This window comes from Rattus rattus, chromosome 3 (assembly GCF_011064425.1).
Source record: "Rattus rattus isolate New Zealand chromosome 3, Rrattus_CSIRO_v1, whole genome shotgun sequence".
Taxonomy (NCBI): domain Eukaryota; kingdom Metazoa; phylum Chordata; class Mammalia; order Rodentia; family Muridae; genus Rattus; species Rattus rattus.
This window is the reverse complement of record NC_046156.1, coordinates 56,580,566-56,722,993: the sequence shown is the minus strand read 5'-3', so window position 1 is coordinate 56,722,993 and position 142,428 is coordinate 56,580,566. Positions and strand designations below refer to the sequence as shown.

The 142,428-nt window shown below is 49.1% G+C and overlaps 1 protein-coding gene across 4 annotated transcripts; it reads left to right on the top strand.

Moving 5' to 3' along the window:
* Window positions 1-30,488: 30,488 nt before the first annotated feature.
* Window positions 30,489-115,280, top strand: Igsf3 (immunoglobulin superfamily member 3). 4 transcript variants are annotated; one of them, XM_032897623.1, is made up of 12 exons: window positions 30,489-30,604; window positions 31,205-31,889; window positions 80,329-80,706; window positions 82,937-83,347; window positions 86,526-86,915; window positions 88,244-88,300; window positions 90,612-91,013; window positions 94,973-95,377; window positions 106,874-107,284; window positions 109,608-110,015; window positions 112,407-112,880; window positions 114,564-115,280. In XM_032897623.1, exons 2-12 carry the CDS (start codon window positions 31,847-31,849, stop codon window positions 114,812-114,814), a joined length of 3,630 nt encoding a protein of 1,209 aa, XP_032753514.1. In that variant the 5' UTR covers window positions 30,489-30,604; window positions 31,205-31,846; the 3' UTR covers window positions 114,815-115,280. The 4 variants fall into 4 exon arrangements, with proteins under 4 accessions (XP_032753514.1, XP_032753512.1, XP_032753515.1 ...); XM_032897621.1 differs by having other exon boundaries at window positions 30,490-30,604; window positions 88,241-88,300; XM_032897622.1 differs by lacking the exon at window positions 30,489-30,604 and adding an exon at window positions 30,641-31,050 and having other exon boundaries at window positions 88,241-88,300.
* The last annotated feature ends 27,148 nt before the right edge of the window (window positions 115,281-142,428 follow it).

Here is a 142,428-nt window from a genome sequence, read left to right as displayed (position 1 = left end):
TCACAACCTCCAGCACGGGGCTGACTGTGTAGCAGACACTTAGTACAGAGCCATCGGGTGACCCGAGGAGGGAGGGAGTGAATACGAAAGAGCAGAAAGCTCAGTGGCTGACACCCAAGCGGACACCGGGTTCTCTGTTCCTTACAGAACTCCCGCCTCTCTAGAAATGCACCCGCTCACAGCACATTCTCTAAACTACCCATGATGCTCCCCTGTCTCGAGCCAACAGCTGGCTTCAGAAAGGACCAGAAGCACAAACAGGAATCCACTGGGTAAGGGCAGGGCTCTCAAAGGCCTTGCTTTCCGCGCTCTTCATCCACAGCTGTGCCCCACTCCTCCTCCCCCAGCAGATATGAGGAAGTAAATTCCAAACTGATAGAGCTAGCTGAACATGGGAGAAACAGAATGTCCTGAGGTGTCATGAGGATCTCAACTAACCAGGCCTGGAGCTTCCATACCTGGACTCCTCTTGTTACAGAGTATAAGAAATGTCATTACTTTTAAGTGGCTCGGGCAGGTTTCTCTTGTAACATCCAAAGGCACGTGCTATGTGATGTCCCTTGGTAGCTGGACTGCCTGGAGAGTGGGTCCCACTGGCTTTGTCTGCCAGGTGTCATGTCAAGTGAAGATGAATTTGTAGACTGGTTCCTTGGCGTCATTCACACATCCAGCACACATTCATCCATCAATGAATGTTCCGGCATTCATTGTAAAGAGAGACTAGAGAAGGACTCTTGCGTTAATTCTCACCTCTGATACAAAATACCTGAGAAAAGCAACCTACAGGGCCTCACATTTTAGAGACACACTCCATTGATTGGCAGGGAAAGTGTGGCAACAGGAGCCTGGGACAGCTGGTCGAATTGCATCCGCAGTTGGGAAGCAGGAATTCTTCCAAATGCCAGTGCTTGTCTCTCACAACCCCCCCCCCTTTTTAAACTAAATCTGGAATTCCAGGCCATGGAAAGGTGCCTCCCACATTCAGGGTTGGTGTTTCCTCCTCTTTCATTTTAAACCTCTCCAGACCCTCACAGACATGCCCAGAGGTGTGGTTAACAGGGGGTTCCCAATACAATCAACTTGCGAATGAATATTAACTCATCATAGCCCTGGAGTCCAGAGAGGGGAAGACAAGGGCCTGGCAGGGTAGGGTGGCATGCTTCATTAGAGGGGTGCACAAGAAGCCACTGCACTGGCTGGATATCAGTGGAGCAGACAGGGGTGGTGGGATGAGGGGTGAGGGGCTATTTTCAGGAAACGGCTTGTATCTGAGCTGAAGCTTGAATGGAAAGTAGGAATTACTCAGGTGGATGAATTAGACACTAATCTCTCAGTTAGAAACGAGATGCTGAGTCCCAGAGTAAGGAGGCCCTCTTTTGAAGTGGCTATGGCGAGCATGGATCCGCGGAGAGGTGATTTCATATACGTGTCCCCCGGGGAATTCTTACTATGTGCACAGAAGATGAATAGCTCACCCCGTTTACAATTTGAAAGCCAAGGCTGTGAGTACCAAGGGACTGGCTACATCACAGACTGAAAGTGGCAGAGCCCGGCTTTGAATACCCACAGTCTAGCTGGGGAGCCCGTATTTTTCCCTCACCACAGCAGGAATATGTAGATGTATGAGAAGCACAGGTAGATTGACCCAGTGACTGACAGGTAAGAGAGAACAGCAGGCAGGAGGACAACATGTTCTGGGAGGGATAGTGTCCAGGTGATTGCGTGCCAGGACAGGGGCAGAGAAGAGAAAACAGGGGCGACCTGAAACATCGGTGCCTTCTACTGTATCTGTTCCGAACTGAGTGGCCAGGCTCAGGGGTCCCCATCTCCCAAGCTTTTTCATTTAAATCGCCCTTGAAGCTAAATATTATCCCAACAATTTGCCAGCCCACAAATTTTTGTTAAACCTACTTGCCACAAATATTATCCAGATGGCAAAATAAATAAAACCCATCAGCAGTTACAACTAGCCTCTTTGAAAAGATAGCAGGCCAGGTGCCCGCAGGGACTCTCTTTGAGAAACCTGCCTTAAATTACAAAGTAGCAGATGAAACAAATGTTAGGTCCGGGCACCATGTGCCCTCCCCTCCCCAAAGCAGGTGCCCCAGATCTTTGCACGCCCTTGGCTTGCAAACTCCCTTTTCTGTGAATGGGGAGGAGGTAGGCAAGACACCCTCATCATAATAAAATAAGGGGACCAGATAATTTCCTGAGGCTTCTGTCCCAGCAGGGAAGGATATAATATTGCAAGCCAGCAGAAGCCAGGAGTGGTGATGCTGTGGTTCTGTTTTACATTACATTAAATGTTACTATTTCTGCAGGGAATATCTGTGGAGCACTGGCGTAACCCATGGCAACCAGCTAATAAATTGTAACTTACACTGGCTCAGCTTATTGTAGGGGTGGAGAGCAGCACGTGGGGAGGAGGACCTCCAAAAAAAGGCAAATGCTAGCAACAACAACAACAAAAGCCATCGCTTTCTCTCGCTCTCCTACACACACACACACACACACACACACACACACACATACACACACACACAAATACAGGTTGTTAGCATTCTGTAGCAAAATTACTTAAGGTGAAGGGGGACAATTAGCAGACAGGGTTTTAGAAATCATGACCTCTTCCTTGCCCCTTAGATAGGATGTCTCTTTTAAAACCTAATAGGTATACTTTAAGTGTTTCTGACTTTGGGCCCAGAGTGCCCCCTCAGCATCATTTCAGAACCTCTATTGGTGGTGACAGGGCTCAGCATCCAGCTGCACGAGGCACTGAGCAGTTTGGCTCACCTTTTCCCTCTGTCTGCAAATAGCTCAGACCTAATTGCCCCTGTATTTCAAATTCACAGCAGGATCCAAGTCTCGCTCTTGGCTAGCCTACACTTTGGCCTCCACCCCAATAGATTCCTCCCTTCCATTAGCTCCTCTGCCCTGAACTGTCTTTCACTCTTTCAGTCAGCCCCTCTGAAGCCTGGACATTGGATTCTTGCTTATGGGGAATTGTTCCTGGGGCAGCCTGTGGCCTCGGACAGACCACTCATCTGTTCGGGATGATTAACTGGGGACACCCACTCCTTGTCCAGGTGAAGCATACTGAACTTAATGAAGTGGCTTTCCATCTCTCAGAGCTCTGGCTGCTGAGTGATGTCACAAGGCATCTTCCTTTTGTCCTCTATCTCTGCTCTGGGTATGGATGAGGACTGCCAGGAAAGGACCTCAGCTGCCACAGGGACCCCCGCCCACTTACATCCCCATGAGACACCATAGTGTGCAAACAACAGAGTTGGAACTAACTGACACACTGACACACATATAAGCTAAGTGTCATATGGAAAAAAATCATTTTACTTCAGGGGCCTTAATTCCCATTCCTGCCACGTTAGGATGCCCACCAGGTAGGGGACATTAGCTGCAGGTACCAGACCCCAGTATACAAAGCTTTAGAAAGGAGGAAGTTGCTTTTACTGCTCGTTGACCTGCTTTGCGTGTGTGTGTGTGTGTGTGTGTGTGTGTGTGTGTGTGTGTGTCCTCTTTATTTATTTATTTTTGGTTTTTCGAGACAGGGTCTCCCTCTGTAGAGCCTTTGTTGTCCCAAAGAACTCATCATGCAGACCAGGCTGACCTCATGCAAAGATTCTCTTGCTTCTGCTTTCCCAGTGCTGGGATTAAAGGTGTGTGTTTTCCTTCTAGATTAATTCTTCTCCTCCCAGGATCTCCACACCAAGACCTTGTCCACTCAAGTACCTGCTGAAGTTTGGGAAGAGACCTGTGCAGTTGTCTTCACCTGTGTCTGATCCCTGCTGCTAACCCAGTGCCTCCTAGGGGTTCAAGATTGGACCAGTGACCGAGTAAGTGAATGCTCTAAATGGACTCACTCCTAGACAAGGAAGAGAAAATTAGAAGGAGATCAAAAGCTGCAGTATGTGTGAAAATGCTCTATAAACTGTAAAATGGTATGAAAACATTAGAAAATGTTATGATTTTAATTACTACCTTCGCAAATCTTCATGCTAGGAGGAGCAGCCCCTTGGATGCCTGGCGAGCTCTCCGAATGTCATTCCACTGGAGATGTAGAAGGGATAAGGGAAGAAAGAGGCTTTCCCTAAAAAGGTAGCTGATGTTTTCCCTGGAGTGGGGTGGATTTTAATACCAGGCAGTATGGACTATTCATTACAAAGGCATAAAGGTATACTCACAGAGGGGAAATCTGAGGATCACTGCCTTAGCCAAATAATTGAACTTTCCAAGTGTGGTGACCAGCACTCTACAGTAGGAATCTGAGGCAGGAGGATTGAGATTAAGGCCAGCCTGGACCACCTAGCAAGAATCTTCTCAAGCAAACAAACAGCAAAGGGCAAAGCACCACACACACGAGTAAGCATCTCAAGTTTGAGGGGAAACGACCTCCTGACAGGGGGGAGGGGAAAGCTTTCGCCTCTGCACCATTGGGTTTCCTTTTCAAGTAGTTTTTGTTGATTTGTTGTTGTGTGTTTTCCTGTCTTACTGCAGTTTTGAGCAAGCACACCTGTCTCATACTCTTTCTTTCCTCAGCCATTTAGCTTGAGTGTAATCATGAAAAGTCAGTGAACAAAAAACAAATTGCGGGACTTCCGAGACACGTATAAATAATGGCAGTGTCATTAACCAGTCAGATAACTAGAAAAACAAACAAACAAAACAAGACAAACAAATAACAACAACAACAAAAACCCAGGGGTAGCTCTCCTAGATTGGAAAAAAAAAAACTGAAATATAACAAGCCAAATTGTCATGAGTAATAAAAATGAAATAAGACACATTTTAGGTAGTTGGACTCCGCATCAAAGAATACTGCTACATTAATGTTGAATTTGTTTTTTTTTATAGAAGTATTCTTTTTTTTTCTTCCGGAACTGGGGACCGAACCCAGGGCCTTGCGCTTGCTAGGCAAGCACTCTACCACTGAGCCAAATCCCCAACCCCTATAGAAGTATTCTTATTCAGTCCTGGAGAGACAGTCCTGTGGTTAAGAGTGCTCACTGTTCTTCCAGAGGACCTAAGCTCAGTTCCCAGCACTGAACTGAGAAGCCAAGAAATGAGTCCAGAAGATGGCACAGAGGTGGCCACAGAAGCACATGGCTGGGACAGGGGCTCAGTCACAGCCTGCCTCCCACAGGACAAAGGCCTCTTGCTGATCACTGCTAGGATGAGCTCACAACCTCCTGTTACTCCAACTCCAGGGTGTGCAGCACCCTTTCTGGCCTCTGGGCACCTGAATGCACATGGCATACATATATACACATCAAAAAATATTATTTTAACTTTTGAGGCAGAGTCTCATTATGTAGCCTTGGCTGACTAAGAACTCTATATGTAGACCAGCCTGGCCTAGAATTCACAGAGATCCACGAGCTTCTGTCTCTTGAGTACTTAAAGAATACACCTTAAAAAAGAAGACCTATCCTTATTCTCAGTAGCCCCATAGTGAAGTGTCACAATGTATGTGGCTTACTTTGAAATACTTTAGCAAAAAAACACATGTGTACATATGGCTACTTACGTACATGCACACATATGCAGGTCATATGCACACCACACAGGTCATACAAGCACAAAGGATAAGGACAGTGTAGTGGTTTGAATAAAAATGGTACCCATAGACCCCCAAGGGCTAGCACTATTAGGAGGCGTGGCCTTGTTGGAGTAGGCGTGGCCTTGTTGGAGTAGGTGTGGCCTTGTTGGAGTAGGCGTGTCTTTGCAGGAGGAAGTACATCACTAGGGGGTGGACTCTGAGGCCTCAAAAGCTCAAGCCAGGCCCAGTGACTCACGGTCTCTTCCTGCTGCCTGCCGATCCGGATGTAGAACTCTCAGCTACCTCTCCAGCACCTGCCCGCGCACTGCCATGCTTCCCTCCCTGCTGATAATGGATTAAACCCTGAAACTGTAAGCCAGCCCCACTCAAGTGTTTTCCTTTATAAGTTTCGTGGTCATGGTGTCTCTTCACAGCAATAGAAGCGCTAAGTGAAACAGATGGTAAACAGTGACGCTCAGAGAGGGAATACGTTACTATTCGTCCAGTCTCCATGTTTTCTGATGCCTTGAACCTTTTCATTCATAAGAAGCTGGGAGAGATTTAACAGTGCTTGAAAAAACTAAACTTGCGGGCTGAGCCACTGTTATAATCAGACTCGTTTTGCCCATTCTGATTCTCTTGACCATCTGTAGCCAAGCCACCCGATCTTGTGTGATGTCACTCAGACTTTTTTTTAATATAAATTTTTATTGGCATACGCAGTAATGGGTTTCATAAAGATGTCGTCACACACGTATGTTAATTCTCACGTTTCGTTACCATGAGACTATCTTTAGACTTTGTTGTTAGGTCAAATAGAAAACCCACGGCTATATATCACAAGAATTTTTGAGGCCCCATAATCTTCCAGGCTCCTGCTGCATATTTCTAGGTGTTTTCTTGCTTCCTCCTCCCCTTCTCCTGCTTTGTCCTCCTCTCTACCTCCTTACCTTCTATTCTCCTTCTTTTCTGTCCCCTATGTTTTCCACCACTGATCTCCAATGCTGAGCTTTTAAATGACCTTGGTTCCTGCCCTTCAGCTGCATATATCCTAGATAAGACTTGCTTTGAGCAGAAGCTGGTCTCATAGGCAACCTACTGGCCGTACACAGCCCCCTGAAGCATGAAAGCACAGGTCGGATAGACTAACTGAAATCCTTAGTTATCCAGTACCCAGCCACAGAGGGAACTGGCTTGTAAGGGAAAAGGAGCTCTGGGTTGTGGCCTGGCCTTGGCTGATAAAATGTAGATCAGCCCTAACAGAATGCCAGGCCATCTGGTAGTTTCTAGACAGCAGGTCCTTGCTGCTTCCAGTCCCCAGAGCCAGAAGTGGGCAGCCTGTCCCAGCAGCCATTGGCAAAGGGCCCTTTGCCCTGTGGACAACCAAACCAGTCCTGGCCAAGTTTGAGTCTCAGTCATGGGTATCTGTGGGTACCTCTGTGGCATTTTGTTGATTTGATCCTCAGCCTCTTCTCTATTCCTTGTCCCCCAAGTTCCTGTCCTGTTTTGTGGGCTGCACAGGGATCCTAGCCATACCACTGGCTGATGCCTAAAATCCAGAACAGTTAGGAATGACTTATATGATAGTCAGAGTCACAGATCCACACATTGAAAACTTGGTGTGCTGAAGGTTATAGTCCTCCAAAACACCAGTATGGACATAATATTTTTATTAGTTTTACCCACAAAGCCCTGCTACTTCTAACACATATACACTTCAAACAAAGTATATAACCTGGGGAGAGGCTGTTGGCTGCCTTCCTCTGACTCTTCCTCCCAAACTTGGGGTTCCTAGAACCTTAGCAGCAGCAACAACAACAACAACAAACTGGCAAACACTTTTAATCCCAGCTTTCTAGACATAAAAGCAATCAGAACTCTGAGTTCAAGACCAGCCTGGTCTACATAGCTGGTTCCTGGACAGCCAGAGCTACAAAGTGAGACCCTGTCTCAAAAAACAAACAAACAAAACCCCAAACAACAACAAAACCAATAAAACCACAAAAATATGGAGGATGGGTTCCTCGGGTCCTCTGCCCTGACTTCCTTGTGCTTGAGACGTCTCCTCAGCTCTGTTCCCACCACCACAGGCCACTGCATCTGAATTAAGGGAGCAGAGCTGGGCTGGTGTGATGTGGTCCGTTCTGCACAGAGCTGCATTTTAAAGGACAATTAAAGGACAGCTCTTTTTCCTGAAGTAACGTCCTTTAATGTTTTGTTTCTCTTTTTGGCAGTGCTGAAGTATAAGTGATAGGAGACGCTGTTTTGATGTAACCTCCTGCAGAAGGTCCCGACGGACCAGGCTAAAAATAAAGACGAGTCGTTTAAAATGTAGTTCCACGTCACCAAAGTGAGACTAAGCTGTTTATCTGACCTTGTCAGGAGTCAGGGCGACAGAGACGATAGCCAAACTCACAAGTGGGCCAGGTTGAGGCAGCAGGATAATGAAGGCTACTGTGCCCTAATCCAAACGCCCTCTCCCCCACAAAAGTACCTGACGTTAAGGAGTCCCTTGTTTTTCTGTTGCTTTGTCTCTTGCCCCTGCCTTCCCAGGCCAGGGCTTTGAAACAGCCAATCTGCTTTCTGTTCTTTGTTTCTGCTTTCTCCTGCCTTTTCTTTCTAGGAAACCGAGCTCCTTCCACTCACTGGGTGGGAACACGGTCGACTTTGTGCAGCGAAGGTGCCTGGATCTAGAATCACAGGGCAAAGGGAAGGCTTTGGACTTGTTTCAATTTTGTCCTTTGACAATGTTAAGATGCCCTTTCTTCTCCAAAATTGTGACCCCGGCAGATGGCCATTTGAGTAAATGGTCCACAAGATGGCAAAAATTGATAACCCTGAGTTGGCCCTGGCTGCCCCTCCCCCAACTCCAAGGACAATGGCTGGTCTGTGTAATCCCGTCTGAGAAACACTGGCTTAGACAGTCTTCTGACTCATCCTCTCCTAAACTTAGTGACTCTGTCTAGTCCCAGCCCCTTGGCTCCTCAGGCCCCAGTATTTCTTCCTCTAGAATACAGTACTACCCTTCGTGGGGGTTCCATAGTCACTGTTGGGGACAGAACCCATGGCCTGACCCCTGTGAGCAAGTGCTGTCCTACTGAACCACATTGTCAACTCTCTTTTCAAAATGTGGTTGTTTGAGGCAGAGACTCACCAAGTTACCCAGGCTGGCTTTGAACTTGAGTTAGCCCAGGCAGCCCCTTGAACTTACTTTTCTTTCTCAGTTGGGATCATAGGCCTGCACTGCCAGACAGTGCTCTTCCCATGATCTTCTGGAAGTCAGGACTGGTTCCAGACTGGTTTCTGTGTTTGGCTCAGTACCTGGCACACGGTAACTTCTCAATCAATCTCCAAGTGAATAACGAAATATATTAATTCCCAGAAAAATTAAGTTAATGGATAGAATTTCTTCTGCTTTTAGTGTTCTTTCTCACTACATTTTTATTAAATCTTTGGCACCTGTTATTGCTTGTCCACTGGCCAGATGACAAGAAGAATTATCGAGGAGCAAATGAATATTAATGGGACCAGACCCAGCCCATGGTGCTCAGTTTGACAGATTGGTTTGGTTTTTTTTGTTTGTTTGTTTGTTTTTTTAAATACGGACAGGTGTTTGCGCTCATGGTTGTGGTTTTATATTGTCTGCTAGTGTCTGTAAATTTAATTAAATTTAACGTTTTTAAGCAAGTTAAGCATAAAGGTGCTAAATATATAATTTTGTGCTAATTCATAGGCTGCAGCTTGACTTGAATCCATCGGTATTTCACAGGGTTCTGCAAGGGCAGTGTAACTGATTGGACAGGCTTGTGGTATGAAAATACTTGAGCAACTGGGGCTGGGATTCTGGTTGGAATGGGTAACCACAGGTTACATGGAGCTGGAGCAGGTAAGATACAGAGAAAAGGGCTGGAGGGGTTTATCTGAGGGGAAGGTGAATTCTCAGCCTCCTCCCCCGACTCCAGCCCCCATTGCTCCCTCCCACTGCTTGGGTCTAAAATGTAATTCTGTCCTGTTTACCCTTATTGTGGCTTTAGGTGTGTCTATCTTCCACATCTGTGGATTCTGGGGGCGTGGTTAATGTCCAAAACAATTATTTATTATTGGATAAGCAAGAAGTGTCTACCCATCCCCCTTCTACCATGCTCAGCTCAGCTTATAGTCTCCTCTACTTAAAATAAAATAAAAATTCAGCCAAAGCTGCATAGTAGGATCTTGTCTCAAAAATCAAAACAACAAAAATCTATTGCAGCCACCGTGTCCCATCTAAACCAAGCTTTTGATGTCTTGGTGTGGTCTTTAAGACCTCTCCAATCCTGAGCCTGGGCAGCTCTGGGCCATTTTCTCCATGGCTTCTTCGTACAGCAGCTGTCATGGTGCCAAACTGAGCTGACTACTTGATTTTCCAGAGCACCCAGAAATTTGCCATGTCCTAGATTCTAGGGACCCCCTGCTCCCTTGATGAACACTACCCCCACAGCTTCATTGACTTATCAATTCTCTTTTAAGGTCCCTAACATTTTCTGCTTTTTTCGGTTTCTACACCTTGTTATCCCAACTCTATGCACAGACTTTTGTGTAGAATAATCGTGGTAGGGAGGTTTGCTCATCTGTGTCTAGATTGTGTCTGGCACGTTGCTCCTATGTTGTCTATACCAAATTCAATTTCTGTCCTCAATGATGCTAGACTGGATTCTGCATTTGTTTTGCCGACGTTCTGTATCTTGATTCTTCCAGTTGCAAATCACACATCAGTCAATACAAAAGGGCATTGTCGGTGAGAAAAATATGTAACCGAATCATATTTAAAAAATGTAACATAAAAAGAGATCTGGAGGGAGGCAGGCTGCAGGGCTGCAACTGATGTTCAGCAACATCATTTCAGACTGCCAGGCTATGGACCAGCCTTGCTTACACTGTGGTTGCTGCAAGCCCTCTTTCTGTTTGTAGTGAAACAAACAGCAGCAGTGTAAAGCAAAGAAACCAGTACTTCTAGGACTATCTTTTAATCTTTACCAAGAAAGTGCCAGAAGACGTGTACATTATTGATCAGAATTGCAACGCATTCCTGGCTCAGGAACTGGAATTCTTTTGATCGACTGACATTAGGCAAGATCAGCAATTTGGTCAGGAAAAAGGTTAGATTGGCCTAAGCCCATGTCCATCACACGTCTGAGCAAGATTAGGCTTGTGGTAGTTTGAATGGGATTGGCAACATAGACTCATAGCTTTGAATGCTTGGTCCCAGGTTGGTGGAACTGTTTGGGAAGGATTAAGAGGTGTGGCCTTGTTGGAGAAGATATGTCTTTGCTGTGGGGGTGGAGGGTGGGGGAGTCACACTGGGGGTAACCTTGAAATTTCAAAAAGCCCATGCTATTCCCTGTTAGCTCCATCTGCCTCATGGTTATAGATCAGATATAAGCTCTCAGTTGCCGCTCTAGCACCATGCCAGCTGTCATGCTCCCCGCCATGATGGTCATGGACTCTCACCCTCTGGACCTGTGAATCCCGAATTAAATGCTTATTTTATAAGTTGCCTTGGTCCTGGTATTTTCACACAGCAATTGAGAAGTAACTAAAACTGTGTTGTCTCAACTTTTAGCATTTCTTAGCTGCCAACCCTCATCTTTCTCCAATTCCCCAAAATGAGTTGTTATTGTTTTTCCCATCCTTCCTTTCCTGTGCCCATGCCTTTTGTGTTTATTGAGTGTATTGTAATTATGTAGAGCTTCAGGGGAGAGTAAAAGCTAGTGCATAGGGAAAGTTGCTAGCCTTCACTGGGAACCTTTGCCCTCCCTCTACAGAGAGGGATATAATAGCATCAGATACTCCTGATGCTCCTATCTCCATCTCCCGAGTCCTCTAAAATATCCTCATTCATCCTCATCTCTACAAAGAAATCTCTCATTCTTGTACCTACAGCTACCTGGGAGGTTAAATGCATTGGTGACTATACTGCCTTTCCTCTATGTGATGCTCCTTTGCTTCCGGTTCAGGCCAGTGTTTGCACTTACACCAGGGATCCCAGTTCAATCACTTACTCAAGGACATCATCCATTTGATCGTCTTCCTGTCTCCTGCATCATTGATATTCTCCTCCCTATTAAACCCTCCTGTTACCAAAGTTTGTAGGGTAAAAAGCCTGGGCTCCAGCAGGTCTGTCTGACAAGCTAAGCTTGGTCACCTGTTGCATTAGGCCAGTGAAAGAGGAGAGTGGCTGGCAATAGTGGTGCACGCCTTTAGTCCCAGCACTTGGGAGGCAGAGGCAGGCGGATCATTATGAGTTCATGGCCAGCCTGCTCTACAGAGATAGTTCCAGGAGAGCCAGGGCTACACAAAGAAACCCTGTCTTGAAAAACGAGAGAGAGAGAGAGAGAGAGAGAGAGAGAGAGAGAGAGAGAGAGAGAGAGAGAGAGAGAGAGGAGGGAGTAACACTGAAAATCAAAGAGAATTATTCAATGTGGTCATATTGGGAAAAAGCAAAACAAATAAAGGAGTACAGTCTCCAAGTCTGTCTTTGGGGTATGCCACCATGAGGTTTAGGCTTCAATAGAGGAACAGTTAGAAAAGGGGGCAGGAAGTCTCATAACTAAGCAGTCCTGGTAAAGGTGTGGTCCTGCCCATTGTTGTCTCTGTTCTGGTTTGGCAAGGTGATCCCAAGAAGTTCTTATCCTTGCCATTACTCGAGGGGTTGCTCCAAGAAGGTCACTTCTGCTGCTCCAGGACACAACCTCCTTTACACCGATGATGGCCCTCAACTGAGGATGGCCCATCCTGCCATGTTTTCTTCTACCTGGAACTGAAGACAATTTCAAGTTTAAGGTGGTTGATTTCTGTGTTTGCAGCCTCAAAGGGGTGGGGCAGGCCTAGAGACATATTTCTAAGGGATAAATATGCTGACCTGCAAAATAAGTGGGTGAGCCAAAGTGAAAGAGACAGACACCCAGCAAAGGCGGCAGGCTCTCCTCTGTGTTTAGTTACTGCAGCTGTGTGTGAGCCCAAGCCAGGGACTCAGTGTTTTTGTTTGGTTTGGTTTAGGAAAGAAGCTTCTAAACGCGTGTTTGACTCCTGTCCATGGACAACACGCTCTGAGCCTTAAACACTCTCTTACCCTCACATCCCTCTCTTGCTGTGAACCATTTCTCTCTCCCGTTAGTAAAATGGAATTGTCTAGAATTTCTCAAAGGGGTTATCCGTCATCTTAGTTCTAACTCCTTTGCTCCATTCTTTCTGTAACTTCTCCTGGGCAGGCGTCCACACTTGCTCTACTGAACTTTCAAAGCAGCAAAGTCAAGTCCCGTGATCCATTCTTGGTCCCTGTCTATCTCAGTTACTCTTCTCATTGATAAAGCAAAATACCCATCAAAGCAACTTACGGGTTTATCTGGGCTTGAGGTTTGAAAGCATACAGTCCATGCCTGTGGGGAAAGCGTGATGACAGGGGCTTGGAAGTTCACGTTGTGTCTTCAACTCATCAGAGATGAATGCTGGTGGGTTGCTGGCTTTCTCCTTTGTATTCAGTCCAGGAATCCAGTTTATGGGGGGTGGAGCCACCCACATTAGGGTGACTCGCCTCTCTTCAGTAAAGCCTTTCTGGAAACACCCTTATGGACACCCAAGAAATGAGTTTCCACAGTGGTTCTAAATCGAATCAGGTTGATGACGAAGATTAGTCATCACAGCCTTTTATGTAACTTCTCAGAGATTTTTTCAACACAATGAGTTCTCCTTTCTCCCAGAAACTCGTTCGGTACTTTGTTCTCACCCGTGCCTCGTGTTTTACCTGTTGGACGGACCTTCTTGTCACATGTGCAGAGTGCCCCCTCCTTTCCAGGTGCTACTGTGCTTCAGGTCTCTGTCCTTGGGCTCCGTCCTTCCTCCGTGTTTGCTTCACCCTTGTGATTAGACTGTTGTCCATCTGCTCAGAACTCTCCATGTGTCTTTTCAGTCTGGATATCTTTCCTAGATTCTAAAATCAGCCAACCAACGGCCCACATGCCACCTTAATTTAAACGTCCACCTCACATCTCGAATGTCACATTATCGCACCAGTTACTTATGACTACTTAACAGTGTGAACTTTAGTGGCGAATCGGCTTGGCTTGGCTTGGCTACACGACTCTGACCTCCTCTGGCTTTACCCATACAAAAGAAGTTCCTGGAAGCAGTGGTGGTTTATGAGGTCCATTGGTTGGGCCTGGGGGTAACCTTTGCCTCCTCTTTTCCTTCAGAGGTGTTCGAGCAGAGTAGCCAGAGGGTCTCATGTGGTTAAGGCTGCATTCAAGGTAACACACCAGGATGTAAATCCCAGTGAGTGATTTTGGAGGGGCTGGTACCAAGAAAAATTGATACTATCTGCCATCTTCCACTCCACCCCTGTTTTAGTTAGGGTTCTGTTGCTATGAAGAGACACTGTGATTCTTATAAAGGCAAACATTTCATTGGGACTGACTTTGGCTTATAGTTCAGAGGTTCACATTCTCATCATGGTGGGAATCATGGCATGGTACTAGAGAGGTAGCTGATTTCTAAATCTTGGTTCAGCAGGAAGTGACTGAGACACACTGGCCTATCATGAGCTTCTGAGACCTCAAAGCCCACCCACACTGACACACTTCCTCCAACAAAGGCCATACCTACTCCAACAAGGCCACACTTCCTAATAGTGCCACTCCCTCTGAGCCCATTGGAGTCATTTTCTTTCAAACCACTACAACCACCAAGCCCAAATCTTTTTTACTTGGTATGAGGACACCTCAAATCCTATGTTTCCATTGAGAGGATTTTGCTGGGACCCACAGAATCAAAGCAAGCAGACTGTATTAGAGAAAAAGCATTCTCTTGTAGACAGAAGAAGATAGGGGAGGGTCAGCCCATGGGGTCTTCATGGTTTGTTTGTTTTGTTTTGTTTTTTTTACTTTATGTTGACAGTTGTATTTCAAGACAGGGTCTCACTATATAGCCCAGTTGGTCCACAACTTGCTATGTAGACCAGACTGACTTCAGACTCAGATATTTGTCCACCTGCCTCTGTCTCCTGGGCACTGGGACAAAGGGATATGTCATCAGGGCCTAATCAGTCTACATGTTTAAAACTTCTTCTGTGTCATTTAAGTGTGTCATCTATCCAGCTCCCTACTCAGCAGCAACTTTAAGATAGGTTATTTTGACATTTATCTCCCCCAGCGCAAGTCCCCACTCACACCCAGCTTGTATCAAGAGCGCTCACGATTCTGTGACCAGATCGTGAGGGGTTTTGTTGTTGCTGTTTGCTTGTTCTTTGTTTCTTGAGACAGAACTCTATGTAGTTGTAAGCTGTGCTGAACATATTGTGCAGACCAGGCTGACCTTGAATTTACAGAGAGCTACCTGCGTCTGCTTCTTGAGTGCCAGGCTTAAAGCCATGTGTCACCATGTCTGGCCATATCTAACTCTAACCTAATACTTCTACAATTGTTCTTACCTCAACAAATGGCCATTCCATCCTTTCAATTGCTCAGGCTCCAAACTCAAAACATTCTTAAACTCTTCTCTTATTTCTACACTGCCTGGTAAGTCCATTCTCAATCTGTCGTTTCTTCATAAAACAAACAAACAGAAACAACAACAACAAACTTGAGGGGGGGAGAAGTGACTTACTTGTTAAGAGCACTGGCTGCGCTTCCAGAAGACATAAGTTCAGTTCCCATCACCCACATGACACAATAGTCATTCCAGTTTTAAGGAATCTGACATCCTCTTCTGTCCTTCATGGGCACCCCTAGTGCCCATGAAGCTCAGACGTGGATCAGACAAAACACCCATAAAATAGAAACAATTGTTCTGAAACAGGATCTCGGGGCCTCACAGAGCTTTGCTTGCCTCTTCTCCTGAGTGCTGGGGTTAAAGGTGTATGCCACTATGTCTGGCTTACAAATCTCTCTCTCTCTCTCTCTCTCTCTCTCTCTCTCTCTAAACGCACCATTTTTATTTCATGTGCATTGGTGTTTGACCTGCATGTATGTTTGAATCAGATGTCAGATTTCCTGGAACTGGAGAGGCAGACAATTGTAAGCTGCTGGGCGGGTGCTGGGATTGAGCCTCTGGAAGAGCGGCCAGTGCTCTCAACCACTCTCCAACCACCTGTCCATTTCCCCAGCCCCACAAATAAATAGTTTTAACCAAAACAGATAAACAGAAATCTGATCAATCACTTGTCACCACTCTTGGTCCAGTGCACACCATGGATTATACATTGATCAGAAACTATTTCCCTTCCCCACCACTGGCAGTGTCCTGTCCACACAGCAGCCTGAGAAATCCTATCCGACTGTCAACCAGATCCCACACTCCTCTTGTTCCCTCCTAGTTTTCAGTGGCAGACAAGGCCCCCCACACTGGCACCATGTGCTCCTCCCACCCCGAGGGCACACTTCCCTCAGAGCTCCTGCCCTCTGTCCCCACCCTCTCACAGGCCCTCTGCTCCACCCTGGCTGAGCTCCTTCAGGGGCCTGTAAGGCTGGCACACTTTCCAGCCTCGGGATGCTCCCTCCTCAGATGTGGGCATGCTTGACTCCCTCACCTTCGTTAGGCCACATACAGAGGTCACATCTATAGGGAGTCTCTGGCTGTCCTCTAACACAGCCACCCTCTTCTGCAATTCTTCTTTGGTCCTTATTCTTTATATTTAGGGGGTATTTTTGGTATGGGTTTTTGTTGTTGTTGTTGTTTGGGTTTTGTGTAAGCTTTAATTTTTCAAAACCTACTTTTAAAGATGGTTCTTAAACATTTTAACCTCCTTTCTAGCTCACCACCCACCAGAGGTAGTAGGAAAGAAAGGTTATTAGGATAAGGGAGAAGTAGGCTTATTTAGAAATTGTTTTATGGGGCAAATCCCATCTGCATTGTCAGGAAATCAGCTGTTCAGTTTACAGGTCACCAGTGTGGATTCACTCACACACCTCACGAACATACTAGCAGAGCAGTTCAGTAGAGTCGGATTACAAACAGGAATCAGCAGCGGTTGGCCCAACCTAGCAGAGACAGCCAGGCCTCCTCCGAATTGACATGAGTCAGCAGGAGGACCAGGACCACCAGGAACTCCAGGAGAAGTTCTGTGCTGCGCCTCTCTCCACAAAGCGAAGATCAGCGAAGACTCGAGCCTGAGAAGCGTTGCAGAACTAGCTGTACCAGCAAGCCCCTCTCACAGACTGTTGAGTCCTATTTATAGACCCTCCAAACACCACATGTCCTCCACGGGTCTTGCCTCACCACGTGTCTTGCCTCAGCACGTCTGTCTGTAGCGGCTGACACCACTCTGCCAATCGGCCCGAGGCCACGGAAGCAGCAAGAAGCTGCCATTACATCACCAGACGTTTCTTGGTGCGTTTCTCTCCACGGAGTCACGACAAGTGGAGCTCAACAACACAGTGTAAGGCAGACCAGTACATGCGTGTCGTTAGCAGAGGCTCCTTCATCACATGTCCTTCCCGTGCTTTACCCGTGTCTACTTCAGGAAAACACTTCTTTGTGTGTTTGCCCCAGCGAAACACCATTCGGCACAACTGACTTTCCAAACAACCTTAAGTTTCCACTTTAGTTTTGTTTTTAAGCTGAGTTTTATTCTCCAGGCCATGCTGGCCTCACACTTACGGGAATTCTCCTGTCTCAGCTGTCTCAGGGCTGGGATTAAGGCTATGAGGCCCCACCAAGTACTATGGTGTTCCTTTATTCCCTGCATGGCTCTTTTCAAAGCACTTTTCATCCTCTGACATGCTTTTTACTTTGTTTTTTTCCTCTTTAATATGTTGTACATTTCAGTTATTTGTTGGCTCGTCCGTTCCTGTGCAGAGCTAGTTCCGTGAGGGCAGGGTGTCTTTCTGTCTTCTCTTCTTCCGTGGGCTAGAATAGAGCACACTGCACTTAGCAGGCACCTAACCATATTTGGTAAATGGCTGATCCTGAACACGGCCTGTGTACTGTTATTTCCCATGCTAACTATAGCAGTCACTCTTTTCAATACCGTGACAGAATGCCCGACAAAAGGTGGATGTGTGGGTTACGCTCCTTAGCAGGAAGCGATGGCTGTAGGAGTAGGCTATGATTGGTCACAGTGTGTTTGCCCCCAGGAAGCAGGGTGATAGGAACCCAGGGCTCAGCGCACTTCTTTTTCCTCAGGGAAGGACCTCAGTGCCACCCATATTCAGGGTATGTCTTCCTACCTCTCACTCTCAGGAAACCTCCTCAGAGACATACCTCTGGGTATCGCCTAGCAAACTCCAAGTCAGCTGCCAGTGTAGACAAGCCACATCTCTAACCCTGCTCCGGACAAAGCGGATGTTCTGGTCTTCACTCTGCAGCTGAGGTAACAGGCTAAGATCATTCTCCCAGCGGCTGGAGAGACGGCTCTGTGGTTACAAGTGTTCGCTGATCCTCCAGAGAATGAAGTTCTGTCTCCAGTATCCACATTGGATGATTCTCAACCTCTTCTGGCTTCTTCAGTCATACAGACAGACATATTCAAATACATAAAACTAAAATAAATCTTTAAGTGAGGAGGGGCTGGAGAAATGGTTCATCAGTTAAGCACATTTGTTGGTTTTTATTTTTGCAGGACACAGGTTTGGTTCCCAGCACCCACTTGTTGTTCCATTAATCTTTAAAAAAAACAAACAAACAGTTCTAGATGAGACGTTGTGATGTGGGCCTTTAATCCTATCACTGGAGTGACAGAGGCAGACAGATCTCTGTGAGTTCAAGGCCAGCCTGGTCGACAGATCCAGTTTTCAGACAGCAAGGACTGTTACACAGAGAAACTCTGTCTCCAAAAACAAAAACAAAAACAAAAACAAAAACAAACAAACAAACAAAATTCTGAGGCCACACAGCCAATGTGGAGAACCCAGAAAATGCTGCTTCAGGGATTGAACCTTTGACCCAGCTGAAAGGGTTAAGATTGGCCAGGGAATCAGGCTCTCTCTGACCTGTCCTTCCCCAGTTTTACTGCATGCAGGGAGGGGCTTTCTCAGGAATTCCTTTGTGTGACTGGGGAATGCTTTTTCCAGAAGAAATAAAAAAGGTAATTAATTCTCTTCTGTCTGCTCAGAGGAGTCTCACTGAGGAACTAGGAAAGCTCGAGCCCCCCTTGGAAGGAGAAGGAAGTATCTAAGCCCTAGAACAGTCCCAAGGCCCGGTATCTGACAGTTCTTCCCCAAGACTGCAGAGGTTACACCGAAGACTTCATCTGCATAATGAGATGACCTTTCTTGCATCTGGGCGTTGGAGCTCAGAAGTTACTTAAGCCTTCACCATCTGGCCCTTGGGGAGACTCAGAGCTCATACGCACTGTGCTTGCTTTCCAGCTCCTGTTCCTGTTAATGAATTTATATTCCTTTTCTTTCTACTAATCTGTCTATTGTTCACTCATTTCAATGAACCTTCGAGGGGCAGGAGAACGGTTTTTTTTTTTTACCCCTCCACCAGTGAAATAGAATATCTTAGTTGTTTTAATTTTTTTTCCCCTTCCTGTCTCTGCGATAAAATATCCAGACAAGAGCGGCTTAAGGAAGAAAAGCTCCGTTCTGGGTCCCAGTTTAAGGCATCTGGATGGGGAAGGCAAAGCCTGAGGCGCTTAAAGCAGCGGCGGTCACAGCACAGCGCATCCTCAGTCAAGTCACTGAGGGCAACCGAGCTCCTTTTCCCATTTCTTACAGTCAGGATCCCCTTCCACAGTTATGATGGGTTTTGCACACCAATTAACATAATCAGGATAATCCCAGTCAGGCATGGTGGAGGGGGCAAATGTCTCTAATTCCAGCACTCGGGAGGGAAGCAGAGCCATCTGGGTCTCTCTGAGTTAGTTCAAGGCCAACTTGGTCTACATTTCAAATTCCAGGCTAGCCAGGATTATGTAGTGAGAGAGGGGTAGGAAGGGAGGGGAGAAGGAAGGTCCCTCGGAGGCAGGGCGAGAGGCTTGCCTTCCAGTTTAAGAACCTGTCAGTTTGACAGTTAACAGAGGAAGTGTTGTCTGAGTTAACCGTTAAGCATAATGTCACCTGTCTTCATCTGTCCCTTCATGTCCTCGCAGAAGGAGCACCAGCTCTGTGGCCCGCTGATTGATATGTGTGTTCGTGTGGTAGGACATCTGACAACCTTGCTCTGAATCTGTTACTGTAAATTAGCAGCTATGAAAGAAAAGGAAGAAGAAAAAAGGAAGGGGAATGGGTAAAACGGAAATCGGAAGGGAAAAAGATGAGGAGCTGGTAGAAGGGATGACGTCTTAGGATGATATCGGTCCCAGTGAACAGTTGAGGAAAAAAAAAACACGTGGCAAACACGTGGGAAGAAGCCCTGGTCCCTGCTCTTCTCCTCGTCTTCTGTTTACGGGTTCCACACATGTACTGGTATTGTGTTCATTCTCATTTTCTCCTGGTGGCCATGGCCAGACTCCCAGACGGAGCAAGCGTTCATCATGCAGCAGCTGCTGGACCTTTGACACGAATCTCCCCTGGTCCAGTCCTACTCCCAGGTGATTCCACTCTCTTTGCCCCATAGCAGGCCTCAGGCAAGATCAGGCCTCATTCAGAATAGCAGGCCTTATTTGTGGTGGAGACCACAAATGTCTGTGAGCCCCTCTATCATGAAGCTAAAATAGCTCTGTGGTAGGTGAGGATGAAAGGAAGGCCGGCTTGCCTGACTGACATCTGGTGGTCAGAGGTGGCTAGGGGAGGAATTCCACAAGACATCCATTGCTGTAGTAAAGGGTACTTTGGCTCTGTTCTTGATCTCTCTCTCTCTCTCTCTCTCTCTTTCTCTCTCTCTCTCTCTCTCTCTCTCTCTCTCTCTCTCTCTCTCTCACACACACACACACACACACACAGAGAGAGAGAGAGAGAGAGAGAGTCACTCACATGTGAAGGAAAAAAAATGATTTTGAACAGCTCAGGACCAAGACAGATGGCTGTAGTTGATAGAGTCTGGAGAAAAATAGCATTTCCTGCATTTGGGTTATCATATGAGTGATTGCTAAAAACATGGCTTTGTTCTGTGCTGGATTCTCTGGGCAATTAATTGTGGAAGATCTGCCGTGAGGTCCCTGCTGGGTTTGAAATACTTCAGACATATTTCACAGATATCCGTGGTTACTTCAAGCCTCCTTCCCTCCCTCCCTTTCCCCTCCTCCTCTTTTCTTTTCTTTTTTTTTCATTTCGTTTCTTTCCTTTCCTTTTCTTTCCTTTCCCTTCTGACCCTCTGCATTGGCCCTTTCCAATTCTCCTTGGGTTTTCCTTTTCTTTTCCCAGCAATTTTCTTCCTTTTCTGTGGCTCCCCAGCCCTCATCCACAAATAGCAAATCATAAGTGAGTAAAGAGAAGGGGAGGATGAGGGGATCATTGAGTGTCGTGAAAATTACAAGTGACTTTGGGGAAAGCTTGTTGGCATCCATATGGGGTAATTTGCACTGTGAACTTAAGGTCCACATGTGGGTTCCTAAGTTCCAGCCTGGAGGAGGGGAAGCTACTTCTTCTGCTGCTGGTGGTGGTGGTGGTTACTTCCCAAGAGCCCCTGGGACTAGGGCAGGGTATGGGATTTGGAGATCCCCAGCAGATAGTCCTTTCCAGCTCTTATAGATGAACTAAAGAGAGTGATCAGTAGTTAAAGTTCTTTATACAAGTCAAAACAAAAAGTTTGATCACTAGCGTCTGTGTGAATCGCTTCCCATAGCTGCCAAGGAGAGAGCCAGATACTGTGGTCAAGTCACTCAACCTGAAAACTTACAAGATTCCCTCACCCCAGCTACGTAAGCATCATCCAGCCCAGGGGCTAGAGGCCCCTCTGTGGTGAAAGTAAGTTCAAAGGCATCTGTTCATGGGATCAGTTAATTATCCCGAATTCATTCTGTAATGCTTCCGGTGCATGCCTGCATGCTTACACAGTTACAGTGGGCAGTCTCTGACCTCGAGAAACTTACTAGGAAAACCCACACATTAAACAAAGTGCCTAAGTCAGTGGGAAAGCATTGCCCTGGACATCCCTACCGAGCACAGAGCTGGTGAAGACATGAACTCACTCCGGAAGGAGAGGAGGAGAGGTCTGGTTTTTTTCCACTCATTAAAAAGGGTGAGAGTTTGCCAAGCTAGTGGCAGCAGCTGCAGAAGGCAGCACTCACCTCACAGAGTACCTGGCATACACACAGGCATGGCTTGGAAACCACAGCTTACTGGTAACCCTAGTTCATAACAGGCGGAACTAAGAACATAGGGAAGTTGGGGAGCAATCAGGGAGCCTGGAGAGATGCTCAGAACCCACTGGAGGAAGCCAGAATCTTACGTAAGCATGCGGCAGCCTCAGAGGGCTCCTGCCTGTACTTTAGAAACATGCACACCCTTTTTGGGATGGTTTGTTTTTATTTTGTTTTGTTTTGCTTTTGTTTGTTTTCAGTCAGGGTCTCAACTATATAACCTAGGCTAGCCCAAACCGGCACTTAAAGTACTGCTGCCTCAGTTGCCTGGAGTACTGAGATAAGATACACCTTTGGAAGGGCAGGTGAAAGAGAGTGGGCATTCAAACATAAATTAAGCCTTGTCACTCCACAGCTCTGAAGTATCTGATGGTCCCCCCACCCCTATCTTCACACAGAACAAAACCCAGAAGAATCCCACAAGGCCCACGTGATCTGCCTTTGCCTTCCTGTCATGCCTGCCTCCTGCCTCGATCATTCCCACCACTCTAACTTCCTCTAATAGGCCAAGCCTGGCCTTCCCAATTGCGCTCTTAGCCACAAAAGTGCCCCATCCCCCCTAGTAGAGGTTTGTGTTTCTTCAAATAGTATTTGGTCTTCTCTTTTTTAAAAATACACCATCTCATGATGTAGCCTGGGACAATATGGAACTAGCTTAAGACCAGGCTGACCTTGGACTCAGAGATCCACTTGCCTCTGCCTGCAGGATGCTTCCACATCCAGCTTTGAGAGCATCTCTCTTTGCTGACTTGTCATCGCTCTCCCTCCAGCTTGATTTTACTTATTCATTCGACTAGTATTTATTGAGCACAGGCTGTGCATTAGCCTTGAGTATTGAGCACACCCTGGAGAACCAGGCAGAGCAGAACCAGCTACTCTGAGCTTCCACCCTCCTGGGAGGACACAGTAAACAGAGAAGCTCACAGAAACAGAACCCCATGGGGACAGTAAACAGAGAAGCTCACAGAGACAGAACCCCTGGGGACAGAAAGCAGGACAGCCCTTTTTTGTTGTTGTTCTCATTAAGATTTATTTCTATTTATCTATATAGTGTTTCTGTGTGTCTGTCCGCTGCATGTATGGGGTACCGATGGAAGCCAGAAGAAGGTTTTAGATCCCCTAGAGCTGGAATCACAGGTAGTTGTGAATTGCCTGATGTAGGTGCTGAAAACCAAATTTGGGTCCTCTGTAAGAGCAGCAAGTGCTCTTAACTGCTGAGTGATCTCTCTGGCTGGCTGCAAGGACTACCTTCCTTAACACCGCAGGACATAGAGCACTGCTTTCCACTAACTGAATGTTTATTCTTTTTTCTTTTCAAAGGACGAATGACTTGCTCCCATGTTAATTTCCGGTCTTATCGAATACCTGATGTTTCAACTACCTTGTTGGTTCACTGCTTTTATTTCTCCTTCTTCGACGGGCAACATTTAGGCATATGAAGGGTTAAGTACATTTGCATGTCATTCTCGAAATATAATTGGCGTCTATCATATTACTGTTATGGGAAAATATGTTCTGAGTTCCAAATAATTAACTTGCAAGCGAACTTTGAGACTGTCAGCCAGGCTCATGTATATTTGGGGGAGGTTTTGCCAAAGTCTTTGCACTCTTTTACGAGGAGAGGCAGCATGCCAGCCAAATCAGCCCAGACAGCCCTGGCGATCATGGGGTAGCAGATGTCTCAGAAAAATCACCCCATCCGAAGGTTCTGCTAGGCCTTGCACTCAGTGTTGGGGTTCTCAGAATCTCAGACCTGTGCTGACACACCTCCCTGTGCACAAGGACAGGCGTTGTAATCCGACGTTTTCTCTTTACCAGGGGGACCAAGAAAAAATTCTTCAGAGTTCTTCACCTGGACCACAGCATGGCTGAAAGTGGCAGCCAGCCTGGGCACTCGGCCCAGCAGCCCTGCGACACGGAGCAGGAGAGCGCTTGGGGATCAGCCAATCTGATGCGGAGAAGTCACTCTGACATGACAAGCAGTGTGGCATCTAGCCTACCCGCAGCCTCTTTAGCACAGGGAGGAATCTCACACAGGGAAGAGCTGGGCAAGGGAAGGAGGTGAGCTAAGGCTGTTAGGTTACAAACAAATCGAAAGAGGATGTGAGATTGAGATTCCAGAAGGGGGACCAATGAAACGCTCAGTGTTTGAGGCTGGGACCAAGGGTGTTCTCTGAATCATACTTGGCTTTTCTGATTCTTTGGCTCCAGGTGATGCTATGTAGCTAAATCAGAGAGGATGTGACTGTGAATCTGACTTTAGTCTTTCCGTTGCTGTAAAATACCTAAGACTATGAGATAAACCAGGCTAAGTGGCACACATCTGTGGTGACAATTTTGGAATATTGGTTGCTCTCAAAAACACAGAAACACTCTAAGGATATGTTTTCCTTTTAATCCAGGTGTTAGATATGGGGCTGCTTCAGATTGTCCACAGCGGCTATGATTTGCTTCATGCTCTAGCAGGGGCGTGATTTTGCCAGGTACCGACAGTTTTTGCAATTGTGTGACATTTGGAAACCTAGGGACTTTTCAGAGGTTATATAAATACTAGGGCCCCGAGAGAGGATAGTGGGCTGGTGGTTGGTTGCTTATTGTTCAAGGTTTAAGTAGTCATGTGCAAAGAAGAAAAAAAGAATTTAGGAATCCTGATGTTGAAGATCAAATTTACCCCTAATCAGTAGGAAGTAGTCTAACGATAACGCCACCTTCTTTCCTTTTTAATTCTTTTTCTCTCCTATTTAGTATCTGGGGATTGAAAAGGTGGAGAAGGGTGGAAGGAAGAAGAACCAACCAAAAGACAGCCACCCGCACCCTTAATCCCAGCACTCAGGAGTCAGAGCCAGGTGGATCTTTGTGAGTTTGAAGCCTGGTCTATATAGTGAGGCATATACACCACCACCACTACCACCACCACCATGGGATAGAAAAGGACTGGGTGGTTTATAAATGAAAGAGGTTCATTTAACTTATGGTTTGGGGGATCTAAGACAGTGGCATTGACATGAGCTTCTTGTGAGAGCCCTTGACATACTGTTACCAGGGGGTGTGAGGATGTGCTGGAAAGCCTGTGTGGGAGACTGAGCTAGAGTTGTATGCAGCCTGCTTTCTTTCCTGTAGTGTGACCCCTCTTGGACAGGTGGAACCCCATGATCTAATCACCGCTTCATGGTCCCACCACCTCTAAACAGAATGCCATTGGCAGCCATATTTCAAGGAACCACATTCAAACCATAGTCAGCAGATCCCAATGTTTTGGATGCTTTGAAAGTCTTTTGAAGCCAAGTTTCAAGCAGGTCTTGAGAAACAGAATCTTCTAGGTCGGCCAGGGGACCTATACTTGCTGTGGTTTTATGAGACAGGGTTTCTGTGTGTAGCCCTGGCACTGACTCTGTAGACCAGGCTGGCCCTGAATTTGGAGATCAGCCAGCCTCTGTCTCTGAATGCTGGGATTAGAGGTATGTGGCAGCACGGCCGCCCATTGAGCCTACACTTTAACCAGGTCTGCCGTGACTCATGCATAGTCCGTTTAAGACTCTCTAGCTAGTATAACCAACCTCATTTTGCAGAAGTTGGGGTTCAGAGGGTTCTTAGAACATCACTCAAGGATCTACATTTGGATGGGAAGCTGGACTTTCTGACTCTGGGCCCATCATACGTTGGAGATTAGTAAGTACACATTAGTATAGAGAAGAGCTACTGAGGCATTTGGCTAGGTTCTCTCCATTCATCAGACCATTTATACTTGCAGACTCACTTGAGGGAGGGTTCTACTGTAACCCACACTTATAAAGAGGAACCTCAGGCAAGAAAGGCTACGTAGCTGAGAATGGAGGCTCACATCCACAACCCTTGCACTTGGGCTATAAGAACTGCTTCAAGTTCGAGGTTAGCGTGGATCACATAGTGAGTTCCAGGAAGTCTGGGACACAGAGTTTAAGAACCTATCAAACAAAACAAACAAAAAAAAACCCCAAAAGCTTGATGCAGAATTAGGTGTCAGTAAACACAGACCTTGGTACCTGCACTATCCTTTAGGACCACTGTTCTCTGTCAAGAATGAAGGAAGCAAGCCCAGTTTTGTGGAGAATGGAGAATGTTCTCTAAATGAACGAAGACTTTCCCCGCTGGGCTAATCCAGCCATCAGAACTCCAGGAGGCAAATCTACTCACTTCTCTAACGCTAGGTGGCGCTTCCCAGGTTCTGCGCACCCACCTGTGGGCGAAGCCTTTGGGGACTACCCACTCTCTACCCTGGTCTCAAGATATTATAGTCTCTGTGTGTTTGAAGACAGATGGCAGCCGGTGTAAGCTATTCCTAGTCTCAGCTCCGGGGATCCTTGTCTGTGTAGGAGGGAATCACTGAGGAAGGCTGGCTTTCAGGAGAATTGTTCGGCACACACTTCGAGCCTTGCTTAGGCTGAGCTGTGAGGTAGGAGGCTCTGCTCTTTTCACAGGACACTTCCTGGCTCATTGAAGAGCAGTCAGCACTAACAGTGGAGATATGGGGAGGGGCTTAGTCTGCGCCGGCTATCTTTAGACAACAAGCTCTGCCCCAGACTTTCTTTCAGGTGACAGGATAACTTTGGTAGACAACTGTTTATGTTCGTCCTTAAAACTTGAACATTTTGCTGTTTGGTTTGCAATTGATCCTTCTGATTATAACTGTCTGTGGGCCTGGGAGTATTAAACTCATGGAATCTCTTGGTCATACCTTACCCAATAATGAATTTTGTTTCCCACAGCATTTAATTTAAACACTGAGTGCAGGCAAGCCTGTAACCTCAACTACTCAGGAGGCTTAGGCAAATCTAGAACAGAGTGGGGAACTCAGTACACCCGTCTCAAAATCAGAAGGGGGCTGTGGCTGTATCTCAGTGGTAGAGAACCTGGCTAGCATGTGGGCAACCCTAAATTCAGTCCCCAGGATTGTCAAAGCAACAATAAAGAACACGTTCATTTTTGGCTGATAAACGTAGGAAACATTTGGCTGTTGATATGGTTTAGTGGGCAAGGGGGCTTGCTGCCAGTTCTCCAGTCCTCATGACCTGAGACTGACATCCAGAATGCACATGGAAGAGGAGAGAAATGGCTTCTATATGTTGTCCTTCGATCTCCACACACGCACCCGAGATAATAAACATTTTAAAGAATTAGAAACCAGGAAGAATTCTAGGAATGTCTAGGTTTCCTGATTCTCTTGAAGTAGGAAATTCAGGGACCAGGATTCTTCGTGCTTAATGGTAGTACTCGGTTGGGATTCTTAGGGGCTATGTCTTCAGTGTACCCCATCCCAGCTCTCCTCATTGCTGTTTCTCCATCTGCCTCCATTTGAGTTGAGCTCTCTGATGGAGATTAAGGGGTCTTCCAAGACTCACAAAGTACCCACCTTATTTCAGGCCAATTAAGGGGAGGATTGGAAGTTGAATTGTAAAGTGTTGTGAAGCAAGCCACCAATGTGCAGATGGGGGCGTGGTGGGTGGGGTGCAGTGGGTGGGTGGGCTGGCTGGGCTGGCTGGGTGGGGTGGGTGGATTTGCTGACCGGCCATCTGTCCCTTCCTTCCTTTTTGTTGATGTCTTTGCTTCCCTAAGGACCCTTCCCAGCTCAGTTCCGCACCTGCTGCTGATCTCCTGGAGAGGCCACCGGATTCCGGGTTCACACTGACTTCATCTCACTGCTTCTGTGTCTGGGAGGCAAAGGAATTCTTTTAATTGTGCCTTTATCTCCCTGTCCAGCAGTTATCACAATTCTCTGCACAGTCCCAGATGTGGAATGTAGAAAGAGCCCGGTGCTGGGAGTCTGCCATCGTGCAGGCCAAAGGCTGAAAGAGAAAGTTGCTGGGGATTCCAGAGGTGGAGGATGGGCAGATGGAGAAGGGAAAAGCTGGAAACAGACAAGGGATTATTTTGAGTGTAGAGAGGGTCAAGACTGGAGGTCCATGAGTTTTGAGAAGGGGTAGGGCAGCTTGATAGGACCAGAAAGCTCTCAAGCTGTCTGAGATGGGCCCTCAAGAAGATTCTTTTATCTATCTATCTATCTATCTATCTATCTATCTATCTATCTATCTATCTATCTATCTATCTATCTATCTATCCATCCATCCATCCATCCATCCATCCATCCATCCATCTTCAGGTCTTTAGAGAGTGCAATTGAAAGGCTCCCAGACTGCAGCCATTCCTTACCCTTACCAGCCTCACATTTACTACCCTTAGCCAAGCTATGATGCTCCCACAACTCGCCTGCACCATGTCAGAGGCCTCCGTCTGTCTTCCGTCATCCCCCTGCCTCTTCTGTTCCCATAGTTCTTCTTTCTCAGTAGCCCATGACCCGAAGAGCTTCCCAGACTGCCAGGTCCTCTGCGGCTTCTCGGATCACACTCCTCCCATCTCTCTTCTAGGCTGTGTTAGAAATAATTTTAATTTCAGAGCAGGTTAACCGGCCTAGCACACACCATTCTCCTTCGGCTGAGACTCTTCCTACAGACAATACCATTTTCCCCGCCTCCCTGACTCTAAATCAAGTTTCTGTTCTAATATCTCTCCGAGACATCCTCCTTCATCCCCACCTAGAATAGAACTTCTCTCCCCACCTCACCCACTAGACACACACACACACACACACACACACACACACACACACACTCCTGTCGCCTCGTTTCTTTAGAATACATGTCATTGTGTTATATATTTATTAGTTTCGTTGTCTGGGTTTCTCACAAGCAGGTACTAGGAGAACGAAGCATCGCTTCACACGTAGATGTTTAGGAAGTAAATACAAGGATTCAATAGGCAAGAGGTGAGAGACAGGGGGGCCACTGCTGCCTTGGGGCAAAGAGGGCATGTGTAATATTCGAGAGGAGAGTTTTAAATACAATGCTTTAAACATGTGATAAATATTCAATTTGATACGATAGGTGTATTTATAGTTCAATTACACATGCAGATCAAATGCCAAGAGTTGTTTGGGGTTATGTGATAATTACAGGGCAGACTGCCTTCAGGAAATTTACAGCCAAGGGGGAGGGGAAAGGACAGATAAAGACTTTCACTTATCCCGGCATCCCCCATGGTGACAAGATCTTCATTGTCTTGTACAATAGAGGTATTGAATTTGGGGGGGATGAGTGAGTTACCAGCATAGTCATTTTGTTTATAGATATGTGTCCATATATATGCCCAAGAGTGTAGAACCTGGGGGACAACAACCTCAGGCATTCATGGTCTCTCAGGTGCCGGCCACATTTTTTTTTCTTTTATTTTTTTAGCCTGGATTCTGGGGAGCAAACTCAGGCCCTCACATTTTTGGGACAGGCGCTTTAGCAAACGAGCCATCTCCTCTGCCCATGGCTGTACTCTTTCAGGACAGTGTTTTGCTGTCACATAGTCCCATGGGATGAAGACACTTTCGAGCCCCTCTCTGAGTTCTGAAATCCCCTGGTTGTTTCTTTGGACGTGGCTATCAACCAAACAAAGGGCTTGGACCTCTCAAACTCCCATTCTTCATCATTCTGTCTCCTCCAAATCCTGATCTCAGACACTGAGCCTCTCACATACGCACCTAGACATTCCATGGAGACCACCTCCCGCCGCCAAGGCCTCTCTGTCCCTGGAGCTGCCTGTGTGGTCACTTCCATTTCCTGGATTTTTCAGTCATCCTGCACCACAAAATCTTCAGTCTTCCGGAAAACTCTCCCACCCACCCTCTACTCCTAGGTCAAGTGGTTTTTCTAAAATGCATCTCTGATTGCCACAGTGCTTTACTCAAACCATTCGGGGGTCTTTCTCTTGGACACAAGCTTAAAGCCCAGCCCTTTGCCCCTCTGGCTTCTGATTCTTTGTTATAGCTCATGTCCTCAGTCTTCCCTCCAGTCTAGTTAGGGCCCCACAGGGCTTTTTCTCACAGTACTGAGTCTTAACTCTCCAGGGCCGGTGATTGTCCTCTGTACTTCCTCCCCACTTGCTCGGTAGTTCAGTTTTCTCTAGGAGAAGGTTTCCTGGGCCTTACCCCGCACAGCACTTCACCCCCAGGAACATGGGATTAGAAGCTTTCCTCCACACAGTTTATGCGTGGCCTACTGTTAGTGTTCTCAAGCAGACCACAAGCTCCACAGGGGCAGTACGATCCGACCTGCTTATGCTCCTGTAACGAGTCGTTTTTAAGCACCTTGTGTTTGGTAATATTGAATAAATGCATGGATAGCACTTAAAATAAGGACAGTTCATTTTTAACTGAGTGCTTTTGATATATGAGGCATTCCGCTAAGTGCTTTACAAGTATGACGTGGATACTCTTTGTAACAGATGAGCAAACTGAGGCACAGAGAGGTTAAGCAACCGGCCTAAGGCCCACAGCTATGAACCCAGCTTGTCTTTGGGGTCCAGATTCTATGCTAGAGTGAAGCATAATGTGGAGGTTCATTATAAAAATAGATTCAAGTCTCCAGCCGAAGCGTTTTGCTATTGTTTATCGGGCAAACGACGTGTCCCCTGGAGTCTAGGCTTTGGGAAGGGCCCTTGGTGCGCCAACCCGGGGTTAACTTTCCAACAGCTCGTCCCAGGTGGTCCGCAGCTGCTGGCGGGTGCAGCCAGAGCGCTGGGGCGGTGGGCGGGGCGTAGTGGGGGCGTGTCCCCGTGAGGCCACCGCCTTCGCCTCTGCTCTCCTCGCGGGGAGCTGCGGGCCAGGCCAGAGCTGGAGGGCGGGGCCTGGGGCGGGGCGGGAGCAGGACGGCCTGAGCCGCTGCGGGAGGCGAGGAGGAAGCAGCGCGTCTTGGGAGGCGTGCGGGACACAGACGGGCGACCGTTCGGTTGCTGGGAGCTGCGGGGCTCCGGGCGAGGTGAGCGCGGGCGGGCGCGGATCGGGGTCGGGGGCGCGGGGACCGTGGCGTGGCGATCGGCGTCCCGCCCCGGGCCCAAGCCCCTTTTCTCCATTGGACCCGTGTCGCGCGGAGCAGGCTCAGCCTACAGCGAGCGGAGCCCCGAGCCCCCTTCTCGGAGCCTTTTCTTTGCCAGTGTCTCAGACTCAATCGCCGGGGAGGTAAAACAATAGCGGGCCACCTGGGACGCGGCGCGCCCCAGCTCCCACGGCCCGTGCCCGGAGTCGCGGCCCCGCGCCAGCCCCGTGGCGACCCGCGCTGCCGAGGGTGGGGCTGCCCGCCGCGCCCCGCTCCGTAGACCGCGACGGGAAAGCCCGCGAGTAAGAGAGGCATTTGGTGAAAGTGTTTTGAGAACAATCATAATTGCCCTGCTCTGGGCGGGGAAACTGAGGCGTAGGGCACAGAAGGTAAGATTTGTACAAGGTCAGGATGCACACATGGGCTGCCCTCGCCCAGGGAGGGGACCCAGGTAGCTGGGCTGGCCAGTCGGGCGCTTTGGCCTCTCTCGGTTTTGCGGCGGTTGTGTTGGCCTTAGATAAATGTCTGTTGTGTTTGTTTTAGGAATCTGCGGGCTTTTGTGGGACCACTCTCGGGCTACCAAATGCCAGCTTACTTCGTATGCCCTGGGAGGTTCTGGGGCAGGTGATGGCACGGTGACCTATCACCATGGATGGAGATGGACTTTTTGATGAAGAAATCCAAAGTGTCTTTACCAGTAAGGGTGTTTTGGCTGTCTCGGGTTTTGACAAAATCTGCCTGGTTCCCTTTGGGGGATCCGAATGAGAGATTTCAGACACCTTCACTGCGAAGCCAAGGACATTTCTGTATAATCAGCGCATGAAAGGATTTTCTCAGACTCTCTTTCCTCCCATTTTCCTCGAGAATTAATCCACCAGAATCTACAGTTCCGGTGGAGACTGCAAGGCATATACATGTAGCAGAAACCTAGAGCGCCTTCGGAATTGCTCTGGACCCTGCCTTAGGCATAAAGGACTCTTGCACATGCCACTCCCCTCTCCGGCCCCCAACTCCCTCCTCCTGACTACTCTGTCTTTGACTGGCTCTCATTTTCCCCGTGAAGTTCTGTTTCCAAACTGTTCCCCTGGAGCTATAAGTGGATTGGCAGTAATGAGAGATTAGGCAGTGGGAAAAGCACGGTGCCCTGTGCTGTGTCCTTTTCCTGCTGCCGCCGCCGCCGCAGACATGAAGTGCTTTTTCCCAGTGTTGAGCTGTCTGGCTGTGCTGGGTAAGTGACTGCTTATCAGTTCTATAGCTGTGAAAGTTTAACCCGATCTCATTGCTAATTCCTTGTGGTTCTCTCCCATCAACACTGGGTTTCGGGAGGCAGAAGGGGGTAGCCATAGTGTGACAGAGTGGATTAAAGTTCCAAGAGGGTCTGTTTGTTTCTGACCCAGAAAGAAGGGTGGAATTCTGGTTGTCTTTAAGCTGCCCTGGACCTTCGGGTGAAGCCCCTCACTTGGCGTGCTGTGCCTTAGGGATGGTGAGTGGGTTGAGAGCTTCCAGTGTCTTTACCTTTGTGTTGGTCTGCATCGGTTCCTGGGAAGTTACAACATAATTCCTAGCTGTGTTGGGAATGGTGCTTTCATGCACGACTGTGCTTTTTTTTTTATTGTTGTTTTGGAGGGAAGGTGGGAGTGGGTGGGATGGGGGTTGAAAGGATGCTTTGTTTTGCCTAAGAAGTCTGTAGGCTAAGTGTGTATTGAAGACACTAGTTCCTGTGTCTCCTCACCGAGGAAGCCTAGCTCAGTCCTTGCAGGAGGTGAAGCTGAAGACAGGGAGCTGCCTGGCCAGGGGGTGTGGTCAGATTGGTTTTCCGTGCCCTCAGAGAAAAAGTCTGGAAGCCCAGAGTAGGAGGAAGAAACTGTGGTCTCAGAAGTGAGCCTCTCTGCAGGCCTCCATCCCCAGTACAGAGTCCCAACCCCTTGTCTCTTCTTGGTTTAAGTAATCTCCACTGTGTATTTTCCAGTGCCCTGGTTTATCATAAACCCCATAGCTGGCACCTGGTGCATTCTCACCTCAGCACTCAAGAATGGACACACCCCCTACCTTCTCTGTGTGACTTTGCATTCAGAGAAGTTACTGCTGCTGGCCACTTGCTTCACCATGCTAGGTTTCTTGCACTTACAGAATTTATCCGTGGAGGATGTCTCTGAATTACCTGCACCCTTATAAAAGTTAACTGGTATCAGGAATGAGGATGGACTTTAGAGTCTTGAATTCCCATCTCAGTTTCATCTTGATTCTCACGGGAGTCTCAGTGGGTCTGCGTTTAAGGGATGTAAGATGTCCTGGAAGAAATCTTGATTGCCTCGAAACATGTTTGAAGCTTCAATCCATGTGTTCATTCAGAGGTACTCAAACTTAGGCATAGGTTGGTATCATTAAGGCATCTTAAAACAACAACAACAACAACAACAACAAAAAAACAAAACCAAATCTTGGCATTCTGGTAACCTCCTCAGAGCAGTAAAACCAAAGTCCCTGGATTGAGAGCTCATTAGTGCCAGCCCTTCCCTGCCCAGCACACGTGTGGCTGGGAGTTTGGTCAGTCTGTCCTGTTGTTAGGGTGCAGAATTCCCATGTCTCCTGGGTGCTCAGGTAAAGGAAGTCAGGAGGCGGGCTTCTTCTGGCCAGCCTCTTTAGAGACGATATTTATGTGTGCCGTCCAGCGTTTGTCACTGGATCTCAGCTTGAATCACCGGCTGCTGATTCATGGAGATTGAAAAGGACACTCACTGGGAAAGCCCCACCCCCGCACGCACCGCGCTTCCCAGGCTTGGCTGTGTGGTTGAGGTTGGGGCTCAGGGCAGGAGGAGCCACCAATGGGAAGACAGGGAACTATGACATTTGTGTCTTTTGTTTCTTTCTTTTTTCCTTTTTGGCTGTTGAGGAAATGTGAGGCTGCCTGCTGGTCTCCCTGCTGTCCCCCTCTCCAGGTCCCTCTGTGGAGGGGAGCTGGGACCCCGGCACCCAGAGAGTGCAGTCATTTTCCCTCCACCCCACTCCACCCACCCTTGAGAGGCCCTGGAGGATTCCAGGTGACTGGAAAGGGTTCCTGGGGTGGAAAGCCAGATCTGTGTGAAAGTGGAGACATTTGGAACTGTGGACAGGCACACTAATGCCTGCTCCCTTCTGAGCCCCTCTAAGGGGCTCCCAAGCTCTTGACCTATGCCTGCCCTATTCCGAGCCCCTCTGAGGGACTCTCAAGCCCTTGGCCTATCATTGGAGAGCTGACAACATGGTTTGGGAGGCCTGCCTTGTACTAGTCTTAACCTGGGAGAAGCACAGAGTGGGGAGAGAACAAAAACACACTCCAGTTTGGTGGCCTCCTGGTATGGTCTGATTCATGCTGTCAGCATTCCTTCTGTGTGATGTGAATTAATGTGTAGTATGAATTTAAAACAGTAATAAAGAACCCCAAGGTTTTGAACCCATGTGGGTCACATACCTGGAATAAAATTGTATAAAAGTTGAGTCAGGCTAAGCTCTGTAAAAGGGAGATAAGAGGTAACGACCTTCCAGAAACTGCAAATTTGAGCTAGAAAATCTCGTGACCCTCTGTGAGAAGGACCGGAAGGTGAATCTGTGAGAAGTATGTGACCGTTAGGCTTGCAGATTTCTGCTTCCTTCCTTTGCCTCGTCTGGAGTTTGGTTCAGGTTTCTCTTTTATTGCCTGTTTAGGACACAGATAATTCAAGTCTTTGTCCCTATTCTCCTGACTGCTGAGTCTCCTGTCCTTTTGGAATCCCAGGTGGCTCCCCCAAGCTCAGCCATTGGCTGCTACCACCCCCTCATTTCCATTCTAAAGGCATTTTAGGTCTGGGCTGGTGAACAGCAGAGTCTCCACCGTCTGGGATGGATGGAGCCGGAAGGGCAGAAGATGAGAGAGAGACAGTGAGGGCTCATCTGAGTGTGAAGAAGACGGAATGGGGTGGGAGAGCCAGGGTGCCAGGGTGACTGGCACTGGTGCCTGGGTGAAGCCCACGTGTGTCAATGTGACGTGGGAAGATGGCAGCAGCATGAGAGAAGAAGGTGGGGATTGTGACGCCTTGAACAGGAAGAAACCACTCTGGAAAGATGTAGGCTGTAGACACAGAAAGCGTGGTTCGGTTTTGTGTACCATGAAGAGTTATGCTCCCAAACCAGTGCAGATGTTGCAAACAAGACGACCCACAGAGGAGAACCTCGAATGGTTGGTGGGTGTTTGAGTCTTCCCCAGTGAACCCACACACTGTTTATAGAGTTTGAGAAGCCTCGTGTTTGAACAGGATGGGATCAAGTTATCACTTCCAGTGATTAGGCAGAGAGCAGAGGGTGCTTCCAAAGGAGATGGGAGGAAACTTTGATGTCTCAATAGGCATGAACTCAGAGGCAGGATCAAGATGATCAAAGGCAAAGGAGAAGGAGAAAGCAGATGATGGCGGAGGGGTTTACATCACTGGGGGTGAGTAGCTGGGATGGGTGGTGTGATTAATGGATGATCCAGCACCACTTGTGCACTTTGCTTCGTAAGACTTATCTGATGAAGGTGCTGGGGAAAGGAATCCTTGCCAGGACTGGCTTAGGCTGCCTCTTGAGTTTGTCGGCTTTCAATCATTATACCAAAACAGCTGACATAACGGACTCAGAGCAGCTTCATTCGGGCTCACAGTTTTAAGGGTGGCTCTGTTGCTTTTGGGCAGAGCATCGTGATGGGGGAGGGGCAGGCAAAAGCACTCATCACTCCACTGCCGAGGAATGGACAAGGAGAAGGAGCTGCACCATACTGTACTTTTTAAGGGACCGCTCTCAATCACCCTAGACCCTGCCTCTGAAAGGTACCGTCTTCTCCCAGTACGGCCACCTTGTGCTCCAAACCTTTGGAGATAGAAGGGTCATTTAAGATCCACACAATACAGAGCTTCAGGGACTAAGCCACTACCCAAAGACTATACATGGACTGACCCTGGACTCTGACCTCATAGGTAGCAATGAATATCCTAGTAAGAGCACCAGTGGAAGGGAAGCCCTGGGTCCTGCTAAGACTGAACCCCCAGTGAACTAGACTGTCGGGGGGGGCGGCAATGGGGGGAGGATGGGGAGGAGAACACCCATAAAGAAGGGGAGGGGGAGGGATTAGGGGGATGTTTGCCCGGAAACCGGGAAAGGGAATAACACTCTAAATGTATATAAGAAATACTCAAGTTAATCAAAAAAAAAAAAAATCCACACAATAGCATCTTTAGACTATAAAAAGGGCTGAGTCTCCTCCCTGTGCCGGGGCTGTGTTCTGTCCCTTTTGCTCTACTGGAACAGAGCTACAGTTTATTACTAGAGCAGGGGTGGTTATCAGCTCTCTGAACGCCAGTCCTTACTGTGAGCCAAGCCCATCACTCAGTCTCCAGAGCAACCCTAGGAGAGAGGCACCTTACATTTCCATCCCCTTGTAGATGGTGATCATGAAGTCCAGCAAGATTAACTTTCCTAAGATGGATGGCTGGCCCGGTTAATGCATCACACAGTATTTGGGCCCCAGGCTCCTTCTGGCTTGTTTTCTGTGTAAGGCGTTTACTCCCAGTATTACCTTAGGGTCCAGTGTGGCCATTCTGGCTCCAGCCATCAGGAGGGAAGAAAGGATTAATGAAGGATTCATGATGAAATTTGTATATTACCGGAAGATACGTACTTTTCTTCTGCTTATATTCTCCTTGGCTTGAACTTGGACATAATGGCTATACTTAACTGCAGGAAAGGCTCGGAAGTGTGCTCACTCTAAGTGCCGGGGCCACGCTTAAAGCATGGGGTTGCATTGCTTTAAGGAGAGTGGAGGTTTTGCCTGGCAACTGTCGGCCTCTACCATAGCCACAAGCTTGTGAGTGGCAGAGGAGAGCATTGAAGCCAGGACTGTCAGGATCAAATCCTGTGTTCTTTTATTACACAAGTAGTACTTTCTGTGAATGAGGCCCAGGCCCTGGCCAATAAGGAGCCTTATTGGGAAGACCTGAGCTAGACGAACCAACAGTCGTTGCCGAGGAAGCCCCATAAGCCAGCATATAATTACAAAGAACCTTTGCGACGATGTTTGAAGTGAGTACTGTGTTTACAGGGTGTTCCGCGCCCACGCTTCCAATACAGCGGCTTTCTGTATGCAGTGCTTAAGGACGGTGTCTGTTCATGAGCCCCAGAGCTCTGTCGTGCCTGCTACCAAATAAGTCACACAGAGTTCATTTAATTTTTGGTCAGCGAATTCACAGTGTAGCTTATAGGGTGACCTGAGTTAACACTTTCCGTGCTATGGCCTCCAGAATAAACGCTTAAGGACTGTCTCTGTACCTGAGCCTCAGAACTGTCTTGCGCCAAGTAAGCGGGGGTTCAGTTAATTTTGGCCAGTGGGTTAACAAGGTAAATACACATTCTTTTATTTGGTTGGCTTTGCAGTGCTGGGGATAGATCCCAGGGCCTGGGACACCCACAGTGCCCCATTACCATTGAGCTGTGTCCCCAGCCCCACCAAGTAAATCCTGTTTTTCCCATCTGCCGCCACGCCCACACTGAGCAAATTCAAAGTTGAGGGAGGGGAAGTAATTTTGCTCTAGAAAGAGCTGGAAGTTGGCAGGGTCTGGATTTGAAGCCAGGTGTTTTGGACTGTGGCACTCAAGCCTACAGTCTCTCAAACATGGCTGCAGGATCTTTTCTGTTCTGTGAGAATCCTTTGGGCAGTGCCACCCGACCCCAAGGACATCAGTTATATGGAAAGAGAGCTATGGAAATAGTTAAAAAGAACTATGTGTTATAGTAGTATGCTTACTATTAAACTAGCAGCCCCTAACAGCGGGTCTAATGAGCATCAGCGTTGGCATAGTGATGAGTGTTTGGTGTTTTGGGGGTTTATCTACGTCACTGAGTGTGGAAGTATGTGATTTGTACTTGGAGAAACCACTGATTCTAGAAACACGACTGGGGCAATCCAAGGGCTTGCAAACGTTCACGTAGAGGCCATCGAGAATAAAGATAGGATTTCCTGCTTTAGGTTTACACGCAAGCTGAATTCCCCCATACCTCCCAGGCTGGCGGGGGTTCAAAAGCAAGCCCAACAGAGCCATGTAGTGCTGGTTGGGGGAGAAGCCTGGATAATCGAATTCCTAAATGTTGGCTTCGCAGTTTAAGGAGATGAAGATCGCCTGCGTATGAATGCCTCCTTGATTTTCAGAGCCTCTCTAATGCGGGCCTTTCCCAGTGTTTAGAATGGGCAGGGTGCGGAGGGGTGGACAGGAGTGAGCAGTTCCAATGGCGAATGATGGGGGTGACAGTTGAGGGGCTGATGACCCACTGACCTGAGGTTGAAGTGTAAGCTTCCGGTTTAGGTTAGATGATGCTAGAAAGAGGATGGTGGTAGCTTGGAATGAATTTGGGATTTGGACTTAGAATCCAGAGCCTAGCCTGCTCTCACTAGGGCGCTCGGGAAGGGGCCCCAGGTGAGAACCGAGGTGCTCTCGGGCATCAGTCCCAGGCCCACAGTTTTAGCTTCCTTTGGGAGTTCCGCATTTGCCACAAGCAGACACCTGTTTCTTTGCAGCTTCACAGCGAGACACGTCAATTCCTTATAAAACGTTGATTTTCCAATTTAAGGAAATTCAAGACACCTGTGTGTGAATGCCCCCCTGATTTTCAAAGAAATGAACAGTTACACAAAAATCAAGCGTGTAGTTGTTGAAAATCACAGGTTGCCAAATTCCCTCACCAAGGACCCTTTATTAAATGACTAACTGTGAACCACAGAGTCAGGTACTCAACAAAGACATTAGCAGAGGACCCCCTTTACCCAGAGTGGAGTTAGTTTTCGTTCTTTAGCTCTGCCTTCAGAAGGGCAAACCTCACAAGCTAGAGGCATATTACGCACTTGTCCACCCAGCCTCTCTTAGCATCGCATCTGTAATTATAGTAACAGGAGAGAATGCTGAGCCTGGGACCCTGCAAGATCCTAGATCGAAGATTGAATTATATTAACTCTACCTGGCTCGAAGGTGGTCAGATGCATTTACAAAATGCTTTATAATAATGAGAGTTCAGGCCAAGTTGCTGCCCGGCCCTTTAATTAAGTTCTCTGAATAGTGTCTTCTCCACCATCCAGGTGAGGCTTCACTGAGCGTGCCCAGCCCTCTAGGACATGATAATCCAAGGCACTGGTTCTCAACCTTCCTACTGCCGTGACCCCTTTATTACAGTTCCTTATGTTGTGGTGACACCCCCACCCCCATCCCAGCCATAAAATTATTTTCATTGCCACTTCATAGCGTTAACTTTGCTATTGTTATGAATCATAAAGTAAATATCTGATATACAGGATATCTGATATGTAACCCAGAGGGGTCTTGACTCACAGGTTGAGAACCACTGATCGAAGGCCACCAGAGAAACGGTAAATTGATTGGCAGATAGACTGGCCAATTCTGACATCACACACTCTTAAAGGATGGGTGTCTCGTGTTGGGGGTGCCGGGCAAGAGCAGCAAAAAGACTTCCTTCTGGAGAGAAGCTGGTCATTGTTCCATCTGGAAATGTTTCTGAAACAGCTTCAATTTTAGACATTTTAGGGGAGGGACATTTCTGGCAGGATCGTGGAAACTTCTAGGAGGGCAGGAAAGTCTGTCAGTGAGCCAGGTCCTCGTGGTGCCAAGAATTGGAGCAGACAGTCGGTATGGAAACTGGGTTTTGGGGTCAGAGACAGGTGGAAGAGACCAGAAAGTTGTCAGTGGGAATCCTGATGGTCACTGAGAGACGTGGCCAGGGAGTTAGTTCCCAGGTGGCTGCCAGAGGTAGAAGGGAGGGGCCCGCCCCTGAGCCACTGAGTCCAGTGCTCATCACTGGGTAACCAGAGCAAAAGTAGCAGCAGAACTGGGAATTCAAAGAAGGTAGTGTCTTACCCTTTGCCTGCAGGTGCTCATATAAATGAATATTCTTCATTGAAACGGGAAAAAAACAAAACCCAAAGGGGTGCTGGTCCTCTGTTCTTTTGGTGGTGATTTTCTGATGCTTTTTGTCCAGGCTTGCCTCAGGTTGGTGTTATTTTGCATACAGATCAGTGCTTGCCCGTGGTACCATTGCCTGACACTCCAGAGTGCTGTCCACTGCCACCTCCTGTGTGTGGTGACCTCTGCTCTCTGCAGGACCCAGCTCTGCAGCAGGCTTACAACCTCCATATTTTTCATGGGGCCTGTTCTGTCGTTCCTTCATTCCTGAGAGTTGCCCGTTCTGAAATTTTTTTCTCAGAGACAATGTCTATGAAGTAATAATTAGTGTGCCTTTCCTATGTGGTTATCAGTAGGGTAGCTCACCTTCATGTGATCCTGTTGTCAGGCCTTTGCTGTGGGCAGCAAAGATGGCTGAAGTCTACACGCACCTGTATACGGGAGTGTTGGCCCCTTGGCCTGGTCTTGGAGTGGCGGCACTTCAGTGGTGTTTTGAAATCACCTTCAAGGTGGCCAAGTTGACCACAGTGCAGCTTGAGGCCTCTAGGACCTGGGGTGAGTCAAGTGTGTGTCCCTTATGTGAATTACTGACCGTGATTGACTTAGCCAGGAAGCACTTTACATGGAGATGGGGAGAGGAACCTGGAACTGAGTTATCTTCACCTGGTGCTTCAGGTCAGGCTGCCTTGCCCTGCCCTGCCCTGCCCTGCCCTGCCCGGCCCCGAGGACTGTTTGCTAAAGGACTTCTAGCGAATGTACACATTGTGTAATCAAAACACCAAGTCAGCTCCGTAAATACTTGTGCCTGTTCTATCGTCTGAAGGGGAGCAAGGAGAGAAAGGAAAAAGACTTCTAGAGAGTGAAATGTCAGTCTCTTAGCTAGGACCCACCCACAGGAAATGTAGAGGATTTTGTTTTTGTTTTTTTTTTTTTAAACAGAGCATTTGGTTTGAATTAAGCTGTAATTTAAAACAGTTAATAAAATGCTGTAGGCTAGAGTATTGTATAAAAGTAAGAAGATGAGATACTGGTTTTAATTTAGATGATAGTGTATATTTGCTTTATTATTTTTTAATTTCGAGGCCTTTGTTTTTTGGCAGAGGTAACAGGAACATAACTCTGCTGTAAGATATGTAGGAAGTAGGGGCTGGAGGCTCACTCAGTGGCACAGCGCTTGCTGTGAGAAAGAAGAGACATTAAAAATGTGCACATTGCAGTCTTTGTCCCACACCCCTTATTGGCTTTGATATATCTTCCTTATGATTAGTATATAGTCTCTCAGACACTTCTGTGTGTATACTCAAATGCACATTTTTCTGACATAAATGGAACCATTCAGAACATTCTGTTCCACAACATGATTTTAAAGGGGGTGATTTACCTCCGTTCTTTTTTTTCAGGCTTAATTTTATAGTCATATCAGAAATGATTTGCTTATTTTATAGCTAGCTGAAGCTGTAATTTGTAAAGTCACTGGGGAATCGTGAACTCATTCAGTAGCTATACAACGGAATAATTTCGTCTCCCCATTATCCGGCAACCAAGAGTCATAATAAAAACACTAGCCTTAAACGTTAGTGTATTTAATGAGAATAATCGACATGTTTATCCTGAATATTTTCTCTGAAAAAAACACATAAATTTGACAAATTAAGTACTTTGGTGTTTTACTGACCAGTTTGTCATAATGTTGAAATAATGTTAGATTAAAACGAAAGCCGTTGAGAATTTGTTAAGGAGACAGCAGTAAACACTGGGTTTTGTGTCTGACTCAATCAAACGCTCTTGTTTGTGAACTGGAAAAGAACGGAGTTTTCCATTTCCAAATGGCTTCCCCCAACTTACAGTGAAGGCAGCTGGCCTCAGGCTCAGGGCGGTGGATGGTCCCTCACTACAGGCTCAGCCCAGGAAGAGACCTTCCCCCTGCTGCCTGCAGGGTGGTGGCTGGGGTAGAAGGCTGCTGCTGCTGCTGCTGCTGCTGCTGCTGCTGCTGCTGCTGCTGCTGCTGCTGTGAAGACATTACCTTCTCTGCCTCAGAGCATGGGTGACTTCTCGGGCTCACCGGGGTGACTTTGCAGAGCCTGGCTTACTTTCCCACTACCTTAAAGATAGCCGCTGTTTTGGGTGAATGGATGGTTGTCCGATTCCCCTCTCCTAGTGGAAACTCTGAAATATCAGAGTCTGACCTTCTATCACCCTTCCCGAGACCACCGAGGAGCCCTCTTCTGTTACAATCTACTTTAAGACTCCCTGAAACCTCTTATGCATTCACCCAGCAAACATTTGAGTGTCGACTCCCAGTGTTCATTGTCCCCTGATCTCCAATGCCACAGAATTAAAGTTAGCAGCATGACCGGCATTTTCAGTGGTCACCTGATAAGTATTTTTAATCGTTAATAAATATGGGGATTAATTTAAAACACTCGGATACAAAGAGTCTCTCTCTCCACCTCCCCACCTCCCTCCCGTCCCCTCCCCCTCCTTCTCCATTCCTAAAGTAAGCCTGGTTTTTGGCTGTCACTTTGACATCCTTACTTTCTGTTTGTTTGGGTTTTTGCCCATCGGTTTTTTCATGGCCATGAATTACTAATACCCAGGGTAGCCATGGCAAAGGACGTTTATTTAGAATATTGCTGATTGTTGGGAGATGGAAGTAACAGATAGGGGAAATTCTTCCTGTTAAAAATTTGCCTTGGATATGTGGATTCCTGTTGCCTGTTGTGGATGCTGTTTGGATACAGGGATTGACTATTGTTATTGACTACTGGGGATGCTGTGAGGTATGGGGACTGACTTTTTTTTAATCATTTTATTTGTTTACGTTTCAAATGTTATTCTCTTTCCCAGTCTCCTCCACAAAACACCTACCCCATCCCCCTCCCATTTGCCTCTAAGAGGATGTTTTCTCACCCCACCCCACCCCACCTCCAGCTCACCCTTCTGGCAACTCCCCTCTCTGGGGCATCAAGCCTCCACAGGACCAAGTGCCTCCCCTCCCACTGATGCTAGATGTGGCAGTCCTCTGCTACATATGTATCTGAAGCCATAGGCCAGCCCATGTATGCTCTTTGGTTGGTGGTTTAGTGTCTGGGAGCCCTAGGTGGTTCCGTTAGTTGATATTGTTGATCTTCCTATGGGGTTCTAATCCCCTTCAGCTCTTTCAGTCCTTCCCCTAACCGTTCCATTGGGGGTGAGGGGACTGACTTTTTATTGACTGTCAGGAATGCCATCTTTCTTGTGGGAACTGGGAGTTTCACCCTTGCCTTGGAATTCCTAGGAAACCAGAATAAAAGAGAAGTAGAAAAAAAAGACTCACTTCCCATCAGACGGGAGGCAGCGCCCACACCGGGCTTTCTCCATGTCTCAGAGTGTTGGTGGTAGGGTTGGTTCCTCTTCTGCACCCTTTCATCTGTCCCAGTCTGCCGTGGGACAGAATGGCCACACCACAGCTGGGCTCCGCCCTTGCTGCGTGTACTTACAACCGTGGTGGCGACTCTGAGAACCTCTGCACTGTTCCTACGTTCCCGTTGGACTCCAGTAATCTCTAAGCCTGGAAGTTCAAGCTGTCTAAACTGTGCCTGGTGGCCATGGCCGTGGCCCAGCACAGGCAGCTGTTGCCCCTGGGAGCCTCTGTGCCAGGTCTGCTTTCTTGCTGTGAGCAGTGCTTGCCTCAGGCCTTTCTGGTTTTCCTCATTGGCTTTCTTTGGCAGTGGGAATTCTACTGTACAGATGCACGTACACTTGTTATTTTGGGGGGGGGGGTGTGGGTTGGGGCCATTACGCATCAGTTCCAGGCTTACCCCCAAAGTAGACAGCCCTTTTTGACTCTGCTTAGAGGCGATTTGCTGGACAGTTTTGTATTGTCTTCTGGTGTTTAAGAATGAAACATTGTACACTGGACAGTCTTGCGGGCTGTCTTGTGGTATTGCACTATGAAGAAAAAAGCAAGATCCTATTCTGAGCACCCAGCCTGTCCTGTCCTCTGTGTCTCTCTGGGAATGGGTGATAGTCTCTGGCTGGGAGACTAGAACAGTGGGCTTCTGGGAAGGAGAAGGTAAACCCAGAACTAATGTGTCCCTAGACTTGAATTTGCTTCAGAAGAATCCTGACAGATCTCCTGTGCCGTCCTCTTAATTATAGGGGTAAATTATTCTAGAGCTGAAGGAAAGGCTGGTGGTGGTCTTGAGGGAGGAGAGTGAAGGGGTGGAAGTAGACCTAGAAAATTCCCCAGCGTCATCTCTGCACATTAGCTGTATTGTACTTAAAACATCACACCAGATAGACTGCCTTTCCTCTTAGCCCCACTACAGAGGAGCTTGCCATACTTGGTGTTTGGGAGAACAGGGCCTCCTTCAGGAATAAATCCAGGTTCCATCTCTGATATCTCTGTTTTGGGGGAAAGGAAGCGAATCGGAGCCTGGCATTGTTGCTGAACATAGATTCCTATGCATGCCTCCCCGCCCCTGTTACTCAGCTCCCATCCTGGAGCTGGTGCTGTGCCCATCAGGAATCCGACTCTCGCTTTTTTCTGCATATTTTCCCTTCTGCCAGTGCGTAGGCATTTGGCTTTAATCAAGGAGGCTTTTACTCCGTGATCTGTAGCAAGGATGACTGAAGTCACGGAGAGGATTTTAAGTAACTAATCTCTTAAGACAGTCAGAATGTAATCTCCCCAGCCCATGAGCATCCTGCCTGCATCTGGGAGATTTGTAAGGGCTCTGCAGAGGAGGGCGGATAGGGCCTGGCATTCTTTGGAAAGGCCGGGTGTCTTTCTGTCTGGCCTCAGGTTTTGCTTTGCATGTCACTGGCACAGGGACAAGGCCTGGTGTTCATTTGCTATGTCAAGAGAGTTCAGGATGCCCCATGAATGTGACCAGTGTGCGTCTAAACCTCCAGAACACTAAGAAGCCAGACTGGAGGGAAGGAAGCTCACTCGTGAGTCTGCAGTGTGTCCAGAGCTGGCTTCCAGAGAAGATGCAGCTAAGTACATGAGAGGCCTGCTGCCCGCAAATGAGATTGGGCTGATCAAACATCAGAGGGCAGGAGCTGACATTTCCATGTGCTTTGCTTATGGTTTGGATGTCACTTCACACGGATGCTGTGAGCTGGACTAAATTGGATCACAGTGGCTCTTTAAGTCGTCGTGTATTGATTTTCTGTTTCCACCCACTTTGAATGTGAGCTCACGTAACCACTACCTCAGGTAACCACACCCTTTGAAAGAATTCAGTGGCCAAGACCCCCAAGTGCAGCCCTAGTCATTTCTCTTGGTAGAATGATTGAATCCCCGACAATTGAGACTAATGAGGAAGATTAGTTCAAATTAGGGAAATGCCTGAATTACCAAATATTTTTCAAGGAATTCACCGTTATTACTTGTAAGTAAATATTGTAACTCAGACCAGGCTAATGGAGTGCCTAATAAAGATCCTTGGGGGACCCGCTATAGCAGAGAAGTAGGAATGATTTGCAATTAGCAGACCCATTGTTGATGCAAATGGAGTTTCTGTGATACTAGATTGTGCCTGAGAACCGTTTGTTCTCCTAAGTATTTTAAATAGTCCCCGTGAAACTCCCGGATGCTGGTAGTTTATATGCTGTGTGAAGATCTGTATCGTGAAGCCATAACTCAACTGGATCGGCAGTATCAGAGATAGAATTTTAGTGACGTCTCCAATCCTTGCCTCCTAAAGATTAAGTTAGTTTTCCCTTCCGAATGCTTCCACACATCTAGATCTGTCTGTCACGGTACAAACCAATACATTTGGTGCATGTGTAGAGTGGTCTGTGTGCTTGGCAGTGTGTGTGCATATGGAGGGGACTCAGCCGTCGGTGCCAGCCTCCACAGTGCTAACAGGCAGTCCACAGAACACCATTTATAGATGATTGGTGCATTTGCCATTGATGACAGCTCTGAGGCTACAGAAACCCAGTATACTCTGGGTTACTTTTGTAATTAATGGTATAATACCACACTGTACACACTTATTGTTATAGAGACTATATCTATTACTTCTTGTAGTGTCTCAAGATTCTCTATCTTGCCTGGCACAGGGTTGATATTAAGGTAAACTGTGTGATGTTGCCAGTTTCAAAGGTCAGAAAAAGAACCAAGTATCAGCAGGGCCATAGGGTTCAACCTAGTACTTGTTCAGTTAATATGTATTGAAGTTGAATGCATGATTCAGGTGTGTCCAACCTTCAGATACTGCAACGTGACTTTGTCATTGACAAAGGCGATGCCAGAAAATGGCACAGTCAAGTCTAACAATGCTGTAAATGAGTTTGTGATGCTGTGCTGGGCCAGACTCAAGCAGGCTGTGGGCTGTGGGTTGGACAGGCCTGCTGGTTTACATCTGCGTATTTCCTGCAACTCTCTTTAGCCAAGGAAATGTCAGCTATAGTACTTAGAAAGGATCCCCAAACTTTAAGTAGCTAGAATATGTAGTCTTGTGATGCAGCTTGGGGACATGCTAGCAAGGAGGGGCTAAGGAGCCTTGCTGTCTATGTGGTTTCCATGAAGGTTTTAGGTCCCTTTATAGCCCTATGTAGGGACATGTGTATTTGGGGTCTGGGGTGATGCCAATAGCCAGAGAAATTGGGAGAGTCTGCAAGAAGTTTGTATGGGAAGGCGGGGAGGGGTAGCAGGGGTAGCGGTTAGCTGGCCTGGGCAGAGGAAAGAGAAGGCCTGCCTGAGGGAGCTCCCCCCAGGTCTCTCCTGCACCTGTGCATTCTCTGGAGATTTGTGTGGCCACAGCACTATGGTTTGAATCTTGACTGTCCCTCAAACGCCCAGGTGGTAAAGATTGGCTCACTAGCCTTTGATGCTACTGGGAAGCCATGGGACCTTGTAGGGGGTATGGTTTAATGGGAGAAAGTTAGGTCTTCAGAGCCATACTCTTCAAAAGGCCACTTCCTGTCCTTATTTCCTAGTCCCCAGCTCCAGGAGGCTAGCCCCTTGGTTCTACCTTTGCTCCCTGACATGGCGTTCTGAGCAAAAGGACCAAGCAACAATGGAATCTGAAATCTGGAGCTCAAGGGAACCTTTCTCTAAGTTGATTGTCTCGGCCATCTTGTCAGAGTAGAGGAGAACTGCCAGCTATACACAGGATGCTCAGGTACCTGCAGAACACTCACGCTCCTCCTCGAGAACCTCCTTTCAGCCTGGAGCTTATGTGTGGTGAGTTGTGGGCTCATTTGGGGCCCGCTAGTCCATCAGAGGCAAGAGTTGAACTGAGGAAAAAGCCCAGCTGGGCCTGTTGGAAGCCCAGCTTCTGGCCAGGGTCCCAGCTCCTATCTGTGGAACTGGGAGTTGGGCCCAGGCTAGAGTTGGATCAGAGCTACCCCAACCTTCTCTTATGAGAATGTCTCTGCATCTGTTAGGATTTCATGGCTGCCTTTGTCGTTTCTGTACACAAATGTCCAATTGTACCACCATGCTATGATGCTCAGCATTTTCTCACACACACGGGGTAATTTCTAGTTCTGCTCAAGCCCACAGTTATTTGCCGAGCATCCTCCTGTGCCAGCACAGGATGGGGCTGCAGCAAGAGGGGAAACGCAGATGTATGACCTGGCCTCTGCTGGTTCAGGGACAACTGATTGTTCGTGTAACAGCTCTTCGTTTCTCTTCCTGCTGGTGGGGCCTAATTTGGTTTGGATGCTGTATCTCCCTGCAGGAAGATGATCCTCCTTCAAGCTCTGGAGTGAGTGCTGATCCATCTAAGCTAGTCACAGCAGTCTGTCACTCAGACTCAGGCCAATGAGACTTGAGAAGTCTGCTGAGGGATTCTGGGAAAAACGTTTTCTCATAGAAATCATAGGAAAGGGAAAAGCTCCTCCCACTCGATGCTTGGAGATGAGGCAGCTGTTTTGTCACCAGGAGGAAGGCAAGTTTGTCCACATGGGCAGAGAAGAAACTGTGAGGGATTATGGTGCTCGACTGAGGTCTCTGAGACGGAGCAGTCCAGCCTCCATACTTTCTGTTCTCCGTGTTTACCAGATGAGTTGATATTTTTGACTGCTCGTAGTTGGAGGCAACCTATATCAGACACTCCCTGAGTGAGCATGAAATGGGATTTCTTTTCATAAAACAGTGCCATTCAGATTGCCATCAAAAAGCATATTGTTTGGAGCTAGTGCTCAGCCCTGCAGTAAGCCGGAAAGAAGAGCGGAAAATGCGCTGACAGGGAACACAGGAGTGAGGAGATTGCATCTGGAGTGGATTCTGAAGAAGGATTAGGGTTTGCGTGGAAGAGGAGGGAGGGAGCACCTGAGGAGGGGGCTAGCGTGAGCAGACCCATGGAGACAGGCATGGATGTGGAGGTGGCCCAGAATTGGTGGCATCAGATCCAGATTTCATCAGGTTTCTACAGAACCTCAGACCGAGCCTGTAGACTTTGATTTATACATGAAAGTACTGTGGGCCCTTGGGCAGGGGAGAGGTTAGTGAGCAGGGACCCTGGGGTGGGAATAGGATTAAGGAGCTGTGAACTACTCTGACAGGAGGGGGAGGGAGTCAAAGCTAAGTGGCCAGTGGAAGCATTCATTTGTAGGGGTGAGTTCTGAGTTGGGAGGTGTAGAGGGAATGGGGGGGGTGGTGAAGATATCCCAGGAAGACCGTAAAGGAATAAAGCAATCATGGAACGACAGCTTGGCTGCTGAGGGACAGTGAAACCTGCAAGCTGACTCTGGGGCCGTACGTGTAATGACTTGGAAAATGACATGCAGTGGAAATTTGGAAGAGGTGGAATTTTAGGAGATAGTATTTGGTTTTTGCCACTGGGGCTTTGAGACCGTGATGGGAGATCCAAGTAAAGAGACCTTAAATTCAGTGAAACAATGAACCAGACTCTGAATGAGAGGCCAGGAGCTACTGTGATGTAACAAACCACGGATCAGTAGACACAGGCTGAACTGTGGCGGGCACTATTGGTGTCTGCTGGTGCAGGGTCTGAGTGTCACGTGGTTTTCAGGCTGTAGCTGCTTTCTTTTGCTGTCCGGCTTTCCTCAGGGCTCTGAGGGGTAGAGCTCAGGGTAGAGCTTACAGGCCAACCTCATTTTATCCTTGGGGCTCTCCATGTTTTGCACAGCAGGTTTGCACCCTGGCTTCAGGTCCCTTGGGCTATCCAGGGAGAGGACCCTTGTTTGTGAGTGCTGTGACTGTTCTCTCCATGGGTCAGTAGAAAGTCAAGTGTCTTGCAGAGGGCACTGTGTGGTGACTGTCATCTATTGGCTGACCATGATGGGCTTGTCAGCCAGCAAAGTATGGAGCTTCAGGAAAAAAGCTCTAGTCCCGGCTAAGTTGAAGTTTCACTCACATCTTGTATTTCCTTGCTCCGAAGCCATCTAAAAGGCCCCTTTTGTTAAAGGGTCTGGAGCCCAGAGCTAGCGCTGTCAGCCTGTGCTCCACACTTAGTTAAGGTGTAATCTGTCTGCTGTCTGGCTCCCATTGCTTTCCTAAAAGCACGGGGCCCCGTGAGTGCCAGGGGGCACTTGGCATCTGGTTTTCATCAGGCAGCAAGTGAGTGCACGTGGGGGAGTCTGGGCTCTTTCTCTAAACAAAGCTGAGGCAGAGGTGGGCCCCCCAACCCCCTTCACTCTTGGCTCTCTGAGCTCCCATTGTTGACTCCAGAAGCACCCAGAAGAAAACCCTTCAGGCTCGGGAGACAGATGCCATTGCCCACTTGGAGCTTTTCTCTCTGGGTTGAAAAATTTAAAGACGGTTCTAGCACTCACTATCTGTCTTCCTAACAGAGCGGAGCGCTGTTCCGTCTGCTCTCCCCGTAACCCAGAGCATCATGAGTGTTTGTCAAGGCCATTTTGCTCACTGGCAGCCACTTGTATTTTATGCCCTGAGCTTTCTTCTTTCTTCTGACATCCCATGTCTAGGTTTATCCCCTGGAATAGGGTGATACTATCAACCCAACTAGTCTTCCAGTTGTCTGTCTGTCTTTCTAGTCATCCACACATCTAGCATTCAGCAAACATTTAGAGACAGCAGCATGAATTTGGGCAAATTATTGAACCCCTTTTCCAAGCCCATAAACGAGGAGATGTGAGCATGGCCGTGAGAGGTAGCTTCAGGGAAAGCACTTGGCACGGGGCCTACTGCACAGGCCCTGCTGCACAGCTCCTGCCCTAGTTGGTGGTAGGCACCATTAGTATTGGCCAGCCCAGGGTTGCCACCCTACTCAGCTGATGAGCCACAGGTTGTCTTCAGCATGGAATGTCTATTGGAGCTTGGAATTATGCCCTAGTACATAGTTCCAAGCCATAAAGGTGTGACCTTTGATCATATTGCTGCCTCCCTTGGGATTTCTTTCTTCTTTCTGTCTTGATAAGGCCATCGTGACTGCACTCCAGAAGGCTGAGCCCATATTTGGTGGCCACTGAGTGCTTGCCAGTCTGGAAGGTGACAGGTGAGTGCAGGCAGCATTGAGGTGGCCCTTCAGCATCCTCATTTGGACGTCACTGCCCGAGACTCTGTCGCCCTTCTGTGTGACCTTTTTGAGCACTTATCATTTGGACATTTCTACTTCTACCCTTCTTGGTCTTTCCAGGCTCCTGGCAGTCCTGTCCTTTGGCATGGTGGCGAGGATATCTTTTGTCTGCCATTTTCCCTGTACACTGAACAGGGCTGAGCCCTCATGTCCTAGGCTGTGTGTGAGGCAGGAGCCAGCATTGCCCTCTTGAGTGCAGGGCAGTGTTAGAGCACTTAAGAGAGGTGATCTGGGGAACGTACGTGATTGGTCACTGGAAGGTGGGTGGAGGGTCCCTCTGCTACCTGAGTTAGAGTTCCAGTATTGGCAGGTAATGGGCAGGATGGCAGGCGGGCCAGCAGGCTGTCCTGGCTGGTGGCAGTGGCCTCAGGCGTGTTCTCTGAGCTGTCTTTCACATCTCAGCTGAGCCCCATCTTTCTCTGAGTGTCACACATGACAACTCACTCACTTCTGCCCCTGGCTATCTGGGACACCTGGAATGTGTTTCAACCCTACTTTTACCTGGCTCCAGCTCCCTTTCAGTTAGTTGAGGAAATTTGTTTCCCTGTGGGTAAGCCAAGCACTGCCCTTGTCTCGATGGTTAAGTCGTGCTGTGCTAAGAGGTGTGAGTTCCACTTCTTGCCGTGTGTGACCCCATGTGTCCTCACATATTCAAGTTTCTTGAAGTGTCTGGAGCTGTTCTGTTTTGGGCTCATCTCCCACAAAGCCTCCGTCTTCTGGACAAAAAAGCATTCTATTCAAGGCTACACCAAGGAGTGCTCTGTTTGCACTGATGCCTGTGGGAAATGACAGGGAACTGCTGAAGCCCATGTTCCATGCTCCAGCCGCAGGGGTCATGCAGAACAAGGGGGAACAAGCTTAAGTCACAGCAAGCTATAAAGGGAACTTTGTGCTGCACTTAGGGTGGGGCAGGGCATGTGCACAACCCCTCGTTAAGGGTCCAGGAAATGAGATACAAAAACCAATGGTTGACCCTGAGTAGAGTGGTTGGGTTGTCACCACCAAACCCCTGCTTTGTGCTGCTCCTTTACCCCAGCAAGCAGCATGTCCATGTGTCTTCTGACTTCCATGTCTCCTTCCTTGATTTCCTCACATCTGTGGCTTCCCTGAGTCCAGGGATTTCCCAAGTCCATGGCTTCTGTGTCACATGGTTTTCTCTCCAGAAGCAGCTGGACATTTGTGTTGCTTCCGGATTGTAGCTATTAGGAATGAAGCTGTCGTGACACTTAGGTGTTTATGTTTATCTTGGGTAAATGCCTAGGGATGTGATTGCTGCCACCCAGTAACTTTATAGGAAGTATTCAGGCTGTTTTCCAAAGTGGCCGTACCAACCCGCACGTCCACCAGTCCTATTAGGAAAGAACCTGAAATCTGACTTAGAACCCAGAGCCTATCCTGTTACATTATAGCATCCCTGGCTGGTGTGCATCCCTGTGCCGTGAGCCTGCCTTTTAACATAGGGTATCAGGCAGAGTGTACCCCCCCCCCCGGGAGCCAGTTAGTGATGGGAATATTTCCTTGGGGAAACCCTTAGCCAGTACAGGGCTGCTTTCCCCAAAGGCTGCCTCCTCCTGCTGATGGCTTTCAGTTCTGTTATGGCCTTGGCTGTCATTAAGATTCACTGGTGGAGCTCCTCCCTGCTCAGATGGGGACCCGCTTGTACTCTGTGGATCCTGGAACAATCCATGCTGTGTGGCCCACTTCCCATGTCTTTGTGGACACCTAAGATGCTGGCTCCCGGCCAGAGATGGAGTTACACACACGGGAGTGAAAGAAGCCGTGGGACGCTGGGGACTCGCCTTAGCACCTCTGTAGCTGTGTGTGTGTGTGTGTGTGTGTGTGTGTGTGTGTGTGTGTGTGTGTGTGTGTGTGTGTGTGTTGCTGGTGTGGAGGTTGTGAAGGGCTGTCCCTGTTTTATGGCCCGTTTCAGGCCATGCTCTCCCTGCTCAGGGCTCCTCTTGAGTGGCAGCCAGACTGTAGTTTCCCGCATTGCTTTCCTGCTAGGTCCCCTGAGTTTTGAAAGAGCCAAAACCAGACAGGGGCGCTATCAGGTTACAGCTCTGCTCAGTGCGGAGTCTGAACAGGAGAGGGAACGCAGGAACATGTGGTCGGATTTACTTTTTCTCCCTTTATTTGAGGCAGCATTTCCTGAGGGGCCACACTGATAATGAGGCTCTCTCTGATTCAGAGGCTCCAGCGAAGGGAAGCACAAGCCTTGTTTTCTAGGCTGCTGTCGCTGCCAGTGTGACGCTCATCCTGCAGTATGCACATCTAGAAGCAGCCTCACCAACAGTGCGCGTTTGGGAAAGACCAGGATAAAGACCTGAGATTCAAAGTTCTTCCTGCCCGCTCCCTGCTCCTGCCGGCATCAGCAACTGTAGATTGATCTGGGTTTTCCAGTCTTTGCCTTCCTTACCATGGATAGAAGCCCCATTTAGTCTCACAAGGGGAGAGAGGATGTGTCACATCAGAAGCCTTTTAACCTATGTGACAGTGTGACATCTAGAGGTGGCCCTGTCTCTGAGCATGTGCTTAACTGGAGGCAAAGGCAGCACTCAGAAAGCCACGGACTGTCTCTCCCTGTAACCCATTGGTCCCTGTGCCTGTCCATCCAAGAGGTGCCTTTGCCTAGGATTGAATTTGGCAGGCTGACTCCCTTCTTGCCTTTGAGCATAGGCAGGTGTGGAAATGTCACTGGCCTGGAAGTATGAGGGAGAAATAGCTGTGATGCTACACAGAGGAGTGGCTTCTAAATGGGTCTTGAGAGCAGAGACAAGATCATGGATTTGGGAAACAGGAAACCTAGGATCCCGGGTCTTCTCAGGAGTTAGGACGGGCAGGGTTGGGGGTGGGGTGGACCTCGCAGAGGTCGGGCTCATAGTTCCTTTTCTGTAAGAAGAGAACAGGATCAGATGATCTCATTGCACCGGGGAGTAAAGCTACAGAGAGGTGCTGCCTCTTCTGGCAGCCTCTTGGGTGGAAAGTCTCTGTGGTTCATAGATAATTGCTTCAGGGGCAGAGGTGGGGATGGGAGGACTGCCCACTTCGGGACAGAGGGGTCCAGGTAGGGAGATGTCCTCAGACCACACTGGGCAGAGGCACCCAAGAAAGATATTGCTAAGCAGTTCTGCCCATAGCTTCTTGGCAAGTGGCCCTGATGGCGATGACGACGGCCCTGCTGACATCTGCTACCCAGGCTCCCAGGGTCTAGCACAGGGAAGTGATGGATGGTACTACTGCAGAAGTGCTTCTGCAGAGCAGCCCTGCGCCTGCTGCATGCACGGACACAGGCTGATGGTCTCCATGTTCTCTGTTCCAGCCCATGGGCTCAGATTCCTGTTAGGGCCTTTTCCTTCTGTACCTTCCTCCCCCGCTGAGCCAGTGTGCTACTTACTGGTACGAGAACTTTCGTTTCCTTCCAGGGCAAATGGCTTGAATCCCACTCTGGTTGTTTTTTAGATAGGGTCTCTCACTCTGTGGCCCAGAATGGCCTGGAATCCAATCTTCCTGCCTCAGCCTCTCTTCCTAGTCCTGGGTCACTGATGTGTCGCGCCATGCTCTGCTGCTCTGTTTGATGTTTCCCATGTCCAGCCCTGACCGACTCCAGCTCCTGGACCCCTTTCATTCAGCAAGGGTTCCCTCCCAGATGTCAGGAGACCCAGAATTCTGGTGTTCTTGACTGTCACTGCATTTCCATCTGGAAGAAGATAGCTTGATCTCTTATCCTTGCCAAGTGACCCCAAACTTACCCTCCTCCCCAGAATCCAGCAAATTCAAATGCCTCTCCCCAAGTGAAGAGTTTTATATCTATAAGCGTGTGTGTGCCTGCGTGTTTGTGCACACATGTGTGCATCCTTGTGCTTTTCCAGGCTTGTGTGCAGTGTGGAGGTTAGAGGACAGGATTTTGACGGTGGGTCCTTTCTGTCCACCTGTTTCTGCTCCCTTGCCTTACGCTTGCGTGTAGCTGGCCTGCGAGCTTCCGGGTGAGTCTCCTGCCTCTGCCTGAGTGCTGGGGTTACAGATGCTCCCCAGCGCATTTGTGGGCTCTGGGGATTCTACTCAGGTTGCTAAGGTTGTGTGGAAAGCGCCTTTACATGTGGAGACATTTCTCTGGCCTCTGTTTCAAAAACTAATTCAGACAGAGGGTTTTTAAATGCAGAATATAAAAACAAATTCAATAAATCTATTTCAAATAAAAAATTTAGTGCTAAAAATTTGAGTTCTTTCTCTTTCTTACCTACCTACCTTCCTTCCTTCCTTTCTTAGGATTTTACTATGTAGACTATGTTGGCCTTGAACTTAAAGAGATCTACCTGTGTTTATCTCTGAAGGTATATGTCATAATCCCTGACTTTAGCGATTTTTTTAAAAAAGATTTATTTAGTTTTCAAGTTCATTTTATTTTTAACAGTGTGTGTGTCTGTGTGTGTCTGTGTATGTGTGTCTGTGTGTGTGTCTGTGTGCTTGTGCAGAAGAGTGTAGGTGCCCATAAAGGGCAGAGGGCAGAGGGCAGAGTTGGTGAGCTGTAGTTATGAGCTGCCTAATTGGGTGCTGGATACTAAACTCAGAAACTGTACATGCTCTTAACCACTGAACCATCTCTCCAATATCTCAAAACCTTTTGCTGAGTGTTGTTGTAAAAATATAAAAAACAAAATGCTGTCTTTTATCCCCACTCGGTCTACACCATGGTGCCCCAAGATATCTGCTGGATATCTTAAGTCTTAGTCAGCAAAGCCTCTCACCCGCTTTGCTCCAACCCAAATCACACTGCCGAAGGCCTCTCTCTGAGCCGTCAGCAATCTCTCTACCTATCCAGTTCCCAGGGTAGGTTTCCATGCCAGAAACACACATCCCAACTCCATGGCAGCCCCTCTGCCGCCCCACACTCCATTACACTTAAATCTACACTTGAAAGAACACACAACACAATAACCTTTGACCCAATTGATAATATATAATTGTCTTCCTAAACATTCAAAGCCCAGAACCATCCATCCCTTAAGAACATTAATAACAACCTGTAAATACAGAGTGAAATCTTAACGTCAGCTTCCATTTTCTCTCCACTGTGACTAACCTCTCTGTCTTTCCTGTCTCTCCTCTTCCTGTTCCAGTCTCCTCCCCTTCCTTCAAACTTTTCTCCCGCCCATCCTTCCTTCTCGTCCAATGACAGGCCTCCTTCTATCCTGTACCTGTATTTTACAAATTAAATGGAGAGAAGATTAGTGTGAAGTCACCTGAGTCCTGAGTCCTGAGTAAGTGACTAGGCAGCCGTCCTTGGGGCAGTGGAATTAGCATCAAAATACAGATAACTCCAGGGCAAACCCTAACAGCTGAGTGATGCCAGGTTGTACGGGGTCACTAGGAAAGTGAGTTTGCTAGTGTTGGTTGATCTCTGAGTGAAAACCTAACACAACTCACAACTTCTCCAGGCCTCCTTTCAGCCTCACCTGCAGACACCACCTCTAACTGTAGTCTCCGCTTCCCACAGTCACCGCTGGCTGCCCTTCTCTGGACAGTCTGGGCAGATAACATCACAGCCTTCCTTCTTTTACTTTACCACTGTGGAAAATGTCAAATGGGCACCAAGGGCGGGGCAGGGGTGGGGGTCAGGTATTGAAATCCCATGCACCTGCTTCTCACAGTTGTCAGCTCATGGCTCAACTTGTTTTACATACCCCTCCCCCCATATGATGTCCAAGAAAATACAAGGTCTGCTAGTGTATCCCCCACGTACTGTTCAAAACTCTTGTCTCTTAAGCTGCATTTATTAGGCATTTATTTTTCCACTTAAACATTCATTTTCAGAGTAACAAGAAGGTAACCTTTCAATCCCACTAGATTGGTGGAAATGTCAAACAGTAGTTTGAGTTGAGGAAGGCACAAGTTCAGAACACTGGAGTGCTGTCTGGGGACTGTAAATCAGGGCAGCATAGTTGCAGAGATCTGAACAGTACCTGGTGTGGGTGAGAGGTCCCTCAGGGACAGTTAGAAGACTCTGCATTGCAGTGGAAAGTCAAAGGCCACATGGAAGTTCATCAGTTGGAAAATGAGTTCGTTGGGCAGCACCCAATGTTAGTACAGCAGGTTCTTACACACAGCAGTCAAAACAAAGACTTTGACCTGGGTCAACAAGGATTACTGTAGAAAGTGCTTCCTCAAGTCAAAAAAGAACAATGCAGAACAGGACCTGAAGAGTGATGCCATTTTTGACAGTTTTAAGACATGCAAAGTTCTGTGTTGTTTACGACTGTGCAGTAAACGTGTAAGTGTGTAAGACTGATAACTATGGCTACTCTGGGGCAAGGGGGAGTGACAGGATTGGGAAAGTGGCAAAATAGGAACCCGAGTTGAATCTACAGTGCTTTCCTCCTGGGGACAAAGCTTAGAGCAGTGGTTCCCAACCTGTGGTCATAACCTCTTTGGGGGCCAAATGACCCTTTCACAGGGATCACCTAAGACTGTCTGTATATCAGATATATGAAGTGCTAATGAAATAATTTTATGGTTGGGATCACCACAACATGAGGAACTGTATTAAGGGGTTGCAGCATTAGGAAGGTTGAGAATGGTTGGTATAGAGCAAAGGGAGCAAAATGTTAGGGTTTGGCACACCATGGATGTTCGTGGGCATTTGTTATTACACTTGCTGAATGTTTAAAATCTTCCCTTTTGGAAAAGTAATCCAAGTACAATTCTGCTTGTCTGTAGTCCTAGCTACTCAGAGGGTGGAGGAAGAAGTTTCAGGCCAGCCTGGGCAATGTAGCAAAATCCTGACTCTAAAATAAATAGAGGCAGGTGAGATGGCTCAGTGGGTACAGGTCCATGACACCAAAGCTGATGCCCTGGAGTCTGAGTCCCAGGACACAGTTGATTGAAGGGGAGAACTGACTCCCGTAAGTTGTCCTCTCACAACATGCTCTGTGACATGTGCTACATGCACACATGCATATATAATAAAGAATTTAAAATAAATGCTTGAGATGACCACTGGGTGGGTAGGGTGCATGTGCCTATAGTAGTCTCAGCTACGGAGGGAGGCTAAGGTGGGAGAATTGTGAGTTTAAGACCAGCCTGATCAAAATAAGTAATGTAAGGGGGGACCCTTATCTCTAAAAAGGGAGATTGGGGGCCACTGTGTCTTCTGTTGTTACTCTCTTGACTGGGGTCAGATAACTCAGCGTCTTTTGGTCTTCTGATCCTGAGGAAATACGTTTCTTTATCAGCCAAGGATAGCTCGTGGCTTTGTTGGCGTGTCCTGAGTCCTGAGGCCCATGACTCCAGGCATTTCCTAGCTGTTCTGTATCGAGGGGTGGAGAAAGCAGAGCCAGGTGATCACACAGCCCAGCGGTCCGGGGAAGCCTTGTTGCTGGGTTTCACCTTTCCTCCTGGAGAAGGTAGGAGCAGTGGAGACAGAAGGCAGAGCCAGGACTTCTTCAGGCCTCTGCAAGTCGGATCTGAGAGGCGGCTTCCCGGCTGTCACCTACAGTTGGCTCACACCTGTCTCCACACTTGTGGTTTGCACACAAGTAGGGAGGATGGGTGTGGAAGAAATGGGACATGAACTGAGTCTTGCAGAGGAATAGTAGGCTCTAAATAGGTAAGAAGGAAGGGTTGACTAGACGTTACAGGATGGAGGACCTGTCTCTAGCCGGTCACCAGCAGGCCTCTCCCTGGCTGTCTGCTCACCTTTGCCACTTCCCGTGTTCATCCCCTTCCAGCAGACCCCACACCCCATCTCAGTGATGCACTGTTGTCCTTAGCTCCACAAGGGTCCTGACCAATCATACAGAATGGAATGGTGCTCCCTGGTACCTGCTCTTGGGCCGTGAGATTTGCCTGCTCACTGCAGACTCTGGCCAAGGTGTCTCCTGGGTGAGCTACATTGGTACCAAAACTGCTTTGTCCTTAATCCCATGCTGGTCTCCTTTCCTGGGACTTCCCTGGAAAGCCAGATGGTTGGAGATGGAATGGCTCAGGCTGCACATGCTCAGTGGGACCCTGGGCAGATATGTTTGCCCCGCCGGCCTCGTGATATCTTCTTCTATGGCTGTGGTGGAGTTGAATGCAGTCACATGGAAAGCCCTTAGTGGAGGGCCTGGGCTGCCAAAGCCGGTCGCAGTCTTCCCCATTGTTCCTCCTTCTGTCTGCTCTTCTGTACCTCGTCCCTTCCATTCTCTTCCTTCTTGTTTTTTTTGTTTGCCCATAATGACAGTATACAGAAAAACCTAGAGCCGTGAATTACAAACTGGGCTTGGGGGTGATGGCATCAGCTCGCCAGGTCACAGAACAGTGTTTGGAGGGGTCAGTGGGAGTCGGGCAGCAGAGGTGGAGTGGGGCCAGAAAATCAAAACCTCGAGCCAGGTGTATAACTGTGATTCATCCCAGCTACCAAGAGGCTCAGGTGGCAGGGTTACCCACAGCTATAGAGTGAGTTTCTGGCCAGCCTGGGCTACATGAGATAATTATTTTTTATAAAATGTCAAAGCCTTGAATGTCCAAACAAGGAGTTTGTACTTGGTGTTTATGCCCTCCATTTTGGATCTGTCTGGTGGAGTGGATTGATGGAGCCAGGGCAGATTACCTCCAAAATACTGTAAGACCTTGAACACTGCAGAGAAAGAATGGTCTTCTGTCCGGGTGTGTTGAGGGAGTCTACTCTTAACTGCATTTTCCTAGTAAGTTTGATAAAAGTAGGAATTGTACTAAGTTGAGCGTCTGTCTGTCTGCATGCCTGTGTCTGTTGGTCTTGCAGATTAAATCCAGAGTCTCACCAGGCTGGTTGAGCGCTCTACAGCAGGCCATATGTCCAGTCCTTACTGTGCGATTCTAAAGCAAGAAGGGCAGCTGGTGTTCAGGTTGGCAAGAAGGGGAGAGGCTGCCGGCTTGGATCTGTTGGACACGGAATCCAGATGCACACTGTGTGCGGCAGAGACTGATGGGATACAGGGAAGGTTTTACTTGGCAGGCATCGCCTGCGCAGTGAAGTCCCCAGACAACGCTGTCTTGTCCCCCTGGGTCTGCTTGCTCCATCCTGGTCAGCCCTGGAGAGAAACAGCATGCAATCCTGACAACACACCGAAGGCCATGGACAGGCTGGAGCCTGTTTGTAAGAGGCGTGGGGCAGCCCTGGCCAATAAGAGCAGGCTGTGCCCATGATGTCCTGGGGTGTTGGTACCAGTGCCAGCATCCTGTTGGTGGTGTGCACTCAGCTGCTACCCACTGAATAGATACATGAGATTGAGTTTGTCCCGAATCCAAGACCCCAGAGCCCTGTTGGTGTTGGCTCAGGAGGACGTTCTTTTCTTCCCCTCTCCCCTCTTCCCTTCTCCCCTTTCCTCTCCTGTCCCCTCCCCTTCCTTTCCCCCTCCCTTCTTTCCCCCCTCTTCTTTCCCTTCCTCTTCCCTCCCTCCTCCTCTCCCTCAGGAACCTGGCCTGGGTCTTACATGTGCTAACCAAGCCCTTACCACTGAGCAATATTGCCAGTCCCGAAGGAAGAGCTCCTCGCCTGGGCTGCTGTCAGTAGAGACCTCACCTTCATGGAGAGGTGTCTGTGCAGACAGGGCAGTCAAGCTTGGGGGGGTACTTTACAACCCTGCACCCTAGAAACCCATCCTCCTTCATGTCTGGGCTTTTTGGGCAGGGGACATAGAGGAGATTGAGGGAACTCTTTGATCAGTGAAGGCAGCTGGCAAACTTACAAGTGTAATCCTACCCTCAGACAATGCTTTTTATAAAATTTCTAGATAAAATGCCCTAATTTGAGAGAGTATTAGATAGAATTTGAGCTAGTGGTGTGAATTGTGGTTCCATCTGCTCGGTACCATGGCCCAGCAGATCTGCAGAGCCATTTGTCACACTTCGTTTTAAACTCTGGAAGATAAATAGTCCTGGATGCCGTCCATACCCTCCCATGGATCCTGCATTTGGATCATGGAAGGGGTGGGCGGTGAGAAACCCAGGGCTGATCAGAGGAGGCTGCTGTGTTGCCAGGAAGATGTACCTGCTATCCCCACGTGGGCTTGCTGGTGATTGTCATGGTGCCTGGTGCAGAGGGGACAGGGCAGACCTCATCCTCTCTAAAGCAGGGTGACCATTCATTCATTCATTCCTTCAACCAACCAACAGATGTTTTGGGTTTTTTTGAGCTCTTATTAATATGGGACACTACACTCTGGGGTCTCGGGATCTAGTACCAGTATTTTTAGCCTTTAGACAAACATCACACACACACACACACACACACACACACACACACACACACACACACCCCACCCTTATTTTATTAGTGACTTAAATGCATTTCTTCAGATGTAAGACTTTGCTCTAGCCTTTGCCTTTGATGCGTTTGACGCCTAACTGGGAAAGAAGCGTTTGTGACATGTGGATAGCAGGGTACACATGTGACAAAGAAAGGTAGAGCTAGTTTGGGGAGGGCTCCTTCCCAGGGATGTGGCTCAGGGGACAGGATGGGGTGTAGCTTGATAGGATACCGTCAGGGAGCACGGGGCAAGGGAGTGCTGTTGTTTAAACTCCTGGGCGCTGGGCTGGGGGCTGCAGGAGGAAGGCTGGTGATTCAGCTCAAACGCACTCATATTGGGCACTGACCTCCTGGGGCACGGAGGGACATAGGATGAGGAAAGATAAGGCTCTGGGTGGTCATGGCCTTCTTCAACCCAGTAAGGTAGGTGAATATGGAGAGAAATTTCAGTGTAGCTTGGACTCTGCTCTGGAGGACTTCCTGGAGGAGGAGGTGTGGGCAGTTTCCCAGCAGAGTAGACAGAAGGACTTTAAATTGTAACTAGCCATGAGCTGGGTGAAGTGTGGAGAGCAGGCCTTGTCCCAAGTGAAGGACTTTGAGTGATTTAGGTCCCCATCCTGTTGTGGATTCATTTAGTTCCTGCAATGATGGGTCTATAGTTCTCTGCTCCCAGAGGTTAGGCATTATGGTGTTTGAAGAGGAGAATTCTTGGTGTGTGAGCCATTGCCTTAAGTCTTTTCTGGAACACTGTGGGTGGGAAATAAAAAATAGTCTCTTTTTCTCTGTGTGTGGGGAGTTGGAAAGGGTGATGTTCTGGAAGGCGGCTGATGCAGCCCCAGGTGCAGGTGCCTGGGGAGGTGGCCGGGCTGTGACAGGAGGATGGAGAAAGAGGGCCAGGCCTGGCTACCAGGTGTTAGGAATGAGCAGAGTTAGGGACAATTCTTGAGTGAGGGTCAACTTGGGGAAGGAGGGGAGAACTGATTCCTGGAGGCCAGAAAGAGCAAGGGTCAGAAGCCACGATGGCAGACTGTCTGGGGCACAGGCAGAGCAAGCCGAGGTGGTGAATTTATCTAGTGTCTGGAATTGTGGCTCGAGGCCTTGAGCCAGTAAGAAAGAGTGGGTGAGGGATGGAGAAAAGGGGCGGGGTTTCCAGGCCCACTGCTTAGGGCAGAAGGGAGGCCAGTTAGTTACCTTAAGTCTTAGTGGCTTTCCTGAGCTGGCTCCGGCTCAGGTTGCAGTCAGGTCTGCAGACCTGGGAACTGGAATTTGGCGCTAGCACAGGCTTCTTCAGAGTTTGGTGGACTTAGAGCCAGAGTGTGCACAGCTGCTCCCGGCTCTGGACGAGCACCCTAGATTGCCACAGAAGTTGTATAATTTTTATTATCTAGACTTCTGCTAGAATCCTAGCTCATCAGACTGCTCGTAGCCTATCCCTCCGGTGGAGTCAGTGTCGCTTGTCAGCTGGGTGAAGAAGCAGGCATTGTTACCGGCTTGAGAAGCCACCCGTGGCTCAGGTGGGGAAAGGGAGTGAGCAAGAGAGCTGCCTCATCGCATGGTTAGAGGTGGAGGAACGCGCCAGGCATTGGCAGAGGCTTGGTGGCAGCCAGGAGACAGGAAAGCAACAGACGACCCAGGGCTGCGGGGGACGGAGGAAAATCAGGAGGTGTTCTGGGCTGGAGCCAGGGTAGACATGGGTGTTTGATGTGGGCAAGTGAGGACGGGAAGGAGGCGGGCCGGGTTGGACATGCTCTTGTTCGCTAGTGTTTTCTCTGCCTGCTCCAGCCACACCTAATCCCTATTTTTAATTTCTTTTTTTCTTTTGTGTGTATTACCCAAAGATTTTTTTTAAAGCAATATTTTATTAGGAAAAGTTTAAAATTAGTTCTGTCTGTCTTTACCGTCTCCCTGGTTTACTGTAGCTTGAGTTTTTATTCCTGTGTTTTTGAGTAGGCAATGATACATATGTTCCTACCTAAAAGGAGTGAAGGAAGCTGGGTGTGTGACACAAACCTTTAATCCCATCACGTGGGAGGCGGAGGCAGGTGGAGCTCGCTGACCTTAAGGCCAGCGTGGCTCCAGATTAAGTTGGCTTCTCATGCCCGTCCTCAACCCCCCACACCTGGGTTCTGGTCCGCCTTCCACCAGTTTTAACTCTCATGTGAACTGCCCACACCTGAGCTGAGCCCGTCTTGAAGCCTTTGGGTTCAGCCCCATAGCATGCGGGCCTTGCCAGGGTCATGGGCATTCAGAGAAGGCGGAACCTGCAGGCTCAGGGATAACCTTAGCTCTGGATTCTGCCCAGCCCTTCCTAAACCTGCAGTTTTAAGTGCTGCTGCTTCTCATTCCAGTCAGATCCTTCCACGCTGTTCAGCATCTGGCTTTCTACGGTTTCTCAGAGTTGTTTTGATCCTGAGACCAGGAGTCTGCATGTCCCCCTCCCATCACGTAAGGAGTGTCTTTTTCTGGCTGGGAGGAGAGTGTAAGTTAGGAAACACAGGTGCTTTGAATGCACAGTTCAGTTCTTGGAATTAACACAGTCTTGGAGCTCAGATGAGATTTTAAGGATTATCTCTGTTCCTTTTTTTTTTTTTTTTAATTGGTATATAGAATTCATCCCTAGAAAGGAAATTATAATATTAAATCCCCCCCTCTGCAACACACAGTGCCCTGAGACCCAAAGGAACCCTGGCTGAATGATATGGGGTAGAGCGTGACTCTCTGTGAGGCCCCTCCCCCCAACCAATAGCCTGGAAGAGGAGGGAAAGCTTGACTCAGCTATGAGAGGAATGCCTGAGCCCTGGGCATCCACAGTGGTTGGCTTGTGGACTGTGTGCCCTGCCTAGGCCCGGAGCTGACTTCTTAGCTGGCCTTCAAAGGACAGATTGCCATTGCACTCTGGGTAATACCCAGAAGTAGCTCGAGGAAGCCAAGAGCTGTTTCTGCAGTGCGCACCATTGATCCAAAGCATTTGAAGCTGTTTTTCTCTGCGAGCGTCCACAAAATTCATTACTTTACAATGAGCCTGGCAGGGATAGCGGCAGTGGGAAACTCTACACGGGTTCCAGGCTCTCTTTCTTCTGAAATTTTGCCTTGGCAAGTAAGTCAAATACCCAGTAAACACACTTGTGAACTTCTCCAACACCGCTTCTGTCTGGCCTTGACAGTTGCTCATGGTAGCCTTTCATTTTCCTGGGTTGGCCTGCTTCCCCCATGCACTGGGGTTGAGCCCTGGGGCTGACAGGTATAGCCAGCTAATCCTGCCAGACAAGGTCAGCAACAATTAATGGGCATAATCTCTTTTTTCACCCGCTAGAGCTGAACTTGCTTTGGTGGCTCTCCTAAATCTGGAAAAAAGATCGAATAGGAGTATTGAACACTTACCCTTCAGATGCACTTAGCCATTCGCTGCTCTGTGGGTCTGGGCTGTACCCTCTCCTGGGGTGGGGGCTGCTCATTATGAATGCTCAAGCCTTAGGTGGCAGTTACGTTGGAGCTGGGGCTGCCTTGCTACTACAGAGGGATGCTGGCCCCCTCCTCAGATCCCTATCTTACCCTGGCTGTACACAAAAGAACTCCCATTGTCAGCAGCAGATAGAGTGGGAATCCTCTGGGGGTACCGATCAATTCTGAGTTTTGGTTCTCAAAAAGGCATTTCAAACGTGCAGCTCCGTCAGAGTGTCAACCTTTACAGCAGTCAGTCATCTGTGGGATTGTTTTCTTTCCCCCTCCTAGTTTGTTTGTTTTGCCAGAGATGGACCCCAGGCCACTCACCTAGGCTAAGCACATGGCCTGCCACTGAGGCCAACCCCCTCCCTCCTGCCAGGGTTATTTTCCAGCATGAATGCCTCCTCTCAGCCAGTGTTCTGAGCCCTTCCTTGTTTGAATGTGTAAATTTGGAGTCCACTGCTTTCCAGGAACAGGCCCTGCTTTGGCGACTCTTCCTCTCTTGACTTTTGTGGCCAGCAAAGCTCTGTGGGAGCTTCGGGGACACAGCTGACAGGGATGTGAAGGGATCGAATGGCAGGTATTTTAAAGTGGCCTTGAATTGACTGTCTTCTGGCATCCTTCTGCAATCAATGGACAGGTTACTGCAGCCTACGAAGGCTCCTGGTGTCAGAATGCTGCTTGCCATCCGGTTAGCTCTGTGATTGTTATCTCTTCTCCTTCTGTCTTGCAGCGCTGGCTGTAGGTGATGATTTTTAGAGCTACAAGGCCTGGCCAATCTCTTCCCTGCAGCAGTCACTCAAAACCTGGGAGGAGTTCCCCAGGGCTCTCAAGACATTTATGATCTCCTGTCTCCTGTCCACATTTCTGTAACATCTCCCCTGCGGACTGCCCCCACCCTACTTCCTGCATTCCAGCCCTGACTGCTCCAGCTGAGACCCCAGCAGCTCTAGACGTGACCATTCCTTGTAGAACCGTCTTCTAAGACAGTTTGCAGTGCCCCACCCCTTTCCTCCTCCGTGGTCCTCTGCTACGCACAGGCTGAAACTCAACAGCCAGCATCCTGGGCCTCTAGATCAGGCTGCTATGCCCTGCTCCTTCATGGTTTTCCTCTAAGCCCATGTATGCGTGCCACTCAACAATACAAGCCATTGTTCTCTGGACCTCCAGGTCCCCAGCATGGCTTTTATCTTTAGACTGCCTTGAGATCCTGTGTCACTGGAAACACCAACGCCCCTGTGAGGCCTTTTTGACTCTGCTCTTCCCTACTTACCCACCTTCTGTGAGGCCTTTCCTGACTCTGCCCCCTTTTGGGAAAGGACTCCTCACTTTGTCTAATATGTGTCCTTCAAAGCACCATGTACCTTTTCTCTTTCCTAGGCTGAGGGTGGTCTTGTAGTTTGACCACTTAGCATCTTGTTCTGCAAAGAAAAGGCACCATACATATTTGTGGGATGAATGAACTGAGCTTGGAAGTGGGGGAGGGATGCCAACAGCAGTTAGGATAGAGAGGAGACCGCAGTGGCCCATAGGCAAATGACAGTTTATAAAGGTAGAGGGGGAAACCCCGTGTTTGCACAAGGTGTTTACTTTTAATTGGGCTGCCAAAGGGGCTTTGATTGCAGGACTTTAATACTTTAATAGCTGGACCTTGATCCTCAGCCTCAGGAAGAGGAAGTGGTTAAATAAGGGAATACCTTGGCAGCCAGCTTTAGGAATGTTATCTAATGGTTTTTAGCCAGGCGAGTATCTTAAAGTTTCATTGCTGTGAAGAGAAACCATGGCCAAGGCAATTCTTATAAAGGACAGTGTTTAATTGGGGGTGTCCATGATCATCAAGGTGGGAGCATGGCGGTATCCAGGCAGGCACGGTGCAGGAGGTGCTGAGAGTTAAACATCTTGTTCCAAAGGCAAACTGAAGACTGGCTTCCAGGCAGCTGGGAGGAGGGTTTCAAAGCCCATGCCCACTGTGATGTACTTCCTCCAACAAGGCCACACCTCCAAATAGGTGCCACTCCCTGGGCCGAGCATATTCAAACTGTCATGCAGAGGGAGTGGGGAGAGCCATGCTTGGCATGCTGGGGCCAGCTAGAGTCCCTTCAGCGTGAAAATGGGAGCAGCACACTTTCCCACAAGATGCTGAGGTAGTTTACACGAGGAAGCACCCGTGGAAGTCCTAGTACAGTCAGGTTTGGATGCTGCCTGGAATGACAGCTCCTCAGGCCCCGTTTTTCCTGGTGAAACCTTAAGTCGTCGAGGTGGGGCACGCCTCTAGGAAGTGCGTGAAATCTTTAAAGGATGTGTTTGGACATGAGCACAGCCATGAAGGACCCCAGTGCCCTCGACCCATGGGTATAGCAAACCCTGGTCCCAAGAGAGCTATTGACCCTGTGTACAGAAAATCCCACTGCAGCTTTCCCCTGGGAGATGTTTACAGCCTGGGATGTGACCTTGCAGAGACCCCCCACTGAGATGGCTAGCCCAGCCTCCTCACTCTGCAGAACTCTGTCTACTCAGTTCAGAGTAAAGCCAATGCATTTCTCAGTTGCTGCTGCTTGTGCCTCCATCAGAGCTCCAGGCCCATCCTATCCTAGCTCGTCTGTGTCTGACTCTGGCCTTTCTTTGCTGCCTGATTTCCCCAGTCAGGTTTTCAGGATCCAGCCCTTTTAGTTGTAACGCTCAGGAGGCTGAGGCAGGCTGATTTCTGTGAGCTGGAGGCCAGCCTGGCTTATATCCTCTCTCAAAAAACAACCCCCTTTCCCAGCAAAACAAACAGAAAAACTACCACCCCACCAAGAACAGACAAAGCCCAGGCAAGGGTGACTTGCTTCAGATAATGCTTCTCATACCTTTTGTTGTTTTCTAGAGAAGATTTAAACTACTCTGAAATAGAAGGGTGCACATTGGGGAACCCCTTACAGATTCTGAGCTGGATCTGCATCATGGTGGTTGGAGGCTTTGAACCCACTCTACTGGGTCAGCCCCTGCTGCAGATGCTCACACCCCAGATGCTGCAACCTCTGCTGCTGCAGGGCCCTCACTGCAGGGGTTTAGAAAGAGCTGGGCAGTGTGTGTCCCATCCTTGGCCTGTCAGAGTCAGTCAGAGGAGGCCTGGACATAAATGCTCCAGCTCCTGCTTTCTCAGGGTTCCTGGGGCCATCTTCCATTCAGATGCCCTCTCTATGTCCTGGAAGGGTGATCTGAATCCGGGCTCTGGTGTCTGTTAATACTGCCTGGGGGCCTCCAACTGGGAGTTGTCAACAGCAGAGATGTGCTGGAAGGCTCAGAGGAGATCAACATGGAATTGAAAGTTTAATAACTCAGAAAATAAGGAATTTTCAGAAAGTGACTTGGCTTAAAAAATATAAGTAAATGAGGTCACATCTGTCCCTCCAGGCAGCAGCCAGACTCTGAAGCAGAGGGCCACTGACACCCACACACCACAGAGGGCCGCTGACACCCACTCACCTGCCCGGCTTATCCAGGTGGCGTGCTGGCTCCAGACATCCTTTTCTTCCTACTCTGTCCCCAGCTCCCACCTCTCGCCTTAGGTCACAATCCCTGTCCCATTTACACAAACCTCAGCGTGGTCTGCAACAAAATACTGCCCTCCGACTCCTTTTGTGGGCTCTACAAAGCAGGCAATCTGAGAAACTGGCCTGATCCATTGCTGTGATCGTAAGTCAACCGAGGTGGAATTAGAACACACAGTGCAGGGAAGAAATGCAGCCACTCAGTGTTAACCCACACACTTAGAAGGTAAGGGAGCAGGGTTTTTGTCTTTTGTTTTGTTTTTTTCCAGAAGATTACTTTCAACTTCTTTCATAACTTATTTCCCTTTTACTTGGTAACGTGCTTCAAGCATTTTTAGATGTCATTATTTTTCTCTATGATTTTTTGGGGGTTGGTGGTGGGACTGAACTCAGTCACTTCCTGAAAACTTATTTTCTGAGTTATTAAACTTTCAATTCCATGTTGATCTCCTCTGAGCCTTCTAACACATCTCTGCACAGCACTCTACTGCAGAGCTAACTCCCCCAGTGTCTTTTCTGTGATTTTTAATGGCCAGATAATACTTCGCTAGTGAAGAGATGCTGTGATTTACTTAATTCGTTCTTTGGTTTGCTTTTCTCGTTCTAAGGAGTTGAGACACGGTCTCACTATTCGGCCCAGACTGGTCTCAAATTCTTGATACCTCTGTCTCCCAAGTGCTGGGCTTCCCCGTGTGTATAACCAAGCCTGTCTGATCTGTTGTTTCTTAGTGGACCTCCTCCTCCACCTCCTTCTCCTCTTCCTCCTCTTTCTCCTCCTCCTCCTCTTCTTCCTCCTCCTCCCTTTTTAGTGAGTTCCTTCCACAGTACAGTCTGCCACATCCACCCATCCTAGCCCCATGCTCTCCCATCTGGCTTGCTGCAGAATGTATCTCTCCCCCAGCGTTACTTTATGTGTCTGTGATGCTGGCTACCATTTGTTCCTTAGAACAAGCCAGGTGGGCCCCAGAGGTCACTCCCTATGTGTAGTCACTCATTGTGTCCTCCTTGTGCAACCCCAGGGCTTCCCACAGGTGAGCGAAGTATGTATCAGCCTGGACCACCAACAGTGGACACCGGGGACAGAGGGAAAGAGAAATGATGAATGTCACCACAAGCGAGTGATAGGTGCGCGGGAAATCCCCAGGAGCTGTGTTGTGCTCACAGCTATTTGTTTTTAGTGGAGTGCAGAGACTGCTCTCTGGAAAATGCTGGATGTGTTTCAGGGGCCTGACCACCCATGCTTAAGTCACTGCTGTAAGCAGTTAAGTCTGGATGACACGCTCCAGGTGCCCATCTGACCACACACAGCTCAACCTGGGTAGAGTGAATTCATGCCATAAATGACTCCAAACTCATGATATTGAGGGGTGCTTTTAAAAGAAAAAGCTTGGGGAACCCCAAAACTGAGCCATTGAGATGACCCAGGGGGTTAAAGTGCGTGCGGCACAGTTTGGAGACCTGGTACCCACAGTGGAGGAGAGAACGGACTCGCAAAGTTGCCGCATGATGTCCACACATGGGCCATAGTACACCTGCCCACACACATCACACACACATGTGCACTAAGAGCAGCAGTGATGGCTAATGCCCTGGGAGCTCAGACTGTGGCTGGGTGAAGGCCAGGGGCCCTGCCAATGTCACGGCTGGCAGGGGACCTAGCAGCATGAAGGAAAGAATGAGACTCGGATCAAAACTTCCAGAGTCTCACCTCTCAGTCTACTTTTTCCTTAACACATTTAAGCACAGTAGAACTTTGGAAGGAGATTTCCACGTGACAATCACCACAACTAATCTTTAGGTAGAGCGACATAGAAACTCCCCGGCAAAGTAGCAAAGCACCTGCGTGACCTTTACAGTAAGAACGTGTTCTGTTGATTGATAAACCTAGCTCAGGGTAAGGGGCTAAGGAGGAAGGATTTGTAATAGGCATAGAGTGGATTCTGTTGATGGGGATGCAAAGTACACGGGGCCTCTCATAAGGAGGGCTTCTCACCGGAAGACAAGCTCAGGGCCTAAACAATGCCCAGGAGGGGAGGGTTCAGGAAGGCCGGCTCCATAGAATAGCGAAAAGATCACCAGGCTGTCAGACAACGTCCACTCCAGCCTTCTGGGTGACCAGGTGTCAGTAGTTTTCTTCCTTTGAGGCAAATAACCCTGAGTGTTTAACAAGTCTGGTTCCTCCAATGCTTTCTCTAAGCTGTGCCTCCTACAGCGGAGGGACAAGTCTCCCTTCCTCACCCAGCTGACAAGTGACATTGGGCTGCTCGGAAATCCATCCATGCATCGGTTCATATGCACGGCCTGCTGTCTGTGCAGACACTCGGTGGTCATCAGTATGGACTCATCCATGCTCGTTCCAGCTAACTACTGGGAGGACTACTTCAGCACTTCCAGGACCAGAGGGACCTTGTCAGGAAGGCAGTGGCCATCAGAGCTGGCCCTGGAGTGAGAAGAGCAATGGAGGTTTGCACAGGAGAGCTTTTGAGAGCTAGAGGGGCTTCCTGGTGTAGGAAAGACTCTGTTTCTCCAACCATCCCTACTGAAAGCCTGAAGTTACTCCCCGAGGGCTGTGTACCCCATTTTCTAACTCCACTGCCTGGGTGCTAGGGAACAGAATGAAGACAGAGTGTTGATGGATATAGCAGATGGAGTTTCCTGGAGCAGTGGTAACTCCTCCATAACTAGGCCTTGTTTCGAAGGCCATTGGAGAAGCCCTTCTAGCCCTGCTGCCCCCCTACCCCACCCCCGCCAAGGAAGCACCCAGCTCGTTTTCAGCAAGGGCCAGGCCTAACAGCCTCCTTTAGTGGCCACATTGGGCATCATGCACTAGGGCATGCAGACGACACCCTGCATTTTTTGGGAGGACACACAAGAAGGGACTAAATGCTGGAAGACGAGGTGGAGTTAGTTTTTCTGAGCCTCCTTGTGCGGGCGGGGTGGTAGGGCCAGTGAGGATGTAGAAACACTGCAGCCACTTTGCCAGAGATGGAGAATCTGGGGAGACTGGAGCCAAAATCATTGCACAGGAGTTACGGACGCACTGTGCTGGCGAGCCTGGCCTCCGCTGGTTTTCTGCTTCGGTCCTTTACAGGAACTCATGCTAAGCCTGTGGTCCACTATACCCCAGATTGTGGTGCCACGAGGCTGCCCTTCGTGTCAAGCATCCTAAACTCTGCCTGTTTCTGTCATTTCTGAGACCAGAGAAAGAGTGGGCAGGGTAATTATAAGGTGAGCATTTACAGGCAAGTAATCTGATCCTATCCTTTAATACCCCCATCTAGAAAACCGAAAGCCTTCAGACACTTACACTCAGACAGAAACACTGTGATTGACAGCCGCTTTGACTCCAAGCGGGGTGGGGAGAAGTGTTTACCCTGTGGCCGTGGGCATTGGGTTTTAGGACAGGCTGCAGATTGTCCACTGCTGCCTATCCTTCTGGAAGTTTCTTTTATGCCATCTTTAGCATGGGTGTAAGGGGGAAAGAAGGAGAGGAATGAGAGGGAAGTGGGATTCTGGGCTACTTCCCCTAGCTCTTTAGGCAGAATTAATGGTGAGGGAGATGAGGGAGATGTGGTCTTTGGGCTGTGTGATGCGGAGCCTGTCACGGGAGGAAAAAGTGAGGGCCTCTAGAAGCAAGCCTGAGCAACAACGTCCTTTTCCTGGAACATGCACTAAGTGGTCACTGAGACAAAAGTAAGAGAATCATATTAATTCAGAAGAGGAAAAGACATAAAAAGGGGTTTTGTCGGTAATAAGAAAAATTACATACATACATATATATGATCCAGATATCCATCAATTGGAGATGACCCTATGATGGTATACTATATAGCTGCATAAAGGAATATACATTGATATAAAATGTATTCCTTTAAACGCTTTGAGATTTATTTTATTCATGTATATTTGTGCACCACACGAATGTCTGGTGCCTTTGGAGATCAGAAGAGGGTGCTGGATCCCCTTGAACTGTAGTCATGGGTGGTTGTGAACTACCAGGTAGATGCTAGGAATTCATCTGGGGTCCTCTGTAAGAGCAGCACGAGCTCCTAACTGCTGAGCCATCCCTCCAGCCCCAAAGTGCAAAAAATTTGAACAATACTGTGTTTATACTGGTTATCTGCACACAGCCCTTTATCAATAGTCTAAGAGAGCTGCCCCTGAGGTTCATTTGTGACGGTCTGAGGAGATGAAGAGGGACAGGATTAGTATAATGATCAGAAGAATTTGTGATATTCTGATTAAAAACAAAAAGCAAACAAAAACCCCACGCGAAGCTGGTCTTCTGACCTGAGTAAAGAGCTCGGCGTGCCCAGTGCTTCCAAGCTGTGGTTTGGCAGCATCAGCTTTGATAACAGAGACCCACCCAGCCCATAAACAGGAGCTGAGCGTCTGTGTGGACTGGCCATGTGCTGGGTCACTCAGCAGTGCAGGTGTCAGGGACAAAAAGTCATCTGGGGCAAAGTGAATCATTGGTAGTTACACCTTCTTAGAAGTGGCATTAATAATTTAACACTTATTAATCATTTTTAGCCATTTCTATTTTGGGTACCCACTGGAGGACACTGAAAAGATGAATGGATGATACTGTTGCCCTTGAGCCTCTCAGCAGGCAGGCCTCCTGTTGGTTCCTTCTACCCTTAATTTGGTATCCTTGCTTCCAAAGCCTTGCCCTCTGCTCTGTCTTCCGGTTCAGAAACACGAATCTAATCCATCTCCCTGTTTACCTCGGAGCCTTCCTCAACTCCCCAGTCCTGGAGAAAGATCACCTTTATGAATATGTCTCTCAGTGCCCTCTCCTAACTGAAGTGGGAGTGCCCTGAAGTCACAGGATAGATCTAGGCTGGCGTCCTGCTCAGCCTGGAACAGCAGCGATGCTGTCCTGTGTCAAGTTCCGCCCCACATCCTTGGAGACGTAGTTCAGATGCCTCCCCTCCCCCGGCTTCTGGACCAGGCTGAGGGGGTTTCATCTGGCACCCCGCTGCCAGTCATACCCTGTTGGGGTGTAGTAGTCACTGTCCTTTCTATTGGGGACACCAGCTTAGATGAACCATCTTATTTATCCTCCCCTCACGTTTGTGTCTTGGCGCCCATCACATGATGGGCTCTGAAACCACAGTGAGGGAGAGAGGAGCGTGTGCACTGGTTAGCTTTGCTGAGTAACAAACCACTCCAGGACTCAGCGGCCTAGAGCAGCCACCAGGTTATGTTTACAGAGTTTGTGGATTGGAAAGTTGGGGTTGAGAGCAGTGGGCGTGGCTGAGGCCTTAACTGGGGAGGAGTCTAGGCTGGGAGACACACTGCATACTTGGATCACATTTGTCACCTCCAATCCCTGTACCCTCTTTTGTCTCTCCTCTCCTGCTCCTGAAGGGACAATTGTGAGGACACATACAGGATCATGTGCCCGTGGCATTACACAGTGATCCTCGGCTCTCTCCACACCTCAGGTGTCATATCTAGAGCCCGGGTAGCCTGACACAGTGCTGACCCAGACATGATCTTCATTTTAATGAACTTTATTTAGTGCAAGTGCCTTCAGCCCCACTTGCTCACCCTCCAGTCCTTGCCTCAGGCTCTGCCTCTGCACTGTACCACACCAAGTGTGTGTAGCCCATAACTTGCTGTAAGGGTTAAGTCATCTGTGCAGAGCATGTAGAAAAGTGTCACATACTCCTCAGGGCTCGGCGAGGCGAGCTCACATGAGTGTGTCTACCTGTGCCCTGACCTGGAAGGGCTCTAACCAAGGATCAGTTTATAGTTTATAGCCCTTCCGGTTCTCCCTTGGCTGCGGCTCATCTGAGACCCCAGATGCAGTCACTGTTCTGGAGGTGGTCTGTCTTGAAGCTGGCTTGGTTTAGGTTCCCCTAGACACCCTGGGCTCTCTGGGTCCCCCACCGTTTCCTTCAGGGCAGATGGACGCTTTATCACTTATCGTGGAGATTCACTGAGCCAGGGTGCCTGGGAAAGCCATTAGTCATGTTCGGTGTCATGGAGAAAGTTACTTAACCTTGAAGACCATTTCCTCCTCTGGTAAGTGTGGCTGTAATGAAATCGACCTCATTCAGTCGAGGACGAGTGCAGGTGAGGTGACGCTCGCAAAGCTGTGAGGGCAGGGCCCTTCACCGGCCCCATTCATCTTCATCTTCAAGTGCCATGTACTTGCTAATTTAAAAGCTGGAGGGGAAACGAGAAAATGGAGAACAGGAGACATCGCTATCAGTGTTCTTGTAACAGGTGAGAGACAGCCCTGCCCTCGACACTCAGCAGCTCAGTTCAGGATTGTGAGTGCCTTGTTACTTTCCAGGGACAGGGTTTTCTACACTGCGTACATAGGCACTGTGTCCATTTTGCATCTTTAACCCAAAGTTAAACGTTTAATGTTCCTTTTAACACTTCTATACTTAGAGCTTTCATGAGACCCATTTTTAGATCAATATCTCATATTGGTAGGAGATGAAATTTTAAAATACTCATCTGTTGGTTTTCAAGTATTATTTGCTCTCCAGGGTTCCCCAGGAGACTGGTGCATGGTGCATTACATCATCCCCATATTCTATTTCTATACATGTATATACATGTATATGTATGTATGTGTATATATGTGCTATGAAGGTGTGTGTGTCTGTGTGTGTGCACACGTGCATGCACACACACTGGGAGGTCTGAAGTCAACCTTGGGTATTGTTCCATAAGCACCACCAACCTTTTTGTTTATTATTTTAAATTTTATTTTATGTGTATGGGTGTCTGTGCTCCATATGTATGCCTGGTGTCTGCGGATGTCAGAAGAGGTTGCTGGGTTCCCTGGAACGAAAATTAACAAATGGTTCTCAGCCATCATGTGGATGCTGGGAATTGAACCCAAATCCTTGGGAGAGCAGCCAGTGCTCTTAACTACTGAGCCAGCTCTCTGACCTTATCAGCTGCGGGTTTTTGAGATAGAGTCTCTTACTGGCCCATAGCTCACCAAGCAGGCTAGACCGGCTGGCCAACAAGGCCCAGCAAGGCCCAGCAATCTGCCCTTCTCTATCCTCAGAGCTGGGGTTTAAAGTGGGCATTGCCACAGCCAGCCTTTTGTTCGATTGTTTTTGTTTTTCAAGACAGGGTTTCTCTGTGTAGCCCTGGCTGTCCTGGAACTTAGGAGACCAGGCTAGCCTTGAACTCAGATTTTTTTTTTTTAATGTGTGTTCTGAGGATCAAAATTGAGTCCTCACACTTATGTGGCAAGCATTCTGCTGGCTGAGCTGTTACCCGAGCCCCATTCCCATATATTCTAGGTATTTTGGTCAATCCGTGTGCCTGAGTCACATGTAGAAAAGCATTTAAGAGTGGGGCTGACGCTCGGGTCCCCGAGTCATAGTGCAAGCATTTCGCTGGCACAGCTGTCACATGAGAGCCCTATTCCCATGGTCTACGTGTTTGAATACGTGCTCAGTCATACATCTTGAACATAAAAAATTAGATCCTGTAATAAGAGGTGTATGTCTCTGAATCCTAAGGCATGTTCCAAGAAATGAGTGTGAGGTGTGTTGGCTGCTCCCTGGCCATGAACTGCTGAATCATGTCACCCTGGGCCAGGCACACTAGGATTTTAACAGTGAATTCGAATGCATCCTTGGACAAGGAATGTCTTGGTAACTTGGTTGTAAGCCTAACCTTTAACAACTGAAGATTCCCTAGCCCTGGACAAGCAGTCTTGAAAGCTAATTAAGTGACTGATACAGCTGAGACTGACAAGCTCACCTGCCCACTCACCGTGGCTCTTTTGGGCCTGGAATAATCCTTTTGAAATACATAGATGGCTCAGCGGTTAAGAGCACTGGCTGCTCTTCCAGAGATCCTGTGTGCACGGTGGCTCACAACCATCTGTAATGGGATTGAATGCCCTTCTTCTGGTGTGTCTGAAGACAGCTACAGTGTATCCTATACCTAAAATAAATAAATAATTCTAAAAAAAAAAAAGAAAGAAAAGAAATACATAGGCTCTCCCCCTAGAATATATAAGTATGCATATGATGCAGTTATACATTTAATCTTAGGCTTGGAAGGATGGAGATAGATAGGTAGATAGATAGACAGACAGACAGGGGTTGGGGATTTAGTTCAGTGGTAGAGCACTTGCCAAGAAAGCGCAAGGCCCGGGGTTCGGTCCCCAGCTCAAAAAAAAAAAAAAAAAAAAAAAAAAAAAAAAAAAAAAAAAAAACCAAAAAACAAAAAAAACAAAAGACAGACAGACAGATAGAGATATCCCTCAGGATGAATTAGCTCTAATGACAACAGCAAATGTTGACATTTAGGGGTGGTGTCCCTGTGACTCAGGAATTCAGTAGTATTTCAGGCTTGGAGGCTCCCGGGAAGCAACAGTCCAGATCTTCTCTGGGCCAGCCGGCATGGGAAAGATTGACTAGGGCTGGAAGATCCACTCTTGGTGGCTCTGCCCACTGCTCACAGGTTAGTGTTGACTGGTGGCACCAAGCCTCAGGAGGCCCTCATCTGATTGCTTTGATGTCCTCACAGCCCGTGTGGTCTGGGAGAGCAGGCGGATTGACCCTCAGAAGCCAAGTGCATGGTTTCTGCATTTCCTGTGTCCCCACAGGTCAGCTGAACTCAGCATGTCAGGCAAAGTACGGAGCCACTAGTGTGGGGCCTTTGTGCCTGCCTTGGGGACCACCCTTCTGGGACAGTGTGTTCATGAATCTGGAAAGCATCCTAACCCACCACTGAGGGGTTCTTTTTCTCCTCCTCCTCTTAATTTTTTAAAGGTGGTCTCACTGTATAGCCCTGACTGGCCTGGAACTAGCTATGTAGGCCAGGCTGGCCTCGAACTCATAGAGTTTCGCCTGTTTCTGCCTCTGCCTTCCCAAGAGTGCTGGGATTAAAGGTGTGTATCACCATGCCTGGCCATCACTGAGGGTGTCTGTGTAGAGTTTTGTTGCATGGGCATGCCTCACTGAATTGGTGGCTATGGTGATTAGACTCAGTCTCCAGCTCCTTCCTGTTTCTGTAGGTCTGAGTTGGAGCTGAGATTCCCAACCTGCAATTCATGGCCAACTTTGGAAACTCTAAGGGGCCACCTTGAATTATCTCATCAGCACAAATTCTGTGCTGATTGGTTGGAAAGAGGTTCACAGGGTACAGAAGCCTCTTGTTATTAATACTGCATGGGAGTTAGGAGCTCAGGTCTTAGGGTTTAGACCAAGCATCTGTGTAAGCGAAGCATATGCACATGTATATTATATATATATGTTATATATATACATATATATACACACATACACACATGTATTGCATGCAAATGCTGTTTGCACTGGACTAGTAGCTATAGAATAAACTTTATACAGCAGTTAGCATCATTTGTATTTTGCAGTAAAGCTTTGGTTCACACGCCTTGCAGAGGAGAGCAGTATAAAAAGAGAAATAAAATTACTTGTCCTATGGCCCTGTATTTACTTTCTAGTCCTTCTACAGATGAGACTGGGTCCTTTTCACTGCAGAAGTGGCATTTGCCTATTACAGAGCAACCTGAAGGGTGCAGAATGTCTGAAGGATAACTATTTCTTTTTAAAGAAACAGTCCTCATGGGGAGGAGCCTGCTGTTGTAGACTAAGGGAGGTGGTCAGGCAGCCGCCTTGGGCAAAGTTGAGGACCCGGTCTGTTTGAAGGCAGCAGAGGTTAGCATCGCAGAGACTTCCCAGGACACTGGAGAGTTTGGTGTGAAAGGAGAGTGGGTCTACTGAAAGAAAATTCACTTTCTGTGTTAAGCACACTCTGTTGCGAATGGTGGTGCACGCCTGGAATCCCGGCATTTGAGAGGCTGAGCCAGGAGGATCGCCAAAGGCTCAAAACCAATACTTGGATATAACAAGACCCTGACTGTAAAACAAAACAAACCAAAAACCCACTTTCTAAGAACAGCCCTGTTTTCAGGGACGCAGAGCTGTTTGTAGGGTGGGAGGGAAATGACAGAGATAGTTAACCAACCAACAGGTATGGCTGACTGTGGAAGAATGGACAGTTTGTTTGTTTGTCAGGACTGGTTATAATCTGCTTCTGGTCTGGATGAGTTGTTCTGACCCAGCTGCCCTGGCTCATTCAGGTCATTGAACACTGTTTCGTGTGTGTGTGTGTGTGTGTGTGTGTGTGTGTGTGTGTGTGTGTGTGTGTGTGTGTGTGTGTGTTGGGGGGCAGTATAGACTCCATGCTTGTGTGAGATCTGTGAGCGGAATGCATGCCGGTTAAGCTCATTACCAGATTGCATCAGATGGGGTTCAGCTGTTTTCTTTGGATAAGAGGAGATGGCACTTTGTGAAATCCTCAAACCTGGGAATTTAAAAGTATTGAGAGCTGTAAGTTAGAATGTGCCCATTCATTTGGGACCTGACTACATTGTAAGGCTGACAGTGTTCTCTCGTTCTCTCTCTCTCTCTCTCTCTCTCTCTCTCTCTCTCTCTCTCTCTCTCTCTCTCTGTTTCTCTCTATCTCTGCCTCTGTCTCTGTCTCTCCGTCTCTGTCTCTCCGTCTCTGTCTCTCTGTCTCTGTCTCCGTCTCTGTCTCTGTTTCTCTCTCTCTCTCTCTCTCTCTCTCTCTCTGTGTGTGTGTGTGTGTGTGTGTGTGTGTGTGTGTGTGTGTTGATGGGTATCCTCCTTAGTCACTTTTTGACATTATTCTTTGAGACAAGGTCTGTCATTGAGCCTGGGCACCCCTTGCTCTGCCCCTTCCCCAGAAGTTGGCTAAATGGTCAGCAAGTTCTAGGGCACCTTCCTATTGCTCCCTTCTCAGAACTGGGATTCCAGGTGTGGGTCGCCATGCCTAGCCAGTGGGTGCTGGGGACTTACTCTTGCATAGTAAGAGTAAATACTAAGTTCTCTCCTTGTCCTCTCCCTGCATTTTGAAAAACAAACAAAACCAACTTATTTTTTTATTGTTCTCATTTTTCTGCCTCTGTTGAAACCAGGATGGAGTTCCCTGTTAGACTTTGAAACAGTTCTGTACAGTGTAAGTGCACCGGCCTTTGCTCTGCAGAGCTGGCCGTTGCAAGCCTGTGGTCCTGCAGATTAGGCCGGCTTGCTCTGAGGCCCGAGGGCCCTCTGGGCTGAACTGAGCTGCACACTGCTAGGATTGGTGTTATCCACTCCTTAGCCGCTGAGTCTGCTGCAGATACACTTCTGCTTGGTAAAATGAAAGGCTTCACAGGAGTGGGCTGCAGCTTGGATAGATGTGAGCAGCCAAGATGTGGCACTCCCAGGAGGCCACTGAGATGCTCTTGAGAAGTTACTGCCCAAGATTTGTCTCCACCTCTCGATCTGTTGGCTGCTCTAGCCAGTCTGAGCCTTGGCATCTTTTTTATTGAGTACTAATTGTGTCTTAGTCCCCGAGTCAGGGCCTTTATAGACATTTTATTCAATCCTTTTATCTTGCACATGGGGAAACTGAGGCTCATAGTCCTTGTCACTTGTCCAAGGTTTCAGCTGGAAAGTGACAAAGCCAGCACTGCAGTGTTGTCCTCTCTGAAGTCCTTTCTGTAAGACGAGGCCAAGGTCTGGAGGCCGAGATGATGTGGCCGGCTCTAGGCTGAGCTGTGCTAACTTCTGAGACCACGCCTCAGATGCTCTTTCTGCCACACATGGCTGTCCCTGGCATCTGCCACACCCAGCTGCTGCCCAGGGAGTGGAAAGATGCCTGCCCATGTTTGAGTGGCTTAGGGATCGTCGATGCTGCGTTGACTGCCAAATCTGTTTTCTATTGCTGTAACAAAGTACCTAAAGTGGAGTTTTATTTTAAAAAGAGGTGCCGTCTTTTGGTGAGGCAGGAAACCAGGGATGGAGGATTTGTTCGTGTGTGTGTGTGTGTGTGTGTGTGTGTGTGTGGGTGTGGGTGTGGGTGTGGGTGTGTGGGTGTGTGGTGTGTGTAATATATATATCACACAGTGTTTGTATGTATATATGTATGTATGGATGTACATAAAGGGTTTTTTCTTTCATAGCTAACTCTATCCAGCTTCTAGCATTGATCCCTTCCAGTGTTCCCAATGACCTTGCCCTAGGCTCTACCTTTTAAACATTCTGTCCCTCTCACCTCACCTCACTTCACCAAGGTCTCAGCTTCCAGCATATGAAACCTGGTGAGAACACACTTAGACCTTGCTCAAAGAAGCATTGCAAATGACATATTTAATTTTTGCCCTTGGAAGAGGATGCAATGAGAGGGACATGGAGGGGTGGGGGTAAGCAGAGGGAGAAGTGACCTTGGAACGCTGTGTCATACCAGAAGGCAGGGCCTCGGTGGGCCTGTCGGAGCCAAGAGCCCAAGGGTACTGACTTGTGTCAGATCTTCCTGCCCTCTGTCCCTCTCCGCTTTGCCGGCTGGTGGGAACCTTCGAGCCTTCACACTCCTGGTCACTCCATGTGAAGTGGCCGCCACTGCAGGAGCTGCTTGCCTGTTTGTACAGGGAAGAGGGAGGTGCTCCTTGGGATGAGGTGGGAATACAATGCAGCACCCTCCCAACCCCCGCCCCAGTGACAGACTCATCGGCTTTCTTGGGCCAGCCCTGCTAATCATGGGAGAAACATTTAATTTCAACCAGATTACAAGGCGGCTGCCTTTATTTGTTTTCGCCTGGATTTGTGCCAAGGACTCAACTTTTCCTGTTCATTTTATTAAAAAGTTTATAAACAGCATTAATAAATAGATAGAAAGCTGCCGTATAAAAGACAGAGACCAAATGAAATTCACAAGGGTCAGCGTTGAATAAGTAACAGAGTCACGTCCTTGCTCTATCAAATTCCCATATATGCAAATTAGACGCCCAGCTTTACCACACTGTTTTAATTAATATTTATAAATCACAGAGTGCCTTGGAAAGGGCCAGTAACCTATTTATACTGCCATCATGTCTTGCAAATAAACAGCCCTCTGGGGACTGCTGTCTGTTTTGCATTTGGTCAGAAAAGTTGTGTCTGTTCCCCCTTAGGTGCGGTGTCAGCGCAGCGGCAGGTCACCGTCCAGGAAGGACCCTTATACCGCACAGAGGGCTCCCACATCACCATCTGGTGCAATGTGAGTGGCTACCAGGGTCCTGCTGAACAGAACTTCCAGTGGTCCATTTACCTGCCCTCTGCTCCCGAGCGTGAGGTACAGATCGTCAGCACGGTGGACTCCTCCTTCCCTTATGCTATCTACACCCAGCGAGTCCGAGGCGGGAAGATCTACGTGGAGAGAATCCAGGGGAATTCAGCCTTACTTCACATCACAGACCTGCAAGCCCGGGATGCCGGGGAGTATGAATGCCACACCCCCAACACCGACGAGCGCTACTTTGGGAGTTACAGTGCCAAGATGAACCTAGTGGGTAAGTGACTCTGCTCTCACCAGGCCAGCGTCAGGCCCGAGTCCCTTCTGTTGCCACGAGCTTTTGTAACATACCAATATGACTTAAAAAAAAAAAATCCCCCAGATAGCTTAGAAAACGCACGAGGGAGGGAGTGTGAATGAACATGGTGCCTATGCACGATTGTGAACACTAGTGAGTTGAGGCTGACACTTGGAAAGTTCTTGAGCAAAAACATTAGGAACCTCAGCGGTTAAGCAGACCTTTGCTCGTGAAAGGCAGAATAAGTTTGTAGACTCGAGATCCAAGTGTGGTGACTTAATGCCCGTAACCCCAGCATCCAGAAGGCTGAAGTAGGGGACTGCCCTATGGCAAGGATATGTGTGGGTGTGGCTTGGAAGGTAAAGTGGGTGAGACTAGCAGAAAGAGAGGCAACGCCCCAAATACGAGCAAGGGCAAAAGCCCCACCCCTCCAGAGGCCAGCGTGAGGCCACGGGAGACACACAAGGACAGGAGGGTCATTACAGGAGTGCAGTAATGTGTGTGAGGGGAACCTCAGGAGAGTTCTGCTCAGACAACCCAGTGAGTTCCAGATGCTCAGAGGGGACAGAGAACAAGAACAGGACCATTTTGAGGTATCACAGTGATTTTAGTGAACCACCCGGACTGTTTGACAGACGGTGGTAGTGGTTTTTTTGGTAACTGAGTGAATCTCAGAGACAGACAGTAGCTTGTGACTGAAGCCGCCATGTACAGTCATGTTTAATTTCCTTGCCAGTAGATAGGAATTTAATGAATGGGGGTGTTTTCAACAGGCCTGCTCTTTGGGTAGACAGGCACTAGAATATTTTGCTTAAAGCATCCACCACTATGCAAAGAGTCTTTCTTTAATGTGAAGTGATCAGCAGACAAGAGCCCCTTTTGGGGGGTGAGATTCCCTAGACTTCACCCTCAGAAGTAAAAAGCAGAAAATACAGGTTTTGCAGTGCAGAATCTCCCTGGATGCATGTAAGAAGCCGTGAACTGCCTGTCCCCCACGATGCTGTCTGAATGACGGAAAAGATGAAGCTGGAAGAATGGGGAGCATTTAGGGTGGACCTGCCTGGCCACCCGCTGCCGGGGAGGAAGGACAGACGGCAGCCAGGCTCTTCCGGTTTATACCGAAGTCCAGATCTCGTCCTTTTATTTTCACAGTTAAGCAGGGCATGTCGGTGGGTCTTCTGTCAATAAGGACGCTGCCTTTGGTTATTTCTCATTTTTGTAAGAGCATGTATCCTCGTAAGAGGACTTTAGGCCTCCATCTTGGGATGCATACAGGCAGAAAAGCAAGCCCTTGTAGTGAATGCCTTTCTCAGACTGCAGAGCGGGCAGCTGCACGTGGTTTTCAGAAGGATAAAGGTCAGACTAAAACTCCAGAGGGAGGATACAGGGCAGCGCCTCCATTTGCCTGAGCCTTCTGTGCTCTGCGGCTTCCTTCTGCTGCAGACCACTTTGATGAATTATGGGAAAAGTGCAGGGGGCAGGCTAGGCCTCGTGGTGCCCATCTGTAATCAAGCCACTTGGAAGGCCGAGGCTGGAAGATCACAAGAGCAAGGCCTTCTTGGGCAAGGTAGTGAGATTTGTCTTCAAATGAAAGAGGTAGGGCTTGGGATTATAGCTCAGTGGGTAGATTACTTGCCTGCTACGCATAAGGTCCTAGGTTCTAGCCCCGGTACAAGGAGAATGACAATGGTGTTCTCTATTCCTGCTCCTCAGTATTTTTTTAAATAGCCTTCTAAGGACAGTGCATTGAAGAGGAAGACTGGGAGATGGGATTGAGAGTAGGTCTAGGGGAAGAGTAGGGGAGGGGAGGGTTGTATAGGAGTGTCAAGTCAGAAGGCCCTGGGTCAGAAGCGAGGTTGAGCTGTCTCAGAGCAATACCCAAACCAACAAGGAATCCTATTAGATGTCAACAGTTATCCCTACACAGTATTCTCAGGGAGCTCTTCCCATACATTTTCAAAATAAAATCCACCTTTGCTCTGAGTGTCATTAAAATACCAAGCAGGTGTCAGTGCCAAAAATATTATCTTAGCTACCACAGCAGAAGAGTGTATCTGGGTTTATATGCCTTTTGGGGTTGCCTGTGGCCTTGAATCAATTGCCAGAGGCTGCCCCTGTTGTGGCATTAACAGTGTTTCTGTGTGGAGTGAGTGAGTCTCATATTCTGTAGCATTGTAACTGTCCTCTGTGGGAATATTCTGTGTTACAGTGATCCCAGATTCCCTGCAGACCACGGCTGTCCCCCAGACTCTGCACAAAGTGGAACAGGACCCGCTGGAGCTCAGTTGCGAAGTGGCCACTGAGACCCTCCAGCACACCCACCTCTCGGTATCCTGGCTCCGGCAAAAGGGTGGTGAGAACCCTGTGGAGGTCATTTCCCTGAGCAGAGACTTCATCCTGCACTCCAGCAGTGAATACGCGCAGAGGCAGAGCCTGGGCGAGGTGCGGCTGGACAAGCTGGGGAGAAGCACGTTCCGCCTCACCATCTTCCACCTGCAGCCCTCCGACCAGGGCGAGTTCTACTGCGAGGCTGCAGAGTGGATCCAGGATCCAGACGGTTCTTGGTACGCCATGACCAGGAAGCGCTCTGAGGGTGCCGTGGTCAACGTCCAGCCTACTGGTCAGTCTCTCTCAGCTTCTTGTCCTTTACCTGGTGGGGAGTCAGATACTTCAGGTGGTGGCGACACCTTGTTTGGTGACCGTAACAACATGGTAGGGTTTTGAGGGAGGCTAGCGGTAGCTGTAACCGAGGCTGAAGAGCACAGGTGCATAGACCCTGCTTCCAGCGAGCTGCACACAGCTGCTCATGCTGGCCTCTGCTCAATGTCACGTTTGCTTTACTAGATGGTGTCCTATTTTATTTTGAATAAGACATTTTTTAAATGAGAGATTTTGCAGAAAAGTCGGGCTGCAGAGATAGCTTAGTGGCCAAGAGCATTTGTTGCTTTTGCAGAGGACCCAGGTTCAAGTCCTAGCTCCCACATGGTGGTTCACAACTATTCCTAAGTTCAGTGCCAGGGTCTCCTTTGTCCACTTTTGGTCTCTAAGCACACACATGATCCACACACGCTGGCAAGATACACACAAAATGAAACGAGTACATCTTTTTTAAAAAAACTTCCAAGTGAGTGATTTCACAGAAAATGTTTATCTTATGACTCTGGGTTCTTAGTCCTGTTAGCCATGGATGTCACCCAGTTTGGTGATGTTTCTATTACAGAGGACATTTGAGATGAGGCTCTTCTGTTGTGTGCATGAAACAGTAAGCTAGGAAAATGTTAGTGTACCATTATTTTTATATTGATATTTCTACCATTTTAAACAAGACCTCTAAAATGCTTTAACACATACTGTCATGTCTGTGAGGTAAGTTACAGAGCACCCTGTAGTGTTACACCAGGAGTAACGTGTGACCCCAGAGTTTGTGCCATGAGGCCAGTGTGGCTTATTAGGTCCTGCTGTGGACACATTGTCAAGGGAAGACCTGGGTAGGTTTCCTGAGGGGGGAGAATAGTATGTTTGAGGTAATGGCGGTTGTTATAGAAAGTTTTAATCCCAAGCCGGGGTTTCTACCCAGCCTTGATTGTTTAGTTTGGTGGCCTGGCACACTGTAGTCCCCACAGCTTCTCTTGATGTCTCCTGTGACTCTATGTTCTTCTCTGGGTTTTGTGCCTCCAGTGTTGAACTGGAGCAGTTGTTGATTGCATTGACCGAGCTGGGGCAGATTCTCAGGATGAGCTAATAGGATCCTCTGGGCAACTAATGGATGTGAGAGGAAAGGAGGTTGGATCCTGGTGAGAGGGCGCACTCGATCTACACTTAGGACTCAGAGCTCTTCCTGGCTTCCGAATCTTCTAATATTAAGAAATTTACCCAAGAGGCTTTAGCTCCTGTTTATCATGTTCCTTACTGGTTGGTTTTAAGATCAGTGTCAAGAAAGTCTGGGCCTAATTTCCAGTCTTAATGCTTTTAAATTAGGTTGCATCAGCTAATCTTCTTTATTTTAATCTTACCAATTTGGAATTAGGACATTTTGAATTTGCCCTGTAAATGTATCCAGACTGAGCCAAGGAAGGAAAATTTTAATGGAAATTAAAAAAAAAAATGTTGCTAACTTCACTGTGTGTTCTAATTCAGACTGAGGAGTTACAACCCCACCTTCGAGTCCGTTTCTTCATGTTTATTTTAATAGACATTAGTCTTCACAGCGCTGAAGGTGTTGTGCGAGGCATTCGGGATGCCAAGATACATGACATCGTTCAGTGCACTTCAGGTGCTAAGTGCTGCGTGAATACTGAAGGCTGATTTTGCTCTATGTTTGCTCTGGATAAGATGTCTATTACAGCAAACCTAGGAATTCTAGTTCCTCAGATGACTTGAGCTGTGCCAAGGTTGAGCAGACAGATGCAAGAAGTGGGGAAGAGCATCAGACATTCTGCAGCTGTCAGGCAGAAGAAAGCCATGTGATTGGATGTTGCATTCTAGATGGAGCAGTAGAGTAAGAAGGTCACCTGCAGCTGTGAGCTGTGAGGTAGAGCATGGGCTGGACTCTGTGGACCACGAATTGTCAAGCCATTCTTCTGAGAGCTTTAGGAGGTCTGTGGGAGTGTGCCTGAGAGATGCTTGTTGGATGAGTGCCCTTGCTCACATGCACGTGTGAGGACCAGTGGGAAGAGGGCAAGAACCTGTGAGTTCCTCTCTTGCTTCAACCAGATATTTGCCCTATTGAGCAGTAAAAGTTTTATATGAAATAAAGGAGGCCCCCTCTCCTTACACCTCCTGATGAGCTTTCAATATGCACACTGCAGAGGCTAGAGATTCTTAGTCAGGGATTAACCACCTGGTTGGGTAATTTAGGAGGAAGAGCTCAGAGATGTAGGGGAAGGGGACATGTGGAGGTTGGTAAGAAGGGTTGGGTGTGAAGTCAAGAGACAGGGTTGTAAAGAACTCATTGGCCTGGCTGTGGTGGTGACTGGGAGAGGAGACCTGGTGCCAGAGACAGAAGGAGAGAGAGGTGATAGAGGAAGTCATCTGTGGTTCCCTGACCCCTTGCTGAGAGAGCTTTGATCTGTTAGGAAGTTTGGGTAATACAAGGAGGAGCTGGTCACTGGCAAGAAATGACCAGCTAGCTCAAGAGACTGGCCTGTGTGGGACAGAGGAGGTGAAGAAAAGACTCGTAGAAGCTGAGCTGGATTAAAGTGGAGGAGTGCATTCTTGGCTCACATGATCCATTTCCACAGGAAAAGAGAACTCTCGTGCTTGAAGCGTGCCAAGGATGGGTTGGGGATGGCAGGAGTATGGATCCAAAGGTGATAGTGATAGCCTGGAAATGCTGCAGAGGGAGGGCTGTTGTGGTTGAGGTTGATGAATCTCTAGAAAGTTCACACACCACTGTGATGTGATTTTCCTCTCCACTTTCTCTGCAAGGAACATAGCTAGAACTGTAAGGAGCTAGGAGCCAGAGCCTCCCACAGCAAGGAGAGATGAGGCCGCTTCCCAGTCTCAACTCCTCTTCCTGTACCTTACCTCCACTGTGAGTGCCTCCTGACAGAACCCTATTGGTCTAAGTGTGAATGCTAAGCAAAAATAAACTGCCTGGATTTGGCTGGGATTCTGGTATTTAAGGGTTTGCTTGGCCTCAGATATCCTTGGCTAGAGTTGGATTTTCTCTCAGGATGAGTACCGAGTCTTCTCTGTGGTTAGTGCCATGAAGGTCAGGGGAGTAGGATTTCCTGAAGCAGTTTGGTAGGCTGCAGCTCTTATTTGCCCAGAATGCATCAGTTTGTTTGTGTTCCCAGACAAAGAGTTCACCGTGCGACTGGAAACAGATAAGAGGCTGCACACAGTGGGTGAGCCGGTGGAGTTCAGATGTATCCTAGAGGCTCAGAACATTCCCGACCGGTACTTTGCCGTCTCCTGGGCCTTCAACAGCTCACTCATTGCCACCATGGGACCTAATGCTGTGCCAGTCCTCAACAGCGAATTTGCCCACCGTGAAGCCAAGGGACAACTTAAGGTGGCCAAAGAGGGTGATGGTGTCTTTGTGCTGAAGATATATCACCTCCGCCAGGAAGATAGTGGCAAATACAACTGCCGGGTGACTGAGCGAGAGAAGACCGTCACTGGCGAGTTCATCGACAAGGAAAGCAAGAGGCCCAAGAACATCCCCATCGTCGTGCTCCCCCTCAGTAAGTAGAAGCGCGCCACTTACTAGTTTCTGGTGCGGTGACTAGTGACATCTTGGAGAAGTGGGAGAAAGAATAGGTAAAGGGAGAAGGGGCAAAATTTGGGGTAAAGCTGATCAGAGAGGGGGCCTTTCCACCTCCTCCAGCCCCGGGTCTGTAGAGCAGCAGGGCCATGTCTTGGGCTAGAGATATGGTACCCACACATTTGACCTCGAGCAACCTGGTGTAAAACACCAGCCTTGCCAGCTCAGTTAGGAGCAAGACCAGGAAGTCATTTGCACCTTTGTGGGAATTAAATCCCAGAAGTGGGCAGAAGCCTGCTTTGAAATCTTACTTAAGGAGAGCTCATCTCTTCTGGGAGGATTTGGAGATCATCAACTGCATTATTAAGAAGGATTTGCCATCTGGGTTCTTCCAGGTATCAATGTGGGCATTTCCCTAATTGTCTTTTCTGAACTGAAATTGCACTGTTAAAAGTCAGTGGGTGCACACGGCGTTAGGTTCAGCCTAATGTGCACACACAGCAGCCAGTGGATGGGCTCGCTGTCTTCCTGGGATGTGCTCGGAGGGCTCGGACCTCTCAGGGCTGTTCCCAGGGCTCCGCCTCCATGTGCACCGCAGTGTCTGGATGGGTGGTGCCCTTTTCTGGGGACTCCAGAGATGAACAGTGTGTGCATGCCGTGTTTAAACATCCGTAGTGTCCAGATGCTCTTATTAATCTCCTTTCTCTCACAGTTCTGTTTTTAGCAGAAAGTTAATCAAAACTTACAATGCTCTGATTTTAAACAAGATGGTCCAGTTTAAGAACTAACCTTTAACCTTTTCTTAGCTCCCAGGTCTGTTCCTCCTCTTAGCCTTGTAATTGTTTCTTTACATTTTTTATTTATTTACACGTTCATGTATTTGAAATGTTTCTCTGTTGTGTGAAGTCTAAAATAGAGGAGGCTTGCTTTCTGTCATACTTATTATATTTTGAGAAACACACACACACACACACACACACACACACACACACACACACACGAGTAACCTTGACCTCTTTCTTGTGCTTTCCTCGCAGTGCATGGTGCTTTGCATAGAGTAGGAGCTTGCTAAATGTCTGTACAGTCGAAACTATTGGCCTGAATGCCCACACTCTTTATACTGTTTTCCTGTGCCTGCCGTAACCACAGACTCTACACTTTGAAACTAATTCCTCATTGTTTCCTAAGGATGGCATGAGGGGCAGCCACACTGTTTGCTTCCTGTATCTTTTGTACTAAAAGATTTCCCCCAGCCCTTCCGAGAACTTGTTTGATGATCTGTGGCCTGCTATATTGCTTTTCCAGCAGATAACTGGGTAGTTAAAGTCCCCCAGCAGCACCAGATCCTGCCCCAAGGCCACTTGGGTAAGTCTACCGAAGAACAACAATCAATGGTAATGGTGATAACGCCCTGGATTTTAATGGCACCTTTCCTCCTAAGAACCAAAAGTGCTTCTGCATATATGATCTCCCTGCTCCCAGTCCTGCAATCCTGTACCAGCCAGTGCTACATCCATCTTGTGAATGGAGACGTCAGAGCACACGCAAGGAAGTGTCTGATCCGGTTTTTCAGTTTGTGGTTGAGCTTGCAACTGCATTAGGAACATTCGCTCTAACTCTGTACCTGCTGCTCTGTGCTTAGCCTGTGCCCTGCCGGCAGCCTCCTAATTGGAAATTTCATTTGTGAGCACACACTCAGATTTTCACGAGCTCTGTCCTAGTCTTCCTTTGGTCTGGAGGATAATACCTTGTAGGCTACCTCTTTCCAAGCCTGGATTCTGTGTAAATAGTTACAGTGGCCTACAAAGCACCAGATCCATGTTTCTCCATGCTTCGGCTGCCAGAGGACTTCTCTTCTAGCTAGGTTTTCCAGGCTCTCTCCAAATAGCCATCTAGAATGTCCGTAAGAGTCTGCTAGGGTGACAGGAGGGCACATGACTGATGTCCTACAGGCCACTCTTCTATATGAGACAGACAGAAAGGTTTTCTTTCTTGATACTGAAATTGGCTTCTGCGTCTCTCACCTTGAGGTGAAAACACTGAGGAAGAAAATCCAGACTGATGGCGAGCAAAGGCTGGACTCAGCCGTAGAGTGTGTCTGTAGAGCATGCCGGAAGCTGTCAGCCCTCAGTGCTGCCTCTGCCTTCTCCTTCTCGTCCCCTCAGCGTCACGACCCTAAGGAGGCGCTAGCAGGATCTGAACTTCGGACATGATAAATTGAGGTTTGGGTAGTAAGAATACCAAAATACAGGCAGAAGGCAGTGCAGCCAAGCTCCCAACCATTTCTGCTGTGGGCAGTGGCTCTACAAGAGCCTTGTCCTGCACAGGCTGCCCTGAAGACTGCTGTTCCCACCTTGTCCAGATCCCCTTCCTGTGACACAAGCACAGCATACTCACTGTGACAAAGGCTAGGTGCCGAGGCCCTGTGCTCATCTTTCCTGTTTCTGCCTGTGGGGGAAATAAAAGGGGAGAAGAATAACGTAGATCCAAACGCTGCAGTAATCGGGTGCGCTTCTCGATCTGGGCTTTGACTTAATCAATTGTGAATGGTGCCTAGAAAATTGGATCCAAATTGATTATGACACTATGTATTGTGTTAATTCTTATGAGCTCGTTGAACTCAATATAGGTAATTATACAGGTCAACATATGCATAATTAAGAAAGTGTTAGCCATGCTGTTTACGAAAGCAGAAATATTCCTAAGTATGGTAAAATCAATCACGACCGTGGGTACCACATCTTAAAAACATACTGTGCGCTGCACAATCTGGATGCATTGTCTCGTTCGCTATTTCATCTTTTTCTGGGTTAAAAATAGCATCTTACAGAAGAAAAAGCTGAGGCTCGTAGAGTTTAAATCATCCCTCGACTGAGATCAGCCATCCGAAGGAGTGACAAAGGCTAGACTCAGCTGGGGGTGGGGCGGAGTTCTCATGCCCACCTGTGTCTGGCAGACTGTCAGGGTACAGAGCAGCGGTGCCCGCAGGCTGAGTGGATCTAATCGGAGAGCCGTAGATGGTGAGCCACTGGCCACGGCTCATTCTTCTCTGTTAACGAAAGCACGAAACTTTGCTCTCCACACGCTCTACGAGACTAGACCATCTGTGCCCCATTTTCCACACATATGCACATGGCATCTTCCAAATACTTCCTGACATTTTTTTTCTACTTCCTAATATTTCCCTGGAGGATCCAAATGGCACACTAAGGATGTGTAGAGCTCTTGTGTGACTCTTGTAGCTTCAAGTGGTAGAAGATTGAGGTGCAGTAGGATCTGGGAGTTCCTCATGCTGAAACTCCAACCCAAAAGCCCTGAGCTGCAGCTGAGCAGGTCACCCTTAAATAATTTTTTTTGTCCTAAACACCATGATATTGGATCATATTCTCCAGGTTCTGATTCAATTTTAGGTCTTAGTGCCTCATAATCCCAGTCCACCCCACAAAGCAAAGAGCATTCTAGGCTATCTACAGATCTAGGGAGCAGCGCCCAGTTTGAACCAGCCAGACCTTACAACAGCAAGTTGTGTTTCAAAACAAATCAGAGTGTTTTGAGTTCTTTGAGCTTCACTGTCAGAATCATGGGATGCGGTTTGCACCCTTCTTCCTGCGTCATCCGTGAGGAGGGCGCACATGAGACTGTAAACCCCCAGTGTGGCATTCTCTCTTCTCCCCAGAAAGCAGCATGTCCGTGGAAGTGGCCAGCAACGCCAGTGTCATCCTTGAGGGTGAGGACCTGCACTTCTCCTGTACTGTCCGCACGGTGGGCAGGGTGCAGGCCCGCTTCTCTGTCATCTGGCAGCTCGTGGATAGGCAGAACCGCCGCAGCAATGTCATGTGGCTAGACCGGGATGGCACCGTGCAGCCGGGCTCATCGTACTGGGAGCGCAGCAGCTATGGAGGCATCCAGATGGAGCAGGTGCAGCCCAACTCCTTTAGCCTGGGCATCTTCAGCAGCAGGAAGGAGGACGAGGGCCAGTACGAGTGCCACGTGACAGAGTGGGTACGGGCTGTGGATGGAGAGTGGCAGATCGTGGGAGAGCGCCGCGCCAGTACCTTGGTCTCCATCACAGCCCTTGGTGAGTGAGCAGTAGGATCATGGCAGATGCTTTCCTGTCAGACTCCTTCCCATCTTATTGGCGTTCTGGTTGGAGGGTCTGGGGAGACATCGGTGGCTAAAGCGCTTACTGGGCAAGCTTCAGGATCTGGACATGAGGTTCACAGGACCCAAGTAAAATGTTGAGTAGGCTCGGCACCGTGCTGGAATTCCAGCCCCAGAAGCAGACATGGGGGCTCTAGAGCAAGCTAGGTATCAAGACCAACCACACCGCTGAGCTCTGGGTTTGATTGAGAGACCCTGCCGCAGCAAATAATGTGGAAGAATAACTGAGGACAGCTCCTGATGGCAATTATGGGCTTGTGCATGCATATATATGCACATGCAACCAGACACATACAAACAGGCATGTACACATATGTGCAGCACACCACACATGCACATGCACACACACACACACACAGTACACACACACACACACACACACACACACACACACACACACGGCAAAAGACAAACAAATTTTGATCGGAGATAATGGTATCTTCCAGAGGGTTTCATTGAAGGGGCTCTGTGGTAGTATGCACAGGGTTGAGGGATGGTGGGGAATGGGGGACTAGTGACATTGGTGGGCTGTTACCACCCCTGGGGTTGGGTATGTCAAGATTCTAGACAGACTGATGCCACCAACCAGCAGGAGTATGGCTGGGGCAAAATTGACCTGGAAGAGGGGAGTGGCTGGGTCCAGCGACAAGTCTCTCCTGTTCACAGAGTGTCTTGCCCAGCTGCTCATAGCTCAGTCCCCCAAAAGTGTGGCTGAACAGGATGGGGATCCCATTGCCAATAATACAGGATTTGGCCCACGCCCGCCTGAGTCTTAACACACAGCTCAGTTGATCCGTTTAGGCCTATGTTTTTATCTCCTTCTCTGTAAAGCCCCCACTTAAGAAAAACATTTCCTCATTTGCCCGGGAGTGAAGATACCTTGAGGTTTGCTAAAACCAAGTAATGTTAGATTTGCTTCTCACAGGCTATCTAAAGAGGTTTCTGCTCGTGTTATCTGCCAGATGCAATCAGTCTATTACATTTTAAAAGACCAGCCTGCTACTTTGCTGGGAAGATAACTTATTATGTCAGGCCTTCTATTTGTCAGGAAGCTTTGTCAGTCTCCATTTGCCCCAGACGATGTCACCACATTTCCACAGGTAGGGCTGGTGGTGCTGTCGCATACCTAATAAAGATGGCAGCCCAGGGTAGATCTGCCCAAGACCCTCATCCATGTTCACCCTTCTGAGATTAGAATTGCATTTGCTTAATTCTCAAACGTCTGTTTTCAGTTGCATGGTGATAAAAACATTATCCATGTGCTGTTTAAACCCCCACCCGGTGCCAGGGCTTCCCTCCAGCTGCTTTGCAAAGGGGGAAGTTACATGCCACTGTTTTAGGAATCCTTGAGCTTTTCAAGGTAACAAGGTGTCTCCCCAAGCAAGGCATGCAGTAAAAACAAAGAAAAACAAACGTGCAAACAGCAAAAAAACAGGAAGCAGCTCCAGACCCCTGGTGCTTTGCTATGGCGCCCATTTGGTTAGACTGGTTTGCTGTCCAGGACTTGGGACAGACACAGCATCAGGTAAACCCAGAGGCAGCCTCTGCAGCCTCTCCCACTTCATTTCGATTATATCTGCTTCCTAAAAGCTTCATACCGAAGAAGGGCTTGCCTTCCGTAGTCATTAGGAGCTCGGATTCCTGTTTCTAGACACTCCCTCCAGTGTTATCATAGTCCCTGTGCCTGTGCTTGGCACTGCTGTGGACCCGGGCAGAGGAACTTGTGGGATGGCTCTGGGATCTGCTGCATATGGTTTTCCCCCATCCTGGGAGATTAGGGGTATCCAGGGAAGGGTGATTCAGGGTTGTTTCCCTGGAAGTAATTTTATGGTTTCACGTTATCTGTCCTTGAAGTATTCGTAAATTCATTCCATGTCTGCCAGCTCCCACAGCCAGGACGTGCTGAGTAGTACTCCTCTGGGATCCTGAGGCCAGCTCTGCTCACCTGACACCCTGTCATTGCCTCTGGAATTAGGACCAAGGTTGTCTCACTAGTCCCAGTCTTTTGTCTAAGCAGTAAACACAAATTTCTGGATTGCTTCTGTTGGGTGTGGATCCCCCTCAGCGATGACAGGTGTGTGGATGAACTAATAGGCCACAGACCACCATGACTGTGGAGGGACACCTTGGCCATGTGCACTCTGGTTTCTGCACTGTCAGGCCTAGGCACCATGGCTTCGTGTGTAAAGTCAGGAATACCCAGTGCAGGGCCCCTGGTCTGTACCAGTCTCGTGCCATGTGTGCTACACACTGCTGACCATCACAGCCACACAGCGCTGCTCTCTTGTCATTTCTCTGTTGAAGATACAGAGAGTTCAGCAAAATTCTCCAACTTATTCTCTAATGACTCCCCAGGGAGATCCAGAAGATTCTGTGCCTTGTGTTTTTCCTGCAGAGTTTAATATTTTGTCCCCTTTGTTTCTTTTTTTTTTTTTTTTTTTCCGGAGCTGGGGATCGAACCCAGGGCCTTGCGCTTTCTAGGCAAGCGCTCTACCACTGAGCTAAATCTCCAACCCTGTCCCCTTTGTTTCTTAAATAAACTACATATTCTGTAGACTATATATGATGTACCACACACTCAGTTAACCTTCACAAGAACCCTGTACAGAAAGGAAAACATAGGCAGAGTGGACTTAGAGCATTCGCTTAATACAGTGGTTCTCAACCTGTGAGTCGCGTCTCCCACAGAGGTCACATGTCAGATATCCTGGGTGTGAGATATTTACAGTGTGTTTCATAGCAAAATTACAGTTATGAAGTAGCAACAAAATAATTTTATGGTTGGGAACACCACAACATGAACTATATTAAGGGGTTGCCGCGTTAAGAAGGTTGAGAACCATTGGCTTAGTCAATTGTCTGTCACAGAGCTAGGAGGTGTCTGGAGAAGGTGATAGCAACAGAGTTAATGCCTTTAACCAGACTGATGGTTCGTTCCCCTGGGCAAAGCAGCCCCAGGCAGGGCCTAGAGTGAGGTGCACGTAGCTATTCTGTAGCCTGACTCTACCACTTATATCAGACAGTTTGTTTGTCTTCTCTGCACCCTGCAGAAGGGATAGCAAGCCTGCCTGACCTACACGTGTTGATTAGTGTGAGGGATGAAAACAGAGCCTCCAACAGCCCTAGGTTTGGCATGTAGCATTCCGCACGGACTGGCCACCATTACCTTTATGATCATCCTCTCGTCCACACTGAAGGAGCTGTGACTCAGAGGTCAGGATGCTTCCCAGCCTATAAGGAACATTCTCGTTGAGACTTCAGGGCCCTGGGTTTAGGGGTAACACCTCACCCCACCTCAGGTGTCCAACTAGGCTTTCCTGTTGTATGTCCCTTGAAACCTATCTGAACCTAGATTTTGTTGGGGAAGAAGAGGAGGGGCGAGCAGTGTTCCCCATTTGCCTATTTCAGGATGCCATGCACAAGAAGACCAGGGACAGGTATCGGGGTGTTGGGTAGATGCAGTGAAGGAAATTGGTTTTGGAACTTTTTTTTTCTCTTGTTTTTACACAGAATTCTGGGATTGCTAGGAATGATCCTGGCTGTGTGATACGAGTCACTGAGAGAGAGGGTTCTGGTGTCTTGCCCTGGAGAAGAATGTACTGTAAACCCACATGAGGATCTCAGGTCTCACTGGGAAGGAGTGGGGCTGGGCTATTCAGAGGAACAGCCTGGGCCCACTTTGTGTGAAGTCTTAAGAATTGTTGAGTTGGGCCCCAACACAGGACCCAAAGTAATAGCTTATCTGTGACAAGAAGGCTTAGGAACCTGCCAGCCTCTGCTCTGACTGCTAGCTTTGCCACTAGGCCCGGATTTGTAGCATACTGCCCCAGAAAAGCCAGATGCTGTCCCTGGTTCATGTCTCTGCTCTCCCTACAGAAACGGGCTTTGCGGTCACAGCTATCTCCCGGACACCAGGGGTCACCTACAGCGACTCCTTTGACTTGCAGTGCATCATCAAACCCCACTACCCAGCCAGAGTCCCCGTGTCTGTAACATGGAGGTTCCAGCCAGTGGGCACGGTTGAGTTCCATGACCTGGTGACCTTCACACGAGATGGAGGGGTTCAGTGGGGGGACAAGTCCTCCACCTTCCGAACTCGGACTGCCATCGAGAAGGCGGAGTCCAGCAACAATGTCCGCCTGAGCATCAGCCGGGCCAGTGACACGGAGGCGGGCAAGTACCAGTGTGTGGCAGAGCTGTGGCGGAGGAATTACAACAATACCTGGACGAGGCTGGCGGAGAGGACTTCCAACCTGCTGGAGATTCGGGTGCTGCAGCCAGGTGGGTGCTCAGACTCCAGGGCCTCGCGGCTGTAGGGCCCGTGTGTGTGTGCAAGGCATGGAGAGACACGTGTGTGCTTACGTGATATGGTAGGCCTGTGAGGATGCATGCTTCCGTGACGGGAGACGTAGTGTGTGTTCTGATGACAGAGACACGAGGGTGCCCGCTTATGTGATCTAATGAGACACAGGGATGTATGCTCAAATGATGTAACGAGGCATACAAGAACGCATGCTTATGTGATATGAGACATGAAGATGTGTCTTCATATGACATGAGATACAAGTACTTTTTCTTACCTGACACAGTATAACATATGAGGGCATGTTCTTCTATGATACATGAGCCATGTCTACTTATGTGGCATGGTAAGGCATGAAGGGTATATGCTTGAACGACTGGGAGATGTAAGGAAAGAAAGAAAAACATATCCTGAGCCCTAGCACAGCTTGTATTCCCCAACTCTGAGAAGTTCAGATCCCCTGCAATCCCTTCGCTTGGTGGACAGGTCATGCTTTGCTGCCTGCGTTTTCTCCCTGCTTGGATATTTTCCTTTCCTTTTTTGCATTCCTTAGTAGGTGGAGGATATTCATAAATGACCCCTAAGAGCAGGACATTGTCCTACCCAACCACAACACCATTGTCACACTCAAGAGCTCAGCTTGGTATGGTCTCATTACCCACAATTCCCCATTTGTCCCAGTGTTTGTTCTCCAGCGTGTCACTCCCCCTCCCCCACTCATGCACTAACAGCTCCAAGGAGACTTCACTTAGAGATCACCCAGCACTTTGAGTTGTGCCTTCCCTTTACACCCCCTTAATCTAGAACAGTCCCCAGCCTCTGTGTGTGTTACCACATTGCCATTAAAACGCGAGTGGGCCACTCCAACCTTTAAACCCTTCTTATAATCCTGGCAGTTACCATGTGCAGGAGGAGTCCTGGTTCCTTGTTTAGATAAAGGAACTCATCAGAGAAAGGACAAACAGTGGCATTTGCTGAGCTTCTTTGGGCCCCATAGGCAAGATCCGCCATTTGATTAGAATTTCACATTCCCTGGGAGAATTAAAGGATAGCCTTAGGTCATGAGGCTGGTCTTTGGAGGAAGCATGGGGTCAGTCTTTTCTTGCCTCAGATCCTATCATATGGGCTGAATTCCTTTCTCTTGTATAAGCTGAGTGGTCCAGAAGGTGCTAATTTGAGGATCTGGCTGCAGGGACTTCCTTCAGACTCACTCCTCAGGGTTTTCTACTGGCTTGAGGAGTAACTTGGACTTTCTGTCCATCCTCGGGGCTGGCTACATTGGAAGCTGATGGAACTGAGGAGCCCAGCCTTGGGTCCTGTGCCCCTCTGGTTTCTCAGCCCAGTATAGAAAGGGCACCCACGTGACCAGTGGTGTTGATTAAACCTTACAGGGAGTTTTTTGTTTTCTCTTGTTTTGTTTTTGTTTTTCCTGTCTTTCTGATGCACCCACTTTGCAAAGATGCTTTGAGCACCCTCCCTCCCGCACTAACTGCTATGATTGGTGTCCAGCCTGGTCACTTCCGAGGGCCACAGACAGGGAAGTTCTCAGCAGTGTCCAAGTTCATCCTTCCCCTTGCCTGACCCTGTCACAGAAGCCTCTTCTGTACCACATTTGGAACAAATGGGATTTTTAAATGTTGACACTCTGTCTGGTCAATTAGAGCTGAATTGGGCCAACAGGATGCTGGAGAAGAGGCTGTTCTTAAGAGGGTGTTCGGGTTAATGGGAGGTTAAGCGGAGACCCCATTTGATGTCAGCACTTGGGGAAGATGTGGCTTCTTCCTGCTGCCTTCCGGAGTAGATTCTCGGGATGGTAACTGTGCATCTCTCCTGTCTTGTCTGTCACTCAAGGTCAGTGTTCTGAGCAGCAGTACCTGTCACATGGTTTTACAGCTTGGGAAGGTGGCAGAGACAGTGACCCCCAGACCTTGCTTGTCATTGCCCTGCTGAATAAGCTCCTACTGTTGGCTTGTTTCTCTTACTGCTCAGAATCTAAGATTGGCGCCCTGAAGCACAGGTGCACAGCTAGTTCATTAAGGTGCTCATTGTTGGGATTCTGACTTAAATTTCCGATGACACTTTGAGGCGCCGTGAGCCTAGACAAAGGCAAGTTAAGTGGTAGAGCTCAGCCGGAGGTTAGAGCCCAGATTCCTTTGATTCCACCTCTGCCCTTTGCACCATCTTACTGGCTTTCCTACCACAGAGTTAGGATGGTCTTCCTGTCTCATGCTCATGGGATGGAGGGGTCCAGGGAGGGCCAGGTCCCACTTGGACTGCCATTGAGAAGGCTGTATCCAGCACCTGCATCTGCCTGAGCGTCTGCCTGGCTCTGAGACCGTTTGAGGTTTCACTGGGAAGTGAGTGAAAGTAGAGGATAGCACTGGGGGTTTTTGAGCATCTGCCATTACCTTCAGGAGGCTGCTGGCCCTGCTTGCAAAAGATCATCACACCGGGGCTTGCTGGCTTCTGACTTTCTCTCACTGAAGGAGGGAGGGATCAGGGAGGGCCATACTCTGACCTGAGTATCCTGCCACCCTTCCAACTAGTTGTATTGCAGTTCTGCATTAATTGTAAGTGGTCCGTGGCCAGGGTAGAGTATATGTGTGGCCAAAAGACTTAGGAGAGTGAACTAACGCCATTTACACAGCTGTGGTAAACCCACCATCACTGCTAGGTGCAGACCTTCCCATGTGGCTGCTCTAAGGTCATGCTCCTCCTATTGACCCCGGCCTATTGCTTTGTCAATATGCCAAATAAAATCCTGGTTCCTCCAGGCAAACTTGAGTAGAATTGAATTCTGATTTAAAAGGAGTGAGATGTTGTGTTGTCCTTCCTCTGGCAAGAGTCCTGGCAATAGCCAGCAGGAGATCTGACATGTCCTGGCCCCTTGGAGACTAGGAAGAGCCCAGCGTGGCTGAGGCATTCGGGAGAGTGCACTCCCTCAGTGTTACCGTCTGTCTTGTGCTAATTATTTATGTACTCATAACCGAATACTTTCTGAAGAGCTTTCTCTAAAATGCACAGGCTAGCACAGGTGCTTTCATCTGGGGGAAAGGAGACCGAGTGCTGGAGACAGTATTGGGTACTTGGCGTGTGTTCTCTCCCTGAGTCTTTGAAGGAACCCCAGGTAGAAGAAGGAATGCGGCTTCCATTTGTTAAGTGAACAGTCAAACAGTGCCCTCCAACTGAGACACCCTCAGCAGTGAGTGGGAGATTGGAATTGGAACCCAGGCATGCCTTAATGAAGAGTACTGCTAGCGGAAAGACTTCGCACTTTTTTTGAAACCATGTAATCTCATCTACTTCCTTCCGAAGCCGACCCATGACATCCTTTATGGAACATATTTTTCCTTGCATGTTCCTGGTATGCCGGAGCCTCAGCTGTGGTAGGATTTAAAACAACAGTAGCAGTGTGTGGCTGTCTGCATTGTGAGTGCCTTATGTCTGATAACCTAACTTGATTCTTCCTTAATCCACGAAAGGTCAATGGGTATGTGGGTGCCTGGCGCAGCTTACAGATGAGGACTCTGCCACCCAGGGTGAATGAGTTGCCTGGTGATTCATGATGAGTGGCAGAGCCAGGATTCAAGTCTAAACAGGCAGTCTGGGCCCAGAGCTAAATTTTTAATTTTATTATATACTTTGTAGACAATGAGTCAAATTTTTACTGACTCATGCTTTCTTTTCCCCCTGGCAGCCTATGGCACAGCGTGTGCATGCATTTGTGCATACGTACGTGTGTGTCAGGGGTGGGGGGATGCAGGTTTGGATTTGTGTGTGCCAACAAGCATTCTACTCCCAGGATGCCAAGCACCAGGTATTTTCCCTGAGTGTCCACTCTGGTTTGTCGTCTGAATTCCCTCGGTATTTGATTTGTAGCATTAAGGCCACAAAACCTTTGGAGCTTCATTGAGACATAAGTCGTTAATGACAAAACCAAATATCCATCTCTTTCAGGTTCCCTTATTTCTTCTAAATTCTGCCACAAGGTGGCTCTAGGACCAGGGAAACCAGGGCCGGCCTGCTTCGGTTCCACCCTCCCTGGGGAGCCTGCCTCTCCAAGCCTGGTTTAGCATCTTCCAAAGAGGCGTCTTCTGCCCCTAAGGAGTATCTTAGTGAATGTTCTCATCTGAGGAGAATTAACAAGGAACTCAGGCCCTGGTGACTAGTTCAGTCCACTGCTGGGAAGGCCTTTGTCCCTGACACATTCTGTGTAGTCCGTACCCTGACTACTTCCTGCCAGAGCTGCTGACAGGGACTGCAGAGCTGCCGTTCACTTCCTCCCTCAGGCTCTGGCTGGCATGGACGCCTTGCTGTCAGAGGTGCTTGCTGCAGATTTATCATTGGCTACTTCCAATCCATAGGCATGCTACGGAACCTGTGATCCCCAAGGCGATCATCGATCGATCGATGATCGATAGTTAGCCTCCCTTTCTGTCCTTGATTAGTCTAGTCTTATCTGTTTGATCCCATACTGTGACCCCGTGGGACACTGAGGCAAGACTTGGCCAGTCCGGTGTGCTCCATTCTCTTCTCCTTCAGTTTTTTTTCTTTTAGTTGTGAAGCATCATCTTGCTTTCTTCTGATTTTCTCCAGCTCCAAAAACACCCTCCGATTTCACGTGGCTAAATACAGAAGCAGTAAGGGAAATGTCAGCACTCACTTTGCAAATGTTTATGGCTATCCCTCGGTCTAGCTATTAAATATTGTGCATTAAAATTGACAAAGCAATAAACAAGCCTCCAGGCGGACAGCGTCCGGTGGTAGATGACTGCCTGTCAGTGGGTATATTCTGCTGGGATCGGACTGATGGGCAGTCGCATGAATATTTAATGCCCTCTGCATGTTGCCGAATCTGTTTTCTTCATGTTCTCTGCTGACCTGGCAGATTGGGCTAGCTGAGAGTCCGGGGTATATGAGCATGGGCTGTCCTTACCAGAGAAGTGCCCTGGCATTCTCCCTGGGCAGCCTGTGTTCTCCTCCTTCCAACCCCTGCAGCTTCTGCCTGCCTGGTGTCTATGCAGGACAGAGCAAGCCTGAGTGTAAGAGCCCTAAGAGAAGGTCCATTCATGCTTCAACTTTGTTGCCATGGTGGCAGCAGGTGTCTGCCTGATGTCAGTTACTGGCAGCAGTCAGTTAAGGTCAATGCTCTGTCTGTAGACAGTTTGAGCAGGGTAGGGTGTGCCTGGCTTCTCCCAATTTAATGTTTACCTCCCAACCCTTGCTGCTTTCCCTTTGCCCACCTGCTGGTGCCCCTCTGGGCACGTTTGAGCACCTACTGGCACTACAGCTGTGGGTGTGTCACATGGGACTTCAGTGTGGACTGTGGATGGGAATAGGGTTAGACCTTCCAGAATGGAGGTTGCACCAGCACCGGGAATGGACGTGTGGGAGCTGGGAGGGCCCCAGTTCATTCTTGTTAAAGATGGGGGTGAGCCACATGGCCTGGTGGGAGTCCAAGCCTACCAGATCACTGGCTCTGTGACTGAGAAAGAATCTTGGTAAAATTGGAGTAATATTCACTTGATTGGACCAGTGAGGAGTGCATAGTTAACATTCGTAAAGAGCTTATGGTAGAAGAGAGCCTGGGACGAAAGTTTGTTAAGTCAGAGCGCCCTAACCTGGGGAATTGGGGCTTTGGCCTTGTATAGCTGATATACCTCTTTCAAAAGATTTTCTATTTTTAACCACGTGTGTATGTATGTGTATATGTGATAGGAATGCAGGTACTTCGAGAGTCTAGAAGATGGCGTCAGATCTCCTGGAGCTGGGGTTCCAGGTGGTTGTGAGTGTCTGACCTGTGCTGGGAACTGAACACCCCTCCAAGAGCAGCTCGCACTCCTTACGTGCTAAGCTGCCTCTCCAGCCCTCATGTACTCCTTTCAGATGGCATATTAAGTGACGGCTAGTCTTTGCTAACCTGAAATTAAATAAGATTCAGTGCAACATCTCTAGTCACATAATCTTTAACCGCCGTCAGCTCCCCAACGCCCCATGGCGCTTTTTGTTTGTTTTCATTTAGTTTTGTTGGCCTCAAATCCACAATCCTCCTGCCTCAGACTTTCAAGTTCTAGAATTAGAGCTGTGTGCCACCATACCTGGCTAGGAGGAATGAATATATATAAAGTTTTTTAGCGAAATACATCCTCCCATGTATAATTACTTGAAGACAGTAACAAGGGACACAGTCATGGCCAGAGGGGCTGTGACTGCTGCCCCTAGCAGCAGCATGACAGCCATCACATAGAGTGACTGAAGAAGATAAAGAAAAGCTCTCTCCTGGTCGGCCCTATATATTAAAAACACGAAGGAGAAGAAGAAAAAAAAAATGCTGTGTTTTCTAGAAAAGGAAAGTCGGCTCCAGGCTCAAAGGCAGAATTCTCACGAGTGTCGTTTGAAAATCGCACAGGACACAGGACACAGGACAGAGCTCTATTGGAGAAAATTTGAGACATTAAATATCTTCCACTCCTTAAACCAATGTAAGAATCAAGACCGTCTACCTCCAGACTCCTGTGATGGTGTGGGATTGTCTGTGGTGATCGAGGTCCAGGGGCATTGTCTGCCCTGTGGAGAACTGATATCTCAGGCTCAGGCCGTCAGCTTGGAAGTGACCACTGTCTTTAGAAAGGCTGAGACAGAGGCTGGGAGTCTTGTCTTCAGACTGAGGTCTGAGGAAGAGCTTATTGGGGACTAGGTAGGTAGGTCATGGCCGGGCATGTCAAGGCATGACAGGGAGGGACATGGACACTTCAAGTGCAGTAACTTCATGAGTGGCAGGTGCCTTTTCCACTTGCTTCCCAGAGTGTGCATGCATGCATGCATGTGTGCATTTTGAGGGAGGGGTGTTCCCAGAGCTCCCCATTCTCCCCTAGTCTCCTGGTTGACCTGATTCCTTGCACTTGAAGGATCTTTTCCACCCAGCCACTGGCTTCCTCTGTCCCCGCTACTCCTGTCATATGTTTTAGAAAGAGCACTCTCCCTTCCTTTAACTTCATTCTTTCCTGATCTCTCCTCAACTCTCTTCTGCTCATCCCTTGCTCGCCTGCACGGAATCTGCCACACAGAAGAGCCTGCAGGCTCACAAACCCACAGGTTCCTGGGAATCACTCTTACCTCCATTTCTGATCCACTGTAGTTTTAACTTGTGGTAGCTGTGCCATCCATCAAATCCCCCCTGAGAGCCACGGTGGGCAGGGTCAAGAACTAGTCCCGCCTCCAATCTTGGCCATGCCCCTTTCTGACATCATCTGCAACTCCTGGCCACTGGCTCCTGCCAGAATCGGTACACCGGGAATTTGGCCCCGCTGCCTGCTCTGGTTGATCTCTTCTCTTCATTCTTCACCTGTGGGACCCCCGCTCATTTATTTCTCAGAGCCCGGTTCAGGGATCACAACTTTTTGCTAGGTTCTCTCTCTTTCATCACTGTCAGAATTAATGACCCCCTCTTTTAAAAGATTAATTGGGTTTTTAATTCAGTCACCTATTAGTTAATGTGATTAGCAATGATTGGGTCATAGCTCTTTTGCCCAGGCATTTGCACGAAGAGGAGTCCTTTTAAAAATGACCTTTGATGTAAGGCAGTTATGGTTGAGTTTAAGGAGAATCATTTACTAAGGAGTAAGTGCCTTCCGCATGAGCAGTGCACACATAAAACTCATCCAAAGGACGGGCAGGTTGGCTAGGGAAGCAACTGCCTCTCTCTGCTGCTGAGTCCTCGTTTCACTCTCCGTCCTCCCTGTAGCCATCCTCTGCCTCCCAGCAAAGCAGCCTTCAAGGACTGACAGATTCCCTTAGCTTTGATCGTCCTGGGAAGAAAGCTTCCCAGACGCTGCAGTGTACTGTGTACTGCTTGGGCCAGCATTGCCATCCAGCCTGCCTGGCCCTCCTCCTGCTGCTGCATTCTCTCTTCTCCTGCTGCCCGAGAGAGGGGGCGACCAAACCTACCTTTGCGTGTCTTTACTTACTTTTACCTCTGCATTCATTGGCTCTCCCAAGTTCACGTGCTGAGCAGCCACACTCTGGGTTTCCCAGGCTGAAGGCATGTCTGGATCTCCACGAACCTTGTTCTCGTGGAGATCGTGATGCAGTAGGTCTGAGAGTCTGTTTCTGAGAAATCCACCCAGCGGATCTCACACTGCTGATCCATAGTGCTTAGGATTTTTTGGGTTTTGCTTATTAATACTTTGCGAATATGGGTGTTTTGCCTGCATGTATGTCTGTATACTTTGTGTATGCCTGGTGCCAGAAGAGGGTATTGGATATCCTGACCTGGAGTTACAGACAATTGTGGGTCTCTATATGGTTGCTGGCAATTGGACCTTGGGCCTCTCTGCTAACCTAGAATTAACTTTATTCTATTAGTTTTATTTATTTTGCATATATATGGTGTGGAGAAGGCAGGTACATGAAATAGGATACACGTGGAGGTTAGAGGACCTAACTCTCGGGAGTCAGTTCTCTCCTTCCTTGTGTCCTTGGATTTGAACTCAGGTCTCCAGGCTTGGCAGCAGGTGCCATATCCTCTGAGCCATCTTGATGGCCCTGGCTGCAATACTTGTAAAAAGTTCAGTGGTGGAGCTGTGATTGGGATATAAAGTTAATTTAAAAAAATGTAGTTGTATTGGGTGTGACCACTCTGGAGGCAGAGGCAGATAGGTCTCTGTGAGTTCAAGGCTATCCCGGTCTACAAAGCAAGTCCAGGACATCCAGGGACTGTCACACAGAGAAACTCTGTAAAAAGAAAGAAAGAAAGAAAAGAAAAAGAAAAAGAAAGAAAAGAAAACCAAAAAACCCAACAAACAAAAAAAGAAAAAGAAAAAAAATTTGGTTTTTCAGCGTCTCCCCTAATTATGAGCTTTGAGCCTGGGACCACAAACACAAACCAAGAAGGAGTGAGGGGAGCTAAAACCTCCCCATTGTTCAGGGTCCACGCGGCCTCACACTAAACTCCTCCAAAGCTAATGCATTTAATCTGCAGGGCACTGTGGGTGAATTAGATACACACTTTCCCTGTTCTCCTTAGCAGGTGAAAACACTGGCCCTCAGGAAGTCAGACTCCCTTAGGGTGAAGGGGAGGGGGAGGCAGGGAGCTTGCAGAAGCACCTTGCCCAGGGCGATACAGAGGCTGCCTGCGAATGCCTCCTAATGAGCTGTGGAACCTCCTGACTCCTCCGGGCTCCAGGATTCGTCCTCCCCACCCCTGAGATAGAGAAGAAATGCAGAGCTTACAGTAAGGGCTGACCCCCTGCCCATCTGTCAGGCATGCACCAAATTTCAAAAGTACCTCTCTCTTAAGCTTCCCCAACACTTCATAATATTTTGACATGGGATGGTGAGAGAGAGAGAGAGAGAGAGAGAGAGAGAGAGAGAACAAGAAGAAGAAATTGGAAACGCTTTGAAATATGTCTCTTCCTTGGCTTGTGGTTCTTTGGCCATGTGACTGAATAGAAGTTGAGTCATAGGATACCAGTTTAACATATGCAGTTACTATAGCAATTGAGGTTTCCTTAGTAACAGTTGCAAAAATAATCTGGCCCCAATTAATAATACATTTTAAAGCTCTTTCTACTCTACACAGAACAACCGAGTTCGTCTGGCCAAACACCAGATAACTCAGGTGGTGTCGTCTGGTGATTGAGATGCATTTGGAAGTGGTGAATTGGGTTGGAAAGGGATGAAAAGAGAACAGGTTGCCTCAGGCCTCACAGGAGTCCACTCAGGAAAGCTGACCAGTAGGCCGTGCCAGTCCAGGCTCTAGGATTCCCAGAGTGCCCTGGAGGAAGTTGTGTTTGAAGAAAGGGGAAAGTGAAGACTGGTACAGACAGACGAAACCGGAGCACAAGGCTACAGCCTATCCTGAAGTGTTCGCCATGGCTCGAGGTCTGTGCGTGAAGTCAGAGTCCTCCGTCAGGGGACAGTCTGCCTCAGCAACTGGAGACAGGTCCTCAGGATGCTTTTGTAGCAATAGTGCTGGCTGTGGGACCTGCTGTGCCTTCTCACTAAAGCTGCAGTCCATCCTGTACGTTTGTCTGTGTGTTCCTGGGCACACGGAGGAGCTGTCAAACGCTCTCCTTCCCTACACATGGGGCTCAGCCCTTGGAGCCTCTAACAAAGCAGGCCAGCTAACTGGCCAGAACCCTAGGGCACAGCCAGGGCGCAGTCGTCCACCCGGATGGCTTCCGCACATTCCAGCGCCTGACTCCAGCCCTGAGGAGGCCAGGGCTGCTCAGCAGGGCCTGGAGATGGGCCAGCCTGGTCGGCAGAAGCTCTGACTCTTCCCTCGCTGTGGGACCTGTACCACACCCTGGGTTTTCCTCAGCTGACAGAGTGGCCCAGAATTAAGATGTGAAGGGGGGAGAGGGGACTGCTCTCAATACCAGCTCACCAAGAGAATTGCCTTCTCCTTTCTTCTTAGGTTAGTAGGGAATGCAGGGGTAATGATATATAGGGGAGAGTCTCCAATAATCACCGATAATCTCCAATAACATACATTTTACTAGGGTTTGGCTTCTTGGCAACTTAAAGATGGACGTTTGCTCTGTTATGAGAGGGCAGCAATGCCCGTCCCTATTCTCCCTGTCTGGAGTTGGCCGTACCTGTTGCTCCTGGACGTGGAGAGTAAGGGAGGCGAGGCTGGTGCTGGCTCTGCCCTGGCCATCCCTATCCTCACTGCTTCAGGACCTGCCCTGGCCTCCTGTACTGCCTGCGCCCACATCTCTGTGTCTGCGTGAACACCAAGGGAGGCCTTCTCTGCTTCCCAAAGCCTAGGCACTGTGCGACGCTGTGGGTACAGGAGTGAGGAAGCACAGTGGCAGGGAGCACTGAGACTGGGGCTGTCCCACTTTCAGGGTGTCTCCTGAACGGGATGATCGGAAATAGCAGCCGACGAATGGAAAAGCTTCCTCTCTGTGCCTGGGTGCTCGGGGTCTAGGGGAGAGGAGAGATGGGGAGGCAGCCGGGTGTCAGAGGGCACCGAGGAAGGAATGGGAGACACAGAGAGGTTGAGTGGAAAGGAAAGCAGGGTCTGGCAGGGAGGTGGCAGAGGAGACAGAACAACGGGACAGTGGCCAGGGTGCAGGGTAGAGTGTGTGGGTCAGGGGAGCTGGAGTTGCTGACGTCCGAGGAGATGAGTCAAGACAGTTGAACTTGGGCCAGGTTCTGAGGGGCTTCGTGCTGGCCAAATGAATTTTCCCTTAGATTCTATAGACAGTTGGGAGCCATTTAATGTTTTAAGCAAGGTCAGGCTCTGGGCAGACTGGTGTCTTGGCTGGGTGCGGGCAGTGGCACAGGGAGAGTGGACAGGGCACAGTATGTGACAGAGGCCAGTAGATGGGCGACTGATACTGGGGAGGTTTTGATACTCAGTCATGCTGTTCCCTGCTGGACAGAACCAGTCTCCCAGCCTAGAAGTGAGCCTGGGACAGGCCCAGGCTCCACGTCACTCCTTCTAAGTTGCCCTCTTCCCTTCACAGTGACAAAGCTTCAGGTGAGCAAATCAAAGAGAACCCTCACACTGGTGGAAAATCATCCAATTCAGCTGAACTGCTCAGTCAAGTCCCAGACCAGCCCAAACTCGCACTTCGCCGTGCTGTGGTATGTTCACAAACCCTCGGACGCGGACGGCAAGCTCATTCTCAAAACCACGCACAACTCAGCCTTCGAGTATGGAACCTATGCGGAGGAGGAGGGCCTGCGAGGCCGGCTGCAGTTCGAGAGGCATGTGTCAGGGGGCCTGTTCAGCCTCACTGTGCAGAGAGCTGAGGTCAGCGACAGTGGCAGCTACTACTGCCATGTGGAGGAGTGGCTGCTGAGTCCTAACTATGCCTGGTACAAGCTGGCCGAGGAGGTTTCAGGGCGCACAGAGGTCACCGTGAAGCAGCCAGGTAAGACTGGAAGGTGTGGCCATCACTGTCCTGTGGGGTTCCTGCAAACTCTAGGGCTTGGGGAGCTCTGTGGCCTGACCCACGCTGGATTTGAAAACCGACACCATTCCCTTCAACTCACTTTGCGTTCTAGGATCCCCTCTGCCCACACAGTGACATTTTCTGATAACATTTCTTCTGCGTAGAGCAGGAGGTCCACCTCTGAGGGGCTTCCTGTGGCCATCACCATGACTGGGGTCCCGACTGCCTGCTAGGTCATATTATAAATCTCAGACTGCTCTCAGCTCACCACATAATCCAAGCAGACCTTGACCTTAAGATCCCCCTGCCTCAGCCCCCAGGAAGCTGAGGCTGTGGTCCGGCCTACGCATGCTCTCTTGCTTGCTCTGCCTCTGCCTTCCAGCCCAGTTCGTCTCCATTAGGATAACGCTGTTCTCAGTGCTCTGCTCCCACCTCCAAGGTCTCCTCTCTGTTCTCCAGTCTTCTTCCTTTCCTCCTTTGGTTTGATGCCAAGAAGCTATTTCTGGGTCCTAAATATATTGGAGGGGTTTCCCTGTCTGAGGCTGCCATGGACCTAAGTGAGACAGAGCAAAAGGCCATAAAGATCCTGTCATGAGTGCCGCGGCTTCTCTCCGGTGGTGAGTTTGCAGGAAACTCACAGGACGCTCACTGTGACGGCTTTGGCTTTTCTAGCTGACTTTATTTATGGTTTGCATCTTTTTCTCTTGTTTTCTGTTCCTTGTCCCCCTCCCCCTTTATCCTGATGAGAAAGCACGCATTACCGAGCCTCTGCAGGCAGTGAGGTGGGGGATCCACAGTGAAACTCCCTCAGAGACAGTGCCAGAGTTAACATACTTTGGCCAAACTGCTGAGAAATAGGCTTCCTTCTTCGTTTTGTTTTCGGCCTTTTCTTGGCAAGTGATTGTCTATGAAACATTCAGACAGCACTGGAGAGCAGTGAGTGTGAGCATGTCCTACGTGTCACTCGGGGATGTAGGCCCCAGTACTCTTCTGTGTGCTTACAGCATCATGGCTGTTAGCATCTCCTGGTCCAGAGAGGGTCATCTGTGACGTCGCAGGCATGCTATCAGCAAGAGCTATGGTTCATGACACTTCTTCCACAGAGGGAAACCTTGTCCATGGGTGTTCGGCTCTCCCAGCCCCATCAGTACTGTCTTTTCTTTGCTGACGTCACATTGTTCTCTGTCCACCTCAGAAAGGAAGCAATTCGGAGGCACAGTGCTTACGCATATAAACTGTTTTCCTTGGCAGTTCCTCTGTGGTTCTGGCTCCATGCAAGTCAGTCCAGTTACCATATGGTCAGACTTAAAAGTTTATCCTAGCCCATGTCTGGTGGTCAGGGCCTATAATCCTTGGTCCTCAGAGAGCTGAGACAGGAGGATCACAAGTTCAAGGCCTGCCAGGCCAAAGAAGCTCAAGGCAATGCCTGGGCAATGTAGTATAACCTTGTCTCAAAACGCCATTTTAAAGGGGTGGTGATTGTACCCCTCACTGTTGTGTTGCTGGGAACAGGCACTGTGACCAAGGAACTCATGACAGTAAGTGATTGCTTAGGGGCTTCCTTACAGGTTCAGAGAGGGAGTCCACGATCCACCATCAAGGTGGGGATCATGGCAGCAGGCAGGCTGGGTGCCGGAGCAGTAGCTGAGCGCTTACTTCTGATCCTCAAACCCCAGGGAGTGGGGAGGGAAGGGGGGAGGAGGGGTGCAGGCAGGCAGGCAGGCAGGCAGGCAGGCAGGCAGGCAGGCAGGCAGAGAATGGTCTAGGCTTTTGAAACCCAAAAGCCCTCCCCCAGTGACACACCTCCTCTAGCAAGGCCACACCTCCTAATCCTTCTCAAATAGTTCTACCAACTGGGAACCAAGCATTCAAATACATGAGCCTCTGAGGGACTTTCTCTTTCAAACCACCACAGATACTCCAGTAGTATAGTGTGTGCCTGGCATTTGGAAGACCCTGGTTCAACCTCAGCTTTAACCCCACTAAGAGAGGAGCTGGCACTCTGCCCCTGCCCACCCCTTATCTTGCTAGCTACCCCGTCCATCAGCCACACGCTGTGGAGGCTATGTCTTTAGTCTTTCATTGCTCTTGTTTTTCCTCCCCCAAACACCCGGACCCCTGAGGGTTCTAAACCAGAGACAGCTGTTGCTGAACCCTAGGCTTCCACATAGGCGGGGATGCAGCATACTCGGGGAGGCATGTCTGAGACACTCTCCTGCACCCCAGGGGCACCTGCTCACCTCTCTAGGGTGCCGCTCACTGCTTGCTGGGTTGCCTCAGTGTCTTTTTCCTCCCTGTTCAGACAGCCGCCTGAAGCTCAGCCAAGCCCAGGGGAGCCTGTCTATTCTGGAGACCCGGCAGATCCAGCTGGAGTGTGTGGTCCTGAACCGCACCAGCATGGCCTCCCAGCTCGTGGTGGAGTGGTTCGTGTGGAAGCCCAACCACCCAGAGCGGGAAGTCGTGGCCCACCTGAGCCGAGATGCCACCTTCCACTATGGCGAACAGGCTGCCAAAAACAACCTGAAGGGGCGGCTGCACCTGGAGAGCCCATCCCCCGGCGTGCACAGGCTCCTCATCCAGAACGTGGCGGTGCAGGACAGCGGGACCTACAGCTGCCGAGTGGAGGAGTGGCTGCTCAGTCCCAGCGGGCTGTGGTACAAACGGGCTGAGGACACAGCTGGACAGACGGCCGTCACAGTCATGCGACCTGGTAGGACCCCTCGTCTTCCGTGTTTCCATCCTAAGAATATTTCGGATGCTTGTGTTAGGCACTCATCCCACCACAGGGACCAATACCTGACGTGCAGCTTAAGGGAGGAAGGGTTGATTTGACCGTGTGAGGCAGCAGGTTGTGCTACATCCGGTGAGGAGCAGCGGGATGTCTATACCAGTGCCTAGCAGCTTCCTCCTCTGCCTTCTGTTCAGTCAGGACCCCAGCCCGTAGGGTCATGCCGCCCACATCCCAGGTAAGTGGGCCTTCTCCGGATCCTTCTCTGGAGAATCCTTCACAGACATGCTCAACGGTGTGTCTCCTCGGTGATTCCAAGTACAGTCACGAGTAAAGGTTAACTATCACAGTCTTGAATCTGATGAGTTTATTTACCACAGTATTTGCCATTAAGCACATGAACATTTCTGTTACACATTTGTATTCTAGATTCTCTCAACTTGTTTGTCCTGTGAATGGAAAATTGTACATCTGGCTTTGTCCTCGGGTGATTAGATTTCTTAATTAGAATAAAAGCCAGCAATTAGTTACTCTAGGCCCCAAGAATCTTTTCTTTTTAGGGTGTACATTCTGGTCAGAGCAGGTGGCTAGTGTGGCAGGAATCTTGAAGCAGTAGCCATGTGCTGAGAGGTTACTCAGCTGGGTTTTCAGTGGAAAAGAATGGATTCTTTAAGTGAAGAGTGGCCAGTACCTCTAGCCTCCACCATGCTCCCCATAATCCATTGTCACTAATGACTTTTCCATGTGGCCTTTTGTTCCTCTTGTCTCTATGGCTGTTCCTAAAGTGTGCAAATGTGCATAATTACTGGGTGTAATTATTGTTACATTTAACATATAATCAGGGCTAAGATGAGCAGAGTCCCTGTGTCTCCTGCAGCATCCCAGCACTATTGATCCTTATCGCAGCAGAAGGGACAGGGAGCGGAATTGAACTTGTGACCTGTCAGTGTGGATGCTTTGCCTCGTGTCTTCTGTCTTGAGGTTCACTCTCACAGTCCTCATACCATTGCAAGTTCTCCTTGTGCCACCGAATCTGATTTGAGCTGCTCTTGTCCTTGGTGACTCAGTCTGGTCCCAGCTGTGCTGTGCCCCGTTCAGCCACCTCTGTCTTGAGAGAGAGGCGTTGATAGCTTCACCTATAGCTGCCCAGGCTGGAGGAGATGCCCCCTCCCAGAATTACGGTTTTCTGTGTGTATAGTTGGCAGTCTGGTTTTGGCTGCTATGGCTGCTGCTTTAAAGCTTGCCTGGAGACTGCTGCTGCCTTTCTGTGGAAGTGCAGAAAATGGCGGATGAACACACTTGCCACACCTCCCACCCATTTGGTAGGTCACCGGGGGAACTTCCCCCACCCCCACCTCCCATGAAATGGGAGAAGACAGACATTTGTGGAGAACCAGCTACGTCCATGCCAGTTAGACTGATGTTCGGTCTTCCCCAAACCCCCAGTAGTCGGTTTCTCTAACAAGGGAAAGGAGTCTTGAAGGGAGTTTCTGCACAGCCGACAAAAGGAAACCGAGTGGATGCAAGTGTCTGCCATCTTGCCACCTGTGTGATCCCGATGAGGCCCCAAGCCTGAGACCCTGGACACAGTCTAGATCCACCCTCCATCTTTCTTCCCTCCCACCCTCTATCTCTTATTTATTTATGCATTTATTTAATTAATTTGTTTATAGGGTGATGTATTTATAAGGGCTCACTATGTAGCCCTGACTGTTCTGGAATTCTTAGACCAGGCCGGCCTTGAACTTAGAGAGATCTGCTTGCTTTTGCCTCCCAAGTACTGAGATTAAAGATGTATTTAAATTTTTAAATTTTATGTGTGTGTGTGTGTGTGTGTGTGTGTGTGTGAGTGTGTGTGTGTGTGTGAGTGTGTACCACAGTGTGTACCACATGCCTGGTGTGTGTGTGTGTGTGTGTGTGTGAGTGTGTACCACATGCCTGGTGTGTGGTGTGTGTGTGTGTGTGTGTGTACCACAGTGTGTGGTGTATGTGCGTGCATGCGTGTGAGTGTGTGTGTGTGTGTGTGAGTGTGTACCACATGCTGGTACCTGCAGAGTCAGCAGAAGTTATTGAATCTCTAGGAAGTGGAATTAAGCGTGGTTGTAGGCCACCATTTAGGTGCTGGAAATGGCAGCAGTCCTCTGCAAGATCACCAGGTGTTTTAACCGTGGAGCCATTTCTCCAGCACACCCTTCCTCCTTCGAACCCAGGGTGTCTGGCTTACTGATATGGGTTCTGGGGCAGCTTGGGCTCAGGCTGTCAGCCCAGTGTGGGAAGCTCTTTCACCTGCCAAGCCACCTTTCTGTCCTGTTTTGTTTGTTCTGAGGAAATGAATGAGCCCCTTCTCCCTCCTCTGTTCCTTGCCCCTCCCAGATGCTGCCCTCCAGGTGGACACAGTGGTCCCCAATGCCACGGTGACGGAGAAGGCAACTTTCCAGCTGGACTGCAGCATCCTGTCTCGGTCAAGCCAGGACTCCCGCTTTGCTGTGGCCTGGTATTCCCTAAGGACTAAGGGCGGAGGGAAAAGAGGCAGCCTTGGCATTGATGAGCAAGAGGAGGAGGAGGTGTCGGAAGAGGAGGGCTCCGAAGATCCAACAGAGAGGACAGTCCTGCTGAGTGTGGGGCCTGATGCTGTCTTTGGTCCCGAAGGCAGCCCTTGGGAGGGCAGGCTGCGCTTCCAGAGGCCCTCGCCCCTGCTGTACCGGCTCACGGTGCTCGAAGCGAGTCCTCAGGACACAGGCAACTACTCCTGCCACGTGGAGGAGTGGCTGCCCAGCCCTCAGAAGGGATGGTACCGGCTGACGGAGGAGGAGTCTGCCCCCATTGGTATCCGGGTTCTGGACACAAGTGAGTTCCCCGGTTACAGAGGAGGGTGTCATCATTGTCCCCGAGGTGTCTATGACGTAAATGCAGAGCTTGGTCGTGGGTTAATTCGCAGTTTTCTGAACTGCGATGGGCATTTGTTAGCAGGGGTTGAGACATAGAATTTGACACAGTGGCCCACATAGCTGGCCCCCAGTTACACATGTCAAAAACAAAACAAAACAACAACAACAAAAAACCAAACAGGGCTAGAGTTAAAGTGATGAGATGCCAATGGCCTGCGATCAGCCCGACCTCTGCCTGAGTCCACTTCAGTAAGATTTCACTGTGCAGGTGTCTCGCTCAGTGTGTCTTTGTTACATACATTAGAATGCCATGAATTAGCGAGTGTTTCTGGACTCACAGGAGGGAGAAGGGGTAACGCCTGTTATTCATACTTCCCCTCATGTTTCTGGATCACTTTTATTTTGGAGGCTGACTTAGGGGCGGCTACAGTAGGTTTTGCCTGGTTACTGGGACCAGCCTGGAAGGAGGACAGAGCTGGGAGTTTGGAGGCAGCAAGAGTAACCTGTCGCCTCCGAATGGCCCCAAACACCGTTTCCATCCTGTGAGGAACTTTCACTCGAACAGAGACTAAGGTCTCTTTTGATGGACCATCTGTCAAAATGTAGAGTAGATCAGGCCAAAAATGCTGTTAGTTCTAGTAGAATTGGCTCTGAAGAATTCTCAAGTGCTCAACCTCTTTCCAACAAAATGCCCTACCTCATCATCTCGGCATGAGGTTCGGGCTGCCAGGCTCACTTTTTGCCTGTACCACCTCCTTACCACCATGTTAAGTAAAATTGAAATTTTATGGGTTAAAGGTGGTTGACCATCAGTAATTTGATACACATTAGCAAACTGTAAGAATAAACTGTGCTGACTTTTTGTCATTCTGATGGTGTACAACTGCCTAATGGAAGGGAGGATGGAGAAAGCCTGAAGGGAATGTGCATTCGGTGTGGGAAATAAGAGGGGAGAATGTTGAGGCCACATTTGACCTGTGGACCCACCTTGCGGACATCTGTAGTTAACTAAGCTTCAGGAACATAGGATCACTGAGAGGCCAAAGCTAATAATGAGTGAGCAGCACTGAGCTCCTGTCAGGCTCTGGGTTTCATTCTCTTTTATACCCAGCTGTAAGTCCACCCTGTGGAGACACAGACACTAGACACCATCAATGGTCTGCAACAGTATGTGAGTTAATAATGTTCAGCAAGTGTCTTTTCTAGGACATTCCCTGAAGCAGGCGGGAAAGGAATCGGCCAGATTCCCTGAGATAGAAGTCCAAGTAGAACTAGGCACAGAAGGACATGTCATCCACCCTCTTACAATGTAGGAGGGTAAGAAGGAATGGGAGTGAGCTTCTTCACCACCCTAGACACCGTCAGTTTCACAGTCAATAAGCTCAATTTCCATGTATGGCTTTCCCAGCAGACATATGGATCTCAGTGGGAACGGAGGCACTGCATCATTTGAACTTAAGAGTCATGACTACTTGGGGTGTTGTGAGAAATAGAGCAAGGCAAAAGTCTCCCAGTCACTGGTGGCAGGGGAGGGCTGGGAGGGTGCCTGGGGTAGCCTCACCAGGGCAGGTGAGCGCTCGGGAGCAGGGGACGGGCCCATAGAGTCCAAGCTTCGCCCTCACGGTTCTTTGCTACCTTCCAGGTTCCACCCTGCAGTCGCTCATCTGCTCCAACGATGCCCTCTTCTACTTTGTCTTCTTCTACCCTTTCCCCATCTTTGGCATCCTCATCATCACCATTCTACTGGTGCGCTTCAAAAGCCGGAACTCCAGCAAGAACTCAGAGGGGAAGAACGGGGTGCCTCTGTTGTGGATCAAGGAGCCGCACCTCAACTACTCCCCGACTTGCCTGGAGCCTCCTGTGCTCAGCATCCACCCTGGAGCCATAGACTAAGGAGGTTGCTCCCCCAACAGACGTTGCCCATGGCAGGGTCGGGTCAGGGAAGCCTTGTGGGCTTTTCCTCATTGCTTCGTGCTCTGTGATTGGACAGGCGACAGCACCCGAACTCTGCAGTTTCGCTGCAGGAACCAGTCAGACCTGGAGTGAGTTGGAGGCTTCCGGTCACGGAGATGACTGCCTCCGGCGGGGGTACTGGTTAGCTATTCACACCCAGGTGTCGTGACGCCAGCGTCCTAGGTTCCTAGTTTTTGGTTTCGGTAACTTAGTGCGTAGCTCCAGGTGCCGCATCTACTGGCCAGTCTGTCTCATGTTCTCAGATCGGTGCTACGGGGTTTCCTCTTCTGCGTAATGTACTCTTTGAAGCCCCTTTGGTCTTCTCCATTTGGATCCCATAATGTTGTGGAAGAGTTTCTCTCACAGCTGATAAGCAAGAGGAAGACGCCTTCATAGTAACAAGGAATCTCTTCCAAGACATTTTTGTTTTTGCACATTTGAAAATGCCACCCGTGGATCAAAATACACCCAAACATTTTTTTTTTTTTACTTTCTTAGCAAGACTTGAAAAATATGTGTAGCGTGGGCCCAATTTGTATCTTATCTCTTCCCTCAGCCGGAGTCGTTGGAACCACTTTATAGTCAAGATGAAAGCATTGAATTTCGCTTCAAAGGACTGCACATGTGCAGAAGAAACCCCCACAGAACCCCATTAGGAGTAAATGGTGTCCAGCCAGCCAGTCGGTTAGGGAGGCAACAAAAGGCTTCAGTCCCATCCTTGCCAAAAAAATAAACAAGCCAACTTGGAGGGTGGGCCAAGGGCTCCGGAAGGCACCTGTTTCTGAGGGTTGCCCTGAGCATACTTACCTTTGTACTGGAGGCCATGATTGGGGCAGGAGAGGGGTGGTCATTGGCTTGACTTGGCCAGATCAGTCTCTTGACTTACCCCTGAGCTGGTAGCTTGCTTCTGTAGGTGCTTTGCCAGATTTTCAAGGGGACATGTCTAGTGAAGCTAGAAGGGGCTGCCCTGAGTGGGGTGAGCTGTCATTCTGAGCTTCGGAGAGTGGGCAGCGGGAGGGGGTTCTAGAGCCTGACATTGAGAGGCTGGAGGAACACTTCCCTCTCTGTCTTCCCTTCAGTGAGCCTTTCCTCGGAGATGGGGAGGGCTTCCTTATCCATCGCTGCTCTTCCCAAATCTCAGTGCTGTGGGGATATCGTCCTAGGATAGGACCAGGCACAGCCCTTTGCAGTTGTTTTTGTCCCCTACTTTCAACTGACAACTCAGACCAGGAGTTGTCGCTTTCCTTTGTTGGAGTGTGTGTGTAAGTGTGTGTGTGTGTGTGTGTGTGTGTGTGTGTGTGGGTGTGTGTGTGTGTGTGAGAGAGAGAGAGAGAGAGAGAGAGAGAGAGAGAGTGTGTGTTCAGGTTGATTGTACTGGTGGCTTTTAATTTTCAGCCCACAAATCCAAACTCCGCTGTCTCTACTTTGCTTAGCTACCCAGGAACCTCACCAATTGCAAATCCTCCCTTTTGTCTTGTGCTCACTCTGACCATCTTGTGAACCCTCTCTTCCCCATCCTTCAGTGGCCATACCTTCTCTGGGGAATTTGCATCCTGAGTCCCAAGGTAGAGCTCCTTGGAAAAAGCTACCCAAGATTATGGGAGTAAATGCAATGAGTGATTTCTCCTGAGAATAAACAGACAACACAGAGGCTGCAGGACTTCCAGGCCACTGGGCCAGATGGTTATGGAGCCCTCCAGGGGGTCTGCTGGGTATGGGCCCTGTGCTGGGCAGAGGAAGGGAGGTAAGGTGCAGCCTGACAGTCCTTCCTCGTCCCCCTGGGCCTCTTGTTCTCTGAGGAGTGTCCAGGCAGTGCCACCTTAATCCCTCCTGTGCCTGCCCTGCTGATTCTCATTTTTGCTGCACAAACACATCAGAGGGACCAAATTGGCCCAGTCACAGAGAAAGAATGTCCTTTGTTCTGTTCCTTCGTTTCATGGGTGTGGGCTCTTGGTGGGTAATTGCTGACTCCTGAGTTTTAGGCTGAGTCAATGAGGGAAGATTGACGCCAGAGGGCTGGCCTGGATTAAGATTTCAGATCGGCTCTGTAGCCGGAGAAAACTCACGCTGCAAGTAAATATGTGAAGCAACCGCGGGACGTTTGCAAGGAGCAAAGAAATCTATGTCAGTATTTTAACAACCGCTTTTTTGCGTGTATTTTCTGTGGGGCGGGGGTATGCAATCAAAGGTTAAACTCTGAGCTTTCTATGAAAACAAAACAAAACAAAACAAAAAAGAAAGAAAAAAGAAAAAAAGAAAGAAAAAGAAAAACCCAAACCCTCAGGACCTCTCTGTGGCTGGTTCTGTGGACATGTGTTGTCAGATAAATGGTGATGGCGCCCTCCAGTGGCTCGAAGGCTTCACTGCATATTGTCTGTTGGGGCTTTGGTCCTCTTGAGTACTCAATAGAGACTCCTGACATCTGTCCTCTCCAGTGTCACATTTATGAAAATCTCCACTGTGCTAGGCATGTCCCAGGACACTATATGACCACACCCTCTCTCATCAGGGTGTTTCTGTAGCAAGTTTTCATATTTGTTTCAAACAATGGCGTCTCTGCGTTCATGTTGAAGACAGGGACGGGATAAGAAGACTATCCGTGCATGAAGTAGAGAACTGTTGGTTTGTTTCATTTTTTAAAAGGAGAAGCTATTTGTAAGCCACTGCACAAAGACGTTTTATATACACTGCAGAGACCTGTAGTAAATTATGTTGACAATACGCTGTTTACATTTTCTGGAGTCTGATGTCCTCCTGCCCCTCACTGAACCAACCGCCCCCTGCTCTGGGACTGTGCTCGGTGGGTGGCCTGGAGTTTTGCTCTTGGCACTGATGTACCAGATTCAAGTTTTACAAGCTGTAGCCTTTCTATGCATGCCCTCACCCAGCCTAAATTATGGTTTTTTTGTACAAATGATAAAAAAAAAACTTTCTCAAGACACTTTTGCCACATGGTGAAATGTATCACAACGCTCCACCTGCCAGGTTAAGAGTGCAGCCCTGGAACTGTGACACAGGCGCCCCTGGGGCCGGTTAGGCAGACTGGAAAGCTGACATTGCTGTGGGTTGTGTAACTTTTTTCTTTGGCGGGAAATGTAGGGTAAGAGGGCACCCGTGAGAACAGCCTTCCAGCTCACTAGGGCCTCTGCAGCGAGACCCGGCCAGCCATCCTTCCTAGGCCCCATTAATGATGTTCATGAACGGAAGTGGACCACAGACCTCTTCCTGGCTGGGCACAAGGATGGGAGCTGGGCAGTCCAGGCAGTGAGTCTTGGGGCACCAGTTACTGCTGTGGGAGGCTGACAGATGCTGACTGAGACGCACTGGAATATTGCAGGCCCCAGAAGTGATCACACTTAGTTGGGTCTTTGCATTTTGTAGAACATGCGGGGGGCGGGGGTGGGGGACAGAAGGCTGAAAGCAGAGGAGATTTTCCCTCCCTTCTCCTCCCCTCCCCTCCCTTCCTTTCCCCTCCCTTCTACCTCCCTTCCCTTCCCTTTCCCATCTCTCCCTTCCCCTCCCCTCCCCTCCACCTCCCACCCTCCCTCCCCTCCATTCCTGTCCCCTCTCATCCCCTCCACCTCTCTTCCCCTCCCCTCTCATCTCCTCCCCTCCCCTCTCCTCTCATGCCCTCTCTTCCCCCTCCCTTTCCCAGTCTACCTTCCAGAGGCTCAGCCATGTGCTTTCCTCTGTCCCAGCCTCTTTGGCTGCATTCTTCTTATCACCTTCCTGCAGCTGCTCACTCGGCCACAAGTTAAAACTGCAACTGCTTATCCCTTAGGTGCCCACAATGACTCCATGTTAAGGCTTAAATGCGTGATTTTTGCTTATGAGGTGAAAATATGGCTGTTTATTTCTTAGGTACCCACGGAATGGCTCCCTGTTAAGTCTTATGCATTGTTTTTTTTCATGATGCGCTCCACCCAAAATGCCCTCTTTCTACCAGGAGCTACCTTTAAGAAAGGGAAGTAGAAGCTTCTGTAGTGACATTACCCCCAGGAAGCCCTTGGTTAAGTGAACCTGTACATGCCTATGAGGTGTGTGATGAAAATGACGTCTGTATGTTTGGGCTTAAGGGCTGTGTCTTGTCACCGTGTTCCAGATCCCTATATTTTATAGTTCCAAATGTTTGGTAAAACTAAAGCCGAGGACAACAGAAAAGTGGTGTGCACACAGCGTCGTCCAGACTTCTTAGGCCATCTTACCCTTCGCATCCACAGTTACAGTGACAAGAAGGGGAAACTGGACCACACAACACCATTCACAGGATGAACAGATGCCAAGCAATCCTTTTAGAAAGGGAAGGAGAGACAGATCTCAGCATGTGAAGGGAGCTCTCTGGTGAATTCATTATGGGGCATCGGAAGCCACTTTTGATTCATGAAGTCTGCTAGGCGGGGCCCGTCCTCCGCACATCCATCTAGAGAGGCTTGATGGAACATGGCCTTTCTCCTAATGAAAGAGCTGGCACAGCTCACTGGTCAGAGCACAGTCACGGAAGGTCTAACAAGTCCGTCCTCAGCCAGTACATGGAGACCGTGGCCCAAGGCACTTCCCCCACCCCGGGAGTTAGGGCAGTCCCTCTGTGGCTCATTCCCAAACCCCATTCATCTCAGTATATTCTTGTGTGGGTAGACCAGAGGAGAGCCTTTCGACTCGGCCCCTCTGTGCTGTGTCTCCCATAGGCCATTTTTTTTCTCCAAGCCAGCTTGCTCACTGCAAAGACAGAGGCAGCAATCCTGTAATATCCAGCCAGGTAACCTGCTTGCCCAGCCCCTCCCCCACCCCGCCCCAACATGTTCAGTGTTTAGCTCCAAGGCAAAGTCCTGACAGGCGTCTGGATGGACTGTGTAGTCTGGCCTCCCCTGCCTTTCTGACTGTCAAGGACCGGGGAGAGAGTTTATTTTCTCACTGTCTGGGCCACACCTGGCACCTGGTTCCCAGGATCTACAGGTGATGTAAAGTAGACTTCATGGGGTAGGGCTTTAGTGAACTCCCAGGAACTCGCCAACAGAAGGACCTTTAAGGTTTTAAGACTGAATTGAGACGTGGCACAGGGGCTCCTGTTCACATTGCCTGTGTGACTGGACCCCCACCTGACAGGGAGGAAGACGACAGCAAGAGCATGCTTCACATTCACAACATGACAACATGCTTTGGTCTATTTGGACGGCAGAGAGTCACGCTCGCACTACCGTGTTCCCTCACACTCTCAGCTGCACAGAGTCAAGCATGATGCTTCTCTCTGCAAGAACGGGGACCTCTGGGAAGGAGAAAGGATCTGAGGGTGCAGGTCTGAGAATAGTAATTTGGCCTGGGGTCTAGTGGGATGGATGAGTCCAAGCCTGTGAAAGCTAAATCAACAGACTGCTTCTAGCTGGGGTGCAGGAGGTAGGGGAGGTGGGATCCCGAGGGAGAGAAGGCATCCCACAATGGAAGTACAGTGGGGATAGAGGGGCTGAGGATGTAGCTCAGCTGACAGGGTACTTGCCCGCCCTGCATTCCATGTGGGTACTGAGAACACAGTCTGTAGCCCCAATACTTGGGAGGTGGAGACAGGAAGCTCAGGAAATCAAGTCAAGTTCTCAGCTAGCACGGACTACCAAAAACCCTGTATGTAAACAAAAAGCAAGGAGCTAGAGAGAGCGCTCTGAAGTTAAGCGTACTTGCAATTCCTACAGAGAACCAAGATCAACAATTCCTTACACCTATATGGTGCCTCACAAGAGCTTGTGATTCCAGTTCCAGGGGCTCTGTCGCCCTCTTCTGGCCTCCTAGGGCTACTGCATGCACATGGTGTACATGCACTCATGCAAACACGTAGCCAGCAACAGGGCAACAAAAGAGGGAAACTAAGGCTACTGGTAGCACTTGGGGGATTAAGGAAAAGAAGCTTGTATGAGGCATTCCAGGGAACCCCCACATTCTAGCAGCTGTCTTGTCTCAAAGAGCCCCTTTTAATAGTTGAGGGGGAAGGAGGAGGATTATCTTGTGCAGACTGAATAATGGGGAAGGAGAATAAGCACCTCTCGATGGAATGATACCTTCTGCCCCGTCATCATGTCAGTTCAAGACCGGCCCCACGGGCACAGCTTTCTAGGAGAAACAGTGCCAGCCTGAACCCCCAGGTCTAGGATAAATGCTGGAGTTGTGGAGCTCAAAGGAAGATGTCGCTGGGCTGTAAAACACACTGTGGGACCTGAGCACAGTGGTGGCTGGGGACAAAAGGTCCGGAGACAAGGGACCGGACAGTTGACCTCTGAGAATGGTGGAAAAGTGTGAGCAGAGCAGGGACTTGAAGGTCACGTGGCCACTCTCCCCTTGTGGAAGAGGTCCCTGGGGCTCCTGGGTGGGTGGATTTGGGTGGGTTCAGGTCTGGAGGGGTAGGGAAGGTCAGTGGGCAGGAGTCTTTTTTCAGAGAGGCTATTTCATCATGGAGGAAAACCTTGACTGCGGGCATTCTGTTGGGGATGGGGAGGGGCTGGACTCCTTGCAGTTTGGGAACTTGTCCTATCTCAGGATCCTTCCCAAGGTACCTTAGTTCTCCACCAGGTGTTCTCAAATGAACCCACCACACCTCCAGGACATAAACTGACAGCCATCCAACTGGACAACTGTCCAGGCCCCAGCCATTGCTCCGTGGTCAGGCTCCACAGAATGGTTTAAAAACCAGCCACATGAACTCAGCCACTACCTGCCTTAGAAGTGTTTTTTTTTTTTTTCTTTTTTCCTTGGTGGACCAGCTGTTCTGAGCTGGCTTCTGGGAGCATATAGGGAAGATCCCTGGAACACCCGAGGGGGGCTTCATTCCCAAGGAGATGTGAACAGATAAATGCCTGTGCACTGGTCCTTCCCACACGGATTCACTGTGAAGCTGGTTTAAGTGGGAGAAACAAGACTAGGCCAGCCTTTGGGCGGTGGGTAGAGGCTTTGGGGTGAGTGCGTATCATTGGCCAGGGTGCTGGGAATACATCATTCCCATAAGGAGAATTTCAAGTGCTGCCGGACATGGCCTTCCAAGGGGAAAGGAAGTTTAACCTGGCTACCACTGACCTCTGGATATGGGATTTCTAGGGTTTGGACATTCTCCACCCTCCTCTTGCTCCAGGCCTCAGTCCCACAGCTCCCCTGGCCACACATGCACTCAGGGCCCTGCTGTAGGCCACAGAAAGAAATCCACTCAAGTCAAACTTGGTGAACAGATGGATTTATTAGGGTCACACACAGCATAGACAAGGGCTTGCTGGAGCATGGGGGACTCGGAGGCAAGTGCATCACCACAAAGCCTCCCCAGGCGTGAAGGGTGATGGAGGACGATTGCATCCATGTGCCCTGAGCCTCTCCCCTGCCAAGACGAAGCGTTTCCAATTAGGGAAAACGGCTGTGGGACAGTCAGAGAGGGCTTTACAGGAACCTTAGAGAAGGTTTCAGGGCAATAGGAGAGTGATGGGCTGAAGATACTTAACTGTTACTTCTATTTGGGGGTCATGTCAGGACCCCCAAATATGGACTTAGGGGGTCAGTGGACCCCTTTATTTGTTCCTCTTCTCAATGACTGCATTGAATTAGTCTCCCTTTGTTTATCATTTTAATTCCTTCCTTCCTTCCTTCCTTCCTTCCTGCCCTCTTCATTGGCATATTGGGATGGATGCCTGAACTCGGTTTTTGGAATTTCTAGAACCCGATGTTGTACCCTTGAATTCATGAATCTGTCCACGGGTCATCTCAGCCAGCAAATCTGTGTATAGGATCTGTTCTGCATAACCATAAATGAAGAGTGCTTGCAACTGAGCTTTGTGGTCCCATTAGAGGTGTGCCCCCTGGGGGCCTAGCCTGCCTCCCCAGACACCTGAAAGAGTGACAAGCAACCCGAACTCTGTAGTTGACCTGAATTGTGGACCTTGGCTCCCTATATCTTAGTCATGAACTTGAATAAGTTACTCAACTTCTGTGTCCTTTGGTAGCTTCACCTTTGATAAATAACACAACACAGAGAGAGGGAGGGAGGGAGGGGGGGAGGGAGGAGGGAGAGAGAGAGAACGAGAATACAAGTGCATTCAAGAAGTCAGGGAAATAGTTTTCCTTGGTATTTAAACTTCATTCTCAACTCAAATGGACTTGGAATCACCTGGGAGATTCTGTGGATAGGCTTCCAGCTTCCTGTTCCCACAGCAGGCATTTTTATATCCTGAAATAAGCAACAGTAACCTCTGTTGGAAAAGGTTTCCTTTGTAACTGTTCTCAAGGACACAATGTTTCTAATAACAGCGGCTTGCTGTTTTTCCCTCTCCCCATTACACAGCCAAGGGGCCAGCCTGGACTGGAACAGGGTTTCTCTGGAAAAGAGACAAAGGATCCCCAGGGCCCACCCTGCATATTCCCAGAGTCTCTTTTTATCCACAGGCTGAAGGAACACATGATGATTTATCAATATAATATGTACTAAGAAGAGAGAGAGAGAACAAGCATACATGTGTGTGTGTGTATGTTTGTGTGTGCGTGTGTGCGCGCGCGTGTGTGTGTGTTTAATATTTTTATTGCTGAGTGGAGATTGGCCTGAGGGGAGAGAGGATCAGGGGCCCCAGAAGCAGTGCTCATACAAAATGAGTGGAAGCTTGGCCTGGCATCGGAGGGAGCAAGAAATGTCTGGCTTTGCTGTGAAGGCAGAACTGGCACAGGCTGGCACTGGCTGACTTCAGGGACATGCCGACAGGACCCAGCTTGTGCTGGGCAAGAAACAAGAGCTTAAAAGTTGGTAGGGTGTGGTTCACGAGCTGCCTTTTCCTGATAAATGTACCCCCCCCCCATCAAAGAAGCTTTCTTTGCAACAGAGACCATTGCAGAAAACCGTAGCTGGTCAGAGTACAGAGAAGAGCTGATTCTGGGTGCCCAGCCACGACAGAAACACTTACAATTCAAGTCCTGCATCTAGGGCTCAGGGAAGAGCGGGTGGACATAAGGTCCAGAGGAATGGAAGTCTGTTTACAATGGTTTCTCCCAGAAATGCCAGGGGAGCTATACTCAGGATGCTGCAATGATATGGCTGCTTAAATAAGACACAAACAATTACAGTTACAGTACCAGGAAACATACTAACCTAATGTGACAAGGGGGAGGCCTCATGGGACCCCACCCTAGACAGGACTATAGGCAACTTTCAATTGGAAAGAAAGGGGGAGTTAGTCTTCCCCACGAATGAGTCCTCTAATTGGTTATCCAATACCTTGTGTAATAGGTTTCTCCACCGATGCAATAAGCCAATTCAAGCCAAATCAAGAGAATAAAAGGTTTATTGAGAGGCAGCTCTTCGGGCGAGTTCACTGATCTCACAGGAGGACGCCAGTGGGGTTGCAAGCCTGGGCTAAAGCAAGGGCTTTAAGTCTTGGGCATGGGGATAATGACATGTAAGCTAGGAGCTGCGATTGTGCATGAAAATGGTAAAAAGCTGAGCGCCTGGGCAGGTACTCTTGGGTGGGTGGGTGGAAAGGCAGAGACAAAGAGAGATGACAGTGCTGGCCTGGAGTCTTAACTGTGTGGGCAGGGTCGGAGGAAGAAGAGCAGATGGGGTTTCTCAGCTTTTGTGTGGGGGTGAGCAGGGGTTCAAGCCAATGTGGTCAGCCCTGAAATCAGGTCTATAAAGGCAACACTAAACAGACTCAGCAGGTGGGATTCATATATTTATGCATGCATATATAAATATGTAGATATGGTATACACGAATGATTAAGAGAAAGGAGCCCAGATATGAGAGGGCCTAAAAAGGGGGCCATGGGTGAGGCCCCCAGGAGGAAAGGGAAGAGGTAGATGGGATTATATTTTATTTTAAATAAAAGACAAGAATTGTCCAAATGATACCTTATATGACACAAAATCTGTTGTGTGGGTATTTTTCCTTTTTCTTTTTACCTTCCCTTCCCTTCCCTTCCCTTCCTTTTCTTTTCTTTTCAAGACAGAGTTTCTCTGTGTTGCTGTCCTGAAACTCACTCTGTAGACCAGGGTGGCCTCAAACTCAAGAGATCTGCCTGCCTCTGCCTCCCAAGCACTGGGATCGAAGGCGTGCGTCACTACTGCCCGGCCAATGTTTAAATGTCTGAGCCTTAGTTTTTGAAATGTCTTCTGAAGTGTGTGTTATCTTCTACTGAAGTTAACCTGGCCTTGCCAAGCAACATTAGTGACTTTATTGTCATCCACACCCTTTCGCACACCGTGATCACTCTGCTGTGGTTAAGCCCTGACTTGCTGGTTGTCTCCCTGTTCAGAAATTGTGTTCCTTGCACTGAGGAACTGATTCCTCTTTCAGAGGTTTCCCCTCGTGGACTTGCTTTGGTTTCTTTCCTTTCACACTATAGAGTGTTGAACGAGAGCGTTAGAGGATAACGTTTGTCAGTGTCTCTCCATCTGTGGCTGCTTCACACTCTCGTATGACACAGGTCCACATGGTTTGCTGTAGCCACATGCAGACAGCCTTGTGTTTTTCTTTAGAAACAGTAATTCAAGTGGAAGCTGTTATAGCCGGGTGGGCAAGTAAGTAACGATTTGTAGCAGTGAAACATTGTTGTATGCTTCTTATAGACACCATCTTCTGTCTTAGGTTTATTTCATTTTGTGTATACCATGGAGGTCAGAAGAGGGCATCAGATCCCCTGTAATTGGAGGTACAGATGGTTGTGGATTGCCATGTGAGTTCCTGGAACCGAATCGAGGTCCTCTGGAGGACTAGCAATGCTCTTAACTACCGATCCTTCTCTCTAGCTTCCCATGCATTTCTTTCCTTCCCCTTCCCCACTACCATTTTCTCCGAAGTCTGCCCATGTTGTTTAGGCTGGATTTCAATTTCTGATCTTAAACTGTCTTTCTGTCTCAGTCTCCCAAGAACCCAAGGCTTCAAGTGCTTGCTGGTGCACATGGGTGTACGGCAGTTTGGGTAAAGAGAGCAAAGCAGACAGGTTAAGTACCTGGTCCAACTTCACACAGTACATTAATGGCATGGTCGCTTGAGCCTACCTGTGTATAGTTTTTCCCTCTCCATTCCTGGAGGGTGCAGAGCTCATGAGACTCAACGAACTCTCACAACTTGCAAGACTTATGAAGAGAAGGAACACACAAGGTTTTTAAGGCCCCTCCCCAAGATTATAAATGCAGAAAGTGATTGCTGGGAGAGAGGAGATACCACGTGGAACCACGTGCAGCTTGCTTGAAAAGTGGACAAGTGTCGTCTGCAAGTATGAGGTAGACATTTCTTCCCTAAAAGTAAGTGTACAGGCGTGTGGAGATGGAGACTGCTCATCCAGATCAGGGCTCTTTTGCAAGCTAGGTGTAGGCCAGAGGAAAGGCAAGAGCCATCGTTTTTTAGCTGGAGCCCGTCAGATCCTGGTCCAGCACAGTGATCTAGGCTAAGCAACATAAGCCCGTCCCACCGAGGAACAGTAGCCCTACAAGAGAAATGGCACTTGGCATAGGAAGCAGAATGCATCATGGGAAAAGACTGGATTCGGAAGGCTAGACGGGAGCAGTGTCTCCCAGCCGTTGTTCTTGTGTTGAAACAAGTGTCGGTCTGCGCCTGCTGCCGTGTTTTTAGTATCTCTTTAGCCATGCAAGGCCAACAGGCGCTTGCTCATAGCAGACCAGCGGCCTTCCATGGCCCGGTCCACACTCTGTGGAGGGGTTCCATTCCACAACGCTAACACTTGAACGCACTACGGATTTGGGAAGCAGCCGAAAGAGCAGCAAAAACAGAAGCTAAAGAGTTTGAATGATAACATCCCGTGTGGGTGGGAAGAGGCAGTCTCAAAAGCCATACATGTAGGCAGAAATCCCCATGTCAGGGGTTAGTTAATCTCTCTACAACTTTTAGCCATGGAGGCCCCCTGAAGTCCCGTAAACCATAAAAGTTATTGCTGTAGTTATTGGTTTTATGCTAGCATCACTGTTGAAGAGACCGCATGCTTTGGTTGTGGGGAAATCAAGCCGAGGCTGAGCTGATGGCTCCCTCCCTCCCTGATGGATGACTTCTGGAGTAAGAGAAGGTGCTGGACATGCTGTCGGGGGAGGGTGGTCACCAGCAGTCCTACTTGTTATGGACCCTAGCTGCTATACTGCCAGTACTGCACGGCGTGATACAGCATGGGTAGGAATGCAGTCAGTGGTGCTCTGGTGGGATTTAAGGCCTGCTTCACAGGAGGGAACTCATGGCTAGAACAGTAAAACAAGGCAAAAGCCTGTGGCCAGGGAGGTGGGAGACCCCAGCGTGGAGGCCATTACTGTTTTGCGTGATGTGCCTGTCAATTTGTCTTCTGATAATTTGTGTTCGCACCCCTTGATTGCTGGTTCTGTCTGCTGCCCTTGCTGCTTCAGAGACTCGTAAACTAAAAGAAAGAAGATAATCTGACGTCTATATTACCAATTCCAAGCCTTAGAGAACACTGTGGAAAGAGGGCTGGGGAGGATGTGTGAGCAGGGAGGGGTTGAGCATGCGGTAGCCGCTTCCTCTGAACGGACACATTCCTTCCTGGGGAGAGGGAAGAAGAGGAGATTTGGAAAGTTACAGGATCCACCACCCTCCCCAAGCATTAGAAGAACAGTGAACAATTGCTTATTATTATTACTAATTATCATTATTATTATTATTATTATCATTAACTTTATTAGAAAAGGAACCATGGGAATAAATAAAAACACCACACACCGAAATTAAACAGACTGGAAGACTATACCACATAACAGACTTCTGTGCAGTTAGAATTGGCGTTGAGACGGAAGCTGTGAAGCTTCCATTAAACCTTGCACTTTCAGCATCAACTGCATTTCACGAGCCTGTTTACTACCAAAGCGAGAAGTCTACGACAGTTAGAACAAGAAAAGCGCTTTTACATACTTCTCTCCCGGGCTTCTTCCCAGGTCGTTTCTGCTTGGGTGCAGAAGACTGTCCTTAGCTTCTTCTGTGTGGTGACCAGAAACTTGGACTTGGGGAGCCTCTCACATTTTATAGTCACGAATGAAACCATCCACCTCAAGCCTGTGAGTGAGAGCCAAACACAACTGTTTGCATTTGACGCGTGGTCAGGAAAAGAGCTGTGTGGTCACCCCAACTGTGCTGCTAGCCCGGGAGAAACATGCCTGGTGCCCAGGTCATCTTCTCTGACCTCGTTCTTTTTTTTTTTTTTCACACGCTCTACCACTGACTAAACAACACACACACACACACACACACACACACACACACACACACAGAGAGAGAGAGAGAGAGAGAGAGAGAGAGAGAGAGAGAGAGAGAGAGAGAGAGACTCGTACACTGCCACCTTGACCTCTTGCCCTCTTGCCTTTCTCAGCTCTTGCTTGGACCTGTGCTGAGATTCCTGAGTCCATGGCTCTTTGGATCAAACAGAAGCCAGGCAAGGAAGAGAATCTCTCGCCTAAAGTCAAGACCGCATGCCTCTTTTCTGCATCAAAGTGGGAGCGCTGTATAAAATTATGTTCTTCCATATCCAACAGAGGGAACCAGATAGATTTGTTCTCAGAAAGTGGATGCATCCTGATCCTACTGAGTTTTTGCTTTATTTTCATAAGGTTACCAAAACTCCAGGATGTAGTTCAGTAGAAGAGCACGTGCCTGCCATGTCCAAGGCCCCGGGTTCAATCCCCAGCACTGTAAAGCCAAATGAAAACACATAGTGTTCTCCAATATGGCTGTGGGTTTCCCAATACGTGCCTGAGTTTCCTCTGAGCTGGCTGATCTGTAGGTCTGTGCATGTTTCCCCATGCAACGATTAAAAGTGAGATGAAGGCGAGAAGTTCCGCAAATAAAATCAGAAAGTAATAAAGCATTCGGTTAGTAAGAAGGCGATGATGTTGTGCACCGTGGATGAGTTGCAGTCGAATTTCCCAACTAGGCACTGGGTATCTAGAAAATAGCAGGGATTTTATAGGATTTTAATAGAACGATCAATAATGTATCGAAATACCATGTATCAGACTTTGGAGAGGAGTTTAAAAGCCTCGTGGAGTTTTAAATAGCCCTGTAAGAGTCATTTCCTCCAAATGTGCGTTACTCTGCTCCCTCTCACCTAACAGAGGCAGAGTGGGAAGTGGCCCTCAAGCATGATGGGATTGGTGGCTTGAAAGGCCAGGCTGGAACGGAGCAGTCAAATACAGATATGGAGCAGGTAAATGGAGCAGGTAAAATTAATTTTAATAATGCATTTTACTTAACCTCAGTTGTGATGGTTTGCATATGCTTGGCCCAGGGAGTGGCACTATCAGGAGATGTGGCCACTACAGAGTGAGTTCCAGGACAGCCAGGGATACACATAGAAATCCTGTCCTAAAAACAAAAACAAAAACAAAACAAAACAAAACAAAACAAAACAAAACAAACAAAAAAAAACCAGAAAAGAAAAAATAAATAAAAAAAAAAAAATTCAGTTGGATGGGAGACTTGGAAAGCACAGAAGAGGACAGGCGTGATGGCTCAGAGGTTAGGTACATGCACTGTTCTTGTACAGGATGGGCATTTGGTTCACAGCGCCCACATCAGGTGCCTCACAATCACCTGTAACTCCAGCTCTGGGGGACACAGCCCCTTCCTATCTCTTCAGGCTCCTGTACTTATGTACCTAGGAGCACACGCGTGCACACGTGCATGCACACACACACGCACACACACACACACACACGAGTTATAGAATGAATCTTTTAAATATTTTTAGAAAAAGAAAACAAAAAGGATTTCCAGCTCAATTCTGCATGAACCAGTCTCGAACTAGATTGGCTGTCAAGGGTACATGTGAGGCGAGCTTCCAGGAAGTCTGAAACCTACTGGGAGGGCACATGGCTGCACTTCTGGTCTGAACTGGTGAGCCGTGATGATGTGGCTGAAACAGGAAGATCTCTGCCTCTGGCCATCAGAGAGAAGTGAGGCCATCAACTCAACGTGAGGGTAAAATGCTAAGCTGGGGATGACTCCAGCCAAGGTGTCACTTAGCTCAAAGCTACTGTCAGAGCCAGGACGTCTGTTGTCCCCTGACTAGCTGAGTGCCCCTGTCAGCTTCACAGTCCTTCTGAGCTCAGTCTTTGTGGTGGTTTGAGTAAGAATGGCCCCCATAGGCTCATATCCTCGAATGTTTGTTCATTAGAGAGAGGTGCTACTTGACAGAGATTAGGAGTATGGCCTTGTTGGAGTAGATGTGGCCTCGTTGGAGAAAGTGTGTCACAGGGAATAGGTTTTGAGGTCTCGGAAGCTTAACCAGACCCAGAGGCTCTCTTTCTGCTGCCTGCTGACCCAGAAGCAGAAGTCTCAGCTCCTTTCCTAGCACCATGTCTTCCCCCACACTGCCATGCTACCTGCCATGATGACAACGGACCAAACCCCTGAAACTGTAAGCCAGCCCCAGTTGATTGCTGTCCTTTGTAAGAGCTGCTGTGGTCTTGGTGTCTCATCACAGCAATAAAACTCTAAGACAGTCTTCATCTATAGTGTGATAATTCTCACCTTCTTACCATGCCCATGCTCTCTGATTCACCTTTTCTTTATCTGGGCTCTGCTCAGGTGTCTGCTGAGGACAACCCATGCTCAGCCACAGCCCCCTCATTTGTACTGGCCAGCCTTCACCCCATATTCTGCTTGTGTTTTCTCACCAGCACTTAATGCCACCATCACAGGAGATTGCCTCAGTGTCTCCCTGCTCACCAGTGTCCTCAGTGTCTCCCCTGCTCACCAGTGTCCTCAGTGTCTCCCTGCTCACCAGTGTCCTCAGTGTCTGCCCTGCTCACCAGTGTCCCTCAGTGTCTCCCCTGTTCACCAGTGTCCTCAGTGTCTCCCCTTCTTACCAGTGTCCTCAGTGTGTCCCCCGCTCACCAGTGGTCTCAGTGTCTCCCCTGCTCACCAGTGTCCTCAGTGTCTCCCCTGCTCACCAGTGTCCTCAGTGTCTCCCCTGCTCACCAGTGTCCTCAGTGTCTCCCCTGTCACCAGTGTCCTCAGTGTCTCCTCTGTCACCAGTGTCCTCGGTGTCTCCCCTGCTCACCAGTGTCCTCAGTGTCTCCCCTGCTCACCAGTGTCCTCAGTGTCTCTCACCAGTGTCCTCAGTGTCTGCCCTGCTCACCAGTGTCCTCAGTGTCTGCCCTGCTCACCAGTGTCCTCAGTGTCTCCCCTGTCACCATGTCCTCAGTGTCCCCCTGCTCACCAGTGTCCTCAGTGTCTCCCCTGTCACCAGTGTCCTCAGTGTCTCCCCTGTCACCAGTGTCCTCAGTGTCTCCCTGCTCACCAGTGTCCCCAGTGTCTCCCCTGCTCACCAGTGTCCTCAGTGTCTGCCCTGTCACCAGTGTCCTCAGTGTCTCCCCTGTCACCAGTGTCCTCAGTGTCTGCCCTGCTCACCAGTGTCCTCAGTGTCTCCCTGCTCACCAGTGTCCTCAGTGTCTCCCCTGTCACCAGTGTCCTCAGTGTCTGCCCTGCTCACCAGTGTCCTCAGTGTCTCCCTGCTCACCAGTGTCCTCAGTGTCTCCCCTGCTCACCAGTGTCCCTCAGTGTCTCCCCTGTCACCAGTGCCCTCGGTGTCCCCCCCTGCTCACCAGTGTCCTCAGTGTCTCCCCTGCTCACCAGTGTCCTCAGTGTCTCCCTGCTCACCAGTGTCCCTCAGTGTCTCCCCCCCTGCTCACCAGTGTCCTCAGTGTCTCCCCTGCTCACCAGTGTCCTCAGTGTCTCCCCTGTCACCAGTGTCCTCAGTGTCTCCCCTGTCACCAGTGTCCTCAGTGTCTCCCCTGCTCACCAGTGTCCCCAGTGTCTCCCCTGCTCACCAGTGTCCTCAGTGCCTGCCCTGCTCACCAGTGTCCTCAGTGTCTGCCCTGCTCACCAGTGTCCTCAGTGTCTCCCCTGCTCACCAGTGTCCTCAGTGTCTCCCCTGCTCACCAGTGTCCCCAGTGTCTCCCCTGTCACCAGTGTCCCAGTGTCTCCCCTGTCACCAGTGTCCTCAGTGTCTCCCCTGCTCACCCAGTGTCCTCAGTGTCTCCCCTGCTCACCAGTGTCCTCAGTGTCTCCCCTGCTCACCAGTGTCCTCAGTGTCTCCCCTGTCACCAGTGTCCTCAGTGTCTCCCCTGCTCACCAGTGTCCTCAGTGTCTCCCCTGCTCACCAGTGTCCTCAGTGTCTGCCCTGTCACCAGTGTCCTCAGTGTCTCCCCTGCTCACCAGTGTCCTCAGTGTCTGCCCTGCTCACCAGTGTCCTCAGTGTCTCCCCTGCTCACCAGTGTCCTCAGTGTCTCCCCTGCTCACCACTCAGTGTCCTCAGTGTCTCCCCTGCTCACCAGTGTCCTCGGTGTCTCCCCTGCTCACCAGTGTCCTCGGTGTCTCCCCTGCTCACCAGTGTCCTCGGTGTCTCCCCTGCTCACCAGTGTCCTCGGTGTCTCCCCTGCTCACCAGTGTCCTCAGTGTCTCCCCTGTCACCAGTGTCCTCAGTGTCTCCCCTGTCACCAGTGTCCTCGGTGTCTCCCCTGTTACCAGTGTCCCTCAGTGTCTCCCCCTGTCACCAGTGTCCCTGTGTCCCCTGTCACCAGTGTCCTCGGTGTCTCCCCTGTCACCAGTGTCCTCGGTGTCTCCCCTGTCACCAGTGTCCTCGGTGTCTCCCCTGCTCACCAGTGTCCTCAGTGTCTCCCCTGCTCACCAGTGTCCTCAGTGTCTCCCCTGTCACCACCAGTGTCCTCAGTGTCTCCCCTGCCACCCGTGTCCTCCGTGTCTCCCCTGCTCACCAGTGTCCTCAGTGTCTCCCCTGCTCACCAGTGTCCTCAGTGTCTCCCCTGTCACCAGTGGCCCCGGTGTCTCCCCTGCTCACCAGTGTCCCTCAGTGTCTCCCCTGCTCACCAGTGTCCTCAGTGTGTCCCCTGCTCACCAGTGTTCAGTGTCTGCCCTGCCACCAGTGTCCCTCAGTGTCTGCCCTGTTCACCAGTGTCCCCAGTGTCTCCCTGTCACCAGTGTCCCCAGTGTCCCCTGCTCACCAGTGTCCCTCAGTGTCTGCCCTGCTCACCAGTGTCCTCAGTGTCTCCCCCTGCTCACCAGTGTCCTCAGTGTCTGCCCTGCTCACCAGTGTCCTCAGTGTCTCCCCTGCCCCAGTGTCCTCAGTGTCTCCCCTTTGTCACCAGTGTCCTCAGTGTCTCCCTGCTCACCAGTGTCCTCGGTGTCTCCCCTGCTCACCAGTGTCCTCGGTGTCTCCCCTGCTCACCAGTGTCCTCAGTGTCTCCCCTGCTCACCAGTGTCCTCAGTGTCTCCCCTGTCACCAGTGTCCTCAGTGTCTCCCCTGCTCACCAGTGTCCCCGGTTTCTCCCCTGCTCACCAGTGTCCTCAGTGTCTCCCCTGTCACCAGTGTCCTCAGTGTCTCCCTGTCACCAGTGTCCTCAGTGTCTCCCCTGTTCACCAGTGTCCTCAGTGTCTCCCTGCTCACCAGTGTCCTCAGTGTCTCCCCTGTCACCAGTGTCCTCAGTGTCTCCCTGCTCACCAGTGTCCTCAGTGTCTCCCCTGCTCACCAGTGTCCTCGGTGTCTCCCCTGTCACCCGTGTCCTCAGTGTCTCCCCTGTTCTCTATTGTCCTCAGTGTCTCCCCTTTCACCCATTGTCCTCAGTGTCCTCAGTGCCCCCTGCTCACCAGTGTCCTCAGTGTCTCCCCTTCTCACCAGTGTCCTCAGTGTCTCCCCTGTCACCAGTGTCCTCAGTGTCTCCCCTGCTCACCAGTGTCCTCAGTGTCTCCCCTGTCACCAGTGTCCTCAGTGTCTCCCCTGTCACCAGTGTCCTCAGTGTCTCCCCTGCTCACCAGTGTCCTCAGTGTCTCCCCTGCTCACCAGTGTCCTCAGTGTCTCCCCTGCTCACCAGTGTCCTCAGTGTCTCCCCTGCTCACCAGTGTCCTCAGTGTCTCCCCTGCTCACCAGTGTCCTCAGTGTCTCCCTGTCACCAGTGTCCTCAGTGTCTCCCTGCTCACCCAGTGTCCTCAGTGTCTCCCTGTCACCAGTGTCCCTCAGTGTCTGCCCTGCTCACCAGTGTCCTCAGTGTCTCCCCTGTCACCAGTGTCCCAGTGTCTCCCCTGCTCACCAATGTCCTCAGTGTCTCCCCTGCTCACCAGTGTCCTCGGTGTCTCCCCTGTTACCAGTGTCCTCGGTGTCTCCCCTGTCACCAGTGTCCTCAGTGTCTCCCTGCTCAGTGTCCTCGGTGTCTCCCCTGCTCACCAGTGTCCTCAGTGTCTGCCCTGCTCACCAGTGTCCTCAGTGTCTCCCCTGTCACCAGTGTCCTCAGTGTCTCCCCTGCTCACCAGTGTCCTCGGTGTCTCCCTGCTCACCAGTGTCCCCAGTGTGTCCCCTGTCACCAGTGTCCTCAGTGTCCCCTGCTCACCAGTGTCCCTCAGTGTCTCCCCTGCTCACCAGTGTCCTCAGTGTGTCCCCTGCTCACCAGTGTTCTCAGTGTCTCCCATGCTCACCAGTGTCCTCAGTGTCTCCCCTGCTCACCAGTGTCCTCAGTGTGTCCCCTGCTCACCAGTGTCCTCGGTGTCTCCCCTGTCACCAGTGTCCTCAGTGTCTCCCCTGCTCACCAGTGTCCTCAGTGTCTCCCTGCTCACCAGTGTCCTCAGTGTCTCCCCTGCTCACCAGTGTCCTCAGTGTCTCCCTGCTCACCAGTGTCCCAGTGTCTCCCCTGCTCACCAGTGTCCTCAGTGTGTCCCCCTGCTCACCAGTGTTCTCAGTGTCTCCCATGCTCACCAGTGTCCTCAGTGTCTCCCCTGCTCACCAGTGTCCTCAGTGTGTCCCCTGCTCACCAGTGTCCTCGGTGTCTCCCCTGTCACCAGTGTCCCCAGTGTCTCCCCTGCTCCAGTGTCCTCAGTGTCTCCCTGCTCACCAGTGTCCTCAGTGTCTGCCCTGCTCACCAGTGTCCTCAGTGTCTCCCCTGCTCACCAGTGTCCTCAGTGTCTCCCCTGTCACCAGTGTCCTCAGTGTCTCCCCTGCTCACCACTGTGCCTCACTTATTTTAGTGCCTGGCACATAAGAGGGACTCCACAAACATTTGATTAATGAATAAAGGAATAAGACCGACTCTCGGAGTTTTGAGGATTAAATTAGTTGGTAAGTAAACCTCTAAGAACAAGTGCTTGGCACATAGTGAGCTCTCTGCAAATGTTTGTGCAGCTTCCATGGTCAAACATTCCTTCCGAAGGGACTTAGCCTAAGTCTCACTGCAGTGGATTTCTACAGAGCTTGGTGGAAGAAATGAGCTACTCAAACTTGAACGAGCATAAGGATAGTGGCTGTCTTCTTTACTGACTACATACGCAAGGAGCAGGCTTACCCACAAACTGGGAACAACTCACTTGAGAAGTTCTGGACGTCATAGGGTCTAGAAATTTGAAGACTTTCTTGTCCTGTGGATGAGCAGATATGTGGAGGAAGACGTTGCTCCCAGGTGGCCATTGCTTTGATTGTCCAAGGGAGCTCCTCATGGACGTGCACTGTGATGCAGATGTGCAGAGGAAGGAGGAACCACTGTGTGGTCCCAGAGCCACAGGGAGGAGACGCTCGAGGAGGAACAAAGCTGCCTCCCTCTGTCTCAGGGCTGGGACGAGACTTTAGCCTGTGATATCAACATCCAGAAGGAAATGGCAAGATCAAAACTACAGAGTTGAGTGCCAAAATTCTGGGAGACATCTTGTTGTCAGATGACTTTTTTTTTTTTTTTTAAAGAAATAATCAGGGGAGAGAAGATTTATTTTAGCTCACAGTTCCAGGTTATGGACATCATAGCAGAAAAGGTGGGGGTGGGGTGGGGTGGTGGTGGTGGCATAAAACACCTACCCAGGTGGTCTCCTCCTCAAGAACGGAGATAACACTCATGGGTGACAGTGCTAGCTCACTCGAGCCTTTTCCTTCATTCCAGGGTCCAGGCCATGAATGATGAAGTCCACATTCAGGAGGTCTTTCCTTCAGAAACCTCATTAAGAACCCTTCCTCCCCCACATGCGCTTCCACAGGGCAACGCAACCCTCATTGAGAATCCATTCCTGGGTAATTATTTTTTTTCCCTCCCCTCCCCGTAATTATTTTTTTAGTCATTTTTAAATTTTTGAATTAATTTTATGTATCTGAGTGCTCTGTCTGCATATACACCTGCAGGCCAGAAGAGGGCACCAAACTCCATTATAGATGGTTGTGAGCCACCATCTGGTTGCTGAGAATTGAACTCGGAACCTCTGGAAGAGCATGCAGCGTTTTTAATCACTGAGCCATCTCTCCAGCCCCTCTGGGTGATTTCTGTTTGCGTCACATCGACAGTTAAAATTAAGCATCACAACTGCTTAAATCTATAGGCCACAAGGAGAATGAAAATAAAGTTTTAATACTTGTTTATTTCTAAGAACAAACTCAAAGAAATTCTGCCCTCCAAATTCTGTAAGACCTGTTAGCCTGCCCCTAAGTACGTATCATACGGTATCAGATTAAAGCAATGAGAACAGCCATCAGTTACAACCCCAAGAGTTAGGTGAAAATTGCCAAAGGAGTCTAGGGCTGGGGCTGAGGGGTTCTCACTCATTACCTGCGTAGGTAGAAACATAGCAACCACATTTTCTAAATAAAAAGGTAAAATATCGAAGTGCAGTTATACTATGAGTCCTTATAAGATGAGCTACCAAAATGGGGGTGTTGTAGAGACATTCTTTCTGAAGCAGGGTTTTACTGTGTATCTCAACTGATCTGCTGACTGGGCTCTCTCTCACTCTGCTCCTCCCACATCTCCCACGCCAAGCCAGGACAGAAAGACATTTTGATTATTTAGAAACTTTATGCAGAAGACATCCATTTATTAAAGTCACCCGGCAAAGATGGATTTAAAAACATTTTAAGACTGATAACAAAAAAGAAAACCATAATCTTTCAGGAGCTCTTAAACTCTGATGAGAAAAAAGACAAGAAGACAGCAACGGATGTGAAGATTGATCTCAGGAACGGCGATGTAAGCCATCACCAGAGAAGATGCTTCCAGCCCAAAGGTCAGAAAAGCGTGGCTTCCAATAGCAGCGAAAGGTTGCCGGTGGCCAGTGGCTAAGTGTGAGGCACAAACCAAAGGGCACGGAGAAAATGTGTCCTAATGGAAACGGGAACTGTAGCATCTCTTTTGCACGCAGTGCGGCAGCTTTTATTAAAACAACATTGATTTGCTCTTTGATTTAGCAACCCTAGTCCCACTCCTGGATCCTCATCCTGTGCATACAAAATCCGTGCATGTGTGAGGAACGGTGTGTCAGCCACTGCAGTGAACAACGCCGGGGGCGGAGAGACAGCTCAGTGGCGAAGGGCAGGGGCGCTCTTGCAGAACATCCAGCTTCAATTCTCAGCACTCACATGGTGATCTGTAACTCGGTGTCCAGAGGACTCAATGCCCTCTGTCCTCCTCGGGCACCAGGCATACAAGTGGTGCACAGACACATGTACAGGCAAACGCCCACACACATTAAGGGTGTTTCACCAACGCAGGTCAATCCGTTATGATCCATGAATACTTTAGATTATATAGCGAGAGAGGTTGACAGGCTCATAAGATTATTGATGAGAATAGAGTATGGAGGCTCAGACCTTTAGCCCTAGCACTCAAGAGGCAGAGGCAGGCAGAACTCTTTGAGTTCAAGTCCAGACTGGTCTACATAGTGAATTCCAGGACAATTAGGGGTGCATAATGAGACCCTTTCTTTGAAAACACACACCACCTGGGTAGCATAGTAGTGCTGGCCTTGGTCAAGGGGGAGCTGGTGAGCCGACCCTGAGGGGAAGTGCTGGCCCTGCCACTGGTCTGCAATGAGGTGGTACGGATGTATGTGTGAGTATGTGTGTGTGTGTGTGTGTGTGTGTGTGTGTGTGTGTGTGTGTGGTGTGTATGGTGTGTATATGTGTGTGTGAGTGTGTGTGTGTGGTGTACTCCACCACCTACTCCTCACCACCTGAGGCAGTCGGGAGAGATGGCCCAGGAGTCATGAGAGCAGGTGAGCTGGCCCTATCCTGCATGGCGGCAGCACTCGGGAGAGCAGGGCCTGCATCTCACCTGCACCTCCACACAGTACAGCCCTGATGGAAGGGGCACAGGTGATCCGGCCCCATGGGCTTGAGCACAGTAGAGCTGGCACTGCCACTGGTCTGCAATGAGGTGGCACCGGGCACAGGAATGATACCCTCTCCTCTCACCACCTGTGGTTGTCAGGAGAGCACGCCCCAAGGACATGAGTAGGAAGGCCATTGCTGCCCCTCACTGGCTGGAAGCACTCAGGAAAGCTGGCCCTTCACCTTGCCTGGGCACCACAGTGAATCTGGCCCTGATGGCAGAGGCACTGGTGAGCCAGTCCAGAGGTGTGAATGTGGAGAACTGACCCAGCCCCTCGCAGGCTGCAGCACTTCAGAGAGTGGGCCCTGCTCCTTGACTGGGCACCACAGTGGAGCTGGCCCTGGAGGCATGAGGACAGGAGAGCAGGAGAGCTGACCCTGCCTCCTGCCTGTGGTAGCATGGAGTTGCCTAGATGGAGCAGGGCTGGTGAGCTTGTCCTGGTGCTGTGGCTCAGGGAGAGCTGGCGTGCCGACCAGCTCAGCTGCCACTGAAGTGGAAACTGAAGGGTTCCTTGGAAAGTCGGTCGGATGGTGTTTTGCTGGGGCAAACACGTGAAGGAACGTTTCGTTAAGGTGGACACAGGTGAAAGGCTAAGGCAGACTCGAGAAGCAGACACAGGAGAGAGGATGTTCTGCTAAAATGAACATGTGACAAGAAACATGATAAAGGATTCTTTGCCAACAGCATACATGGGTTGGTCTGCCTTACATTGCATAGTGAGCTGCATTTGTCAGGATGCCATAGAGAGAAATGCACCAAAAAACTCCTGGTGGTGTGCTGTGGCTTCTTGTTTCTTCCACAGAGTCAGGCTGACTGGATGCATGTGCTGGCAAGGCACATGGAGGACACGTGATATTTGGAGGGTATAAACAAGCCCCCTCGGTGGCTGGTATAGCTAGCTGTGCAACACTTGTGGGTCTCATATCTTCGCCGATCTTCACTTTCCTGAGAGAGGCACAGCTGAGGACTTCTCCTGATGTCCCTGCTGGTCCCTCCTGCTGACCTGAGCCAAGGCTGAGGCCTGGCTGTCTCTGCTAGGTCCCGCCACTACTGTTGCTAACCAGCTAACCCGACTCTACTGAACTGCACTGCTGGCGTATCCATGGTGTGTTTGTGAGTGGATCGAGATATTGATCTGCCGCTGCCTGCTAATCTGTGAACTGAACTGCTGATTTCCAAAAACACAGACAGGAGTTGCTCCAAAGAACCTTTCTAAACAGGTCCATCACCGGCCCCCGTATCCTTTCTTTCCCACTACCCATGGTGGGTGGTGATCTACAAGGGAGGTTAAGAGTTTAAGAACCATCATTAAAAATAAGGTTTGAAAAAAAGTACAGTTACATGCCACTCAGGCCCCCTTTTCTCCCCAGGTTTCATGGGCAGTGTCTCATCACAGCAATAGTCGCCCTAACTAAGACTTGTTTGTTCTGTCTCAGCTGTGCCCCATGAAGTCACAGTGAACGCAGAATTAGCGAGCCCAAAGCACTGCTCCTAAGGTGCGTAGGTTAGAGTCCCAGGAACCTCTGGTCCCAGCATTTTCATTAGTCACCCCCTGAGCCCTGGCAGCTCTTCTCCATGCTTCTGTTTAAAGATGGATAATGTTGATTATCGACTTGATGGGATTTCAGTCACCATGGAAACAAACTCTGGGTATGTCTAAGGCAGTTTATTCATAGAGGCTTAGGAGAGCATCTCCTCTGAGGATGGTAGCATCCTGAGGGCTGGGGCCTCAGAATGAATTGAAAGGGGAGAGCAAGTTAAGCAGCACTCACCTCTCCCTGCTTCCTGGCTGTCTGAGGTTGCTAAGTGACCAGCTGCTTCACCCCACTACTATGCCGTCCCCACCATGACAGGCTGCATCCTTGAACTGCGAGTCCAAGCAAACCCCTCCCCCTCCTGGAAGTTACTCTTGTCAGGTATTTTGTCATAGGGATGAGAAGAGCAACCCCAACACACGGACGGTCCGTTTACTAGTAACGAGCTCGCAGCCAGCCACACTACAGCTTCTACCTGGGAAGGCTTGGCTAACACACACGATCTATTAGTAACCCATCATGGCCTTCTTGCAGTTAGGGACTAGCTATGCTTCAACACCACACATAGGAACTGTTTAAAACCACAAAATCAACACAAAAATCGTAAACACATTAAAAAAAGCATGGCAAAAAATAAATTGACTGCAACCTCAAGACTTGTTAAGACAACAGCTAAGGGGGCTAGGGAGATATTTCAGAGGTTAAGAGCACTGACTGCTCTTCCAGCAGGTCCTGAGTTCAATTCCCAGCAACCACATGGTGGCTCACAACCATCTGTGATGGGTCTGATGCCCTCTTCTGGTGTGTCTGAAGACTACTCTCATCAAGTAAATAAATAAATCTAAAAAAGCACACACACATCTTATCAAAGGGGCAAATTTCAAGTAGGAACACTGCTGGGGTAGGGTGTGAGTGTGTGTGTGTGTGTGTGTGTGTGTGTGTGTGTATGTGTGTGTACACATGTACATGTGAACGCAGGTACCTGAATAGGCCAGCAGAGGGCATCAGACCCCCTGGGCTTGGAGTTAATGGTCAGTTATGAGCTCCCTGACTTGGGTACTGGGAACCAAATTCAGGTCCTCTGGAAGGGAGACTAGAATGTGCTCGTAACAGCTGAGCCGTCTCTCTGGCCCCCAATATAGGTGGCTTGTTTGTCTTGTTTTGCAACAAGGTCTTGCTGTGCAGCCCAGGCTGGTCTCAGTAGCAATGCCCCTGTCTCGTCTCTCCAGTATTGGGATGGCAGCATGCCCTGTTTTGACAGTCTCTCTTCTGATTATTCTGGCTAATTCCATTTCTTCCCTTGTGCTGTTTATTCAGGGTCCAGGCTGCTGCTCACAACAGCTCTGTTACTTGTCACCGTGACCGGAGTTTTTCTGTTTTTAAAAGGTGCAAACGCTTCTTAAGAAAATTCATTTCAAACTTAACTTGACTTTTCAAAGGCTAGAAACTAAACGTCTCAAAGAAGAATTTGAAGTTTGATGGTTTAGGCAGTTGAAAAGAAACAAAAGCCCTCCTGTCTTCTTTGCTGTCTGCCGTGCCAGGTCCTCCACAGAGCTCAGTGCTTTGAGTCACAGAGCGCTCTGTAGACTTGGTAACACAGCCTGGGGATCTCGGGACTGATTCCAATGCCTCCCCGTGGCTGTGGTCTGTTTCAACACATTCTGCTTCTGGCCCGAAGCCAGACTCTGCCAAGGGCCTCTCTCTGCTGCCGGCCACTTGCCACACTTCCACGGGATGGTGAAGGTCGCCGTCCAGGGATGATGGAGCTGTACCAAGTGGGACGTTGACGTGAAGCATGTAGTAATTATGCTGGTGTTGCTTTCCTAACATCTCCGTCCCCTTGGAGCACTAGAGGCAGCCATGTACCTTGAAAAACTGGTGACCTGGTCTCAGCCTGTCCTTCCTGCTGACCAGGAACCCCCTAAGTCTTAAAAGACATCAACCAGGATGAAAGTGCGAGGGGCAAGTGATTCCCACCAGCCATCACCAAAGTGAAATTGCCAAACCGATTCCCCCCCACAGGAAGATTCTCCCTGAGGTAGTGAGTGGCATCTAAGACCCAGATCCACTTCGCTTCCGGGATCCTACAATCAGATTTACAAGCCAGATCTCAGCCTCCCCAAGCATACCATTTCTATATAGGGGCCACATGTGGTGACTTAATACAATCGTGCTTTTATATTTTAAGTCTACATTTTTAGTTAGACTGGCATGGTGGCATATGCTTTTAATCCTAGCACTCGGGAGGGAGAGGCAGGTGAATTTCTGGGAGTTTGAGGCCAGCCTGGTTTTTATGGTGAATTCTATGCCAGCTAAGACTACATTGTAAGCCTCAAGAACTAAACAACAACAAAAACAGCACATACCCCTGAAGTTAAATTTCAGTCCTCGGCCTCATGGTAGGCACATTTCAAATGCTCGGTGCATGGTGGTGGCTAGTGTATAGAATAACTTGGTGCGTGGTGGTGAGCGGTGGTGAGCGGTGGCTGGTGTGCAGTCCATCAGTGCAGAAATCTCCACTTGCCAGTTTGAACAGGGGCTATTTGAGAGCACTAGTACTTGAATGTAATTTCCCAAGGCACTGTTTCCATATTACAAGCTATAAATAGCACCAAGAGCCCCCTTGGTACGCAGTGTCAGCCTGTTGGCTCTCCACTAAACAATGTCGGAGAAGGCAGTTGAAAAAGTTTTTACCCAAGGAGTACAATGTTCTGAGAGGACGAATTTCTAAATGTATTTTTTTCAGATGTTCTTTTCTGTGTGTTTAGCTTACATGTATGTGAGTACACCATACACATGCAGTGCCTGCAGAGGCCAAAAGAGGCCACTGGGTCCCTTGGAACTGGAGTTAGAGGCAGCTTTGAGCCACCGTGTGTGCGGGGAACTAAACCTTGGTCTTCAGAAAGAGCAGCCGGG

Coding starts and splice junctions, on each gene's coding strand:
- Igsf3 (XM_032897621.1), top strand. CDS start 31,847: ATGAAGTGCTTTTTCCCAGTGTTGAGCTGTCTGGCTGTGCTGG. Junction 83,348..86,525: donor GGTCAACGTCCAGCCTACTG/GTCAGTCTCTCT, acceptor TTGTGTTCCCAG/ACAAAGAGTTCACCGTGCGA. Junction 91,014..94,972: donor GGTCTCCATCACAGCCCTTG/GTGAGTGAGCAG, acceptor CTCTCCCTACAG/AAACGGGCTTTGCGGTCACA.